Source organism: Elaeis guineensis, chromosome 8 (assembly GCF_000442705.2).
Source record: "Elaeis guineensis isolate ETL-2024a chromosome 8, EG11, whole genome shotgun sequence".
NCBI lineage: Eukaryota > Viridiplantae > Streptophyta > Magnoliopsida > Arecales > Arecaceae > Elaeis > Elaeis guineensis.
Window position 1 is genome coordinate 13,978,182 of NC_026000.2, and position 130,460 is coordinate 14,108,641.

The 130,460-nt window shown below is 40.2% G+C and overlaps 4 protein-coding genes and 2 pseudogenes across 10 annotated transcripts; 1 reads left to right on the top strand and 5 right to left on the bottom strand.

Moving 5' to 3' along the window:
- Window positions 1-33,868: 33,868 nt before the first annotated feature.
- On the top strand, window positions 33,869-35,722 carry LOC105050190 (uncharacterized). Its single transcript, XM_010930113.4, has 2 exons — window positions 33,869-34,568; window positions 34,659-35,722. Exon 2 carries the CDS (start codon window positions 34,706-34,708, stop codon window positions 35,354-35,356), a length of 651 nt encoding a protein of 216 aa, XP_010928415.1. The 5' UTR covers window positions 33,869-34,568; window positions 34,659-34,705; the 3' UTR covers window positions 35,357-35,722.
- A 9,936-nt stretch (window positions 35,723-45,658) lies between these two features.
- Window positions 45,659-48,233, bottom strand: LOC105050191 (uncharacterized). Its single transcript, XM_010930115.4, has 2 exons — window positions 46,239-48,233; window positions 45,659-46,135 (listed from the first exon to the last, which is right to left on the bottom strand). The coding sequence occupies exon 1, from the start codon at window positions 48,012-48,014 to the stop codon at window positions 46,260-46,262; it is 1,755 nt and encodes a 584-aa protein (XP_010928417.1). The 5' UTR covers window positions 48,015-48,233; the 3' UTR covers window positions 45,659-46,135; window positions 46,239-46,259.
- A 3,986-nt stretch (window positions 48,234-52,219) lies between these two features.
- On the bottom strand, window positions 52,220-61,067 carry LOC105050192 (inositol diphosphatase DSP4). The gene is made up of 5 exons (XM_010930116.3): window positions 60,702-61,067; window positions 60,498-60,591; window positions 52,984-53,041; window positions 52,843-52,886; window positions 52,220-52,749 (listed from the first exon to the last, which is right to left on the bottom strand). Exons 1-5 carry the CDS (start codon window positions 60,992-60,994, stop codon window positions 52,561-52,563), a joined length of 678 nt encoding a protein of 225 aa, XP_010928418.1. The 5' UTR covers window positions 60,995-61,067; the 3' UTR covers window positions 52,220-52,560.
- An 8,851-nt stretch (window positions 61,068-69,918) lies between these two features.
- Window positions 69,919-71,349, bottom strand: LOC105050268 (protein CLMP1-like; annotated as a pseudogene).
- Window positions 71,350-73,929: 2,580 nt separating this feature from the next.
- Window positions 73,930-75,536, bottom strand: LOC105050269 (uncharacterized; annotated as a pseudogene).
- A 2,412-nt stretch (window positions 75,537-77,948) lies between these two features.
- On the bottom strand, window positions 77,949-88,494 carry LOC105050271 (nucleobase-ascorbate transporter 1). Of its 7 annotated transcripts, none has more exons than XM_073242647.1 (15): window positions 88,159-88,493; window positions 85,613-85,652; window positions 84,295-84,366; window positions 83,996-84,172; window positions 83,757-83,857; window positions 83,597-83,672; window positions 83,442-83,501; window positions 83,061-83,248; window positions 82,879-82,975; window positions 82,721-82,807; window positions 80,003-80,061; window positions 79,636-79,727; window positions 79,470-79,547; window positions 79,166-79,326; window positions 77,949-78,488 (listed from the first exon to the last, which is right to left on the bottom strand). In XM_073242647.1, exons 1-15 carry the CDS (start codon window positions 88,161-88,163, stop codon window positions 78,276-78,278), a joined length of 1,506 nt encoding a protein of 501 aa, XP_073098748.1. In that variant the 5' UTR covers window positions 88,164-88,493; the 3' UTR covers window positions 77,949-78,275. The 7 variants fall into 7 exon arrangements, 6 of the variants coding, with proteins under 6 accessions (XP_073098748.1, XP_073098749.1, XP_073098750.1 ...); XM_073242648.1 differs by having other exon boundaries at window positions 84,295-84,392; window positions 88,159-88,258; XM_073242649.1 differs by lacking the exon at window positions 85,613-85,652 and having other exon boundaries at window positions 88,159-88,491.
- Between the last annotated feature and the right edge of the window lie 41,966 nt (window positions 88,495-130,460).

Below are 130,460 nucleotides of genomic sequence, written 5' to 3' on the forward strand. Positions count from 1 at the left end.
AAGGTCTTTCGCACCTCTGCCAACTTCACCAACCCCAGCTCCGACCTCACCTTTGATGCCCTCCACTACACAAATGATGATGATACTGATGATGTCGATTGTGACTTCCAAACTCTCTTGCTTCATGTAGATTTAGTAATTATTTTGAATATCAAAGGCTTTTTGAAGTCTTATTCTTCCCACTTCCACACCAATGCTTGCCCTAGTATTGTAAAGAGAGAGAACCAGAGAGCACGGTAATGGCACCATGATGGTGTTAGGCTCATCAAGATAAGATGTTCAAGTTCATCAATAAGTAGTTTATGCCATTCTTAATAAGATCTTCCACACCTATGCCAACTTCACCATCTCCAACCCCGACCTTACCCTCGATGCCCTCTACCACACATATGATGATGGTACCAGAGATGTCGATTGTAGCTTCGAAACCCTCTTGCTCCATGCCCCCCCTCCTCCAATTTTGTCGCTCTCCCAATCCCAACCACCGCATAGGTTTCAAGTCCACTATAATTTTAGCTATGGCAACTTCACTGCTTTCATGGATCTAAAGCTCCTCCAATAAGCACCTGTTGCGGCCAATCCCCTCGTCGCCTGGTCGTCGGGAACGAGCGCCTGCAAAAAAGGAAGTCCACACAGACCGGTGGTGGCTCCGGCAGGGACTCTCCGACGGTCAAGTCAGAGAGGTGACTGGACAACAGTGAAATAAAGACAGAGAGCTCAATCGAGAGAGAGAAAGAGAGAGTTAGAAGGAGCAAGCCTGTTGCTTCCCCCCCCGACCCCTGCACTGTTGCCTTCCCCGACATATATATAGTGGAGTGTGGTATGGCGCCGTCATTAATGGCGCGGACAATTGAGGAATCGTCAACTCACTGTAGACCGTCAGAGTCGCCGTGAAAGTGTCACGTCGCTGTGGGGCTATCAAATCACTAGGGTTGACAATGCCCTAGGTGGGATAACGCCCATAGGTGGCAGTGCCGCATGTCGCTGTCAGGGCTGACAGTCTCTGGCAGCTGTACGGCGATCGGAGGAGTCGACCGTCCCTAGGTCGGTGGCCACTTGTGTGGCGTCGGACGAAGATTCGGGCCCCTCTGATAATCAGTCGGGCACGTTGCGAGAGTCGGCCATCGGACTCCCCAGTTCTGACGGTCGGGAGAGTGGGAAAGGTCTGTCCGACCGATATATCCTCAGTCGGTAAAGGGTCGTTAATCGACCGGTGATGGCGTCCGATCGGTCGGTCGATCGGTCGGTCGGTCGGGTATGTCCGACCATGAGCCGTCGTGAGCGGGAACGGTCGGTATCCCCCAATAGCTGCCCCCCTCCACTCCTGAGTCGGACGGTGCGCTGGCCGATGCCTCCATTTGGGCAGCAACGTCGGGCGAAAAGGAGTGGATTCGTCGTATGCCACAACCCGACCGTACCGCGAGTCGATACGATGTCAGGTGTCTCGTGAATGCCGTGCGATTCGCTGACATCAGACGTTACGTCGGTGTCAGGCGCCCCGTCTTGTCGGCGTCAGATGTTACGTCGGGCGGTCGAGTGCCGGACGATTTGGTGTCAGGCGATCGGGTGCCCAGCGCCTTTTGGAAAACGCTAATCGCCACCCAGCGCCGATTCTAGGAGCGCGGGGCGCTGTCAGGCATCCCATCGGGAACGCGAATCGCCGCGGGCGATTAAATTCGGAACTGCGGTCCTCTTGCCACGTGTCGGAGGTGGTTGGGGCCGGCGTCCTTCGTATTAAATGAGGGCGGTGCGGTTTTTCCGGGATGGGCGCGTCGGTCCATCGGGTTAAATGGAGGGCCCGGATGCCGCCACGTGTCGCCCATCCGGGAGATCTCGGTCGGCACAGGATCATCTCGACCGTCGAACGGCCCTATATATATAGGACTGCCTGCGCTTGAAGCCCCACCCTGGACAATTTGCTGCGGAGACTCTGTCCAAGTGGTTCCTCCGTCGTGGCCGGCAGTAGCCTCCCCTTCCGGTCTCCTGGTGGTTCGTGATCCTTCCCTTCTTTTCCTTCTTTGGCCTCTTCTTCTTCTTCCTCTTCTTCTTTTTCTTCGGCCTCGCCTTTCCCTCAGTTCTGGTGCGATGGCCGGAACTTCATCTCGGGGGGCTCGGTCGGGGAAACCGACCGATGACCCTCGGTCGACTCCGGAAGTTGAGGCCTCCTCGCTTTCGGGGCCGAACGTTGATCGGCTTCGGGATCAGTATTGCATCCCGGAGCAGTTTCAACTTTCCACCCCAGGGGTCGGCGGTCGGGTTAACAACCCTCCGTCGGGCCAATTGGCGCTGTACGTCGAAGACCTCCGCGCGGGTCTTCGGCTTTCGATTTCGGAGTTCGTCCGGAATCTGCTGGATTATTACGGACTCTGTCCGGCGCAACTGGCGCCAAACTCCGTCCGACTAATAATCAGCTTCGCTTTGTTGTGTCAGCTTCTGCCGACCAACCCTCGTATCTCGCTCTTCTGGGCATTTTTTGTGCTCCGACCCCACCCTAAGGCCCGAGGGTGGTGGCTCTTCAACCCCCGGAAGGGTCTTTCCTTCATCACTGGTCTTCCATCGTCCATCCACGGGTGGAAGAACCAGTTCTTCTTTGTCTCATCTTCTTCTCCCTGGGGCTTCCCTTCTCGCTGGGGCGTGCCCCGAACCGAAGCAAACGAGAACAGTCGGGTGGAGGCGGACGATCGGGAGGACTTCCACCGACTCAAGGACATATCGGTCCTGAAGCAGAGGGAGCTTGTTACCGAACAAGCTCTCTATGACGCTGGCCTAAGCTTGGTCCCCCGACTAGGTATCGCCCGACCCCACGGTTCTCTTTTCATTCGGCCTTTATTCTGGTTCTTAGGTTAATATTCCCGTTGGTATCGCAGGGACACCTCCGAGGATGCGGCCGACCGATGCCGAGATCTGACAGTACGCGGCGAGGAAGAGGCCGGCATCGGGGGCAGGACCTTCGCGTCCACCGAAGAGGCCTTCCACAGCGATGCCGACCGTCGAGGCGTCGGTGACCGACTAGTCGGAGCCTGTGGTAGCACTCACGGCTCCGACAGCTCAATCAGAGGAGAGGACGGCGGAGGATGCGGCGGAAGGGACATCGGCGGTTTCGCCGGCAGGTGTGGCGCCGGATGATGTTCGAGAACCCGAGCAACATCCGACGGCTTCCGTGGCGGCAGCGGGGGGTGCCGCGTCAAACTCGAGCATTCCCTCCTTACTGGATCTGTTGGTCGGGGTGGCCGACCGGGGGAAAGCCCCGATGCACCCCACCGACGACACAAGGTCGGGGAGTCGTACCGTGCCGCACAGCTTTCAGTTCCCCGAAGGTGTGTCGGCGCTGGCCGATCACAACCTGGCCAGGAGGCTGTGCCAGGGGATTCTCCTCCCGACCGACGTGGAGGTGCTGAAGTCTCGGCAAGTGACCGAGATGCTATCCTCGTTCTACCCGACCATGGTCAGGGTAAGTTCTACTTCGCCTCTTCTTTCCTTGAAATTTTTATTGTTTTGCTTTCCTGACGTGACGCTCACATCGGCAGCTGATCTATACCATGTCCGAACTTGAGGCTGGATACCGGAGGTTCGGGAACGTCCGGGCGGCCTGGAAGGACAGGGCGGCGGCCGTCGAAGCCGACAGGGCGATGCTGGTCGAGCACCTGAAGCAGTCGACCGATCGGGAGGCGAAGCTGGTGGACGAGATCTCTCATCTCGGGTCCGAGCTAAAGTCGGCCCGAAAAGAAGCCAAGCACAAGGGTCGGACCGTACATCGCCTGCGGCGCGAGCGAGACGGCGTCGCCGCCGAACTCGAGGGCGAACGCGAGCAGCTCCGGGTTAGCCTGGAGAAGCTCGCTAAGGCCGAGGAGGACCTGTCGATCACCCAGGCCGATGCGGACATAGCGAAGGCAGAAGCAGAGTCGGCGAAGGAGTCGCTCGGTCGGGCGGAAGACGAAGCTAGGTCGGCGAAGGAGTCGGCGAGTCGGGCGGTGGACGACTTCCGTGCCACCGACCAGTACCGGGAGGAAATGTTGGAGTCTGACTTCGCATCATACCGCGTGGGGTACGAGAACGGTCGGAACGTGGTCCAAGCCCTATACCCGGAGCTGGACCTCAGCAGCGTCGTCCCGCCCGGGGCCGATGATCAAGCCACGGAAGAGATGGGCGACCAGCCGTCGGGAGGTGTCGCAGAGGCGGGAGAGACCGTCCAGGATCATACCGCCGAAGGAGAGACGGCCGCGACCCATGATCCGGCACCGACCGCTAGTCCACTGCCGGTCGATGATCCCGTTCCGACAGACGTCCCAACACCGATCCAGGTGGACACACCGGAAATCCCCGAGACTCCGTCGGTCGAGGAGATCGACTCGGAAGGGTGACCGTGGCCTCGCCCTTTTATCCTTCTTTATTTTTCTCTTAGAATACTTGTAACCGGGCTTCGGCCTGGCTTTGTAATCTCCTTTTGATCTTGAATGAAATCAGTCTCAAACCTCTTTTTTCCTTGCCTGTTTTTCTTTCTTTCATGTGTTGTAGAATGCGTCCGAACTTATAGGTTGCCAACTCAAATAGGTCGGTTAGGACATTCGGCAACTCGAGTTGCCACGAAGGTAGGACAAGTCCCAACTTTGGACCGGCCTTTGACGGTCGAGGTCGTAAGTCGGGCGTCCTTCCTCCGGTCATGAGTCGGGTGCATTCGTTGAGTCGAAAGCCGACCGACCGCAGGATAAAGGTGCGGTAGTCGGGTCTCTTCCGACGCATTCAGTCGAATGCCTTCCGGCGCATGTAATCAGGGGAACACCGACAAGTCGGATCCTGATACCCTCGTATCGGGTATCTGCACTGCACCTCGTGATATACGGTGGTAGACCGGATATCTCCCGACCGACCATAGCCCGATCGGTGAGTTGTGGATGCGATCGAGGTCGCATCGTGCGATAGACGGTGGTAAGCCGAATATCCTTTGACCGACCGTAGCTCGGTCGGCAAGTTGCGACGGCGGTCGCATAGGCATTCCGCCTTTCTCTGGTCGGGGCTTCAGTCGGCAGGTTAGCCGGTTGTCTGGCCCAAAAGTACGATCGTAGAAGGAGTGTCAACTCCCGTCAATACAAATATGTCGGTCCTCGTAAGGGTCCGATGTTTCGTCGACCGTCGAAGGAGTGTGACTCCCGTCCATGTAGGTATATCGGTCTTTGTGAGAGTCCGATGTATCATCGACGATGGTGCCGTCGGTCTCAGGCGGACACCGAGTCCGAGTCGGTGCGTCGGGGCTCGACCCTGGTGAGCGCCGATCGTCAGTCGAAGAATTAAAACTCTGATATTTCAAACTGGATTCGCATTCCCAATGAACAAGTACAAAGTTTATTGGTGATACAATTTCAGGTTGTCGGCGTTTCATGTTCGGGGAATGGGTTTCCCTTCCAGAGTCTCCAGTCGGTAGGCCCTCGGACCATAGGTGTCTGCTACCGTGTAGGGCCCTTCCCAGTTCGAAGTCAGCTTCCCTTGATCCAAGGGCTTCGAGACCTCTGCCTTTCTCAGGACTAGGTCACCAGGCCTGAAAAGCTTTGGTCTGACCTTGGCGTTGTAGTACCGGGCTACCCTCTGTCGGTATGAAGTCATGCGAAGTTGAGCCTCGTTTCGCAGTTCGGAGAGGAGGTCTAAGTCGACCCTCCGACAATCGGAGTTGTCCGGCTCTTGATACCGCTCGACCCTCGTAGACGGCAGTACAATCTCGAGTGGGATCATCGCTTCCGTCCCGTAGGCCAAACCGAAAGGCGACTCCCCTGTCGGTACGCGGGGGGTCGTTCGGTAAGCCCACAGGATGGAGCCCAGCTCGTCGACCCAGAGGCCTTTGGCTTCATTTAATCGGGTTTTGAGCCCGTGCAGTATGATCCGGTTGGTCACCTCGACTTCGCCATTGGACTGTGGGTGTCTGACCGAAGTCAGTCGGTGCGTGATATGAAATCTTGCGCAGAAATCTCTGAAGTCTTGGTTGTCGAATTACCGTCCATTGTCGGTGATAATGGTATGAGGCAACCCGAACCTGAAGATGATGGATTTTTGGATAAAGTCCTCCATCTTTCGTTCGGTAATCTGCGTCAAGGGTTCGGCCTCTATCCATTTGGTGAAGTAGTCGACGGTGACAACTATAAATTTTCTTTGACCCGTTGCTGGAGGGAAAGGACCGAGAATGTCGACCCCCCACTGGGCGAAAGGCCATGGAGCGACAATGGGAGCGATTTGGCTGGCCGATCGGTGTTGCAAGTTAGCATACTTCTGGTAAGGTTCACACCTCCGGACCAACTCAGCCGCATCCTTCCTCATGGTGGGCCAGTAGTAACCCTGTCGCAGGACTTTGTAGGCTAGAGACTTGCCCCCCAAGTAATTTTCGCAGATTCCTTCGTGCACTTCTCGGAGAGCATAGTCTGCGTCGGTCGGTCCCAAGCACCTAAGCAAGAGAAGGGAGAACGACCTTTTGTAGAGTCGGCCATCCATGAGCACATATTGGGAAGCCGACCATCGGAGCCGCTTGGCCTCCGTGGGATCCTCGGGGCTGATCCCGTCGATCAAGTACCGAACGATCGGGTCCATCCAGCTTGGTTCGGCCGTCAGTTGTAGCACCTCGTCGACCTTGTCGATACTAGGTCGCCTGAGATTCTCCACGAAAGTTTGGCCCAGGGCGCCGTAGTCGAACGTCGCAAGTCGGGATAGCGCGTTGGCCCGAATGTTTTTCGCCCTGGGGATGTGGGAGATCTCGAAGTGTTTGAAGGGCGTCGCGAGATCTTTCACCTTTTGATGATATTTGGCCATGGTCGGATCCCGTGTTTTGAACTCGCCCTTGGTCTGTCCGACGATCAGTTGGGAGTCGGAGAAGACTTGGAGACGGTCCATCCCGAGCTCTAGTGCTAATTTCAACCCCGCAACGAGCGCCTCGTACTCGGCCTGATTGTTGAAGGCCTTGAAGTCGAATCAGAGGGCGTGTTCGGTGACCATTCCTTCCGAGCCAGTGAGCAGGAAACCGGCCCCGCTCCCCTGGGCGTTGGAAGCCCTATCGATGTGTAGTACCCAGGCCGGGTCGGGGCAACAGTCGGAGGTCCCGACCTTCATCGGGTCGCCCTCCCCCGATTGTATGTCGGTCGTCGGGCATTCCGCGATAAAGTCGGCAAGAACCTGGGCCTTTAAGGCAGGTCTCGGTCGGTATTGGATGTCGAATTCGCCCAGTCTCACAGTCCATTTCGCTAGCCGTCCCGACGTGTCAGGTCGGTGCAAGATAGCCCTCAGGGGCTGGTCGGTGAGGACCACAATGGCATGTGCTTGGAAGTACGGACGGAGTCGCTGTGCCGAAATGACTAGGGCGAAAATCATCTTTTCTGCCTTTGAGTACCGGGTCTCAGCTTCGTGGAGCACCTTGCTGACATAATACACTGGTTGATGAACCCGGTTCTCATTTTTCCGGATGAGCATAGAGCTAACCACCTCCGGGGAAGTGGCCAAGTAGAGGTACAGGACCTCCCCGACCTCCGGCCTCATAAGGAGTGGCGGGGAGGCGAGGTACTTCTTCAGTTCCTCGAAGGCCTGTCCGCACTCGTCCGGCCAAGAGAACTGCTTGGCCTGCCGCAAGGTTTTGAAGAACGGGAGGCATCTTTCAGCCGACCGAGAGATGAACCGACTGAGGGCGACGATCTTCCCGTTCAGCTGCTGGACTTCTTTTTTGATGTCCGGGTGCCGCATGTCGATGATGGCCTTGATTTTCGCCGGATTGGCCTCGATTCCTCGTTTCAAGATGAGGAATCCGAGGAATTTCTCCGAAGTTACTCCGAAGGCGCACTTGGTCGGGTTCAGCTTCATCCGGTGTCGTCGTAGAGTGTGGAAAGCCTCCTCAAGATCCCGGACATGATTCTGAATCTGCGCACTCTTCACCAGCATATCGTCGACGTATACTTCCATGTTGCACCCGATCTGATCTTTGAAGACCTTGTTGACGAGTCGTTGGTAGGTGGCGCCGGTATTTTTCAGCCCGAAGGGCATTACTCGGTAACAGTAGAGACCCTTGGGAGTCACGAAGGCAGTGTGCTCCTCGTCTTCGGACGCCATCTGGATCTGATTGTACCCGGTGAAGGCATCCATAAAGCTGAGCAGTCGAAACTCGGACGTCGCGTCTACCAACTGGTCGATCTTCGGAAGTGAAAAACTATCCTTCGGGCAGGCCCGATTTAAGTCGGTGTAGTCGATACAAATCCTCCATTTCTCGTTGGCCTTCTTCACCATGACAACGTTCGCGAGCCAGTCGGGATAGGTGGTTTCTCTGATAAAGCCCGCCTCGAGTAGCTTATCCACCTCTTCGTCGATGGCCTTCTGTCTTTCCGAGGCAAAAGACCTTTTCTTTTGTCGCACTGGCCTCATAGTCGGATCGATGTTGAGTCGGTGCATCATTGTCTCTGGGGGGATGCCCGACATATCCACTGCCGACCAAGCGAATACGTCGGCATTAGCTCTCAGCAGCTCAACCAGCCGTCGGCGGTCTGGGTCGGATAGTTGAGAACCGACCCATACCTTTCGGTCGGGACCCCCAGCCATCGGGATGGGGACGAGCTGCTCAGCCGGTTCACCCCGTTCTCCTTCCTCCCGTGGGTCCAGCTTATCGATCGCCAGGGAGCCCTTCAACTCATCGCTTTGGGCAGAGATCTGGAAGCATCGTCGGGCGAGCTGTTGATCTCCGCGCATCTCTCCGACCCCATTTTTGGTCGAAAATCGAACCAAGAGGTGGTAGGTCGAGACAATCGCCTTGAGCGTATTTAGTCTGGGCCTTCCAAGTATGGCGTTGTAGGCTGAAGGCACCTGGACGATCGTGAAAGTCAAATGGACCGTGCTTTGCCGTGGTTCGGTGCCGATCGTTACGGGCAGGGTGACCTCCCCTTCCGTTGTGACAACGTCCCCGGCAAAGCCTACCAAGGGTGTAGGGACCCTCTTGAGTCGATCATTCGATAATCGCATCCGGGAGAAAGTCGAGTAAAACAAAATATTCGTGGAACTTCCATTATCTACAAAAATTCTTTTTACATCATAGCTTGCTATTGTTGCCGAAACAACAACAGCGTCATCGTGGGGGGTTTGGATGCCCCGAACATCTTCCTCCGAGAAGGCAATTACATCGTCCGAGCGTGGCCTCTTTGTTGACTCTCCTACGGTAGACGTCCCCGGGTCCAGTCGTTTGAAAATCATATTGATGACCCCGGCTGTCGGCTGGTTAGTCGTCGCTCCCTCGGTCGGCTGGGGTCATCGGTCGGCGACCGGCTGAGTCGGCGGGTTCCTTCGAAATTTGCCGAGATACCCCCGGCGGATGAGGGCTTCGATCTCGTCCTTAAGCTGGATGCATTGCTCGGTATTATGATCGTGGCCCCGATGAAACCGGCAATACCTCCGTCGGTCGAGGCCCTTTGCCTTCAGAGGCGGAGGCCGTCGCAGGTATTCTTCCCCTTCGATTTCCATCAAAATCTGTGCACGAGGGGCAAAGAGGGGAGTGTAAGAATCGTACCTGGGGCGTGTCGGTCTCGGGCTCCGCCGGTGGGGCGACCTCTGATCTCGTCGTGGAGGCGAGGCCCGATCGTCGGTCGGGGGCCGGCAGGGCTCAGCAGGTTCTCGACCCTTTCTCCGCTTCTCCCTCGGGCCTCTGGGTTCGGTCAAGCGTCGGTCGGAAGCTCCTTCATCCGTGCGTATGTACTTGTATGCGTGCTCCAGCAGCTCGGCTACGTCCGGGGGAGGGTCTTGTCCAGGGAGTAAGTAAAACGGGACGCCTTCAACCCCCATTTCATGGCCGAAATGGCCATGTCTTCGTTGAGGTCTCGGACCTCAAGCGTGGCCGTGTTGAACCATGTCACGAAGTGTCGGAGTATCTCATTTTCTCTTTGTTTGAGGGAGAAAAGACTGTCCGACATTCGCGACGGCTTTCGGCTGGTGCTGAAGTGAGCCACGAAAGAGTGTTCGAGCTGTCCGAAGGAATGGATGCTCCCCGATCGAAGATCGGAGTACCAGGCCCGGGCAGCTTTGCGGAGTGTGGCGGGGAAGCCGATGCAGAAGAGGGCGTCGGTTGCCCCTTGAATCGTCATGAGAGCTTTGTAGCTCTCCAAGTGGTCGATTGGATCGGTGGAGCCGTTATAGGGCTCCACGTGCGGCATCTTGAACCGACTGGGGATCGGTTCGTCAAGGATGAGTCGGGAGAGAGGTTGGGCGGTTTGAAAATCAACGTCGTTTGAAGACTTCTGCCCATCCACTTGTAACTGTGCGAGCCGACGGTCGATTTCCTCGAACCGGTGCTCGTAGTCGTCCGTCCGTCGGTGCTGGGAGACCCCAGGGGTGGAGCCTCCGGAAGAATCCGAGAGTGAGGCGGACGGCGTCCGCGGGCGCTTCTCCTTCCTTACCCGTTCCAGTCGGGAGGGAGAGTCTCGCCGGGATCAGTGGGTGTCGTGCCACGGCCGTTCCCCCTCCTCCCGACAGGAGTGCCGTGGTAGGTGCTCCTGCGAGGGTGATGGAGGTCGACGCGGGCGTCGGCGGCTGCTCCTGGAGGGCATCGAACGTGCCGCGGGCTGTTCGGTCGGTGGCGATGGCAGTCGGACCGGCTGTTGCTGAAGGCTTTTGACTGCGTCCGTCAGCACGGTCATCTGCCGTACGATCGCCGCGATCTGCGCCTCCGTGGTGACCGCGGGGTGTGGAGAACTGGGTTCCGCCGTGGAAGGTGGCGGAGAGGTCTCTTCCCGGTGGGAAGAGCACCTCGCCGACCCAGTGATCCTCGAGCGCTGAGCCATTGTCTTTGTCATTAGAACTACTGTAACTGCCCCCTACCTGGCGCGCCAATCTGTTGCGGCCAATCCCCTCGTCGTCTGGTCGCCGGGAACGAGCGCCTGCAAAAAAGGAAGTCCACACAGACCGGTGGTGGCTCTAGCGGGGACCCTCCGACGGTCAAGTCAGAGAGGTGACTGGGCAACAGTGAAATGAAGACAGAGAGCTCAATCGAGAGAGAGAAAGAGAGAGTTAGAAGGAGCAAGCCTGTTGCTTCCCCCCCCGGCCCCTGCACTGTTGCCTTCCCCGACATATATATAGTGGAGTGTGGTATGGCGCCGTCATTAATGGCGCGGACAATTGAGGAATCGTCAACTCACTGTAGACCGTCAGAGTCGCCGTGAAAGTGTCACGTCGTCGTGGGGCTGTCAAATCACTAGGGTTGACAATGCCCTAGGTGGGATAACGCCCATAGGTGGCAGTGCCGCATGTCGCTGTCAGGGCTGACAGTCTCTGACAGCTGTACGGCGATCGGAGGAGTCGACCGTCCCTAGGTCGGTGGCCACTTGTGTGGCGTCGGGTGAAGATTCGGGCCCCTCTAATAATCAGCCGGGCACGTTGCGAGAGTCGGCCATCGGACTCTCCGGTTCTGACGGTCGGGAGAGTGGGAAAGGTCTGCCCGACCGACATATCCTCAGTCGGTAAAGGGCCGTTAATCGGCCGGTGATGGCGTCCGATCGGTCGGTCGGTCGGTCGGTCGGTCGGTTGGTCGGTCGGGTATGTCCGACCATGAGCCGTCGTGAGCGGGAACGGTCGGTATCCCCCAACAGCACCCTTCATTGATTCTTCTATTGTCACCATCTTTTTCTCTCTCCCACAAGTGTACCTAAAGAGGTTTTATTTCCACCATCCACATACTCTCCTCTCCCTCTAACCACCTACCTCCTCCACCTCCACTTCTTCCTTCCCCCTCTCTCCACCTGCTTTCACTTACCACCTACATTTTGAAAAAGAAAAAGTTACAAAAAATAAAATAAAATAGAATGAAAAATGATAACTAATTTAGAAAATATTACGTTTGACCTTAATCTTTACTAAGGAGGGCCAAGTCAGCACAACCAACATCATCACCTTGGGAACAGATGATCTGAAACAACAATCGTGCTAGTCTGCAATATCCAACAACAGTTATATCCAAGATCATTATTTGACCAAAACGCATGAAAAAAATACACAAAACCACTGGATGATGTGTCAATGATTGCAACCCATTCAAATCATATGTTAATCATGGGGTGTGATCACCGCACCTATGATCACCATGGAGATGACTGCTACTCATCATGGAAACAACCACCAACCCCTTCTATAAATAGAAAAAGGCAAGAGATCTTCAGATAATTCTCTCGAACCTCTTCAATGCTCTCATTTTCCCACTACTCTTTTCTCTTTTTTCTCAGATTTTCTGACTTGAGCATTGGAGGGTCTCCTATGAGAAAAATTTCGATAGAAAAATCTTTTTGTAGGCCCAAAATCTTTTACTCTAAAGTCTCGACAACCACACCGACCTAAAGCATGTGCTATATTTGGCCTACCGACCTCAATCTGATGTTGAGAATCTCTGGCAATAGCAACCAATTCTTGGCTCAAAAAGAATCTGATAGGCAGTTATAATCTATTTATTAAAAGAGCATCCAAGCATGACTAAGAGATGATGAATTTGAAGCAAATCAATCCTGACCATCTCAAGAAGAAAAATGAAAGCTACTAAGCCTATTCTTTGGAGGGTAAATAATATACCTGAGAATCTCCAATTTCTTGGATAAATAATTCCTAAACAATATTTAGATAAAAAAAAATTTATCTATATTCTTAAATACATTGAAAAATGGCTTCGAAATATGTGTCATCCATATTTTTTTACATTAGTACTTTTTCGAATAAGTTACTCAGATCTATCCATATTTTTTATAATACTGTTTATTACATAAATATATCTATTACATATATTCTAATTTATATTATATTACATATAATTTAATATACCATAATATATAATACATTATATCATATAATATATTAATATAAAATATAATAATATTATATATTATATTATAATATTAAATTATATTATAATAATATATTAATTATAATAAAATAATGATATATTAAATTAAAATAATAGTATGGTATAATATTATATAATATAATATTATCAGATATTATTATAATATATATTATATCATTATTATAATATATATTATATTATTATTATATTATTATTATTATATGGTTAGGAATATTTTAGAAATAAAAAAAAATTATTTTTCTAGCTGATGGAAAAATGATTTATCCACCTCCTGAATAGATAAGACTTTCCTTCCATTTTATGATATTAAAATAACATATTATTATATATTATATATTATTATATTATATTATTATAATATAAGATATTACTATTATATTATAAAAATAAAATAAGATATTATACTATTATAATAATATATTCTATTAAGATAATAAAATATACTATTATTATACTATTATTATCAGATAATTATATTATATTACATATAAAATAGTATTATATAATATTATTATATTATTATAAGGTTAGAGGTATATTATGAATGAAATAAAAATATTATTTTTTAATTGACGTGAAAATGACTTATCCATCTTCTAGATGGATAAAATTTTTTAATTTATCTATCTAGAGAAATATAAGAATATGGATAAGTTAGTCATTTAGAAAGTTGATCAAATTTTTTATGATATTTATCTATCAAAGAAAAAGACCACGGAGGTGACGTGAAGAAGATGGACATGCAAGAAGTGCTGTCGAGTGGAGCAATTTTTTTAAAATAATATTTTTTTAATAAAATATTTTTAAAATATCATGGTTTACAAACTATTTTCAAAATTGCCGTTCAGAAGCCACGTAGGATACATTTGTGGGTTCAACCCATAAATTTTGAGTCCATGTGGAGATATAACACGAATTTTGATATTTGAATTCATGTGTTGAAGCCACAAATTAATGTGAATTCATGAGTTCAACCCACAAATTCAAGAATTTGAGGCTTCAGCCCACGAATTCAAGAATTCATAGGTTCAGCCTATGAATTAATTTTTTTTAATTTGAAATTAAGAAATCGTAGCCCCAAGCCATGTTTTCTCCGCCCTACCTTACCCCGGCCCTTTTTGTGCCCCTCCCTTTTGACTGTCCGATCCCCCCTCTCCCATGCCATCCTGTGTTGCTCCCCTCCCCTCTGACATTCTGATCGCACCCGCATCAATCCCCCCGACTGCCCCTTTGTCCCACCATCGGATCACGCCCCCTAATCCCCACTCCCCCTCCACAGTCCATCCCGACTGTCTTTGTGTCCGACCCTCAAATCACACCCTCTGGCCCTCCTCCACGATCCCCACTCTGCTCCCCTTCTCTCGGACGGTTGGATCGCGCCCCTCGACCCTACCCCCTCCCCTCCCGTTCTTTCTGATACTCAGATCGTGACCCCCGACCCCCCACCACCACCCCCCTCCCCCCGACCCCAGTCGGTCCCCACGCTGCTCCCTTTCCCTCCTACCGTGGGGTCCCCCTCACCCCCTCCCGCACATCTCTACTTTTCCATCTCTCCGATCATCAAATCGCTCCCCATCTTTGACTACTCCCTCTGTTGGATCTCAGGCCCAACTGCCTTTCGTCAGTCTGATCATCGCTGGTTCCCATCATCCTCCCTCTGGTAGATTTTTTTAATATTATTATCTATTTTTTTGAATTGTATACTAATGTTTGGTCTGTTACCAGTGAAAAAAAAATGAAATTAATAATTATAATTTTTTTTCTAAGTATGTAAAACTTTACAATATTGTAAAAAATTGTTGAATCACATAATTTATTCAAATGAATTGTTATTAGAAGATTTTATTTTAATTTCTGACTTGGAGCTATGTAGTTTATTCTATTTTGCATTTTATTGGTGATTTTATGTAGAGCATGCTAAAATTACTGTATTTATTATATATATAGTGATGGAAGAAAATATCACAGTCTTATACTATAAAAATGGTTCTATAGTTTATGGGCCAAATGACATTGAATACAATGGTCATCCTCAAAAGGCAATTAGAATTATATCTGAAATTAAATTTGAAGAGTTGGAGAATAAATTATACAGAGTCTTTCATGTGGATAGAAGCAAGAATAGACTCACGATAATATATAAATATCCACGGGTTGTGTAGCCGATATTATTAAAGTATGAACTGATTTCGATTAGTGAAGATGAAGATATTGAAATAATATTTTCAATAATTAGTTCATACTTATATTTATTGGGTGCAGAGTTGTATCTAGAAGTGCAGCCTAGTGTAGCTGAACAGGATGAATATGAAGTAGCTGATAGAAATATAAGAACAGCTCAGGGCATTGAACAAATCGATCCATTTAGAATAGCTCAGGGCACTGACCATGTACTAGGGACTCAAAGTTTCGAACAAACAGAGGACCAATTCTCTATAGTGGATCTTGATGTGGCAGGTGTCACTATCAGACAATCATCAATTTACATACTTGCCGATGATATGGTGTATATAGATAATCGACTATTTGAGGAAGATAACATACGAAATGAAGATGAGATGGACTTCTATCCCCAGCAAGCCAGTACTTCTACTGATATAGGGTGCCCATCTGTGGAAGAGCATCCAAATTTAAGGGTATTTGAAGCTCTTTCTAAAATATTTAGATCAATTGATTGGACGGCAGCTAATATATCAATATCTTCTGGATTAAAGGCACGATGTGTTGGAAAATGTGTCCCAAAAAGCCAATCGTCAAGCTATTGACGGTTGAGCAACCAAGTATTGTAATTGATTTGTTAATAAATAAAATATATTTGGCATTTTCATCATAAGCTTTCATCTTCTAATGAACTCCGTTGTTATGATGAAGTCCTTAGGACTATTTAGATTCGATAAAGAGAGGATTTATCGATTAGTCCTTAAAACTGTTCACGACCAAATAATAAGCTGTTAATAAGAACGACAGCTTCTATCGAGCATAGGTCGCTGTAGGCCATATGGGTTGGTTGTCCTCTTAACCAAGGAGTGTGGAGATACTGATATGGCATACAGATGAGATGTAAGGGTACATCATCATTGAACGTGACCAACTCCAGAGCATTCTGCTGTCGAGAATATCTTTGATGGGATATAGGTATAAGTGTCCCTTAGACCTGAGATCGCCTTAGTGACTTGCAAGTAACTCACTGTGCTTTGGTACTGGACTAACTGAATTTCTAATTCAGAGATGGAAGGCTTCTGGGCACAGTCAAGTACTTGCGAAGTCAGAGTGTGATCGAGATGGGATTGACGACTCCAAGAGTTGGAGAAGAATGAGTCGCTGTATTTTAATTTAGCAAAATCTTGACCAGGGTAATCCATCAGATGGATTTGATATTTTGAAATACAATGTGGACAACCAGATTAGAGTTGACAGTTGAACTCTGGGGTGTCCTATGATCATTTTGGTCAAGGGGATGAATTATATGAAAACTATATCCGCATGGGTTCTAAGGATGTTGTTCTACACATTCGACCTATCCGGTCGTCGGGTACCATTGCTAGATGATCACTTCGATTGGTATAAAACTTTATTTCTGTGCTACCGACTTAGGTTCGGACCTATGAGGTCACACACATTAGAGTTCATGATCCGATCGGATGGTTGATCAACGATTAAGAATCGTTCTAGGGTTAAATGATCAATACGATTGATATTTAACCCAGTGCAAGTATTACAGGAGGATCGATTAGCAATTCGATTACTAATTGGCTTAATTTGATTAAGCCAATGGGCTGAGATTAAGTCTAATTAAATATGATTTAATTAGATTTAGTTTGGACTTGATTGGATCAAGTCCAATTGGTTTATTGGATAAGCCAAGTGCAAGAAAAAACTAGTCCTAGTTCAACTAGAACTTGGGTCAATCTAATTTCTAATTTGATTAAAAAATTAAATCAGATTTAAATCTAATTTAATCTGATTAAATTAGATTCTTAATTGGGTTAAGACCTATTTTAATTAGGTTGATCTAATTTTGGTTTGATTTGGTTTGAGAAACCAAATTAAAACAAGTCATGAGATAGAATCCTAGTAAGACTAGGATTCCACCTTGCGCCACATAAGCCTTCCCCACGCCCTCTCTCTTATTCAACACCAATCTCCACTTATTTTGTGCGACAAAAGCCCTCTCCCAGGTCTCTCCCACGTTCATAAAAGATTTCCTCTCTTCTTTCTTACATGGAAGGTGGTTTGGATCAAATCAAAGAGGAATAAGTTTGGATTTTGAATTCTATGAGATAGAGTTTTAGAAATCCAAAACTCTTTCAATTTTACACCGAATTTATCCAATTTTTTTTTATAATTTTTATGGCTTTTAGGGTACATATTGTGCACCCTTTGCTGGTGATCCATGCATGAAAATATGGAGGAGGTGCTCAAGAGTTGGGCGCCCCTTAACTTGCCATGTTTGGATAAGCCTTGACTAGATATTTGACTTAGACAAGGACTCTATCATATCTCTCTATATAAAATGAGTTTCTTCATGAAATTTTTTTAGAAGATAGATATTTGAGAGACCTTTGGGCCATCCAAAAATTAGAGAGAAAGACCTTTGGGTCGTGGAGATATAATAGACACAAGTTAGGATGTCTAGAGAGAAAAATGAGAAGAAGAAGAGGGTCTTCTTCTAGGGTTTTTTATTTTCATATCTTTCCTCCCTCCATCTTGAGTTTTCTGAGAGCGTCTCAGATCTGAAACTCTTTCTTCTACTTTCCATCTTTGGAAGAGTCCAAATCAAAAAGAAGGAGGCACCTGATCAACCATTAAAGAAGGATCAGCGCAGTACTAGCATACTGTGTTGATTTCCTGAAGCAAGACTTCTGATCGAGATTTGTGGGCTCGTGTAGACGACTCCTAGAGGCCGGACGTGTGTGCAGCCTGCAACATCATCCTTAAGCCCGGATCAACGAGGTTAGAATGTCTAACTTGCAAGGTAATAGATCTGATCTATTGTTTAATACATACATTAGATGTAGTATAGAAACATGTTGATATGATCAACATGTAGTTCATGCTATATTTATATATTTTAATTTTTGATTTAATACTATATAATAATCATGTAATAGAATCTTAGATCTAGGGATTCTCTAATTTTAGAAAATAATTTTAATTTATTTTAGTCTTCCGCTGTATGATCTTGAAAAAGTTTCAAGATCTAACCCTGAAACCCTAGTTCTGGTTCCTACAATTGGTATCAGAGCCTAGGTTCTTTATTACATGATTATTTATACATGATTAGATTATTTCTTAAATTAGATCTAATTTATAATCTGATTATTAAATCTAAAATTAAATTTTAAATCAATCACGAACTGCAAGGTTGTCCTGTTGTAAGGTTTACCCCTTACAGTGCAAAGATTGTCCTAGTTTGTGTAGATCTATCTTTGATCATAAATTTGTTAGATATGATCTAGATTAAATTTATAATTTATTAGATTTAAAAGATATTTAAATCTGAAATAAAATCTCTTTATTAATAATTTTTGTGCAAAAAAATTGTTTAAAGTTAAAATTGTTTCAATTACATGAACCTGTTTAGATTAGATCTAAAGTAGTTTCATGTTTATTTCACTTGCATCTTGATTCTGAATCAAACATGCAATATGGTTGGTAGAATCATATTGTAAAATTATTTTACAAATATGAAAATTATTTTTTGAAAAGCCGAACCCAACCCTCAACCCAAAACTTAATTAAGAATTAAGAAGTTGTTTGATTAGGTTCTAGGATTATGAATTGAAGAACCTAAGACACAAACCATAACACATTGGGTTAATGGGTTAGTGGGAATTAGGTCCATTAATTGGGTTAGACCTATGGTTAAATTAAAGATGGACTTAATTAGAGAATTGACTAAATCTAATCAATTGTTGTCTTAGATTAGGTCAAGGATTCTCTAGATCAATTACAATAGTTGTAGTTGGTCAAGTCTATATCTTTAACGAGAACCAAATGGACTTGATTCTTAGCTAAGTGGTCTAGCACGAACTGTTAGGCTGATCTAATCGAAACTAATTAAACCAGTTGGTGTCTAATGTAAACCAGACCGGTGATTTTTAATTGGGAGCCCGCTTACCTGGCCATTTCTGATGGTGTCTAAGGCAAGCTTTGGCAGACCCTCCCACTGATCGAGCTTACCTGGCCTCTTGGTGAAATTATGTTTTGATCGGATCACTTGACTATTCGAACTGACCCATGTCAGCTAGGTAAATCAGTGTGACTGATTTAGGTGCTCCTAGACCAGCCCTTTTAATGGTCTCCCTTAAGCTGACTTGGTGAAGCCAGTGGGAGGATCATGATAAGCTGGTTCATCTGACCTCATCCTCTAAATTATTTAAATCTTCTAAAATTATTAGGTCCTTAAAATGACAAAGTTATGAAGATAACTGAGTCATAATCTCCCATTAAGGTGTTTGATAACGAGTCCATTAACTCAATAATCATTGCAGACCCAAAGGCCTGGTGCTTGTTGACTAATGGAATTATCACTCATCATATGACGACTTGGAAGTGTCTCTCTAATGGTGGTTAGGTGAGCCAACCAAAGTTGGGCTTAATCATTCGTTGGTTAGATACACCAAGTATGATCATGTTAATGGTTGGATCTAACCGGATCCTTACAGTGGAGGCCAAAGCCTACTGATTAGGTTTCTGGGGCAAAATTAAAATTACTAAAAATTGTTTAGAGAAACAATTGGTTATGAACCTACCCTTAGATGTACATGGGTTGGCCAACCAAAGTTGGACTTGTGTGCAGTCTAAGTGGATTCTAGTACCCCCTAAGGAATTAGGGTAATTCTTCGAATTGGAGGTAGAGGCTACCAATTCGAATAAAATAGTGAAAGAAATCTTTTGATTAAAATCCAAATCTTTAGGTTTAATAAATCAATTACTAATTAGGTTATGGTTCTCCTTTGTGCAAATATGGCCACTTCCCTATCGCTCCGATCATTGTTGGACAATGATAAGTTGGTGGGACCCAACTTCGGTAGCTGGTACCGAAAGTTGAAGATAGTCTTGGAGCATGAACGGATCCTATATGTGATAATGGATCCTGCACCTGAGGAGCCAGCTATCAATACATGTGGAACAGTCAGAGACACTTACCAGAAGTGGCTCAGTGATCGGATCACGGTGCGCTATATCATACTAGCTGCTATGAGTGATGAGTTCAGTCGCAGATTCGAGACGGCTCAGTCAAAGGACATGCTTCAAGTGTTGGAGGATGCCTTTGGCACACCCGATGACGTGGAGAGGCACAAGACTAGTTGTACCATCTTCAATGCCAAAATGCGGGATGGTGCCTCTGTCACTGATCATGTATTATACATGATCGAGATGATGGAACGATCGAGCAAGCTCGGCTTTCCCTTGCATGAGCAGCTTGGGAAAGATGCAATACTGAACTCGCTGTCCAAGTCTTATCTCCCATTCCTCACTCATTATAGAATGACAAAGCCTAAAGAGAACTACCACGGGTTACTGGGGTTGCTTCAGAACTTTGAGAAGGATCACCAACTCCTAAAAGAGTCGGTGAACTTAGTGGGAGGTTCATCTTCTGGTTCTCGACCTTTTGAGAAAGGGAAGAAGAATAAGAAGAAGAAAATGAAGAAGGTACAAGTTCAGGCTAGGACATCAATACAGAGCCAGACCAAAAAGATCAAGCCTGATAAGAGTCTATTCTACTGGCAAGCACCCTAGATTAGATAGTGTGTCAGATATCTACTTATGACACTGTAGGCTAGGTCATATAAACAAGAACAGAATAAACAGGTTGACTCAAGAGAGAATCTTCGAAGTCAGTGATTGTGAATCACTTCCAATCTGTGAGTCCTGTCTTCTTGGTAAAATGACCAAGTCACCTTTTACTGAAAAAGGTGAGAGAGCTACTGAGCTCTTGGGCCTAATACATACTGATGTATGCGGGCCCATGAGCACCCGTGCTAGAGGTGGATATTTTTACTTTATAACTTTCATGGATGACCTATCCCGATATGGATATGTTTATCTGATGAAACATAAGTCGGATTCATTTGAAATGTTCAAACGATTTCGAAGTGAAGTAGAAAAATAAACTGGGAAGAGTATTAAAACTCTTCGATCTGATCGAGGAGGAGAATACCTTTCTAGTGAGTTTCTCACATATCTAGGAGAATGAGATTCTCTCCCAATAGACTCCTCCAGGAACACCACAGCATAATGGTGTGTTTGAAAGGAGGAATCGGACTCTGTTAGATATGGTCCGATCTATGATGGATTTTGCTAGCTTGCCGATATCTTTCTGGAGATATGCACTCGAATCAGCCTGTTATCTGTTAAATAGGGTTCCAAGTAAGTCTGTAATTAAGACTCCATATGAGATATGGACGAGACGTAAGCCAGCACTTTCACACCTTAGGGTCTGGGGGTACTCGGCCTATGTCAAACGATTAGTCACAGACAAACTTGGACCTAGGTCTGACAAATGCTCATTCATAGGGTACCCCAAAGAAACAAAAAGATATTTTTTCTACCATGCTGATGAACAAAAGGTGTTCGTCAGCCTTAAGGCAATCTTTTTAGAAAAGTAGTTCCTTTGGTGAAGGAACCGTTGCCTCTAAGGTTGAACTTGATGAAGTTCAACAGGTAGAAGGACCGACACCAATAACTGAACCTGAGTCGGATATGATTAGATCAGATTCGGAGCCCAATATACCTGCACCATTAAGACGATCCGGTAGAGTACCGCGTCAGCCGGACAGATACTATGGTTTCTTGGTCTGGGACGGTGATCCCATCGAACTTGATGAGAATAATGAGGATCCGATCACCTATATGGATGCAATGTAGAGACCTGATTCCGAGAAATGGCTTGAAGCCATGAAATCCGAAATGGAGTCCATGAAGGTCAACGATGTATGGACATTGGTTGACCCACCCGAAGGGGTTAAACCCATTGGGTGTAAATAGGTCTTCAAAAGGAAGAGGGGCGCAGACAGAAAGGTGGAGACCTATAAAATCCGTCTGGTCGCCAAGGGGTATCGTCAATGTTATGGTATTGACTATGACGAGATGTTTTCCCCTGTGGTAATGCTTAAATCCATTCGGATAATACTTGCAATAGCTGCCTATCTGGATTATGAGATCTGGCAGATGGATGTAAAGACAACTTTCCTGAATGGAGAGCTGACCGAAGAGGTGTATATGATACAACCTAAGGGGTTTACATCCACAGATGAGTCCAAGGTGTGCAAACTTCAGAGATCCATTTATGGATTGAAGCAAGCTTCTCGGAGTTGGAACATGCGTTTTAATAAGGTGATCAAAACATATGGCTTCATTAAGAATGGAGAAGAGCCCTGCATCTATAAATAGGCAAATGGTCCAGTTGTGGTATTCTTTGTCTTGTACGTGGATGACATTCTCTTAATCGGGATGACATCCCCGCACTACAGGAAATAAAAGTTTGGTTGTCATCACAGTTCTTCATGAAGGACATGGGTGAAGCATCCTACATCCTAGGGATGAAGATCTATAGGGATAGATCTAAAAGGATGCTTGGGTTATCCCAGTCCATGTACATAGACACTATGCTGAAGAGGTTCAGCATGGAGAACTCCAAGAAGGGCTATCTACTGATAGACCAAGAAATTTCTCTCTCTAAGAAGGATTGTTCGACAACTCCTGAAGAGAGAGAGCGTATGAGTAGAGTCCCATATGCTTCAGCCGTAGGATCTATCATGTACTCCATGATATGTACCAGACCAGATGTGGCATACTCACTAGGAGTAGTGAGTAGATACCAATCTGATCCTGGAGAAAATCACTGGAAAGTGGTTAAAGCCATCCTTAAGTATTTGAGAAATACTAAGGATCAATGGTTGGTTTATGGCGAGTCAGATCTGAAACTTGTGGGGTTCACAGACTCTAGCTTCTAATCTGACCATGATGACAGCAGGAGCATGTCGGGTTATATCTTTACCCTGAATGGTGGAGCCATCTGCTGGAAGAGTTCCAAGCAACATAGTGTGGGGGACTCTGTTTGTGAAGTGGAGTACATCATAGCATCGGATGCTGCGAAAGAAGCTGTGTGGCTAAGAAAATCCATCACCGAGCTCGGAGTAGCACCCTCCCTCGATGGTCCGGTCCTGCTCTACTGCGACAGCACTGGTGCCATAGCTCAGGTGAAGGAACCCAAAGCACATCAGCGGACGAAGCACATCTTGTGCCGCTTCCACCTGGTCTGAAAGATCGTGGATCGAGATGACGTCGACCTTCAGAAGATCGACGGAAAGGAGAACCTGGCCGACCCCTTCACTAAAGCCCTGGCGATAAAGGAGTTCGACAACCACAAGTCAAAGATGGGTATTAGATACTGTGCCGAGTGGCTTTAGGACAAGTGGGAGTTGTTGAAAAATGTGTCCCAAAAAGCCAATCGTCAAGCTATTGACGGTTGAGCAACCAAGTATTGTAATTGATTTGTTAATAAATAAAATATATTTGACATTTTCATCATAAGCTTTCATCTTCTAATGAACTCCGTTGTTATGATGAAGTCCTTAGGACTATTTAGATTCGATAAAGAGAGGATTTATCGATTAGTCCTTAAAACTGTTCACGATCAAATGATAAGCTGTTAATAAGGACGACAGCTTCTATCGAGCATAGGTCGCTGTAGGCCATATGGGTTGGTTGTCCTCTTAACCAAGGAGTGTGGAGACACTGGTATGGCATACAGATGAGATGTAAGGGTACATCATCATTGAACGTGACCAACTCCAGAGCATTCTACTTCGAGAATGTCTTTGATGGGATATAGGTATAAGTATCCCTTAGACCTGAGATCGCCTCAGTGACTTGCAAGCAACTCACTGTGCTTTGGTACTGGACTAACTGAATTTCTAATTCAGGGATGGAAGGCTTCTGGGCACAGTCAAGTACTTGCGAAGTCAGAGTGTGATCGAGATGGGATTGACCACTCCAAGAGTTGGAGAAGAATGAGTCGCTGTATTTCAATTTAGCAAAACCTTGGCCAGGATAATCCATCAGATGGATTTGATATTTTGAAATACAATGTGGACAACCTGATTAGAGTTGACAGTTGAACTCTGGGGTGTCCTATAATCATTTTGGTCAAGGATATAAATTATATGAAAACTATATCCGCATGGGTTCTAAGGATGTTGTTCTACACATTCGATCTATCCGATCGTCGGGTACCATTGCTAGATGGTCACTTCGATTGGTACAGAAATTTATTCCTGTGCTACCGGCTTAGGTTCGGATCTATGAGATCACACATATTAGAGTTCATGATCCGATCGGATGGTTGATCAACGATTAAGAATCGTTCTAGGGTTAAATGATCAATACGATTGACATTTAACCCAGTGCAAGTGTTACAAGAGGATTGATTAGCAATTCGATTACTAATTGGCTTAATTTGATTAAGCCAATGGGGTGAGATTAAGTATAATTAAATATGATTTAATTAGATTTAGTTTGAGCTTGATTGGATCAAGTCCAATTGATTTATTGGATAAGCCAAGTGCAAGAAAAAACTAGTCCTAGTTCAACTAGAACTTGGGTCAATCTAATTTCTAATTTGATTAAAAAATTAAATCTAATTTAAATCTAATTCAATCTGATTAAATTAGGTTCTTAATTGAGTTAAGACCTATTTTAATTAGGTTGATCTAATTTTGATTTGATTTGGTTTGAGAAACCAAATTAAAATAAGTCATGAGATAGAATCCTAGTAAGACTAGGATTCCACCTTGCGCCACATAAGCCTTCCCCACGCCCTCTCTCTTATTCAACGCCGATCTCCACTTATTTTGTGCGACAAAAGCCCTCTCCCAGGTCTCTCCCACGTTCACAAAAGGTTTTCTCTCTTCTTTCTTACATGAAAGGTGGTTTGGATCAAATCAAAGAGGAATAAGTTTGGATTTCGAATTCTATGAGATAGAGTTTTAGAAATCCAAAACTCTTTCAATTTTGCACCGAATTTATCCAAATTTTTTTTAAAATTTTTATGGCTTTTAGGGTACACATTGTGTACCATTTTCTGGTGATCCATGCACGAAAATATGGAGGAGGTGCTCAAGAGTTGGGCGCCCCTTAACTTGCCATGTTTGGATAAGCCTTGATTAGGTATTTGACCTAGACAAGAACTCTATCATATCTCTCTATATAAAATGAGTTTCTTCATAAAATTTTTTGAAAAGATAGATATTTGAGAGACCATTGGGTCATCCAAAAATCAGAGAGAAAGACCTTTGGGTCGTGGAGATATAATAGACACAAGTTAGGGTGTCTAGAGAGAAAAATGAGAAGAAGAAGAGGGTCTTCTTCTAGAATTTTTTGTTTTCATATCTTTTCTCCCTCCATCTTGAGTTTCCTGAGAGTGTCTCAGATCTGAAACTCCTCCTTCTACTTTCCATCTTTGGAAGAGTCCAAATCAAGAAGAAGGAGGCACCGATCAACTATTAAAGAAGGATCAGCGCAGTACTAGCATACTGTGCTGATTTCCTGAAGCAGGACTTCTGATCAAGATTTGTGGGCTCGTGTGGATGACTCCTAGAGGCTGGACGTATGTGCGGCTTGCAACATCATCCTCAAGCGTGGATCAGCGAGGTTAGAATGTCTAACTTGCAAGGTAATAGATCTGATCTCATTAGATGTAGTATAGAAACATGTTGATATGATCAACATGTAGTTCATGCTATATTTATATATTTTAATTTCTGATTTAATGCTATGTAATAATCATGTAATAGGATCTTAGATCTAGAGATTCTCTGATTTTAAAAAATAATTTTGATTTATTTTAGTCTTCCACTGTATGATCTTGAAAAAGTTTCAAGATCTAACCCTGAACCCCTAGATCTGGTTCCTACACGGTGTACCAGTTGCGAAAGAGGTGCTGAGTTGTCAAAAGAACTTCGTTTTGCAGATAAGGTGGAACTGCAAATTGCAGTAAAACAGTATCATATTGAGAGGCATTATGAATTTAGGATTGTTGAATCGGAGCCAAAGCTTTAGGTGATAAAATACAAAAATAGAGAGTCAAAATATAATTGGATACTCTGAGCTGTTAAGTGATACGATTATTTTAAAATCACAAAGTATATCGGTCCACATACATGTGTTTCGGCTATACTTTCTTGAGATAATTCTGATCTTGATTCGAACTTTATTGTCAATAAAATTTGGAATGTTGTAAAAGAAATGCCCATAATTTTTATTGTCAGCATCGGTGCAATTGTTAAAAATAGATTCAACTACACGGTCAATTATAGAAAGCTGTGGGAGGCGAAGCAAAAAGCAATGGCATTGACATATGGAGACCAAGATAAATCTTATGACTTATTGTCAAAATGATTGCATGCTGTACAGAAATTTAATCCCAGCTCTTAGGTGAAGTTTATCAGCACTTCTTCCGATTATCCTCCATTGGCTGCATTTGATCGTATTTTTTGGATATTTGCACCATTAATTGAAGGCTTCAAATACTGTAGACTGGTTATCAGTATTGATGCTACATTTATGTATGAAAAACATCGGGAGAAGCTGATGATTACAACAGCTGTTGATAAAAATAACCAAAATTTTCACTTACCTTTACTATAGTAGACGATGAGTCTACGATACATTGGGCTGGTTCTTGACTTGTCTTAAATGTTGTATTACATCACGTCGTGGTATATGTCTTATTTCATATCAACATTCAGATATATTGTCGGCTTTGCAGAACAAACATCTTGACTGACAACCATCAGATGCGCATTATGTTTAATACTGGCGCCACATAGCGAGTAACTTTAATACTCGATTCTGGGACTTCAGACTCAGAGATTTGGTGAAAATAATTGGAATGCAAATACAACTTAGGAAGTTCAATAAATGTATGATGAAGATTGAAAAAGTGAATTAGAAAGCTATTCAATAATTGAATAAAATTTATATGAAAAAATGAACTCGTGTACATAATGATGGTTGAAGATTTGAAATGATGACCACTAATTTATCTGAATATTTTAATAGTGTACTAAAAAATGCATGCTTCCTGTCGGGAACTGATGTTTTTTCGACTTGTATCATATTTTGATGGTCGACGTGCCCAGGTAGATGAAGCACTAAATAGAGGTAAAAGATTTGTTCCATTTGCTACAACTTATGTGATTACTAATCAATCAAAAGCAACATCTTATAATGTCACAAGGTTCGATAGAGCAAGCGGAGTATTTCAAGTGCAAACAGTATTTCGTGAGCTGTATAACAATAAAGGCAACAATATTCAAGTGACGGTAGATTTTAGTCGAATCAATACATTTAAGTTATTACATATTACAAACAAAAAATATCTTTTCGATCTAATAAGCTAATATGCATGCAGATAGTACAATTATTTGAGCATACATGTACGTGTCAGAAATGGCAGTGTTATCATTTGCCGTATTCTCATATAATGGTTGCTTATGCACATATATCAATTGATATGTGGTGAAGTAGGATATAGCAGACGGACATGTCCGAAAATCAGAGAATGAATCTTTTTTTGAAATATGTATTAAACTTTATATTATTATTAGTTGTAATGTGATATTACTTTTGTTTCGATTTGTTTCAAATATGTGTTTCTTTGATGGAGTATCAAATATGTGTTTATTTAATTCAGTATCAAAAATCTATTTTTACAAATGTCTTCTACAGTATTATGCACATAAAGCCAGGATCGGTAGATCAGACAGTGTTATGTGCTCAGGCATCTCATCGGTCTTCCACCATCTGGGATGGACAGGTATGTATTTATATTATATAAATTAGTGAATATAAGTAATTTACATATGTTTAAAGACTCAAAGATTTGAGTTATCTTCTTTTCATATTTATAGGAGCATTCCTTTCTTTGATGTCGACGGCGAGAGCTAGCCTTTACTCGCTCAACCCCGCTGGATATACAGATAATTCCACTTTTGCAGCAGGCAGGTCCGATGTATATGCATAAGATATGACCCAGTTTCAGTCCATAGAGGAGACTGCAGCACATTTTGAGTATGCAGCAGCCGAGTACGAGGGATCGAGTGAGGGTCCGATACAGCATCATATTGAGGAGTACAAAGGTCCGATTGAGGGTCCAGGTGAGCATCATACTGAGGAAGGTCTGGAAGAGCATCGTAGTGAGGAGCATGAGGGTCCGACTGAGGCTCCACCTATGGGTCGTCAAGTCCAACCTGCAAGAAAGAAGCGAAGACCGCCTCGTGGCACATGATGCATATATTTTTATATTTTTTCATGTTTGTAGGATGTATGGATTTATAGAATCACACATGTTGCTTTATAAAATAGTGTTGGAGTTTTTGTTTTATGGATTTATAGTATCACACATGTTTTACTTAATGTATTTTGGTATGCCAAAGCAGATTATCTAAGCAAAAAAAATTTAACAAAAAAATTATGATCTTAATAATTTTACAAAAAAATTAAAAAAAATACTTAAACTGACACAGCGATCGACCGACTAGATCCTGTGATCGACCGCATTGGCATACTTTGCGTGCCACAGTGGTCGACCGCACAGACCAAGCTGGCTCGATCGGTCGGCTCTGTGTACAGCGGTCGACAAAAATCACCAAGCGATCGATCGCATACAAAGGCAAATTACGCTCCTAATCGATCGGCCTAAGCTACCTGGCTCGACCGATGGCTCGATGGGTGACAGTTGATCGAAATTCTCAAACGATCGACCGCAATGGCATGACTTGTGTGCCACAGTGGTCGACCGACCTGAGGTTTCAGGCTCGATCGGCCAGCTCGGTGGGCCTCGATTGATCAATTTCCTCAGGTGGTCGACCAGCATAACCAATTTTCAATATATTTTTCAAATTATAAAGTTTTTTACTCAAATTTTTTATAATTATTGATTGGACACTAATGCATTCTTGGTTTAGGGTGTTTTTGGATACTAATAATTGATCAACCACTTTGCTGCCAAAATCGTATCTTGAATCTTACATAATTTTGATCAGAATACAAGATTTCTCATCTGAAATGACAGCAACAAAAGAAAGCTATATATGCTTACATCAAATCGAAGTATATTTATCTAAAAATAATTTAAAAAGATGAAAGATCTTCGGGTGAAGCGTCACTTACTGCAACCAATCACTGAAGTTTAATTATCTGGAGCAGGGTCCTGTGGTGATGAAGAAAATTGATGATAAAAATACTGTACGAGCTAATCAAATCGTCCAAATCTCTCATCCAGTGAGGCACCCATCTATGCAAATCTCTCATCCAGCCGGGCATTCATATGTGCAAATATCTCGCTAACAGATATCTCCAATGCATCTATGCGAGCAGACAATGCATGCTGATCGGATGACTGCTGATGGGATTATGTAGCATGTGTAGGCTGCTCTCTATCAGTAAGATGACCACCTCCTTCACCGTCATATTCTTCTTCATCTACTATAGACGTATGCATCCATATCCCATCATGAAATGTATACTCCATACGCCTTAGAGATACATGATTGTAAATACCACTACGTTTGACTTTGATAACTTCATCATCAATCGTGATATGGACATTAAATACCTCAAATATAGCAGTCAAAACAGCTCCATATGGCAAGATGGTTATTGAACTTTGAAAACATTCATTCATATAAAATATCATTAAATAGGGCAAATTAATCCTATCACTTAAAAGAATTATTTTGAGGAGATAAATATCTAAATATAATACATGTTCTCTATGACATCCTCTGGACAGAAAATTAAACGTAAAAATGTGATGGATTAATCTAGTTTCAAGTGGCAATAGATTTGCATCAAGTTTAGCGATCGCACTTATATTGTCCTCAAAAACAGTTCTAACACAGGAAGCATAGTCTAACACTGGATGAGTCCAAACAGTACTACTACTGAAAAATCTATCACCATCTGATGGAATACCCAAAATTTGATCAGAACTTTACAGTCAAATTAGATCACTTATCCTTTAACATATGATAAAATAGAACAAGACTTACTATTAAAATTAAAATTACTATAAAAATACTGAACCAGAATAAAATATGTTGGCTTATTGAGTGTAATTATAGATAGCCAATCCATTCTTTCAAACAAAAATTTAATACAAAAATCACTAAAACTATTTAAATCGACTACTCTACCTCTTATAACTTTTCTTTTAAAAAAATTTGAATGAAATTTTTCACTACACTCACTATTTTGAAAAAACGTCTCTTCGTATCTACGAGATGGTTGCTTTTCTCTCTATTCGAGTCTTTTTTTCCTTTCGATAAAACTCCACCTTCTTTTTGAAACCATAATCGATTTTAAGGTGGAGGATCAGAATTTGTGGACTAAATGGATCAATACAAGAAAATTTTTGAGAAATTCTCAATGGGGAGTAGGAAGGGCTTGGGTTGGGTTTAAAGGCAATAAAATTATGGGTTGAACCCATCATTTTTCAAATTCGTAGGTTCAACCCATTAATTTTTACAACGATCGCAACAGCAAAAAATTTCAAACAAAAATCATGGGTTGAACCTACGATTTCTCAAATTCGTGGGTTTAACCCATGAATTTTTGCGACGTTCAAATTTTAAACAGAAATCGTGGATTGAATCCACAATTCTTTGACTTTATGGGTTGAACCCACGATTCAAAAAAAAATTCGTTGACGAGAATTCATGGGCTGAACTCATGAATTCTTGAATTCATAGATTGAACTCACGAATCTATTTAGATTAATTCGTGGCTTCAACCCATGAATTTAAATATCAAAATTTGTGCAACACTTTGTGTGGACTTAAAATTCGTGGGTTCAATCCACGAATTTATCTCATATGGACTCAAAATTTATGGGTTGAACCCACGAATTTATCTTATGCATCTTCTGAATGATAGTTTCTAAAATAATCTGTGAAGAACGATTTTTTGAAAATATTTTATTAAAAAAATAATATTTAAAAAAATCTCGAGCGGAGCGCGGCCGTGTTTCTTGCCGCCGTTGTCGGTGCTCTTCCTAAGGTATTGAGAGTGGGACACAACCATGGTTGATGCCATGTTACAATGGAATGACCGGGGTCCTCGAAGATGGAGATGGGCCTGCCATGAAGGATGTCACGAACGAAGTAGGCCATGTTAGGATGGCCCCAGGAGACATAGGCAGAGACCGGTGATGGAGAGGCCGTAGAAGTAAAAAAACATTAACTTTTTAAAATGGCAGGAGGGCTTCTTTTGAAAATTTTTAAAGATGAAAGGATGTGCATAAAAAACATTCAAATTTGAAGGGATGGTTTTTTAATATTTTTTCAAATAAACAGTATTAAATTTAATATGTTTAATAAAATAAATATTATTATTATTTTTTTTATTTTTACATTTTTTTCGTTTTTGATTTTTTTTATTTCTATTTCATAATAGGTGCATGTTAAGTTGTTATTTTACAATAGAAATTGTCTGGTGGGGTACAGCTTTAGATAAAGAAGACCCATTAAATATGAGTTAGGTATCTTAAAACTTGCATTATAGACAATAAGTATTGAGATTGAACAGGAATGGATGGAGTCTGGGTTCCCGTCCAATATCAAGAGCTATTTCATGAACATTTAATTTAACATCTATACTCTGAGATAATTATCAATAAAAAAAATATTCTGTTACATGCTCCAAAAATTAAGTCATAAGCAATCGACGGTTAACCATGTAAATTCAGACATATTCTAACGCGTTCCTACGGTATGACTTGGATAAAATCTTTCACGGGACAGTTGAGGGGGCCACATCACTCGGATTTGCCCTTCATATTTACACACCTCGTTTCTTTCCTTCTCTTCATAATTTGTGCATCAACTTCCACTTGGAAGTCTCACCAAGAGCAACCCTATTCGAGCAAACTCGATATAGACTGCAGCAAAGCTCCAAAGCCTGTCGGCTAAATAGTTGGCATTTTATCCCAAATGCTGAGTAATATTGGAATGACTCCAAAACTGCATTCGTAGAGCGACGTCAGTCTTTTCCACGAGCGAGGATCCTTGGCCCATCGGTAAGCGTCCAGCAAACCTTCACAATGGAAAAGTGCCTTGACAACCCAATAGAAGCATGACCTAGCTCCAGCTCTGTCCCAATCCTGGCCTATCCCAATCCCAAGGCTGAATGCTAACTGATTTGACCATATCTAATTTGAGCTAGCTCTAGGCTTTAGATAGGCCAGGGATCTTAAAACTCAAAACAGGACTATTTGATGTCTTTGGTAAGAGAAATTATTGGTTATAACTATTCTACCATGTCTAACTTGAATCATCTAATAAAAAATTAATATATTATCATTGAATAAAATGGGGGTAGCTTCCTACTACCTCCTATTCATATCAAAAAAAATATATATATATATGAAAAAATAATGAACCCTTTTCATTCAAACTAGCTAGTAAAAATTATCAGCTAGTGGAGATATTATTGGTTAGAATAGTTCTACTATATATATATTAGATCATCCAATAACAAGATAGCATATCATCTATTATTCAAAAAAGATGCACCATGATCCAAATTTGATTGAAAATTTTAAACGAAAAAAATTCATTGTTAAATATGATTGGCTAGTTGAAAACTTATACTGTTTTTTATTAGAAGAAAGTTCACTTTCTTGAATGATGTACTAGTTTATTATTGGATGGTCTAAGTACATGGTACAATCGTTCTAACCAATAATTTCTCTAGTTTAGTGGTTAAAGTGAACTTTTTTTCATTCAAAATTTTTAATCAAGCTGCAATACTAGTGTCTTCTTTTTTAATAATGAATGACATGATAACTTTTTATTGGATGGTCCAAAAGATACATAATAAAACAATTCTAACCAATAATTTCTCCTTTGGTAATGCAATCTTATTTAAAATGCCTAATCTAAATCTTGACCTAAACTCAAATGAACCATTATGATCCTTTGAGAGCCTATCTAAGCCTAAGGTTTCCCATTCAGCCCACTTGCCATTGCATAGTTTTATCAAGGCATAAATGTCCTTAGACACACACATGGACGACCCAATTGGTCACCGTCGATTTGGACATGAATTCAACGCAAACTAACCCAAGATTTTCAAAATTGGATTGGCATATCATTGGGCTACCAAGAGACTTATGATACATACGTCTATTATGTATCAAAAACTTTTGATCTTTTAAATTTTTCTTCATGTATTCTTCCTACCTTCTCATATAACTAAAACACATTTCGTGCGTGTGCACAGTTCTTGTGCACGCCCAAGTGCACGTTGATGTTAGGTTGGATTATCAATAGCAAGAAGCTGCCCATCCTTTTCTCGTAGCAAAACTATGTTATTTGAGTTACGACCCAAAATAATAAGAAACATCAACGTCGTGGCTGGAGGTTCGCAGATAAGGCCCAACACAACAGCCGGGTTGTTTCCTGGGCCATCTTTGCTGGGTCACAGGATGACTCCATTTGGCCCATTGCGGCCTGACTAGAGTTGCCGCGTCTTATCAGCAGTCTGTTTCTGGCTTTGGAGCACCAGAGCCCGCTTTACAAGTTTTAACTCCCACCAAAATTTTTGCTTAAATTATAAACGACAACTTGGAGCTGGAGATGGATCTTCAGCAAGCAATCCCATTTTTCGCCTAAATCTTCCTACCTCTGCATAATGAAAATATAAATATGTGAAATTTTACAAATATCATACAACTTGGATATAAAATTTTAAATGACACATGTTTTATTCGTTTTATTTTACAGCCACTGTAATAGCAAAACAGTGGAAGCTATTTGAGTCATCAATAATTTATGTATCTATGTTAACGTATAATCAGAACTTTGGAACATTTTTGGGTCATTTGACTGGCTTACTCATGTGATCTCAAATGAATTGATAAAGAAAAGATCTATAGCTGGAAGCGATAAAATTTATTTTTGTAAAAAGATTTTTGTCTGCACAATGGATACAGATCTCTTATTTGCTAGGAACCAAGAATGTTTTATTTTTCTTTCATTTGTAGGAAAAAAAAGGTCTAAAATTCCCAACATGTTCGCATTAACTTATTTTTAATCAAGCAGACCTAAAATGACATATAAAGCAACACTCTTGTGGAAGCTCAGAACTACGGTGACGCTGTGCATTTTTGATGATGTGGCGCTTGGCCATACGCCCATCTAGGTGCCACGTTGGACGGTCAAGCAACGATAACCAATGCGGGCGCCGCTTGTGGCATGCGTTGTCCATTTGGGACTGTAGCATATTGGCGGGAAAGCGGAGTGCCTGTGCTTTCGAACGTCACTCACCACTGCAGCTGGCGGCCACGTGCCAATCGGCCTCAATCCCCGCGCCACCTGTCGGATCTCTTTTGACCTCGTGGCGTCCGGCACCCACCATCCTTCCCCTAATTCCAACCACGACGAAGAAGAACTCACCCTATTCCTACCACATATTCCGCAACCCCAGGAACCGAAAATAGAAGAATCTCAAAGACTCCATCAGACCCCATTCTCCATCTCCGTCTCCTCCTCCTCATGAGAAGCATAAGGCGTTAACCGGTTTCCCATTCCTATAAAACAGCACCTGCAACATATCCGCATCTCTTGTACCCATTTTCCTTTTGTTGTTTTCAGTTCCCCTTTCGTTTTGCTCCGTTGGCTCTGAGACAGCTTAAACCCCTACAGAGAGATGGGTAGGGTAGTTTTCCTTTTTGTAAACAAAACCGACTCACTCTCGGTTGCTTGATTTGTTATACCCGTAGCCTAATTTGGGTAAGCTGCAGGGAATCAAGGATAAGAGGGAAGAGGGAGGAGGGGAGGCAAGGGACGCATGGAAACAGGGGGAGGAGGGATGGGGGGCCGGGCGCGGCAGCGGTGGAAGAGATTGAAAGAGCGGCTGCGGTTCAAGGGCGTCGCCTGGTGCGGCAGCCCCAGGGCCCGTTCCCGCGCCGCCGACATCCATCACCGCTCCCCCTTCGACGCCTCCACCACCGCATCCCAAGAAGACGCCGCGGTAGCGGGGCCGAGGTACCGGCGGGAGGCGGCGGCGGTGGCGAGGAACCGGAGGGAGAGCGATCAGGATTTCGGGTGCATCCTGGACCAGGCGCCGGCGGGGGACGCGGCGGCGGCGGCGGCGGCGGCGGCGATCGGGGAGGAGGAGGAGGAGGAGATGAACCTGGCGATGGCGCTGGCGGCGGAGCGGCAGCTGCGGGCGGCGGAGAGGGACGTGACGATGACGCCGTTCACGGAGCGGTCGTCGCTGATGAGGCTGATGGACGAAGCCGGGGAGGAGGGGAGGAAGGAGGAAGAGGAAGTGGGGGAGTGGTGGGGGTGCTGCGTGTGTATGGGGAGGCAGAAGGGGGCGGCGTTCATCCCGTGCGGCCACACCTTCTGCCGGGTGTGCGCGCGGGAGCTCTGGATCAGCCGGGGATCCTGCCCGCTCTGCAACCAGTTGATCCTCGAGACGCTCGACATCTACTGATGGTGATGGATCGTTCGTTGCTTCATTTAATTTTCTTTTGGCCTTTTTGGCTTCGTGATTCCGTGCCGATGCCGCTGCTGCCGCCCGCTTCCCCTGCTGTCTTGCATCCAATTCGAGGCTATTTACGATTCATCGAACGGTGCGAGGTGTCCTTCTTTTGTTTTCTTGTAGAAAACTTCGGGAGCTCTGCTATATTTTGTAATTCCATGTTGATAAGAAGGATCTACAGATCATGTCACGTCAGTGAGAATTGGACCTGGGGTTTAACTAATAGTAGGAATACTGATATGTGTTACGTTAAGGTCTCAGGATTTCTTTCGTTCATCGTGTAAATACATCTTTTATAAACTTATATTTCGGCTTTTATGATTTATTTATGTTAGAAAAAAGGATTTTATGAAACGACTAACTAACTATTTTTCTGCAAAATTCATTTATTTTGAATGTTTTATTATTTTAATAAAAAAATTATCAACGAATTAGTTTCACAACATGAAAATCCTACTGGTATCACTAGGGAGTCCTAGATCTACAGTATAATAAATACTGGCACGCCTAACGTGGTGCAGGTCGTGGTATTGTCTGTGATTCTGTAATAATATTTATTATGACATGCTTTCATGAATACTTGACTATCTTGTACAGGGTTTCTTATGTTGAACAAGGTTATTTATATAATATTCTCGGCTAGATGTTGAAAGTGGAAACGTCACAGGAAATAAAAATTAGTACGTCGTGGCAAGTACTTGGAGGCTCGGTGAAGGCCATTTATTCTCCTTTACATAATTGTTTGAATGTGACAAGAGTCCCTAAAGTCTGGACTCTAATTCAAATTGATTTAGTTACAACCCTCTGGAAATAGTATAAACTATCATTTGTGGACAATGAAATATTATTTTCTTTGCAATTAGTAGCAAACTTTCCGTGTCACTGTCTTTGAGCAACTTGGGGCTTCCGGGTTTTGTATCTCTTTCATTTTTCTCTCCTTTTTTTCTCTTGAGCATCTCCAGATACTGTAACGTAACGAGGGATCCATGGCTGTTCCACTTCTTGATTTATAAAAATTATTACTCATCCTACCCAATCTAACCTAATTTAACCATTGTATATTACGAATCTGAAATGAGACCGAGAGAAACCTAGAGATATGTTTCTTTGGCCCTTTTTCTGCTTGAGCTGTGTTGGGGAATACCCACCGACCGACGGAGGGACCGACCGACCGACCGACGACGGAGGGACCGACCGACCGACGGAGGGACCGACCGACCGACCGACAGCCGGAGCGACCGACCGACGGACGCCATCGCCGACCAATTAACGGCCTACAACCGACTGAGGATGTGTCGGCTGGGCATGCTTTTCCCGACCGACTGAACCTAGAAGTCTGATGATCGACTCACGCGAGGCTCGCCGACCAACGGAGGGGTCCGACGCCACTCAGCTGGCCACCGACCTAGGGTCGGTCGGCTCCTCCGATCGCCGTACAGCCGCCAGGACTTGTCAGTTCTGACAGCCGCATGCGGCACGGCCACCTAGGGGCATTGTCCCGCTGAGGGCATTGTCAACCCTGGTGATTTGACAGTCCCACGGCGACATGACACCTTCACGGCGACTCTGACAATCTACAGTGAGTTGACAATTCTTCACTTGTCTGCGCCATTAATGACGGCGCCATACCTGCTCCACTATATATATCGGGGAAGGCAATAGTGCAAGGGATCCGCTCCCCCCACTTCTCGACTCCAAAAACACAGGCTCGCACCTCTCTCCCTCTCTCCCTCGATTGAGCTCTCTGTCTTCATTTCACTGTTGTCCAGTCACCTCTCTGACTTGACCGTCGGAGGGTCCCCGCCGGAGCCGCCTCCGGTCAGTGTGGACTTCTCATTTTTGCAGGTGTCCGTTCTCCGGCGATCGGACGACGAGGCGATTGGCCGCAACAGATTGGCGCGCCAGGTAGGGGGGAAAAACGATGACAAAGACAAGAGCCCAACGATCGAGGATCACCGGGTCGGCGAGGCGCTCTTCCCGCCGGAAAGAGGCCTCCCCACCACCGTCGGCGGCGGAGCCTAGCTCTCCACGCCCCGCAGTGACCACGGAGGCGCAGATCGCGGCCATCGTACGGCAGATGACCGTACTAACGGACGCAGTCAAGAGCCTCCAGCAACAACCGGCGGCCCGTCCGATGCCCTCCAGGAGCAGCCGCCGACGGCCGCGCCGGTCCCCATCGCCTCCGCGCGAGCGCCCTCAACAGTGATCCCACGGAGAGGAGGAGGGACGGCCATGGTGCGATGACCGACGGTCCCAGCAGCCCTCTCCTTCTCTGCTGGAACGGGCGAGGAATGAGAAGCGGCCGCGAACACCGTCCGCCTCCCCTTCGGAATCTTCTGGAGACTCCACTCCTGGGGTCTCCCAGCACCGACAGGCGGACGACTACGAGCGTCGATTCGAGGAGATCGACCGTCGGCTCACGCAGTTGCAGGTGGACGGCCAGAAGTCTTCGAACGACGTCGACTTCCAGACCGCCCAACCTCTCTCCCGACTAGTTCTCGACGAACCAATTCTCAATCGGTTCAAGATGCCGCACGTGGAGCCATACGACGGCTCCACCGACCCGATCGACCACCTTGAGAGCTACAAAGCTCTCATGACGATCCAAGGGGCAACCGACGCTCTTTTTTGCATCGGCTTCCCCGCCACACTCCGCAAGGCTGCCAGGGCCTGATACTCCGGTCTTCGATCGGGAAGTATCCACTCCTTCGGGCAGCTCGAGCACTCGTTCGTGGCCCACTTCAGCACCAGCCGGAAGCCACCGCGAACGTCGGACAGCCTTTTCTCCCTCAAACAGGAGGAAAATGAGACGCTCCGACACTTCGTGGCGCGATTCAACACGGCCACGCTTGAGGTCCGAGACCTCAACGAAGACATGGCTATCTCAGCCATGAAACGGGGGCTGAGGGCATCCCGATTCACCTATTCTCTGGACAAGACCCTCCCCCGGACGTACGTTGAGCTACTGGAGCGCGCATACAAGTACATGCGCGCGGACGAAGGGGCTTCCGACCTACGCTTGGCCGAGCCCAGAGGCCCGAAGGAGAAGCGGAGGAAGGGTCGGGAACCCACCGAACCCAGCAGGCCCCCGACCGATAGTCGGGTCTCGCCACCCCGACGAATCCAAAAATCACCCCGACAACAGACTCCAAGGCCGGCACGCCCCAGGTATGACTCCTACACTCTTCTCTCTGCTCTTCGTGCGCAGATTCTAATGGAGATCGAGAGGGAGGAATACCTGCAACGACCTCCGCCTCTGAAGGCAAAGGGCCTCGACCGTCGGAAGTACTACCGATTTCACCGAGGCCACGGCCACAACACCGAGCAGTGCATCCAGCTCAAGGATGAGATTGAAGCCCTCATTCGCCGGGGGTATCTCGGTAAATTTCGGAAGGGCCCGCCGACTCAACCAGTTGCCGATCGACGACCCAAGCCGACTGAAGAAGCGGCGACTAATCAGCCGACGGTCGGAGTCATCAACATGATCTCCAAGCGGCTGGGCCCGGGGACATCCGCGGGGGGGGAGCCGACGAAAAAGCCGCGCCCGGACGACGTAATCATTTTTACGGAGGAAGACGTTCGGGGCATCCAAACTCCCTACGACGATGCTGTCGTTGTTTCGGCAACAATAGCGAATTATGATGTAAAAAGAATTTTTGTTGATAATGAAAGTTCGACAAATGTTTTGTTTTACTCGACCTTCTCCCGGATGCAACTGTCAACCGACCGACTTAAGAGGGTCTCCATGCCCTTGATCGGCTTTGTCGGAGACACTGTCACGACAGAGGGAGAAATTACCCTGCTCGTGACGGCCGGCATCGAACCACGGCAAAGCACAGTCTACTTAACTTTCGCGGTCGTCCAAGTTCCTTCGGCCTACAACGCCATCCTTGGACGACCCGGACTGAACGCCCTCAAAGCGATCGTCTCGATGTACCATCTCCTCGTTCGATTTCCGATCAAAAATGGAATCGGGGAGATGCGCGGGGATCAACAGCTCGCCCGACGGTGCTTCCAGATCTCCGCTCAAAGCGACGAGTCGGAGGGCTCCTTGACAATCGACAAGCTGGACCAACGGGAGGAGGAAGAGCGAGGTTCGCCGGCCGAGCAGCTCGTGGCGATCCCGATAGCGGAAAATTCGGATCGGAGAGTTTGGGTCGGGTCTCAACTGCCCGACCCCGAACGACGACGACTGACGGAGCTGCTGAAGGCCAATACCGACATATTTGCTTGGTCGGCAGTAGATATGTCGGGCATCCCCCCAGAAACAATAACCCACCGACTCAACATCGATCCGACGGTGAGGCCGGTGAGGCAGAAGAAAAGGTCCTTTGCTCCAGAGAGGCAGAGGGCCATCGACGAAGAAGTGGACAAGCTACTCAAAGCGGGCTTCATCCGAGAATCCACGTATCCCGATTGGCTCGCCAATGTTGTCATGGTCAAAAAAGCCAATGGGAAGTGGAGGATTTGCATCGACTATACCGACCTAAACCGAGCCTGCCCAAAAGATAGCTTCCCACTTCCCAAGATCGACCAGCTGGTGGACGCGACGTCCGGATTTCGACTGCTCAGCTTCATGGATGCCTTCGCCGGATACAACCAGATCCGGATGGCGCCTGAAGACGAGGAGCACACCGCCTTCGTGACTCCCAAGGGCCTCTACTGTTATCGGGTGATGCCCTTCGGACTGAAGAACGCCGGCGCCACCTACCAGCGACTCGTCAATAAGGTCTTTAAAGATCAGATCGGGCGCAACATGGAGGTGTACGTGGACGACATGCTGGTGAAAAGTGCGCAGATCCCGGATCATGTTCAGGATCTCGAGGAGACCTTCCACACCCTACGACGACACCGACTGAAGCTCAACCCGACCAAGTGCGCTTTTGGGGTGACCTCAGGGAAGTTCCTCGGGTTCCTCGTTTCTCAGAGAGGGATTGAGGCCAACCCTGAGAAGATAAAGGCAATCCTCGACATGCGTCATCCGAACACCAAGAAGGAGGTCCAACAGCTGAACGAAAAAATCGTCGCTCTTAGCCGATTCATTTTCCGATCAGCTGAAAGGTGCCTCCCGTTTTTCAAAACTTTGTGCCAGGCAAATAGTTTTTCTTGGTCGGATGAGTGCCAACGGGCCTTCGAAGACCTGAAGAAGTACTTGGCTTCCTCGCCGCTGCTCGTAAAGCCGCAGGTCGGGGAGACCTTGTATCTCTACTTGGCCACATCTTCTGGCCACACCTTGTATCTCTACTTGGCCAAATAAAAACATCGGCCAGCTCACCGTCCGACTCAGGAGTGGAGGGGGGCAACTATTGGGGAATACCCACCGACCGACCGACCGACCGACGGAGGGACCGACCGACCGACGGACGGACGGAGGGACCGACCGACCGACCGACAGCCGGAGCGACCGACCGACAGCCGGACCGACCGACCGACCGACGGACGGAGGGACCGACCGACCGACGGACGGAGGGACCGACCGACCGACCGACCGACGGAGGGACCGACCGACCGACTGACAGCCGGAGCGACCGACCGACGGGCGCCATCGCCGGCCAATTAACGGCCTACAACCGATTGAGGATGTGTCGGCCGGGCATGCTTTTCCCGACCGACTGAACCTAGAAGTCTGATGGCCGACTCACGCGAGGCTCGCCGACCAACGGAGGGGCCCGACGCCACTCAGCTGGCCACCGACCTAGGGTCGGTCGGCTCCTCCGATCGCCGTACAGCCGTCAGGGCTTGTCAGTTCTGACAGCCGCATGCGGCACGGCCACCTAGGGACATTGTCCCGCCGAGGGCATTGTCAACCCTGATGATTTGACAGCCCCACGGCGACATGACACTTTCACGGCGACTCTGACAATCTACAGTGAGTTGACAATTCCTCACTTGTCTGCGCCATTAATGACGGCGCCATACCTGCTCCACTATATATATCGGGGAAGGCAACAGTGCAAGGGATCCGCTCCCCCCACTTCTCGACTCCAAAAACACAGGCTCGCACCTCTCTTCCTCTCTCCCTCGATTGAGCTCTCTGTCTTCATTTCACTGTTGCCCAGTCACCTCTCTGACTTGACCGTCGGAGGGTCCCCGCCGGAGCCGCCTCCGGTCAGTGTGGACTTCTTATTTTTGCAGGTACCCGTTCTCCGGCGATCGGACGATGAGGTGATTGGCCGCAACAAGTTGCTTTATATATAATATTGTTTCCTAGGAGAGCACCCATCTCCTGGGTAGAGCGGTACGTTAGACCGATCAAGTCAATCCAAAAGTTAGTTCGATCAGATGAAATTCGTTCGATGTTTTAGAATTAAGGACTTAAAATTTGAGGTGAAAGCAAACAAGCAAGAAGAATAAAATACCAAAAACCAGTGATATATGAGAAGATCCAATGAGATTTAATTGAGAAAGAATATACACTATTTGCTAATCAATTGGGTACATTATTGGTCCATTAATTCTTCCGGAAATATTGAAACCCCCGTCAGAAAGAAAGGTACATGGAGACTTGTCCAGAGAGAAGCTGGGGTGTTGTTATAGTTGTTTCAGTTGCAAGTTGTCGAAGTGTGCTGAAGAGAGATCCTTTATACCTAAATAGCTTACCTAGGTGGGTGATGAGAGAGTATTATCTTAACGGCTAGTCTCTTGACCTTTGTGTTGAGCATCCACGTTGTATTTTTTGTGTGAAGGGAGGACTTATCTTCCTATCGACCATCCACTACATAAATCTCAAGGCACTGATTCAATCACCCATCATACAAATCTTAAAGCACTTTCAACTCCATCTATCATCTATCGCATAGTTCTCAAAGTGAATAGTGGATGATCCAGTAGATAAGAAGGAAGATGAATTTTTCTTTTGTACGAAAGATACGCTCTCAACCTCATCTCTAAGTCTTAACACATTTGCCGCCACCTATCTTTAGGTGCAGTAATTAAGTTAGATCGGATCAAATATAAATTAAATTAAATATGAAATAAGTTTAAAATCTATCAACTCAAAATCAACCAATCTACTAAATGGATCATGAATCAAAATATGAACCTAATCATTTTATTAAATAAATAATTCAATCCGATTTATAATAGATTGGTCCAAGCTAAACGTGTTAAATATTGCCGCCCCTGCCTGGAGGGGTGGCCCGATGGGAAATTGCCGCCTGGACGCTCCGGCATCCTCGCTGCACCTCAGGACTACGTCCACCCCCCCGCCCATCTCCTCAATCGGTCTCCACAAATTTTATACATCTCATCAGTACACTGCATAAAACGCATTTAATTCAAGTTGTATGACCCTGCCAGCTTATGCCGGCGTTCATATCCGGACAGCCTTCAGCCGATCGGCTGCATGGTCCACTTGGCTACCCCCCGTGGCCAGCCACATGCTGCGCACCACCCAGCTTATGATTGGCTGCACGCATAAATTGCCCATGCGGTCTCTCGCAGGGTTAATCACATGCTGCCATGTTAATGATCAACTCGAACTTGGGCTAGCACGCGGCTCAACGGGCTCATCCATCCAACTTTTTGTTGGATTTGGGTCGGTCCGAGCTTTGGGCCAAATTGGGTTGGGACAAACTCAAGTCTATGCAATGCAACAAAGTGCAAGGCGAGCATGAAACAAACTTTGATCCAGCACCCGAGCAATGTAGACCCTGCTCCCTAATGCTCAGAACATCAAACGGCGGCATATATTTTGAAGTCCTTGGTGCATTGTAGCGGTCCCCAGGGCCATAGAAAAGTTTTTTCGATGCAGAATGAACAACATCATCCCTTTTATCATACAAGCAGTCAAGCCATGGCAGTGTATGTACATAGAGCATCTGTACCGGAAGTTCATATTATATTATATGGACCAGTGCACTTGGTCTGGTTTTGTTTCTAGTCCCATCAAGCTCATGTATAAATTTTTAAGCCACTCGTTTCATCGAATATGACACAATGTTTAAATACTGTATAGTCAATTAGGAAATATATGATCGATTGAACTCTATAATGCTTGATTGGATATGTTTCCAATTCGTTCTCCTCGTGTATGTCCCAGACCATGCACCTTTTAAGGGTTTAACAATCCATTTGATTCCAATAGCTGAGCAGGAAATGAGTCAACTTCAGGCTTGCAAGAACCTTCAGGGGAAAAAATTATAGATCGACAGCACACAATAGATTATGTCACTGTACCTTGAAGGTAATATGGAGAACATATATGTTATTAAAAAAATTATTTAAAAAAAAATATATATGTTTAGCTATGCCAAAAGATTGGGTAATGAGAGAGCACATATACTGGCAAAGCATACAAATCATATGGAACCTGAAGTCTAGGTTGGGGAACTTCCAGGTTTCATTACGTTTTCTTTCTTTCTGTTTTATTTTTAACAAAATTATCTTGATCAGAAAACTATCATCATCTTCTCGATCAACAAAAAAGTAATCATAAACCTTTCAATCATGTTACTCATTATGCTACATACGAACTCATTACAAAAAGCAAAAATAGGCCGCACTAATGAAACCTAGATATCATTTTGAACAGATAAAATAATGGGCAGAAGAAGCCCTAAACCTCTAACTAGTGAAGCAAAGATCATTTTCATCAGAGATAAAGCAAACATAATTAGGAAGATTCTTTTTCCCCTCTCACAGATAACATAAGAGAGAGCTCAAACACGTCACAGGGAAGATGAAGGAAAAAGAAATATTCCCTACCTTTCTTTTCCTAAAACAGGAAAAGGGCAAAAATTGGGAGCCTGGGTCTAAAAACTTGTTCTACTACCATTTATCTCTAGCCATTATTTTTGTTCCTTATGCATCGCCATTTCCAACGACCTTTATTAGGAAGGGACGCAGTTTGGGTCGCAGCTACTTGCAAGTGTACGCAGCCATGATGCATGTCACATGGGCTGGGGTCAGATCCAATGCATATCACATGTAGAACAAGGAATTATTGCCCATGGGGTCATCGGATCCGGCTCCATCACTCATGTGATGTGCCGACATGCATCACGGCTTCCATTTCGGGCGATAGCAATCCTCAAAGTCACTTCTCTCCACTATGTGCGCATTCCGGAACAAATGCCTCACCGTAACATGGTTGAAGCCCCCCAAATCCATGACGTCTCAGAACCGCGGTTGGCTCCTCCCAGATTTCATGGCGACGAAGACGTCCCCCATTTGGACTGATATGTGGTGAGTCCGGACTTCCATGCTTCATCTGAAAAGCCTCGCTCTCTCTCTCTCTGGCATCTGAAAAGCTCCGTCTCGATCCTTAGAAATTAAAAAAAAAAAAGGCAAAGTGGGGGCGGCCAACCCGTTGAATTTTTTTTTACTGTGACGGTCGTTTGTAAATGCGTGGTGGAAGTCATGGCGGGGATAGAAAGAGGAGGAGAGGGGGAAAGGAAAGGAGGGGAGGTGGTGGAGAAAAGAAAGCAATGATGCGAGAGGTAAATTGGGAGGTAGCTTTACAGCTCGCCGCTGCAGTTGCGATAGCGGCTTTCACGGGACATATGGCGGGAAAAGTTACCTTTTGCCATCGAAGAGTTGGGCATTAAAGAAAAAGAAAAGGGATAGGCGATTCCAACTTCCGAGGGAGGAGGACAGGGACGGCCGGTGGGAGTGGAGAAAGGGAATTCGGGAAGGGGCCACATGCTAGGCTCCACCGCCCTGTTAACCCATCTCCCAAGGACCCAGCCCCGGCTCCCACGGCACCCAATCACCTTCCTTTTTCCCTGCGACGTTAGCTCATTGTCGCCCCTTCGGGCCCCTGGGCATCAGTCTCTTTGCGTTTTTGTCTCCCTCACCCTTCACACTCTCTTCCCCTCTTCACACCCTTTAATTGACCATGGGAGACTGGGACGGGTGCTTCTGCCTCGAATTTCGACTCCATGGAATGCACACTTATCTGACAAAGATGGTCAATCTTGTACCCAATGATGCCCCGGAATCCACCATGACCTTATCGAATGAGTGGTGGGATATGCAGCTTGGAAAATTTTCGATAGATCTGCAATGGGTGTAACACTGCAGAAGTGAATGTTTCTTGAGAGTCAAATAATGGTGCTTTGCCCAAGGAAAATTTTTAATTGGCTAGTAAATTCTGAGACTGGAAAGGTCCTTGGACTGTTGCACCTTTCAAGGTTCACAGCCAGGTTAGCTCCGACCCCGCACTGTTGACAAGAGAAAACGCGGCAACACTAACAAATTACAGCGGTATCACGTACATACGCCAGACTACATGGGATTTGAGTGAAGCACGTATGCAAAAAAGAGAAAGATAGCTCGTTACAAAAACAACCAAGTAAATACAAACAAAGTCTTCAGCCAAAATCTGCAACACTGGCCATACACGGAGTAGTAGACAAAACCCACATGGCTCCCGCTTTTCATCAACACGTAACATGTGGGTGTAGATCTTAGCCAAACACATTTACACAAAGGCGACACAGTTGAAACTAAAAACCAAAACGAGTACGGACCAAGTCAAACAAACCTAAAAAAAAAATTATAAAAAAACAAAATAAATAGCACAAGGATACTTCCTAAAACTCCGCATCCAGGCTTCTCTTTCGACGCTGAAACTGACGATACCAAATTATAATCTATTTGCAATGATAACGCCTCTTTCTTTTTCTTTCTTGTCACTGCTATCATACTCATATTTTTTTCATTCTCTATTAATTTAATTTAATCATTTGACTTCACCTCTCCAACAGTTAGCCGTCCCGCCACCAATGCCTGCATTCAGCATTCAATCCCCAGAACCAAACAAAATTAATCCAAACATATAACTAAAATTAGTAAACTAAACTCCCAAGCTTTCAACTAAACAAACAGATACCTTAACAGTGGGTTGGGTTAGTTACTGTGGACGTAGCACTGTTGACTCCCTCCATGCCATGGAGAGGAGGCTCTTTAGCCGGCTGCCGGCGATCTTCTGCAACGCCTTTTTCGCCCCAGCAACCTCGGCGTCGGCGAGCTTCTGGAGGTGATGACAGGCGCCCGCCTCTGAGATCCTCCGTCGGCCGCCGCCGGAGGCGAGCGCGAGCACCACTGACACCGGGAACTTCTTGCTAACCTCGTCGTTCCGCGGGTCCAGCATCTGGACCAGCCTGGTCACGCTCTTCTCGTCCCTCGATAGTTCCTTCCGGTTCGACCGGACGGCCAGCAACGACACCAGCGCCCGGGCGGCCACCTCCTGAGCGCTCGTCGGCTTCGAGGATTCCAGCATCTTGACGAGCGCCGCCATGCATCCGGCCATGGAGCGCTTGATGTCGTCGCCGGGGGAGAGGTTGCAGACCACCGCCGCCGCTGTCTCCTGGGTGGCGGCGCTGCCGCGGCGGATTAGATCGGTGAGGTGGGCGAAGAATCCCTGCGACGAAGAGAGGGCTCTGGCGGCAGCGGGGGAGGCGGAGAGAGCGTGGATCGCTCTCAGGGCGTGCTCCTCCGCTTCCGAATCCGATACCTCGCGGAGCAGCTGTAGAAGCCGTTGCAGGCCCCCTTCCCGCACGATGGAATCCCGGATCTCCTCGCCGCCACCGGAGGCAAGGGACCAGAGGCAGAGGGCGGCGTTCTTCTGGGCGTCGAGTGTGCCGGACAGGAGGAGGTCGATCAGGACCAGGACGGCGCCCTCCTCTGCCATGGCGGTCCGGAGGTCATCGATAGATGAGATGTTCTTAAGGGAACCGGCGGCAAGGGCCTGGACGGCGGGGGATCTGGATCCCGATCGGCATGCCGCGATCAGGATCGGGACGCCGCCGTAGGCGGAGACGGCCCAGGCGTTGGCGGGATCGGCGGTGATGGCCTCGATCGCGGCAGCGGCGCGCTCGCGGACGGAGAGGGAACCGGAGTCGAGGAGGCGGAAGAGGGGGCCAAGGGCGCCATCCTCGAAGACGGCACGGCGGGAGGCGTCGGAGGCGGTGGCGAGGAGGGAAACAGCGGCAGCGGCCTGGTCGCGGATGAGGGAGTGGGCGGAGGGGTCGAGAAGGCGGACGAGGTAGGGAAGGTCGCCCTCGGTAGCGACGACCGGGGCGAGCTTGGGAGGGTCGGAGGCAAGGAGCTGGAGGAGGGAGTCCAGGGCCTTGTTCTTGAGGTCGATGGAGCCGATCTGAAGGCGAGCGAAGAGGTCGCGGGCGAAGAGGACGAGGTCGGCGCGGGTGGCGGAGGGGCCGGGCAGGGGAAGGACGATGGCGCTGGCGCTAGGAAGATGGTGGAGGAGGCCGGAGCGGAGGAGGAGGTCGAGGTCGTGGAGGTGGAGGGAGAGGATGGAGGCAGCGATGTCGAGGTCGCTCTGGAGGAGGAGCTTGCCGGCGGGGAGGGAGGGATCAAGGCAGCGGGTGGAGAGGGAGTGGAGAGAGCGGAGGGTGGAGAGGACGGCCGGGAGGAGGTCGACAAAGAGGGGATTCGCCGGCCAGTGGGGGGAGCGGGCCGCGTCGGCGAGGGAGGATTGAAGGATGGAGAGTTTGGAGTGGAAGAGCCGCCACCGGCCGACAAAGGACTTGACGGAAAGGGCGGCGACAAGGAGGACGGGGAGGAGGTGATGCAGGATATGGTCCAAGGTATCGGCAGGCGTAGCGACGGCGGCGGCGGACGGCGGAGGCGTAGAAGGGGAAGTCATGGGTTGAGGGCCAAGCGGGTTCCGGGAGGAGGGGTGAGCAAGCGGAAGAGCATGGAGCGGAAAATGAGGGGGTGGTGGGGGTTGATGAGATGGAATGGACGGAGAGGATTGCTTGCAGGGGAAGGAAATGAAATGGATGGTGGGGGCGCCTCGGGTTTACTGACAGAAGTCGGGTTGGAATAAAAGCGAAGTAACGCGGGTTCGCGGAGAAAGGCCCCGCGAGAATACTGGAGAGTCTGGATGGAAGTTGGAGGAGAGAAAGAGGGCGGTTGGAGCAGTGGAAGGGAGGGGCGCACAACCGGAACCCAATATGGAAAACTAAGTTGGGTACATAAAAGTGAATAAAAAAATGATCTCTTTTTTTATAAAGACATCCTCACGTATATTATATTTATATTATATTAATTAATTATATTAATATATTATAAATATATTAATACATTGAATAATAACATTTATAAATAAAAATATATTTTTAATATATGTGTTATTAATTTAAAAATATTTATTAATTTTTATAAATATATTTTAATATACGAAATAACTGATATTAACTGTATTTATGCAAATGGACCGTAAATGATCAATAAATAGATAGAAAAAATATATATTATTATTTAAATTATTAATTTAATATTATTATTAATTTTTTTATATTTTTATATAAAATTATTTCTAATCAAATATATATTTTTTTTCAATACTATTTTTTTGGAGTAATTCTTTCATCAATCAAATGTAATAAAATTTGTTTACATTCAAAATTATATTTTCATATAAATGATTCTCATGAATTGTCAAAGTATCTTGTAATCTATAAACCCTAGCCAAACAAATTTTTAGATTCTACAGCATAGTGGAAGAAGACAGCAATGAAATTCTTCTAATTTTCTAGCTTAGAGCTAGATATTATATTTCTTTAAAGTTTATCTTACAAAACCAACTAATTCCCTCCTTTATGGCAAGATGTCCAATGAAGATGATTAAGATTGATGCAATAAACGAAGGGATATATAATAGGTTTAGAGGAAAGCACTTTTTGATGACAAAGTGGGTACCTATACAAAGTCTGCATCAATGCGTTTGAAAAATATTTTGTGTCACAAATTTCATGAATTCAAATTTATTATTATTATTTTTTATGGAGATAGCTTAACTGTGAATATTGTACGACCGGCTCCATGCAGCAAACAGCAAAAACCACTGACTACGCATTTTATCAGTAGACATTTGGGAATCGCCAAGGAATCTAATTTAGTCCTGCCCTTCAAAATATCTAAAAATTGAGTTTCTCTACTTTGGGTTAAACATTCTCTCCTATATTCCTTCAAAAAATAAAATATAATTTTTACATCCCTAAAATGGGAAAGATCTCTTTTTATTGGTAAGATTACTAGATAAAGTGATGATATTAATTAGTTCGGCAGGTAAAGTCATGGCATGTCAATACCAATGACCTAGGTTTTAAATCTGCACTTCATGTAGACTAGGCTTCCTCTTGTCCTAATTTTCAAAAAATGATTATCATAGAGAGAGATTCTGCTTATCGGATAGATATGAAACAACACAAAGCAGTTGGAGATCTATCCACTTCTCTGTGGCATCTGAATTGCTCTTCATCTTTCAATCGTGGTGTATGTTCGACATATTTTTTAGAAGATGAACAATACGGTAGATTGGATTGCATCTTATGTTGCAGAGTACTCTGGATGTTGGACCCATATATAGAGTGAGACATACCCATCGAGCTTGCGAGATTGGATCTTTTGTACTCACACTAGAGTGATGTGACCATTTGTATCAAAAAAAATGATTATCATGTTAATTTGCTATTGATCACATTTCAACCTTTTCAATAAAATAAAAAAAATCGATGTCACATATATTATAAAAAGGGGAGTTGCTAATATTACTTAATTATGAAATATGACACTGATGGACTGACTTTGCTTCATTTGTTTTGAGGTATTTATGTTTTGCTAATAATTTTAAGACTTTGTCAAACAAGTGAATTTTTTATTTGCTTTGACCGGTAGAAAGCAACTCCATGATCCAACAGACAAAAATCATATCGGGCGAACACTACAAGCCATTATATATGGCGAGTCTAGTTTCATACAATATTTTTTTTATATCTTAAAGAAGAAATCTAGAAGTCAAAATAGAGATTAAATTTCTCCTACTAACGAAGTCCGTTAGTTTCATAACTGAAATAATAAAAAAAATAAAATAAAATGTATACCTAAGAGTGATCATTCATAATCGCCGATATCCTCTTTCTTCTTCATTAAACCTTTTCATCCATTATTTTCCCCATCAAATCTTTTTTTCCACCCGTAAGATCTTCCTCCCGAATCTTTTTCTCTTTCAAATCCCACGTACTATCTCTCCTATACATGAGGTCTTCCTCGAGTCTCTTTTTTCTCTTTCAAGTCTCTCTTTTTTTTAAAGATATATCTAAAAGTATCGTTTTACCTACAGATATATATTGAAACGTCGGATGAATATTTTGCTAGGTATATGTCAACTGACCATAGAATATGTATTGATGAATACTAAATTCGGTAAACTAGGTATCAATTTATCTATGTGTGTATTGGATCGTTGCTGGATGTGTATTAAAAAAAACTTATAATATATATCAGTAAGTCGTCCAGTGTATATCATTTGATTATGTGCTGTATACTAAGCCGTTGCTGGATGTGTATCAAAAAAATTTATAATATATATTAATAAACCGTCGCTATATACTAATGAGTGCTATATTCTAAAAACTGTATATCGCTTTATCTAAAGATGTATATTGGAACGTCGAATGAATATTTTATTAGATATATATCAATTGGCTATATATTATATATTGGTAAATATTAAGTTCAGTATCAATTTATCTGTAGATGTGTATTAGATCGTTACTGGATATGTATCAAAAAAACTTACAGTATATATCATCCGACTATATACTGTATATTGATGAATTTCATATTTTGAAAACTATATATTGATCTATTTGTAGATGTATATTGACTTGTTTGATGATTAATTTATTTAATACATATTATATGACCATGTAGTATATATTGCTAAAAAGTATATGCTAAAAATGAAAAAAAAATATTTTAATCATGAGACTAATAACTTCGTTAGTAAAAAAATTTTGGACTGTTAGATTTATTTTTTAAAATTGATATTAAAAAAAAACATAGCAAACCATGAGACTTACCTCATATGATATTTTACAGTGCTGGCCCCATATGATTTTTGTACATGTTCCATCCCGAAGGCAAACAAGTTATGCCCACATATATAAAAAAATAAATAAATCATATAAAAAATAAATCTACAAGGAAATCATTGATTTTGCATCTCTTCTTCTTATAATATTGGGGATTATCCCTTGTCTTTCCGCCTAATTGCTTTTTAATGGGGAGTCCTGTAGGATATGCAACCACGAGGGGCATAAAATTGTATTTTAAAGAGTAGGAGGCGCTTAAATTTGTTAAATGGGCTTGCGGCTTTACAAATCCCAGCGCCAGAAGGATGTAATCCGATAAAGTATGCCAAACTTCTTTAACAAGCAACTAATCACTGCTAATGAAGCTATGCGACCACACCTTCCACATGTGTGGGCTCCATATTCTTCTTTTCTTGGTAAGAGCTTGTTTTTCTCCCGGTGGTGGCACTGAGGACAGGGTTGCCAGCCAATGTGTGAAGAGTCCTTTCGGCAACTGAATCCATTTTTTGGCCATGAATAAGATTTTCATCTTCTAGTTCATGATATTAGGAGATAAGCCAATTTCATGGTCTATATACACAAAGAAAGTCCTTCAAGAATCTGTATCAGTCACCCATAAAAGAATCTGGATTTGAGCCAAGTTCAAAGATAATAGGTTTCGAAAATGGTTATGCAAAAAAGATGGCACAAACTTAAACTGATGCAATGCACATCATGAGAAAGGATATGCAGCAAATATGTATGGGCAACCAGAAAAGGAAAAAAAAAAGCCTGAGGGGAAGAAAAAGGACTAGCATAGTAATTGACGATCATCCAAGTTGCTTTAGAATGCTCGTATGCAGCTGCTGGAAATCTTGGGACAAGATAAGCACAAGAAAATGAAAAATAACAAATGAAGCTATCCTTCAAATATTAGGAAAAAAGGATCCTTTTGAAGTTTAGTCGGACATGATTCTGATACCAGTAAGAGGAGTCGTAATTCTTGCATCAAGACATTAATAAATTGTTACTGGAGTTCACATGTTGCAACTGGAGAAATTAAATATATAAGGGATCTAAAGAAAAGTAAACTGCCAGCAATTTGCTCATAAATGTCTACATCAAAAAGCTTTGCATACCAGAATAATAGATAGCTATAAACGAACTCAACTACTGCCACCATTTATCCCAAACTGTATGCAGTTCAACATTGCTATTGCAAAGAAAAAGATTCTTTTCTAGCTGATTACTAATGCCAATGGAATACGATAATCCTTTATCATACTAGAGAGCGAACTAAAAATATCTTTAGATGAAGAAAAGTTGGCCTCCCTATGAGCTCTTCGAACATGAAAATGAAGGTGACAGATGTTTTAAGCTTGAGATGTCAAATAACTCCATAAATCTCTGATCAGAAACCCTGGTTTTGGCAGCAGCGAACCGCTGGTACTCATCAAATATTGAAGAGAGGCACCATCGCTGCAGTTTTCTCAAGCATCCTACCACACAACCAGTTCGATGCTGGACAAGTTCATATTACCAAGATAAGAGGGTTTTCAGTTTAACATAATTTGGACAATCAAAGCAAGGAGAGGATTGAAGTTGACATTTTACCTTTCCTCGTTTGCAATGAATAAGCAATGGGTGATTTCGGATATCTGCAATTAACAATTGGATGATATAAATCTTAAGCAGAGGAATTCAACTGAATTCCATCCAGCAAGCAAGAAAAAACAGATCGCGCATGATTGATACCAAGGACAACTTTGAGAGCCTCACGAATTGTATCTTCTGGAATGTTGACAAAAGGTTCCTGCAAGGAATATTTTCTGTTAGTGTATTCTTTACAACTTAAACAAAAAGGAACATAAAGTAGCAAAGAATAAATAAAGATAAGAAAAGTAATTAGATCATGAAACCGTATAGAAGTGTCCTATAAATTATCTCTGCAATGATGTAATGAGATTTGGCCTACGGGAGGTAGGTTGCTCGACAATAAAGAGAGACATGATGTGGGAATGAGATCTCTAAAGTGTCCAGGAATGCTTTTTCATGAAGTGATTGCCATTCATTAGCTGCACAAAGGACTCAAAATAACTGCAAAATGATCTACGAACCCAGTGAAGGCCTTGGATTCTAAAAAGTTGATAGATTGAATTTGGTTCTCATGCTAAGTGAAGTAAATCTCTTAATACAAATGGAAAATCATTCCAAATTTTGTCAACAGGAATCTTTATGTCAACTTGACTGTTGGTTTATGATTGGTGCCTCAAAAGAAGAATCAATTTCTATATGACATCTCACCTTTTCTGGCCCACTAAGAAACTTTATGGGGTTACTGCCAAGTTCCATGCTAATTTTCTGGCCGCACAAACAGTTAGGGAGGTCTCCAATCCTCCAACCAACATTTTAGGATTCATGGTAAATAATCACTTATTCATAAATCCAACCTCGTATTGATGGAATAATACTTGCAGGTTAAGGTTAGCACCACCATAGATAAAGTGCCCCTGGGATCCAACCAAGCTTGGACATTGTTCATCTGAGCATGACATGTCACAGTTCATATACAAAGAGTACCAAATGAAATAAATCTTTTTGATTGGATCCTTGGTTGTTTCAAAGAAGAACAACTGATATTCAGGCAGGGAAATTATCATGACCTTCAGCAACATAGCTGTGGCCTTGCCTTCAATTAACAATAATTTAAAGTAGCAACCGCATCACAATTCTAAGCAGGAGCAAACATATAAAATGGCATACTAAAGTGAATACTTCTTCTTAAATACAACTCTCTTTTACACCTGTCAGTTGTCCTATTTTCTTTCTCAATTTGTTGAAAGAGAATGAAGTTGTAGAGATTAGATTTGTTAGATGCTATACAACCATGAATGAAGATGACTAAAAATGAGTCTTGCTTCAATTGATTAGGATAAGTCTTCCATAATTTATCATGAGTTAAGACTTTGGCATGTTCACATGCAAACACCAAAAAGAGAGAAATAAATATAGACTATATTATCTTCCTCAAATTCATTTCTTGACTATAAGAGGATAAAGAGAATCCGCCCAATACAAAGGACTTTCTGCAAAAATAAAACCAAAAAATTCCACAAATTCCACCAAGCAGCCTTTATTTGATATAACTTAAGCAGTTCATTTCGATGAAATCCACCCCCTGTTCTTAGACGGAAGCCTGGTCCTGTCCTATCAAAAAAAAGAAAGGTTCCACTGATCTCGAAACCATCCATGCATCCACTCATCCACTGCATCTTGGATCTTCACTCAACAGGAGGTAACACATCGAAAATTCACACACTCGATTACTTCCTCATATTCTATGTGGAGATCGCACCACCAACAATTCACCTCCACTCTCTTTTTGTGACATACTCTTAAACATTAAAATGAAGAGCAATAACAAAAAAAACTCAATTAAAGGGTAAAAAGCATCAAGTCAATACACAGAGTAATTGAAAATCTATTTTTGTTAAATCTAAGCACCTCGATCACCAAGTTTTACTAAAAACTTAATTCTTTTAATCCTAGAATCTAAAAATTCTCAAATTAATTCCAAAATGGATATTAACCTCTAGAGTCTAGAGCATCATTCCATCTGACTGAACATTCTTTACTTTATAATCACTCTGCAGACATCCTTTGCTGGCCTAATTGATCTTTCTTTAGCCACTTCTCAAAGAAGACTACCTCATATTAAACTTAAACCCATTTAAATATGCACTACTTTCCATGGTCTGCAAGTACCTGCTGCAGATAACAAGCTGTTGTGGGATATCATGAAGCATCATAGAACATGCTTTATCGTGCAATAGGATTCAATTCTTGTGTACAGCAAGTTTATTTCTAGTAATCCAAAAAACTTGTTCTGTATGACACATTAAACTTCTCTTACCCTGGTCATCTTTAGCAAATGCATTCTTATTGAAGGTAACCCCAAGCAAGCAACTTAGCAGAGATATCGAGGTACAACAATGGCAAGTTAACAACCAAGGATTTGTTAATATAGTTTCATTCATTTTGTCTTTGTCCACCTGAATTGTAATATATAACCAATATTGACATTCAGTTTGATTGTTCACATAGCTGAACATTCTTGATCTAGTAGAAAAGCCTAGCATCCTTAACTCTAGAATACCTTCTTCTGGAACCTCTCTTATGTCTTTAACCACTATGAAGGAGGAAATTCGAAGTTATACTGGGCCTATATAACCCTGTGCATGTTATTCAAGGAGCACTTTCACCTACTGATGCTGAACTGAGAGTGGTATTATTTAAAGAAAGCTTCTACTGTGATACAAATTTATTTTTACATACAAGAAACTCGTCGGCTATTCTGCCAACTTGCTGTTTGTAACCAATGGAAACCTGTGTTTGCTTATTTCCAAAGACTGTTCATATCTACAAGCAAATATATATTGGTCTTTGTGGTTGTCTTTCTGAATATATGCACAAATGTGTATGGACAAAAATTAGGGTCTCAAAGGACATATGATAGGGACTCCATAGTCCCTCACTTGACTATGATTGGAACACGAAACCAATTGATTATCATATCTTGTATCTAGTTGCATGTTGCAAAAGCTGTACATATGTGGTGCAAAGCTTTTCATGACATACCCCCTACGTCACCTCATTTCCATTAAATTTTCTACCGGTGTATTATGAAGTGGAACATATATAAGTCCGATCATATCCTTGTGGATTGTCACAATTTTGTTACTCATCATCATTACAAATAACTTTTGACATCTCATGGCAACTGATGGTCCTTTGATCATTTTCAAATTCCCTCACATCTAGACTTCAAGTCTGCCCTTTCTAACTCTATGCAAATAAACTAAATGCATGCCCCACCTCTCCATCTATCTAACATCGCTCCTTTGGTATCTTTCAGTAATTGCATGCCTAAACAGTATGTTTACAACTTCATTCTCCTTCATGTGTAGTCAAACAATATATTGTAATAGCAGCTTCTCGAAAGTATTTAGAAACTACGAATGTCTAGCTGACATAAATGAATAAGATGCCGATGCAGGTTTCTCTTCTCGAAAGTATTTAGAAACTACGAATGTCTAGCTGACATAAATGAATAAGATGCCAATGCAGGTTTCCACAAAGCAATCAAACAACTAAAGTTGACTGACCCTACCATCTACATGCGGTCAGTAATATGGACCAAGGTATTATCCAACTTAACAACTAGTCTTACCCCACATATATAGGATCACTTATATGGACCAAAGTATGATGAACAATAGAAAATGTTGCATGTGCAGCACTCAACCTAGCATCAATCATCTATGGTTCGAGACCCCAAAGCTAGTGAAGTTGAATGTACCAAGAGAGGGATGGGATCGGTTATATGGACCAAAGTATGATGAAAAATAGAAAATGTTGCATGTGCAGCATTCAACCTAGCATCAATCATCTATGGTTCGAGGGCCCAAAGCTAGTGAAGTCGAATGTAGCAAGAGAGGGACCTTGCCATAATACACATGTTACACGAAATCCCTTTAGAGATTTTGGACTACTGATATTTATGGGCATCTGGATGACATGACCTGCAATAAATTATTTCTTTGTATTGTACATTATTACCCATGTCAAGTGATCCAGAGTCTGGATAAAGAGCCCTGACACTTGTTATCAGTGCCAAGTGCACAAGAACACAGCCATAAAACCTAGAATGCCAGTGGACAAGTAAGGAAATCTACCAAATATTTATAAACCTCAAAATTTCCCAAGATCTGATGTAGGCAACCCCAGAAACCCAAAAAATAAGCAACACAAGAACAGGAATGTGGAATGTTAATAAAATGTGGTGTCAGGTTTTTCTATACTTTACCACATGAAGCATTACATAATATATGGCATAAATATTAAAAACATTTTCTAAATTATACCACATTCACACATGGAGATTTTGAAATATTAAACATATTTTGAGATATTAAACATATGTTACCATTTTATAAAAGATGGTTTAGCAGTTGGCTTGATATCAGAATAGCTCAAATTGTAGAGTCCAAATACCAAATGTACAATACTATATACTTCCTCATAAAGGTGAAAGTAGACTATGCTTCTTATTTATGGAAAAGAAAAGTTTGACAGATTGATAGAAAAACATTTTGCAGAAAACTACATCTTTCTTCTTTCACTTGTAACATGATAGAAAAACATTTTGCAGAAAGCTACATCTTTCTTCCTTTCACTTGTAACATGAATGAGAAATACAAAACATATCCAGGGAAGTATGAAGAGCAGATCCTGTCCAGTATATTACAACTAACAGTTGAATGTGAGAGCGAAAGCCAAGAGTTGTCCAACATCAGTATGACAACGAGAAAAATCAAGAAAATACGATCCCTTAATCACAGAACATTATGAAAAAGAGAAAAAAAAAATACAGAGTCAATCTGAAAAGGATGAGCATGTTGACAATAACTCTTTAACTTCATAAAAACTCCGTTTCACTAATAGTGCAAATATGAAGCTTTTCTGAACCCTTTAGTTTACATTCTAATTCAGTCTGACATTATATTCTTAACCTTAGAAAAGGGAAGGGTTGCCTGACATCAACAAGACAGAGGAAAAGCCATAACAAAAGCAAAAATATAACTTTTAAATAAACAGAATAGCAATTAATCATTAAACACTGACATTGGTCAAACTAGTGAACATCTATACGCTCCACTGGTTTGTATTGGGATCTGTACCCCTTACTGTTGTTAGTTATTACACAAAAAATTAGATGACTTACAGATAGAATGCAACAGAACTTATCCTTTATGCTTGATGTTGCCTAAATTATGCAGATATTCAAGGGTTCGACAATTAAATCTTTGCCCTTTTTGCAAGCCATTAGCCTATGAACATATTTCTGAGATGTTAGCTCTCCACAATAAATTGCTTCGAAGTTGGCACATCATTGATAAAATGTTGTTATATTGCACATACAAACATAACTTCTAAAAATTTGCTATGACATATTAACTAGATCTTGAGTATGTCAAATGTGCAAATCCAGAGGAAGAATAACAGGTTTCTGTTTATCACCCAGCATTGAGCAGCTTTAATTACTGCTACTAATTCTTCTGGATGCCTCCTTTCACAAACACACAAGAATACATACATATATACACAAACATACACTATTAGGATCCTTTATGCATCAGAGTAAATCATGTGCTGTAACCTACACACCTTCACTCTTAGTTCCTTCCCCGAATTATTGGAACCAAAATAATGAAATCTAACAAAATTATCTAATATACTGTTAAATTCAATGATATTGTAAATATCTTTATTATATCAACTAAGCATCTTTCATATTCTATCAAAATGTCATATATTGTTAGCCAACATGCATTTATACCCCCTGCGCATCCTCTTAAAGCTTAGGTTCTCAAATTTCATTTCTCAGATAATGGATTGACCACTTTTACACCTATATAACTGTTAAGCCACTGTAATTTCTTTTACTCCTTGAGCCTGTACTTGGAAAGCAAAACTTCTTTCGAGGAACAGACAACCTTGTGATAAGTAAGGCATGGACCTTTTAGAGAATGCATTTATCCCCGGTGATAAGTATCATGTTAAAGCTCAAGAATATAGCAAGGTGGTCAGTTCTCTAAAAGAGGCATTACATTTCATACTAATCCTAGTTCAACGGTTCCTTAGCTTGATGTGTTATCTTAGCAAGGATTTTCATGATTAACAATCCAAAATTTTAAGCCACAAAGTGATTTGTTGGTTAGAATTGTTTTCCTTTCAACTATAATCATTACCTTGGCTTATAGACTTTCCCACATGGACAGAAGGATGGCCACTTGGTGAGCAAAATCCCAGGTCATCCTGTTCATTTTTCACCAGCATCAAGAATCCTCCAAATCAGCAATTTTTGTGATTAATATAGAACATAAGACCTACACCTATATGAATATCATAGGCAATAATTTCAGCAATTTGATTTTGGAGAAAGAAAAAAAAAATGGAAAGAAGTGCATTGATTTTATAAACTTGAGGGGATGTTTTACGTATAACATCTTACATAAGTTGTAAGTGTTCTTGCATCCTAGGATTGGTAAATGTGACTGAACCAAAAAATCCTACTTTATTGTTATGTATTTCTAAATAAAGGGTTTTGGTTAATGTGGGAATTGTGTTGACAATAACAAGGATATGGAGATTCATTCTCAGCTTGTGACAAGAAAGCTAAGCCATCAAAGTCATTGATTTATTCAGAAGTTCAAAATCAATCATGAAGGAGGAATATTTGACTATAGTTATGACTGATTCAAAAATTAAAATGATGGAATAAAGAATGAAGCAAATTGGACAAAACAGTATGGAAGGATATATTGGCAACACCAAAAGTTAGAAGCAGAATATATGACAACTTCAGCAGAATATGTGAGTTAAACTGTTCTTTAATCATCCAATAAAGAAGGATAAAAAATTAAGGCCTTATCTCCCTATATTTTTTGGCAGATAGAAACATTGCCAACATTATAGGACACTAAGAATAGAGATTTGTCCAAAATATGTTGTTTCATACTTTCAGGCAGCTAGGAGAAAAATCACAAACAACAAAAAAACATGATGATGGAAAGAGTAACATGCAACTTCTGAAAACCTGATATGAACCTGAAGAAGAAGAGTTTACCTATTTGACGTAACTAACAGAAAGAAGATCCAAACAAACATGAATGGAAATGAGATGAATAAGAACGGTACAACTTGGCAGGAAATAACCTTTCAAACAAGGAAATGAAAATTACACAGGCCATCACTTAGTCGTGGTAAGCTTTGGTGAATGTGGCTTTAGTTTTAGTCACATAAGCTCCAGCAGAATAAGGAGAATCCACAGAGATCATGATTGAAAGGATCAAGTCCCAGCCATATACAAAGCCTGAATCACTTAATTAGGAAACTAATATTTATACAACAGACAGGTCAAAATATCATGATAAATGCACAACCTGTTACGACAACATCTTGCAAGCCCAAAGTAGAAAGGTTCTTGAATCTCTGTTAAAAGGTGGATCGAGAGGAGATGAAGACTTTGGCTAATAATTGGAAAAGAACAAAGAATCAGAAAGCCGATCTCAATAGTGGCAACAAGGCTCGACGGTCATGGTTATTGTGATCATTATCTACTACTCGCTGGGCACAGAAACAACCTCCCAACGCCACATGTATTCGAATTCAAGAACACAAAAAGGGGAAACCAAAAGAAGCTATACCTTACGCCCGTCGATTCCAAACTGGAAGAGCATGATCCCATGCGACCGGAGAAACTCCGTGTTGGCCTCCGGGTAGGGCTCCGGGCAAAGACATCTGAAACAAAAATCCGCAAAAAAACCACCGAAAAGAACGCGAGATGAGCAATGCCAAAGGGATCCAAGAAAAGAAAACAAGATGAGTAAAAAATTCATGAAATCACTCACAGAATGGAGCGGAGTTCGAGGGTCTCCAAGAAGCTGAAATTGGCGGTGTCGGGAAACCCCGAGCGGAAGACCCCGTGGTCCACCATCGCGAAATTCAGCGGCGGAACGACCAGCTCCTCCCCTCCTTCCCTCGCCATCGCCACTTCGGCCGCGGCGGCCGCCGCTGCCTCGCCGTCGACTTTGCAGGACGACGAGTAGGAGGGCGCCCGGGGCTCCGCTGCCGTCACCATCACCTCCTCCGTCTCGGCCTCCTCGGGGACGGTTACCGTTTGCTTTCCCATCTCCAGTTTCATCACTGAGGGAATATTCTTCTCGCTCCTCCTCTCTCAGGCGCGGAATCTTCAAAGATCTTCTTGGAATGAACAGGCTTTGTCCAAGAAAAGAAAGTCCAGCTACGTTGCTTATTTGTATCCACCGCATCATCCTTAATTATCGTTATAATATACATTGTTATACTCTTTAAGTATTACATATATGTAATACTTAAAGAGTATTACATATATACCAACTAACATTGCATAATTAGCATGGTGGAGGGAGATTAGATGGACAGGTGCGGTAGATCGGTCCAAGCCACGTTACTTCCCTTTATATTTAAACTATTCGACATCAAAACAAAGGTGAGATTTTACTGTACATGGTTTATGTAATAATTCCTCCCGATGACCAAGGAAAGAGGGAATTGAAAGAACACAGGGAGAATTGATAGATCAATTCAATCAGAGAACAAGTCAAGCAAAAATGCCCTTTAACTTTTTTTCCCCCTCTTTTTAATTTGCCATATTATTTTTTGGTTGGACTGGGTGGACTTTATCCATTTAATAATCTCTCCCAGCGGAGGGAAGAGGGAACTAAGACAATGAAAGTGGTGTCAGAAAAGTTTGATTACAAAAGAGTCTTTTTCATTTGTTTTCCCAGACCTTATGGGATGGGAGAATACTAATCGTGGTAAACAAATGACTTTCCAACGTATAGATATGATAGTATTGTGAAACAATGCCAGTAGACTTTCCTGGATCAAATAGATGATTTCTTGTATAATTATCATTAGAGATTCGGGTTATATCTTTCATGCAAAAGAATAATTATTCTTCTTTCAATAACACTAATCATCGGATTATGCATTGCATGGATCTCAAAACATGCCGAATTTTCATTTTATTTATCGGTTTAGGTCTCAGCTGGTAATTACACAATTCAATAGTGCATGTCTAGATAAAAAATGAACCATTCTTTCGTGTAAAAATACAACCCAATCTAAGATTGAATGGCCATCTGGTGGCTTGTGTGCCGTTAAAGTGATGAAATTTTAAAAAAATCAGATTGATGGTGACGTTTTATTCACTGAATTTTTTGTCTTTTATTTTATTTTATTTTATTTTATTTTATTTTATTTTTGATAATTTTTATTACTTAAGGAGGATAAGACTCAACCTCAGGAATATCAAAGTTAAAAAGTATATAACTTTCTTCCTCAGAAAACAAAATAATGACAAGATTACTGACATATGTAGAAGGACAGTACAAATTTAATAGGGTATCAAATAGCATTGGCTTTTCCAATGAGTATTTAATGATAATATTGTAGATGTCCACTGGTTGCCTGGATCAAAAAAGGCTTACCGTTAGATAAGATGATGCAGTCTATACCATGAACATAATACTGTAGCTTGATGTGTCACTGCATTATGCATACAAGACCTCTCCTTTTCATTTTTAAATCAATGCTTAATATGCCATAACCATAAGTTACTGCTACATGAAAGAAGAGTTTTGCAAATCTGATGGATCAAATTGTGGATTTATATTCTTTTCAACATGGCTTCTAGTAATATTCTCAATACTTTTCCCAGCTAATGTGATGATACTAAAAAATCAAATGGAAGATGCATAATTTATTATTAAGTGATCACAAATTTCTGCATCAATATAGCTCCGAGATTTTTCTTTTTCAGTTTACTTGGCAAGATTTGATGGTCTTAACATTAGCATTCGGGCATGTATCTAAAAATATAGTTGTATTTGGATTATTTGTGATTTTTTTCCTTAACTTTATGATGCAATATTCCATTCCATAAGAAAATGTCGTGGAAACACAATATGGCGAGACCAACACCAAACATACATGGGCAATTAGAATACACCTTCAAATGAGCGAGCCATGGATGCTTGATGTATGAGCCCCATCTAATTGGTTGCATGAGATTTATGCCAAAATTTGGATTTTTTTGGTCTATAAAATGTGTTTGGATGGAAGACCTAAAAAATGAGTTTTTTTATGGTTTAGTGATATTTTTTTTTTTTATCATTTTTTATAGACCATAAAAAGTCGGTGGACCATAATGATAAAAAATTTTAAAAAATCAGCTTTCTAGATACCAACAGCAACATACTCGCTTGAACCAAAGTTATATTATCTTCTAGTAGCCATCTTTGACTTCAAACTCATTCAAACTTTATCCTAGACCTGCCATAATTTCTATATGATAGTAACCGTTTTACGCATAGCCGAGCTCATCCCTGATGCAATGCTAGGATGGTAGAGGGACTGGGTCATTTGGACCTGAAAAGTATTGTGAAAAATGCAGGGTTTTAACATCTATAAGTTCACAGAAGGTTCATCACACTTTAAACCCCAACAAATCTTTATTCTTTATAATTCACAAGCTACAACCGAGGAGAATATAAAAAGAAAGGGGAAGGAAATTATTTTACCAGATGTATGAGAATCAAGTGCAAATCCCTTTAAAATGAATTTGGTTCGAGATTAAAATTAAAATTAAAATAAATTGAAATAAAAATCAAAATAATCATATTAAACGGTATGTTTGGATGGTAATCAAAATTAAAATCAGAATAAAATATAAATATTAAAAAAGAATTGAAATTAAATTTTAAAAGATTAAGATATTTTTATTTTTTTTTTAAATTCAAATAGAAATACAATACTTTGCGATCAAATGGACAAAGTGAAATTTGTTTTCCATTCCCAAATCTAATTTCATCCAATCAGGCATGCTCTTTATATTTTATTAAGGGTGCAGATCCAAGAGTAGCTATCAGAATTGTTAAAAGTGCATGCGGATCGATCTGCGTCCTATGAAAGGACAAAGGTACATCCCATAGAATATGCCGTCACCCGTGAGTTGTTTTACGCATCGCCTGCCCGCCACGTACGTACTCGTGGCTACAATTTTTTCCATTCTTTACTTGGAGGGGCAAAGCCGTAACCTGGACGCTTCGAAAGGAGCTCAGACGAGACACAAGTTCACGTATTTGGATTCCTGCTACGATTATAATCCAATTGTTCTTTTTCCTTGGATATCTTACTGCTTTGCCGGCCAAGAGGATGAAGGCTCGTGGACACCATGTGCTGTGTGCGGCATAGAGAAGGTCAATGCATGAGCATGGAATAAATACAATTGAATCCAATGGGCGCAAAGTTGGCAACTGGATTGGTGATTTATAGTAGAGATACATGAATTCTCGGTATATGAATTTAATCTTCTGTAAACTCCAATTACAAAGTTTTGATGTCAGAAAAGATGTTGTTGCCGTTGAGATCTGAGCTGATCTAGGCGCAGAACCGGCAAGGTCACTAGAGAGGTTTGCTTATCTAATGTTTTGGCCGGAAGGGTTCGACTTGAAAGTGAGGCATATCATCGAGGAAGAAAAAGATGGAGAAAGTTGTTCTTGGATGGTGGCTTTGACCCCAAATATGACATAAAATAACTATGAATGGAAGAAATTTCTAGAATGTATCCAATAGAGGATCCTCGAATATCTAAGTCAAATTTAACTCTTAAGTGTTGTAAGGGCAGCAGAGTGACAGCTTAAGGAAATAGAAAAAGTACCAAGAAAACTTATATAAAGGATCCTTCTGGTATGGTTTATATAGACGAGGACTAGCACATGTTGTCGAGTAAATTGGGCATGTGCACTGGTTGTTTTTAATATCAGATCACCCAAAAATCACACTTGCATGGATCGCTCGCTCAACACGCGGTTATGGGAACTGTTCATGACATGGCTAACCTGTCACCAATTTAAAAAAAAGTTTGAAATTTAAAGGACTTTCCACATTCCTTTAGGATTAGTCATGTTGCAGGTTCTACCCTGCTTCAATTTCGAGTTAGCCATGATATATTTTGGAATCCTGTTTTACAACCCCAACCCTGAAAGAACTATAGTAGTTATTGGGATATATCGACTGATTTTTGTACGCCGATTTATCTTCGGATTGATCCGACTGATGTCCGACTCTATCGACCGGATCGACGGACGACTCCGACAATGACTCCGACGGACGACTCCGACAACGACTCCGACGGACGACTGCCGACAATGGCTACCGACAATATCCGACCGAAGATGTGTCGGCCAAACAGACCCATACTGTTCCCGACCGATCGATCGATCGAACCCGTACCACCGACTCACTATCGGGGATGGCAGCCGACGTCCGACTTCCGCAAGGCACCATATCAGCCAACGGTGTCTCCGAATCATCACCCGACGTCCCGGCAGCCGAATACCGACATATAGTCGACCAACCATCCAAACACCGTACAACCACTATGGACAGTTGTCCTGTCAAGGACATGCGGTATGGTCATCCTGGGGTATATCCTGTCAAGGATATGGATTAATTCCAGTGACTTAACAATCCACAGCGATTTGACAGCTCCCGGCGATTTGACACATCTTTAGTTGTCTGCACCATTAATGACGGGACCATACCGCATTCTATTATAAAATGGGATAAGGCAACAGTCTTGATAAGTTTTGAACAAGCTTTCTCAAGCTCTCAGAAGCGCCTCTAAGCTCTTGAACTCTCTCTCTCTCTCCCGGCTGAGCTCCTGATTTTCTACTGTTGCCTAGTTTCCTCTCTGACTTGATCGTCGGAGGGTTTCTATCGGAGACATCTTCGATCTGTAAGAACTTTTCTTGTAGATGTGCGACACCGACGATCGGACAACGAAAAGATTGATCGCAACAATAGTCTTAGTGGAAATCTGATAGGTTTCTCAGCTATCTCCACATCTCTGTCTTCTTTAAACCATAAGCTCTGTCTTCTTTTAACCATCCTCTCCGAAAACTTAGAATCATCCATCCTCGTGCTCTGCTTTGTCATGTCCCCAAGCTTTTTCTCTTTTCACCACAGCTGTATCTTCGCTTTCACTTTAATAAAATAAACTATGGATGGTTCTACCTCCTATTTTATCAAAAAAAAAAAAAATGTTGCGGGTTTTAATTAGCCAACTTGTAGTTCTATTAGTTGGTCTGCCACGTCAATTATAGTCGGTTCAAACGTATATTAGATGCAGATCAGATATTTTAGTGAATTATCCACAATAAAAATAGATATTTTGGTCTATAAACAGCCCAATCCTCATCGATTATGAATTTGTGATTTCAGAGAAGGGACAAATCCCTGTACGATTTATGGGTTTTTGAGTAGATGACTATGTAGCACTCCACTTGTTTGAAGATTGAAGATGGTGAAGAAATATAATTTTTTCTTAGAAAATTTGTCGAGAAATGTGTTACTAGCTTGGGTCTTCATTTAGTTGATTTGTGATGCATAAATATTTTACTAATAAGATTTTATTTTATTTTCTTCTGGAGAAAGAGATAGTGATACCTTATCCAATTTTTTATTAGACCATGAGAAAAAAAATACAAGATGCAGAGGAGGACTTGGTCAAAAATATCGTAATTGGAAAGTTGAGATGACCACCCTACTCCTAATGATTTAAAAATAAAACATATTTTGTTGGTAAAACAAGATCCTTTCTTAGAGAAATATATATGTATGTATGTATGTATGTATGTATATTTGGTACAAACATTTTATCTTTTAGTTGTCAATGCTAGTGTTCTGCATATGGTTGTATGCAAATATCAGTTAGATATATCAAAATCAAAATGCAAAAATAAAACTTTTAATCAACAAAGATTGAATATAAAATAGTCAACTCAAGAGGTGAATCTTATAAATTTATGCACAAATACATAAAATAAATATAATCTACAACATGCTACGCGATTGCAAAATGAGATAACATCCTGGAATCAACCCGTGCAAGAATTCAACCTCTTGCAAAAGATTAATGAGGTTGACGACACCATTTGTCCAGTTTTTCCACAGGTATTTCAGGGCGGGGGCCCGGAGCAGACTTGTGGGCATGGCGTGCTGTGTAAGGGAGCTCTCCAAGTCAACAATCAATTGAACCAAAGAAACCATCTAAGATTCTTAGGAGAATCCGTCACATTAGATGCCCGAAGTCATGTTAATAAAATTTATATATGAACTAGAAAAAATATTTTATTATGTAGAAAAAAATGAAAATAAAAAAATTACTACCTTCATTATTTTCTAAAATAAGAAACTCAGATTTTTTTTTTTTAACACCATCATTGTCGTCATAACTGATATGGCCACAACCATCACCTTCAGCATTATTATCCCTACCATTATCATTGTTATTGTTGCCTTTTCTATCATCATTATTATCATCTTAACCATCTTTATCATTATTATTGTTGCTATCGATAACATCACCGCCACAGTAGCTAACACCACTACTTTCGCTACATTGTCATTGCCATCACGATGGCCTATATCATGCGAATGCTAAACCACCACTATATTGTTGGTACTTGTACCACTACTCTCATCATTGTTACCATTTTTATGCTATTATTAAATCACTGGCATAGCCTCTACTATTGTCTTTATTATCTTTGCCATTATTACCACCTTCTTAGTCGTCGTCATCATGATCTATATCCTTAAAAATAATTAACCATGCCAAATAAACTTATATTAAAATTTTTATATTTGTTTATTTCTTAAAAAAAATCAGAGTGATGCCAAACTATACCTTATTTCTCTATGCATGTTTTATAATGAGAAGAGCCAACTGGCAGAAATAACCAGTAGACTTCCCTTGCAAGTTCGTTACAGCAAGAAAATATGCAGTAAAAGAAGATATGTCGACCAAGCTTCTCCATATTAATTCTGACAATGAAAAAATGCTTCTCTGGGATCGAATCCAACACATTAATTTGGGTTCAAATTGGACCAACAAGCAAGGCAATGCTGCCCGGGCTTCGTTGGAAATATCAACCCAATTTCAAATCGAGTCAGTTTTGGACTGGACGCTTGTACATCTAAACCTGACCGAGTTCACATGATAAGGTTACCAACCTGAACATTATCTATCTTTCTATAGTAAGCCTGAATCTAATCTGAGCTAAACCTATCCAGTATAGTGAAGAATTGTGAGAAGAATTCCGTTAAGAAAAAACCACGCTAACTTCAGTTGGCCTCATCCAATCAAAGCTGTTTTTGGGTTGAACAATTCTTTATCACGATGGGTTTGGCTTTACGGGTTTTTTTTTTTTCGGTACAAGGGGGTGCTTACACCAATCTAATATGAGAACATCTTAAAATATCAAAAAATAAAATATCCTGCAAGACTTGCGAGCATATTTGATCCTGATGTTTGGTTCAGTCAATAGTATGTCGAGCCACTGGCTTCAGGTCTTTCAACTTAGAAGTTCATTCCTGAATTAGGTAGGAATAAGGTTGGATCTTTTCCTGGTTGGGTTGGGCCCAGGGCCCAGATTATTACTCAAACCTACGTGATGGCCTGAGCCACCCAAGTTGTAGCTGTAGAGGCGAGGCCTTTGAGCCTGTTTAGACTTGGACTGAAACTGTAACTTTGCATTCAAAGAAAAACGCTCATATTTCTTCTAGGTCCAAGTATTCTTGATTTTCGTACATATTCTCTCTAAGGTATCCAGCTGATAATCCTATCCACAAGAAAATATTGTATAAACAAAACATTATCTTTGATGCTGTAGGGGGAAAAAAAGGATCTTTTCATGGGCCTTTGGCTTGTGATATAAATAATTCCTAATTAATTTCTGTAATGAAGAATAAATTACACATTTAAGTTTAGTATGCTGTGTCGTATATGATTGCATGGGCATATGCCATTTGCATCTGGGAAGCCTCCTAGTAAATAAAGTGAAAGGCCATCCGTTACACGATGAAATACTTTTCTTTAAAGTATGGATTGTGCCAAAGTCATCATCAGCCAAAGTTACTATAGAGTAAAGCTTGCTACACCAAATAAATCTCCACTCAAATTTGATCATATCTAAATCAAATAATAGAAATCCCACATAAATAATCCGAGCTATTTGATATGATCTACTACATCTAAACTGTGTAGATGTCAACTTTGAAAATTCTTAGCCTATGAATCATGTGTCAAAAAATTAGAAATTCAAATAATAAGAAGCAATATGGATTTTTTTTATCACTTGGTGCATAGGCCAGTGATATCCGAAAGTTTTGTGCCAGTATATATCTAACACTACATGAGGTTGGTTAATGATGTTGAGTTTGTAAGAAATATATAGTTGGAATGCAACAAACTGAACAAAAATTTTGTGCCATATATACTTCTGGCATTACAACATCTGATATTTAATAAATAGCTTCTCAAGCAAATCAGACCTATCTTAGCCGACTGGTGCTTTTCCTCTCACAAATCACTCAACTTTGCATCCATCTTGAAACTTAATTTTTATAAACGAGGGATAAGAAAGACAAGTATATTATCAAATGATGATGATAATAATAATAATAATAATAAGATTTATGATATGAAAAAGTAACAGTACAAAAGAGTATGCCTGCGTACTAATGCTTTAACCCTTCTTGTAGGCTGTCCCAAAAAAAAAGTCACGACAATTGTACCGCACCAAATATAATAAGGATGATCATGAAAACGAATTTGTCTTGCAGCTCAGAGCAGACATCTTCAATTCAATTATTAACAGAGAGTAATTCAATAAACCATATTACAGGAAACATTATCACAAGCATTAAAAAAAAAAAAAAAAAAAACTATAGTAACAAGCACAATCGTCCATACCATCACACACACACACACACACACACAAAAAGAAAAAAGAAAAAAGAAAAAAAAAAAGACACCAATTAGAACATGCAGCGGTATATAATTAGGACCTATCTCTATCAAAGGTGCAACACTTTATGATATTAAAAATCACCAATTTTCATGCTTTGCACTACAAAAAAGAGTTCCATATATGCGGGATTACATAAGACATGCACATACTGAGATCTTCAACTAGATCAGCACCATGAGCCACGATCATATCAAAACTTGTGGTTTCAAACTTGATCAAGAATCGACGTAAAAAATATTTCAGAGAATACGCACCTGAGCCAATAAAGCACCAGGTCTCTTCCACAATAAGGAACACAGTTGAAGCATAAGGAATGGTCTACAGTGCATTTGTCTTCATGGAAATTAACTTGTTTCCTTTCAAGCCCATTCTTCTCTTCATCCTTCGCATTTGTCTCAGAAGCACCAGTGCTTGATGATGTTGCTTTCTTTTCATCAATCTCCACACCAGCTACATTGAATGAGTGGTTTTTCAGAACCACAGAGATGTCAGCTTCCGAAGCCCCAGCAAGCTTAAACCTCTCAACAGCTGCATCAAGATTCTTCTTCCAATCACCAATGCCAAGCTTGAATTCCACCAGCGAGCGCCCAAAAAAGCATGTTACCCCAAAAGAGATGTATCTGAGATCTCATGGCTGCAGCTTGCTCTGGTGCCTCATCAGCTGACAACTCCCCCTGGCCATCCATGCACCATCCCTTGTTTCTTCCTCTTCTTCAGCACCTCATCCTTCTTGCTCATCCCTGAGATTTTAAGCTCATTAATCCTTTGCTCTTCCACTTTCTCCCATATCTCGGTCGCACCCTTCGTCTTCTTTTCTGCACTGTTATATAGTTCTATTGTTTCCAAGGGATCCCAATTCGAGAGACCGACATTATTAGACAACGCAGAGGACCAGTCAAGCTTTGCAGTCTCAAAATGCTGCTGCCCTAAAGCAAGCAACCCTTCATAGAAATCAGGCTTGATTCGAAGGGCTTGCTCATAATTCCGCCCACCAAGAGCACACTTCTCACGGACCCAATCATAAGCGGTTTGTAATTGAGCTGCCACGACCTCTTTGGGTAAAGACTCGTCCAGAGGGATGCGTTTCCTTGCAGCACACATGTGCACATTCCCCCGGTTGAAGAAGGCCGGCGCAGCCACCTCCTGGAACTTAGCAGCAGCCATCTCCTCCAGGGCCTCACAGCACAACTCCATTCCAAGCTCATGCACGTCCAAATGGGTATCCGGATAGATGCTCCTGGAACAACCAATCGTCGATTTCAACTTGCTTGCACTCTGCATGCTCGCCTTCTTTCTCAGTGCTTCCTTTAGAGGACTCTTTCTCTTGGTCCGTCTCCATGACCTCATTATCCACACCTTCCGGTCCAGAATCCCCTGCCGAGGAAGGAGACAAGCTCTCGTCCACTTCTATTAACCTCTCATCCTCCAACGGCTCTTCTTCTTCTTCTTCTTCTTCTTCTTCTTCTTGGGCAGTGAAGGTTCCTGCTCGGGGCCGACATCCTCAAAACCTGAAGCTTCTTGTCCTTATTTATCTCGGAGCCTTCCTTCTCCGTTTCGGAGGAGCAAGCTGATCGGTGAAAGATTCGGCCAATCTAAGCTCCGTGGTGCCGGTGATGGTAACGAGGTCACCGTTGATTGTTTGTTTGGAAAGTTTTCGGATATTTATATGGAATCAAAAAAAAATTAAATAATATTTTTCGATTAATTTTTTTAATAAAATTTTAAATTATTATAAATAATATCAAAATCCATCCAATTTATAGACTATGTGGATTAAAAAATATAATGCAACACAGAGACTGACCACGGACCGATGCCAGGGCTTAAAAGGCTCCAAATCATTTATTTATGTAAATTTATTAATTTTTTAGATAAAAAATCGAATAATAATATAATTATAATATTTATTTTTATGGCTTACAAATGTTATTAAAGGAAACCACAAAGACGTCCGAAACTGCCGAACAATGGTTCACACTTTAGCACGTGTTGCACGCGGAGCGCAATTACTGCTGGCTGCTGCTCCAGTATGCAAGGGTGGCGGCAACGAGCCACCTAATAGAGGCCCACAACTTTCTACCAGAGCTCTTCCCTCTTGGCTCATCATTGAAGTGCATCACTGCCTACTTTGCCAAGGCCTTCCGTGCTCGGATTGTCAGCTCTTTCCTTGCATCGACTCCCATCTAGTCCACAATCTTTTTGCCCTCGCCCAGAACCAACTAATCTCATAGGGCTTTCAGGCCTAAAATTTTATTGTCCTCTGTTGCTACAAATCTCTCGCGAGATAGTCAACCTAGAGCTGAGATACTGCATCTAGCTGTTGGATGATAAAAAACCTACAAATCAAATCTTCATACCAAAAGTTGTCCGATGAAAAATCCTCTAATGCTAAAATCAATCGGAGATTGAAAATAGTAGAAAGAATCAAAGCACACTACAACAAATCCTCTCTATAACAATCAATTTTTACGAGCAAACTAGTTATAGCGATGAAAATTGCGACCAAACAAGGATGCGCTCAGAATTAGTATCAATTGTGAGCAAATTGATCACTATTTTTTTCATGTAGCGACAAATATTGTTTGGTCGCAATAGATAACGCTATTGTGAATAATTTATTGGTTGTTATTGGTAGCTATAACTATGAAATTTATTTAGTCGTAATAGTTAATCCTATTATGAGGAATTACTGGTCGCAATTTTGAACTATAGCTACAAAAATTGTTGGTTGTGATAGACTAGTCTATTGCAAGAAATTTATGGTCGCTATTTCGTACTGTAGCTATAAAACTTATTTGGTCGCAACAAATAAAACTATTGTGATGAAGTTCTTGGTTGCTATTTCTAATTGTAGCTATGAAATTTTTTTTATTACAAAAAAAAAGACTATTGCGAGAAATTTATTAGTCGCTATTTTCAATTATAACTAAAAAAGTTATTTAGTCGCATTACTATCTAGCTTAAATCCACAACTATCCAAGATAAAAGTGGAAATTAAAACCACCATTATATGAAAGAACTTAAGGCATGTTGCACCAGGATCTGGTACCACGTAGTGCAGCAGAAAAAAAGAAGAAATAAAATAAGAAATACAATACAAATACGTGGATCGGTCTGAAGCCGACCTCCACGTGGCGTGCAAGCTTCACTATGAGAGAATAAAATAAAATCAATACAAGAGAAACTCACCACTCAATCCTTGTACAAGAGTCTCTCACTAAAAAATCTCAAAATCCTCATAAAAGCTCTCTGAAACTTCTGTTGAAGCTTTTTTACACCTCTAGGACATTACCAGCTTCCAACGCAACTAACGGCTCATCAATCGGAGTTATATAGACTCCAAAAACTCCAAAATACTGTTATACTAGGAAATAGAGTCCCAATCAAGCCTAGAATTTTCCATGGCCGTTCGAACATGACCGGCTCGCACAAGAGCCATCCGATCATGCAAAATAGCCTTTAATCATGTCTGATCAAACATGGAATCAACCTCAACAATCCGATCATGATCGGCTGCGATCTGGACCGTTAGATCGTTAAAAAACCATCTGAACCGTGCGTGGACCGCTGTTTTCGATCCACGCCAATCCCATGGACCGCCCAGTGCCCTGCGATCCATGGTGGACAGTGCGAGTGCTGGGCCGGCCCGCGCACGCACCCGCACTGGGCCGGCCCGTGCGCACACCCACGTTGGGACTGCCTGCGCACTGGGCCGTGCGCGCCTGTGCGAGCATCTTCGTCGGGCCCGAGGTGCCATCGCCGACCTCCGTCGACTCGTCGTTGGCTACCGCTGCCTCGTGCACCGTGCCATCCGTTTCGATCTTTTTTCGCACGTATTTTCTCCATTTTCATATCAAAGGTGATTCAGCCTATAGCCTATGCGGACTAAGAAATATACTGCAATACATAGACTGACCACAGACCAATGCCAGGGCTTAAATGGCTCCAAATCATTTATTTATGTGAATCTATTAATTTTTTAGATAATTATTGCATCCCACGACCTCATATCTGTGGATAATTAACACCCATATTGAATAATTGTTGCTCGATCCCTATTCTTTCGGGATCAAGATAGTCAGTAAGATGTCGAGAAAATTACTAGCCGGATATCATTTAGAATCGTCAGTTGTACGTTGAGCTTAGTCGGCTAAACCCCAAATTAAATAATCGATTGACATCAAAGTCGGTATGGTCTTTTTGGTCGGTTGTCCATTTAATCGATTATGAGCCAAGGATTTTCCTCAACATTCCCCTTGTCAAGTTCTCCCACTTCATCGCCAATCAGGACATCTTCAAGGCGCTTGGCATTGAGGATTGCATCAATTTTTTTAGGACAAATTATGTTCCTAATCCCTGAACTAAGTTGAGATTTTTTAAATAGTCCTTGAACTACAAAATCCTGAATTTTAGCCCTCCAACTATTTGAACAAGTTTAATATTACCCTCAAGTATGATTCTGGTGATTTTTTTTCACCAGAAGTTCCATGTGGCGAACTCCGGTGCTTATGTAAAATAAGTTTTGCTTGCATGACTCAAATCAGAGCTGATATGGTTTTAAAAAATTTTAAAAATATTGATGACATGGCTCATTTTCTTTCCCATCTATATTCTTCTCATCCCAAAACTCTAATGAAAAAAAAAAAAGAGGGAAAGCCCTCTTCCCTCCATGGCAGATGAAACAAATTGCTACGGTGGTGGTCCAACCTCCTTAACCCTAGAAGCCCGCTATGCCGTCGGTTGGGCCGATCGACCACCCTGCTCCGCCAGACGTAGCATTTTGGGACAGCGCCCTCCTCAGCCACGGTGCTCCAGATGTCATTGATGGTGGAGATGTTTTTAAGGGAGCCAGTGGCGAGGGATCTGATCTTGATCGGCAGGCAGCGATCAGGATCTGGATGCTGCCATAGGCAGAGACGGCCCAGGCGTTGGTCAAATCAGCGGTGATGGCCTCGATCATAGCGATGGCACGCTCATGGACGCTAAGAGAACCAAAGTCGAGGAGGCGAAGGAGAGGGCCGAGTGCATCCTCCTCGAAGACAGCACGGCAGGAGACGTCGGAGGCGGTGGTGAGAAAGGAGATGGCGATAGCACCTGGTCATGGATGAGGGAGTGGGCGGAGGGGTCGAGGAGGCGGACAAGGGAGGAGAGGTCGCCCTCGGCGGCAATGATGGGGATAAGTTTGGGCGGATCGAAAGTGAGGAGCTGGAGGAAGGAGTCGAGGGCCTTGCTCTTGAGGCCGATGGAGCTGATCTGGAGGCGAGCGAAGAGGTCATGCATGAAAAGGACTAAGTCGGCGCGGGAGGCAGAGGAGCCAGGGAGATGGAGGATGATGGTGCTAGCACTGGGGAGGTGATGGATGAGGCCGGAGCAGAGGAGGAGGTCGAGGTCGTAGAAGTGGAGCGAGAGGGTAGAGGCAGCAATGTCGAGATCACTCTGAAGGAGGAGCTTGCTAGCGGGGAGAGAGGGGTCGAGGCAGTGGGTGGAGAGGGGGTGGAGGGAGCGGAGAGTGGATAGTAGGGGCAGGAGGAGATTGACGAAGAGGGGGTTGGCCAGCCAATAGGGGAAGCTAGCGGCATCGACGAGGGAGGACTGGAGGAGGGAGAGCTTGGAGTGGAGGAGCCGCCACCGGTCAATGAAGGACTTGATGGAGAGGGCGACGACGAGGAGGACAGGGAGGAGGTGCTAGAGGATGAGGTCCAGCATATGTATTTTCAGCCACATCAGTGCCAACCAAGCTTGATTGTCTATGTCTTCACCAGATTTTGCCAGATCAGACTTTCGGTGAGAAAAAACGGTCGGAATCGTATCTAACGGCAACATTAAACCGGTTCAGATTGTTGGGGGGCTAAAATTTAAGATTTTGTAGTTCAGAGACCATTTTAGAAAATCCAACTTAATTTAGGGACTACAAATATAATTTATCCATTTTTTTAAAACTCGACATCGTGCATACAAGGCCTCCATTGGTCGGGCTTCTTCCGCATCTTCTTTTCCTACACGGCCAATGTCCACTCCATCCACCACCGTTGACTCTCTCTCACTTGGCCACTGGCTCCCTCTTCGAGTTCCAGCTACTCAAGGTGAGGATTAACTACATCGCCAACCCCACCATCTTCACCTCCCATGGCCACCATGAGGTCACCATCATCCATTGAATGCACCACTGCCCCTACGACGTTGCCGGCTGCGACCCAACACCATCTAACTCCCAAAAGCTCTCCAATTAATGCTCGTCACTATCATCGACAAAGATTTGAGCCACGGTGGAAATTTCTTGGGGAGGTTCTTGGAGGCACCGCACTACTACTTGCATTGTTAGGTGCTCTCGGTGATGGGGTGAAAGCAAAGAGCAGATAAATGTCGCATATACTAATATAATATAGCATTATTTATGTGTTAGGGCGGAGACAAGAGACTTCAAATTTCAGATGTGCTTCACTGCATTCCCCATTCTGCACTACCCCCTGCTCTTGGTGTCGAGCGTGAGGAATGATCATAGTGGCACCCGTTATGGATAGGAATTTCTTTCCTCAAATACAACCGACGCATAGGGAGGTTGGACCCGATCCGATCTGGATCCTAGCCAAACTGAGGCACTTGAGCCAATCTTACCTGACATAGCGGGAAATATTGACCCTCAACTCTCATATGGATCTTCGAATCCTACGGTTAGACCTGATCATGGGCCAGGCTTGGGCCTAAAGAATGTTAAATTTTACATAAGCCCAGCCCAAAATTTGATTAAAAATAAATAGAATTTAAGGCCAAGGCCCGGTCCATGATCACCTCTACCCGCGGCTATCAACAACATCTCGGGCATCGATCATCAACTTATGCATCAGCCTCCGACCTGTGCATCAGCTGTCGAACTATCCCTCCATTAATCACCACACTTCAACCAATAATCTTCGTTTCGACCGACCTATATTTTGACCACCATATTTGGGAAGACAGATAGGAAACCCCCACCCGATCCTTTCAAATCAAACCATCAAATCCTAGGAAGTCAGACTAGAGTCATTTATGGGAGCAACAAACAATCCACTAAATAAAATCACATCAACCATCGAAACCCAGAAACTCCAGCTATGGCCATTAATGAAAGTGGCTCGCCATGTGCCGAGTGAGATGACACCACCCACCAAATTCAGAAAAATCAAGTCAGAGTTTTGAGGACACTCAATGGAGGTAGAGAGACCTCCCATTGCTTTTCTCTTGTACGGCTTCAACCTTGGTCTATGAATAAAGACAATCAGGAAATTCCAAAAATAAATAATCACTCTTTTCAAGCACTTGCTCTTTTTTATCTATTCCAAAAATCTGACTTAAACGTCAGAGAATTTTCATTAAAATCATCTCTGGATATAAATTTATTTTATAGATCTAATCGCCGCCATTTTCACCTCACTCCAATAACTCCGAAAGATTTTCACTGAAACCACCACACCTCACTCCAATAACTCCGAAAGATTTTCTCCAAAACCACCACCAAACATAAACTTATTTTATAGACCCAATCACCGTTATTTTCACCTCACTCCAATAACTCTGACCCAGGATGAATTTGTGGCAACAGCACCTTTTATCATTCATGAATAATGGAAAGCAGAATTCTGATGACTTCGGCAACTGCTGCTCCACTGATTCCGTCGTAGGTTATGTTCACTAATGGCCGTTGTATTATAGTAGTGGCATCATCTCTATGCGGATTAAGCTTAGTCATCAAAGTTTGGAATACAAAAAAAATTTTCAGATCAGTGTATTATGCTAGAATTGCGTAATGCATTTTCAGGGAGTAAAGCTTGAATACTAACAAATAAAGCATGGTAACTTCACTTTCCCTTTGGTACCGTAAGAAATATGTTTGAGTACAAAGGTTGGGAATATCGCATCACCACAAATGAAGCCAGATTCATGAAATTATCAAACATTTCTATACATACTGAAGACAAGGTTTACCAATAGCCACCTGCTTAAAAGAATCCAATACTCGCATAAATGGAAATAATTTTAGTAGAAATCTTAGAAACCCCCAAATCATGCTCTTTTTTTTGAACTGTTATATCATGTTGAACATATAATTCAGGCAGAAGATCAGATCCATTCTCCATTTTGCGATAGTGGAGAAAAAGTGAAGCTCCAGGGGAGAAAAATATTACAACTCATCACAGCAAAAGGAAACCCATAGCATACAAAAAGTAAAATATAGGCACATCACCAAATAAAAACAGGTGACAAGAAAGAACTTTAAATATGAAACCATGTTATCATCCTATCTTATTACATCAAAATCCTACAAAGCACATAGATTAATTGCTCATCCTTTTGACGATACATAGATGTACCAGAAGTACAGGAGATGCTGGAAGCATAAGCAAGACGAAGAGGGCAGCAAATGCCAACCGATCAAGATCAGATCCAAAACATACATTTGCACCCTTGGGACTTTCGGAAAACCCAGGATCATGAACTGCCTTGGTTGACGAGGATTATACCGGTGCTCATCTTTACAACACCAAAATGAGGCGAATTGGAGACTCCAACAGTGCTGCACCCTTGCTAGGTGGGTGGAAAGAACTTGTTGAGATTGAATGGAAGTGTGTAGAACTCCTCATTCCGGTTGTCCCCTCTGAATGTTCTGAATTTTACCCACCATGGCATGCCTCTATCCTTCTTGGACTTCTCAACTTCCAATGTGTTGTCCAAAAATACACTAACGATCAACCCCACAGTCGGAGGTGAGAAAAATATGGTATTTAAGAACCCATTAAACTGCAAACATGAAAAATAATAATAATAATAATAATAAGCAATTTGTTTTCTTGAAAGAAACAGCAAGCAATTGTAACCAAAGAAATAGAACCTCACTAGAATATAATCTAAACATGCTCTAAACCATAATTTAAGTGATTGCAGTAGATCCAAGCCATCCAATCAATGATCCCAAGATAGATGAGCATTAAAACTTGATTCACAAGTATAAAATCTGATAGCATCAGGTTTTAGCCTATATATATCTAATGGAAAAAGTTCAGACATATTCCAACAGGTTGATCAAATGAGTATCTTTGAAAGTATTTTGAGTTTTATGGGTGGTAGGGATGTTAAGAAAATGTATTGATATTCGGATTAATTTTATAAAAGACATGAATTAACATAAAGACCTAACAGTTTCTGTAGCATATCTTGCACAGATTATTGTGCATGTGCATGAGTATGTTACTTAGGCACCAATAGAACACATTCTATGCCCATATAGAACCATATAAGATGTAGCAAATTTGAATGCCATCTAAAGATGGATCATTAAGTAAATGGCTTGGAATTTCTGATAACCCATTAGATTATATTACTGCTTACAAGCAGTCAACTGTCTGATTTATTTGTTCCGAGATGACTGGCTGTATTCTTTGAAGATTCTACGAGGTTATTAATACACATAAACTAACCCATCCTGCACGTGTATATACTGGGCCATGACCGGAAGAAGACAGAGTTTCACTGAAATACTGGGGAACAGAAATCCCAAGGAAAAGCGAAAGCCCTGTGATGATGAGATTTCTCATAGAGTTCATATTGGTGAACTGAAGAAACGATATCCCAACAGATGCTGCAGAAATCCAGAAACAGAGTGAGTTAGGAGTGACAAAGCAAGAGAATTATTACCATCACAGTGAAAAGACATACCAACAAGGCCAAAAAGTACACAGTATAAAAGCAAGAGAACTATTTCCATCACAGTGAAAGACATACCAACAAGGCCAAAAAGTACACAATATAGAGCAGCAAAAATGGGGAATGGAATTGACGCAAAGACAGCTCCAAATTTTCCTGAAAATACAGAATATGATATCAAACAGTTATTCTTGCCAAGCACACTGAAAAACATGAACACTGCTAGTGTTGAAAAAGAATATACCTAAGGTGGAAAAAAATATCATGAATCCAGCAGATATCTGAACGACTCGGCGACTGCCAACTCGTGTTAGCCCAAGAAGCCCCACGTTCTCCCTTAAATTTGACACCAATTGCTGTCATCATCATTGCCATTGTTATCTAGAATAAATATAAGAGGTACAGTACATTGGAGCTACACATGCTGTGGACTGCACAGACCCCCTTTGGAGGTGTCCCCCACCTGACCCCTGGTAAGGGAACCGTGCAGCACAAGGGAGCTGCATAATGCACAGTGTTCACTGTTTATATGTGCAAGCTTATGCAGATATAAATATCTGTGTATAATAAAACCATGTTGCCCAGACAGCAGCAGAAACATAAGTTCTTACACAGAAACAGTAGAGCCTGTCCCTGTTCCGAATAAACCATCCAGCAGTACACCTATTCCCTTCATAGGTCAAACAATTATAAACACTTCAGCAACCAAAACCATGAGACAAACGAAATTACAAGATTCAAGCAGACAACTAAGGATCTATAATCGCACTAACTATGAAATTTTGACAGGATAATTCTCTACAAAGCCACATAGATACCATTTCTGGTCTTGTTAGGTGGGTAATGTGTCTAACATCAAAGTAGCCTTAACGCAAGATGGTCACTTCTGGCATTGCCTTGTATGATATCACCGAATAGTTTGTGTCATCTATTCACTTCTTTGTCAAACTTGCATACATTTTGTTTTATTTGTGATGTGTTGTCAATAACCAACAAAGTTCTTCATATTCCTTTGGGTCTAACATCTTACAGATTTCATGCCAGTTTCAGCCTAACTTTCTAGGTTCGCTATAAGAAAGCGAAACAACAGGAATTTTTTAAATGTTTGATCAGAAAAAACCAGAAGCAATCTGAAAAGTTAAATAAGAATATTTTATGTCTGATTCAGTTATGTTGTATAATTCTGATCTTACCAGCTAAGGGCTGCAAGTCTTTATTGTATTACATCCAACACATTCTTAACTTGCCTGTTAATCTGCGCATAATTATTGTTCAAGCTTGGTAGAGACAAACAGTTGTGACAGATTCAAATTTTTCACAGACATATACAACAATCACCTTTGATTCATTTGGGAGAATGGTCAGGATCCATATTTCAAACATTGGACCATGTCCTTGAGCAAAGTGGATATGGGCTTTTGCCGCTCTGATCCAACCTAGGCCTTAGTTAGCAGGAAAGCTCTTATTGAAACCAACTTCGAAATCATCTCCAGAATATTTTCTTGTTTTTGATAGAACAGTCTTTTATAATAGAAAAAAGACAACTTATTAACTTAATTCTGATTTTTCAGATATCATAATGATTACCTATTTGCCCTACCATAATATGCTCTTTTATTCAATCTCCTCTTTTGCATGTCTATTCCCAAAGATAAACCACCAATCTCCATACATCAGACTTACATTGACTCCAACATTGTCATAATTCCTAAATACGGATCTAGAGACATTCCATTTGTTCTGCAAACATTTTTGTCTACTCTTGGCTCATTTTTATCCATTATAGGCATTCTCATAGTTGATTCCTTTTCTTCAAGCTATGAACTTCCTTGCACATACTCATTTGAACTGAGAGAGAGTTACCATAATAGCATCAATTTTCCTTGTGGCTTGATTCCATGTTGCTTTTAAACTAAATCATACTAATTTTTGAGAAATTATACTAGCTTCTATTTTCTACAAGGAAGCTTGTGGATACAAGACTGACTATAATAATTCAATGAAGCAATATAGAGATGCAGCCTCAGTCAAAAGCATCAGACTCATTATACAGATTTGTTCTCACTGCAACATTTACTTTATCTAAGGTGAACACATCGGATTCTCTCTATGCCACTCTTGAATAAGGGCCTCTCTTTTTTAAGGGGATCTGGATGCAGCTCACAGTCGCTTATTGTATTGCTATTAATCACCTGTTTGTGCAGTCTTTCTTGGGTTCTTAATCTTTTTAAATTTTTAGTCAGACAATCTGGCACCATGCTTATGAACAAAAAAAAAAAAAAAAAATGTTGTTGTGCGTATAGATGCTTAAACATGCTGGCACTTGATCGTCCGTTACATGGGGGTTTAATATGGGTGAGCTATGTTTCTCATCGAATTTGTAAACGGTAGCCCAATGAACCCTCTTCCTTATTTTTAATGTTAAGTCACTTGGGCACAGTTACATGCTTCTCCGTGTCTTTTGTTGCTCTTAAATAGAACAGATAAATCTCACTATTACCAGCAAAGTTTGAGGTTTCAGCTTCGGTGCTAGTTGAAGGTAGCTTAAGTTGTGCAAGATTTAGTCAAAAGTGAAATAGCTGAAATAGTAGCCTCCCAGTGGCAACACAAAGAATCCAGTTTACCCATTGAGTGACCGGTTGCATTCATTTTCAGTAATGAAGCATCAGTTTTATTGGTTTCAGTTTTATTTTGAACCCAGCTGATTCAAACAAAATCAAATCCCTTAGTTTCAAAATGCCAAGCAATATAATTTCTTTTTCTTTCAAGCCCCAACATGAAAAAAAAATAAACCATGCTCACAATGGTGTCTTTTTTTGGTATCCACATTTCATTTTGGAGAAGCAAAGTACAATATGCCTCTTCTGAATGCTGGAATATCATGCCACGGCTCTGTAAGCATTGTCTGGCTTTGCCAAAATAAGCAACAAAGAGTTTTATTTGTTCCCTAACTCCTCTCTATAAATCAGGTTGCTATTCAAAGTGAAATGTATGGAAAGCATGACAGCCGAATTAAGATCTTATGTTTATTATGAGTTCTTGCTCCAATCAAATTGAGAACTAATTTCCCAAAAAATTCCTTTCTATTAACTATTTGTCAGAGTTTATTTGTGACTTACAAACAACTCACATTGAAACCATCTTGATCAGCATCTCCATGTATGTTGGTCATTCAGTATAATGTTTTAATTGAAGAATAAAGTTTCACCTGATACTATGGTCTCTTATCTATAGAGATAGTGGGACAGATCTAGGATAAAACTACAAGCTATAGAACTTAAAAACCCAACAAAGAAAAGTCAGCTTACTAAAACAAGTTACCAGCTCACCTGCCAGCCAATGCCTCGGCTCAAAACATAAGCGGGAGGAGGAGTGGCAATAGCTAGGCGTGAGGCAGCCATGTATGCACCAGTTGACTGGAGATTCAAGGAAAATATAAGTGTAAAAGCACTTTCAAGAAGACTTAAAAAGCATTGTCAACAAATACCTCTGTGAGTGACACTAAAACAGCAGCCATCATTGCAACAGCATGACCAGCATCAAATGTTGGTGCCCCCCACTGCAAAGGATATGGAAACTTGAACCTGAGTAGCGACAATCAAAAGTAAGGGTGGGTGAGTCATTCATTAAGATCAAATAAATGGGGGAGCATGCATTGTGGATACTTACCAAGGAGCAGATGATATGAGGTTTGCTCTGTCAGTGCGGCAACTATCTTGAGTTTTGATGGGTCTATTGTTGTACGCACCACCTGCTGTGAGAATAAGAGAATATATCCAAATGACTGTGACACAGATGAGAACCGGAAAGCGCTCAAAGATTGGAATATCTCGGAATGGCCTGTAGTGCTTCAAATACTGCATATTACATAGTACAATAGTTTTTGGCTCACGAAACATCAAAAAGAAAGGGGAAGATAGGTAGATAGATAGATAGATGGAAGATAGATCAATTGATCGATTGAGATGGATGGATGGATGGAGAGAGAGAGCGAGAGAGAGAGAGAGAGAGAGAGAGAGGTAACATTATAATAGAAGATTAAAAAAGAACCTGTGACAACCCAATGAGCATTAGAAGCATCGGTATACCAATTTCCACACAGTTTCCTACCTAATGAAACAAACAGCATCAACATGCTTTTCTTCCCCAACAACCACTGCTACAATTGTCATGGAATTTAAATAGTCAAAAAACAACTAACATACCGCAGGAAAACCTCGTTCAAACAGCCCTAAACCAACCAATCCAATCACAGGTGCCATAGCAAGAGGACTCAAGAACCTGTAGAGATAAGCATAATAACAGAAACGGCACATAAATAATATCTAGTGCAGTTATAATCTCAATAAATAATAACAATAATACCTTGAAAAGAGACCCCACAACTGGCTGTAGCCAAGTATTATTTGTAAACTTGATGCTATGATAAGTGCTCCTTGAATAGCACGCATGGTTTGTAGGAATCTCTGCAAGTTGGATTGATAGATGGAAGACTCCATGTTATCCATCTTTATGATAACTAAATGCTGATGAATAGAATGTTAAAGAAGCAAAATAAACAGTCATGCTGGATCAAGATCTTTAACAAAATTATATGAACTCACTTCATGTGGATCAGGGATTCGTTGCAGTGCCGAGTCACGTATTATATAAAGGATTGGTATAACATAAGCAAAAGAACCACCCACAACGGCTGGCAAACGTGTTCCAAACAATGCTTGCAAAAGTGTGTTGATGCCAGACACAAATAATGAAGTTTGTATGACCCGAATCTTGTCACCCTATGTTGGATAATTAAGAGAACATGATAAAAAGGCATCAATAAGACAACAAGAGTTAAGTTGAGAGTGCATAATAATAGAACAAAATAAATTTCATAATTCAATTGACTTTTTGGACTTACATCACTTCCACCCATTAGGGGAACAAGAATTGAAGGAATCATCACAGTAGTGCCAAGCATCAAGATGTAGTTCTGAAAAGCCAGCAAAATAGTTTCAACTGCAGAAGAAAAATACAATTCAAATAATAAAAATCATGATGGGCCTAAACAAGAGTAAGAAAATGTAAATTGGTTGGTATTTACATGCAAGCAAAAAAAACATATACTACTTTGCATTTTCAATATAAATAATTTGTTAGTGCAACAGATGTATACAAATAGATTAGGTGATGAAACATTGATAATGTACCGAAAATAGTGCATAGAGATAAAACAAGTTACAAAGGGAAAACTTGTATGTATTGACAAGGATCGAACTTGCAAAGCAAGAAAAATATAATGAGGACAATTTCATTTGCAACTGATTTTGCAAAACTTATATTTTACATGGCACATTGTTAGGGTGTAGTTGGCGGGTCTCACCTATCACTCAGGCATTTTACATTGGAGAGGAAAATCTAGTAGTAAGGGATAACCACATTTTTTTACTATTGCACCTAAGTAACATCTTGCATATCACAAACTGCTAGTAAATGCATACAAAATTTACCAAGGGTACCTGCCTTTTTGGCTGCATTTGGTTGGGGACAAAGCACAAGCAAAGCTTGGAAATGCCTTTATTCTTGTGAAACAGATTTTTGAAATCAGGAATAAAGGAGGAATACGTATGCTAGTTAAACCTGCTTATACATAGAATACCCATTCCAAGATGGACGAGAATCAAATTTTTCCTACAATAAGATCTTGTTTTATTGTTGCACCCTTTTCTTACAAGGGCAAAAGCATCGTCAACCCTAGAGTTATACCAGCCACGAACAAGAAATTTCAGCAAAACAGAACAGGAATTACCAGTCCATGAGGAATAATCCTCCATATTCCTTTTATTCTGAATCTCAAACCAAAAGGAAGCCTAAATGAGAATTCAATGGTGAAGCTCAAGTGTAATGGGTTGCCATAAGCATTTACATCATCTCATAAATATCACCAAGTGTCAAGCTTTCTCAATCAAGCTCCACAAGATTTAGATAAATCACAAATCTAGTATAATATTCTCCTCCTAAATGCCGCATACATAATCCATCCAAACTCCCACATAACAATTCTTGCTTCAGACCTCTTAGGATCCAAGAAAAATTGAAAAATATATCATATCCTTGTTGATCTATAAGAGACTTGATGAATAAGCACTAATAGAAGCCATACCCTGAAGAGGAAGGGGGGGGGAGAGAGAGAGAGAGAGAGAGAGAGAGAGAGTGAACAAAAGAGACAAGGTACGCACATTGCTTAGATGTTTGGTGAGGGAAAGAGAGATCAACATCCTGAAGAAAAGCAAGATCATTATATTTAGCAAACTGTTTAAAGAGCTAAAAAATTGAATGAAGGTTTAAATTTTTCAAGAGCAAAAATCAATATCTTCTGTCATAAGCTAAATTTGTTTTGAGAGTTAGGATGCAGTTTATATCAAAGCTTGGCTTTCAAATCTCTATTAGAAAGAAGACCGACTTTATTTACATCTTGATAAATGGTCCATGGGAGGTCAGCAATTTCTCTCACTCAAGTTTAGCCACATCATCTAAAATTATCTAGAAAAGTTTCTGAACAAAATTACAACAAAATTTAAAAGCTTGAAAGACACATTATACAAGTTGTTTTTCTATAGAGCACAACTGCAAGATGATAGTGATGGTGTAAAATCAAGCTACAAGTACCAACTTTGAAGGAGTCCAAATATTTATGGATAACTAGAACAATCTGACAGTCCACTAGATCCTCAGATCTAGCTTTTCAAAAAGAAAAATAAAACAATTGTCAAATCATTTGTCAGCATAATAATCCAAGATCTTACCCAAAAAGACTTGTCGGAAGACGTTATTCGAGCTCGTTGACACTATATAAACATCCAAGATCTTTCTATCACATAGCCAATGTGGGAATAAACACATGCCTCCACGGCCCTCACATACTTCCCTCCCATTTAAGCTCGCTCTAGTATCGCCGTCAAGTTAAGAATCCAAATCTATTTAAATCCAATCACAAGTACTACAAATTCAAGCATCAACATCAAGATCAGCCAGTGGTCGATCCAAATGGGCCCATGCTGCAACGTCTCTTGGTCCACATGGACCATGGGCCAAATCCACTCATACCATTTTTAACAACCTGGATCTTGCCCAAAAAGACAAGTCAAAGGGTGTTGTTCGGATTTCTTATCCCTATATAAGTATCTAAAATCCATTGCATGGTTGACGTGGGACTAAATACATGCCTGCATGGGTTCTCATGATAGGAGACCCACAAATATAACCCAAAAGCATAGGAAAGCTTCATTCAAAGTTTAGATGATAACCATACAAATAAAAGGAGTCTTACATATGAGCTAAAGCAAAAGACAAAGTCTCAAGGTTTCATTGGCTTTCAGCAATAAATGAATCGGATAGTTCTACTAGGCTTGGATATAAAATCAGATTCTTGTTATACACCAATTAAACAAGCTCTGCATTAAATCTTAATAAGATCTAAGAATATCATCATGAATATTTCAACGGTAATAGCTTTGTTGAAGGAAGTTTGTTGCTACCTTTTGTTTTCTTATGGAATTTTAATATTGTATTACATCAATAATGAATTATCCAAGAGGTAAAAAGCATCAGTATTTTCATATTTTAAATTTAGCATTATAAGTTTATAATCGAGAAATTTAAGATAATAATGAAATAATCTTTCTTTAAAATGTTCAAAACACATGATGCAAAATAATAAGGTATCATTGGATTAGAAGTGATAAAGCCCTTCCTGGTCGGAAGAATGAAAAAGAGTAATGGAAAAAATTATCATCAAAGAACTTGAAAAGTAAAATACAATTGCAAGTTGAGAAATTGATGGTTTACTAGAACAAATATCTCAAAGTGAAGATATAGCTCCTTATTTTCATTTTTTTCCTGCTCAATTCATTGTTCACAAAGTTGAATTGTTTTTTCACTCATATGTTGGTTTTTTGCCCCGGAGATACCCAAACCAAAATAATTCATGCAATATATTTTTTTTTTGGTTAAATGTACAAGTGTTCCTAAAAGTTACTGGAAAGAAATATGAAATAACAAATTATTTAAATTTTAAAAGAAAAATATTCCCAAACCAAACTAACAACTCAAATCGTCCAAGCAATGTGCCTAAATTTTTACTTCCTACCTTCCCAAGACTCCAATCTTGAAAGTGCCTCCTTAGTTATATAATTGATCCTACATAGGCTGAAGAAAAGACTTGAATTTTCTACATATAAAACTTACAAAGGACGGGGAGGAAAAATTCAGAGGCTTTTCGAGTTTTCCCTCCAAAATGGTAATAATTTAAATCACATGGATCAGTCTAGCCACAAAAAATGGCAATGAATCGGATAGCACAAAAAGGAAAATATAAACCCAAGAGACCAGCCATGCGTCATCCTCACAAAAGGACAAAACCCCCAACACAAATGAGGAAATCGATGAACAATCACACCCAACCCAACAGCCAAAAACAAGCATTTTTAAAGAAAATGTTAACAGAATAATTTTCAAGTGTCAACCTACTCCCACACCCCACTTCCCAAAATAAGAGAGAGAGAGAGAGAAAGAAATAGACATTTTTTTTTTCTCTTTTCTTGTGGGTTAGGGCTCAAATTTAAAAATAAATAAAAAAATAAAAAGCAACTCACACAACAACCTCGAGTCCCATAGAAGCATTCTTACTTCCCAATCATTTCGAGGCAGTACATCATAACCCAAATGATGCTTCAAAAGAATGGAAGTACAAAGTGAAAAAGGAGAGGTCATGCAGGACTCTTACTCCATGGTGGGTTGGAGTCTATGCAGTACTCCAGGTCTTGGAGCTGCTCCATTGGTGGATGGCTAATGTCCGCCATTACTCAAGCACTACCAGCTTCACCTCCTCCACCACCACAACAAAAAAAAAGGAGAGAGAGAAAGCGAGCAAGCAAGCGAGAGGAAGGGGGGTTTGGACAGAGTGACAAAAGAGAAAAGAGGATGGCAAAAGAGAAGAAAAAAAAAAAAAAGGGAGGGAGACAAGGAGGGAGGGGCACAGTGCAGAAGAAGCAGAGAGAAAAGGCCCTCCGTGAAGAAGACGCCGCTTTTCTTGAAATTTTAATTGAAACGGTCTGGGTTGGCGGAACTGCCACTGGCCTGGTGCCTTAAATATCGAAACTGCCACGCGGTCCCACCGCCTTACAACTCGCCGCACCCTGCCAACTTACCCCCTCTGCTTTCACTTTCCTCACCTGCTGATGGGGGAGGGGTTTATAAATTGCATTTAACGTGGATTGCTCGAGTTAGTTGCCTGCGCCACCCACCGCTGTAACTCAGAGAGTTACAAATATTATATTTTCTTAAATTTAATTTTTCCTTTTTCTTCCTTAACGATAAAACATAATGTTCATTGTCTTTTTATTTTTTTTATAATAAAAATATATCGATTTCTTAAAAATTCTCTTTTTCGTTCTCTTCTTCTTCTTCTTCTTCGGATGCTGGGGTGGGTTGAAGGAACACATAGCATTTCATATGTGATGCGAATCGGCTTTTGTCAAATCCAACTAAAAAATTATCAGATCAATCGTACTATCAAAAATTACGACTTATCGAGAGGTAATTATTAAGTTGCTTGGCTTTTGGTTAGCAAATTATATGTATTCATTTGTCTTTTAATGCTTGTTACCAGTTTGATAATATTCTTTGGTACTTCAAACTCATCTTTTAAGTATCTAGCTTCAAATGACCGTTATTCTTGTTGGGATTTTGTTGTTCCAATGAAACAAGCTGGTGCTCTAAGATCAAGTTGGACTTCCATGTGTAAATGAATTGGATAAAACTGCCATTTTTTATTATTACTTATGCAAATCACATATCATGCACATGAATATAAATATGATCATATTGCTCAAAAAAACCATCGATGATTATGATATTCTATTTATATCTTTAAAATAATATTCCAATGAGAAATATACGATGACTTCTGATTAATAAATTAAAATAGTGTTTTCAGCAAAACTAGAAGCAAATAAAAGGGTATCGGTCAAAAGATCCTATATGATGTCAAAATTTCCCTCTACAACTAAAAAAAAAAAATCAAATGAGGGATATCAAAACCCAATCAAAAATTTCAGATCAAAAATTTTATTTTAGTCTCCTATTTATAAATTAAAAGCTTTTATATGCAACTTGAAATCTAATTTAATTTTGTTTGGATGAAACAGAGAGTTTAAATCAAACCAAAAGAAGGCTTTGATATACATGTTGGGACACTTCAAGTGAGTAAGTTTGGGATCCAATCATCTATATTGGTTAATCTATCTTCCCACTAATCATTCTATACAAGACTAAAACTTAAATATAATCCCCTACAGTTTCGCATCAAAAGAATTTTTGTTATGGCCATCATTAACCATTGTAATGACGTTATTATTTCATAAAATAGAATCATTGTAGGTAATTAATATTTCTATTATTTTTTGGACGGACGTGCTGGTCATATCCATCCATGCATGACACAGGATTATCGTTTTTCTTGAGTAGCAAATAACACTACTACATTTTCCAACCAATGAAAACAATCAAATAATGGCTTGTTTACGCACATCGGGCATCCTCGCACGGTAACTTCCATTGCGACACAAACAACTGTTTTATTAAACGATGACAGGATGTAAAGTTTGGATCGGAGGGCATTTTGGTCGACCAACGAGGTCCGAGATTGGAGCGTGCTGCGCACGTGCGACTCACTTTTGGCTCCGCGCCCACGCATATTGATGGATTCTCGAGGGCACCGCAGCGATATTCCATCAAGAGTCTGGCTCTCAAGAAAAGAACACCTGGATGGAGTGGGAGGGATGTTTAGAAGCATCTAATTCCATCACCTTTATAGCTTTGCCTCGTCGGTGTCCATAAAATTAAGGAGCCTGTCCAAGGTTGCCACATGAAGCCATTTCTCATTGCATTTTATTAGATTAGTGAGTAATTTACCACAATCACCAGTTTGCTCCTCTGCACGGTAAATAATATTACAAAACGATTACGGGAGCTGTAATAAGTTAACAACGGCCGCCACGGCAACGCTGTAACTGCGCTTACAACTACTAAGCAGGTTTAGCAACAGTTGGTTAATTGGAATTTCGTACCATCATCTTCTTTTTGGGGTAAATACTGACCGTTTGTTTTGTTTATGGATGATTGAAATGACCGTTTTGAAGACAGGCCATAATCCGGGAAGCATAGAGTGGCAGGTGCGTAAATTAAGCCTAAAAGGAGAGGGCATTTTTAAATACGTACGCTCGGTGCATCTCTGCTTTCTTGGACCGCACTCTAACTCGGGTTATTCCTCTCTTACCTCCATCTGCCGCTGTCCCGAACACCCACGACGGCAACCCACTTCATTGATTTGACATTCTCAACACGTTCGATGGTACCTTCGTTGACGTCGTCTTCCTCTCCGTCGGCGGAAGCATCGATGCCCTCGTCGCCGCCGAGACCAGATTCTTCATCTCGGCCTCCTCCGTCGACGGCGGCTCATTGTCGCTGATATCACCCTGAGGTCGCCATCGTTGATGCCGACTTCTTGTGACCGGGACTTCCTCGTCAAGCTCAGCGACGGCCAGATCCTCCCCGTTGTTGGCGTCCACGACCGGGATTTGTCCCCGATCCACGCCGCCACCGCTCTCGGCGGTGTCGGCAACAACTCTTCCTCGTCCTTCGGCTGCAGCTATCCGATTTATCCAAAATAATAATAATAATAATAAAAAGCTAGAAACATGCTCTCTGAGAGGAATAACATGACGGGGATCGATATCCGAGACACCACATCATCATGACCTTTTGACGATTTTAATGGTCGTTTGACCGAGTTGCTCTGAATTAAAGCATTTACAAGCCTTTACCATGCGTTGTTGCGTCCGTGGCGGCTCCCGAGGGCACACAATTTCCGATCGTTGCTGTGCGCGAATAGAACACCTGCACGGTAAATTCTTCCATTAAGCAAGCACAAGTACACCTTCCTTTCCTTTCAAACGCACACTTGTGTCTCTTCTTTCCCGCATTATTTACCTTTTAGACCGCAATGTAGTAAGGTAAGGGGGAAGCCTTTAGCCTTCAATTAGCTTAAGCACTCCCATCCATCCAAATAAGTACTTTTCTTTTTCAAATTAAATCCTAAAACTAGACCCTTTTCCTTGACAGGTGCCCGTGCCTACGGCCGTTTGGACCGCAAGAGCTACAGGAAAGCAACCATCGGAGGGACGGCGTGCGCGGTGTTGGCATTGTGGGTGCGTGTTATTATTTTTCTTTTTTCGTGGGGGGGGGGGGGGGGGGGGCACGGTGGTGTTGGCAGCGTTTGGTGCGTGTTCTTTTTCAAATTAATGCGGTGTTCTTTTACGGCTATGGGGCCTCGGGTCGGTCCTCTCGGCAGTCAATCGACCTCAGGCTTTAATGGTTTGGCGGGGATGTCCTTGACCCCCGGACAAAAATCATGGAGATATGCCAAGGCGCGTTGCTCGTAGCCCGCTCGATTCCGGAAATGTGTTGGGATTCGTGTCTTGGGTGAGACTCGCAGTCAGGACAGCTGACAGCCCTCTCCCACATATAATATCAATCAAATATACAAATTAAAAATTCATATTATTTATCATGTTTTATACAATTAAAAATATATATATATAAAAAAACACATATTTAAAAACTCTTGAGCTATGCAGCAATAATATTTTGTATAAAAATAAATAATTAAAATGATATATAATACTATTTTGTTATTATCTCAGTATTAAAATATATTAATTTTCAACTAATGTATATACATATCTGATTATCATAATAAATACATCAAATTATTATTTAAATACTTAGCATTTATTTAAGTATAGTAGTATAAAACAATTGCTCATTTTATGGGACCCTGGGACTATAAAAATATTTGATTTTTTTTTTTGTTTCTAGACACTTTTAACTATATAGATTATTGGTCTTCAATTTATATTTATTATTAATATCAAAAATTAGAAAAATATGATTGTTATAAAAAAATATTCTAGAGAATTTGAATCTCTTTCTTCTAAAATAAGCATAATCTCTTATATATATATATATATATATATGTGTGTATGTATGTATGTATATATACATAAATATGTAATATATTTGATAAAAAAATTAGATAAAAAATAAATAGTAATAATAAAGATAGAGAGCAGAGCTGGATAAGTTTATTAGGATGGTGATAGAAATAAGAAAACAACAAGTCAGAAAAAATTATTATGGATGAATAGAAATTTAAGATGTTGAAAAGTCATAAAATAAAATATCTAAATTAGTTATGTTCATACATCTATTTCCAAAGCTATACATATTATCCATTGCTATGTATTAAAATTTATACCTTTTTGAATATATGGCATTTCACTTATAGACAATGTTGATAGATCCAAGTACACCTTCAGCGTTTTTCTAAAATGCAGTGTAGCTATATATATAAAAGTTTTGAATGGACACGTGCGCCCACACAGATATATTGGATATTGATGGTACAAATAAATTATAAATAAAAATTAAATAGTTAAATATTATGGATCATTAAATTAAAATTAAATTCAATAAAAAATATTTTAATCATATTTATTTTTTAAAAAATTAATAAAATATGTATATGATTGTAAATGGTTCGGATTGATCTATGGTCCGATCTGATTTATTTAAACTTAATTTAATTTATTTTGAAGAACCTATAAAATTAAATTAGATTATAAAATTAGATTTATTTTATTTTTAAATTAAATTTAAATTTATTTAATTTAAATCTGATCTAATTTGATCAAAATTATTTAATTTTTGATTTAATTTTAAATTTTTTACTCTATGATCTGATCGATATGAATTGAGTATCATTTGAATTCGAACATATTTGAGCCTCTAACTTATGAATTAAGGTTTGTATGAATAATATTTTTAATATAAATATAAATTTTAAATTATTTTTATATTTTAATTTATTTTAAATAATTTATTTTATTTGATGGATTTTAAAATTTATATCTGTATTTGCACAGATGAGAAATATATAGACATTATCCGAAATCTGAGCAGCATGTTCTATGCTGCAGAATTCTCAAGCAAGTACAACTCTAAATGCCCGCAGGCCTCCTATCAATTGCAGGCGTAGAAATCCACAGCAAATATCAATCCAATACCCTCAACAATGAAGCTGATCAAATATCGGGCCAGGCCCTGCAGTGGGAATTAGGCTCGATATCTATCCGCAAGCGCAGCCCAGCCCAGTCCAATGCTAAAAGGCCAATACCAGGCCCGACCAACAGACCCAATATTGATATATTCATTAATATATCGTATAAAGTTTTATTTTTAAAATAATTAACTAGCTTAGAATCTAGTGTGATGTATATGGTACATATTTATTTCTTCAAATAATATTTTTATAAATTAAAAATTCAACATAATATAAAAGATATCATAAATGATATCAAATATTCTAAATAAAAATATAAACTCAAAATATTTAAATAACATAATAATAAGAAGTAACATAATCATTTCTGTCTTTTATTGATAGAGAAATCATTTCTTGAATCAATATTTTCGACATTAATTATTCCGAAATCCTCATCATCAAGCAGAGTATAACCATCTATTTGCATCCTACGTACATCGTTTTTCTTCATAGTCATATCAATAACAGAAATTTCATCCTCATCTACTTCAGTCCGCAAGAAGAGATTTAATTATCAATTATTAGAATAAAATATATAAATATAATCATTCATATGTAAAAAAAATAAAAATATATCACTCATAATAAATTTTTTTCGATTTTTCTTGCCTTTTGATTCGTTGCATGCGTCATTTGAAACTATTTTAAGAATAGTGCAGTTTATTCCTCCTTATTTGAGATTGTATTCATCAATTTTAATTTGGAAGATGTAATTTTTTTCTATAATTTTTTTAATTTTTAAGAAAACAATAGAATCATCATCTTTTTGCACGAAGAGAGATACACAACTCAATATCGTCAAATAATTTATTGGATGAATAAAATATGAAATATATACTGTATGTACCTTATCCATACATAATTCTTTAACTGATTTGTCTATTAACCGTTGAGCAACTTTATCAAAAAAGACAAATGATGCAAATCTAATATAATCTTCCACATAAAATTGTAATCGGTATCTAAAGAATAGAAAAAAATATAATCAAATTAAAATTTATTATAATTAATAAATAAAAAATTATAATGGATATGAACAAGAGATATGATATTAAAATATCTAATATATAAATTTTTAATTTTTTTATGATCTAAACTCTATATTTATCTTTTATCAGTAAATTCTAAATATCAAATACGAAACAAACTTGACATTGGATATTTAGGCTCTATATTGCATCGATCACATCAGAATCCAATATCAATGCATCTTACTTTTTTCTGACAAATTTGGCATGCTGTATAGCACCATCCATATCTTGTTTCGATATCATTAATTAAAACCTCACAATTAAAGATAATCTCCTACAAATTAAATAGTTCAGTATTTAATTATGATTATATATCTTCAAATATAAATATCAAATTTAAAAAATTTATATGATATATAAATAAAATTTTAGTATTACACAATTTCAATCATCTGTCCATGACAATCTCACTCGATAGATTTTATCTCTCGAATTATCATCATTTTAATAGACAATGAATCAGTAGAAGAAGTTTGTAATTGGCTTTGGTATATAATCTTTTGAACATTATTTATACATAATAAATTTTTACTGAAAAAATTATTAAATTTAATTAGTAGTTTGTCATATATAAAATAATTTAACAGTAAGATAATAAATAAACAAATAATACCTATGATTAAAACTTTCCACTTCAGGTATATCCAAGTTGATATAAATTTTTGTTGTACTGGTAGAAGAAAGATAATACTCACCTATAATATAAATATCTCATTAAGAATAAAATTTTAATATAAAAAAAATATATTTTTTAAATATTTTGAAATATTTTAACCATTGTTGATGTTATAATTAGAATTGGATGAGTAGAATTTTGCAAAATTTCAGCTTCATCTATGTAGTCAGTAGCATTACCCCAGAGAGTTACCTTTATTCTCAGTCCACTACAATAACATCAGATTGAATTAGAAAGATAAATAATATATTTTTATATAAATTATATAGTACTTGTTAAGCAAAATATATACTCAAGCATCAATAGCTCCAAGTTTCTTCTTTTAACATTAGAGTTCTGAGCATGAACATTCTCCAATGGTCTAATAGTAACCAATTTTTCAATAACATCTATAAAATACAGACATAAAAAGTATTTATTAGTTTAATAAAATAATTAGAAGATTAAGTAAGATACATGTGTAATTTTTGTTCTTACCACTAAGATAGATATGATTATCAACTCGATTTATCATTTTATCATAATTTATGAAATAAAATTTGTGCAGAGGTGGACATATATCATCTTTCAATATTTTATTCAATTATGTGATCAGCAAAAAAAGGATCTTCTTATCATTCTTTATTGGATGATACATTCCATCAGTGTGTATAATTTTGAGATTAGTAATCAGATATATATGACCTTCTTCAATAAGTGTACGAAATTTCTGTACAATATTTTTTCTGATTATAGCATGCACATGGTTACCCTAACTAGGACTGTCAAAATAGGCTTGGCCCACAGAACCGGCCCAGTCCAATTCTATAAATGAGGTGGGCTGGGCTGCCATATGAATAGTCCAAATAACAATCGGGCCTGTTTGGCCCACCCCATATCAACCCAAGGGCCAATATGGGTTGGATCGGACTAGCCCAAATGGGCCATAAAAATTTAAAAAAAAAAAATTATTTATTTTTTAATCCTCGACTCCTGAGCCCCGCTACCCCACATCGTCGACTGTTGCCGCAGACCAGCAGGATAACCGCCTCTATCGGTTCCTCTCCCTTTCGCCTTCCAGCTCTACAGATCTCCCTCCTCCTCCTCATCATCGATGCCACCGCCTCCAGCCTTCGAGGCCGATCACGAATCAAGATACGCCGACCTCCTTCTCCTTTCTGCTGACGAACGCCCCTCCATCCAACCTCCAGACGATCCCCCTCCTCCTCTGGACCCCTCCTCCCTTCCGCCGACGGACGTCCCTCCATCCAATCTTCGGACGAACCCCCTCCTCCTCCTCCTCATCATCGGTGCCACCACCTCTGAGTCAAATTCGATCGCAACTCCTCCTCCTCGAGCTCTTTCGGTCTCTCCACTCTTCGAGTTAGATCCGCACTGTCTTTCCTCGGGCTCTTTCGATCTCTCTCCACTCTCCAAGCTCGACCGCTCGAGGTGCCATCACCTTCGAGTCAAATCCGACTGCGGCTCCTCCTCCTCAGGCTCTTTCGGTCTCTCCACTCTCCGAGCCAGATCCGTGCCACCTCCAGCCTCCCCTCAGGCTCTCTCGATCTCTCTCCACTCTTCAGGCTCGATTGCTCAAGGCTCTCCCCTTCTTGGACTCTCTGCTTCTCTTTTTTTCACTCTTCACTCTTCAGTCATTTAAGATTCAAGACCCATGGGCTGGCCCGACCCGGCCCACGACCCTTAAAGAGTTGGGCTGGGCCAGCTATATTGTGTCCCATTTTTTGGCTGGGTCTAGCCCGGCCCGACCATCAAATTTTAGGTCCTTGTGGGCTAGACCGAGCCGAATCGGGCCAGCCCATTTTGACAATACCAACCCTAACAAACCAACAAATCAAAAAATAATATTAATAATTATTGCAAGAAAAATATTAATGAATGCAAGAGTGGAAAATATTTGAAAATAGAAAGAAAGGTACCTCTTCGTCAATAATGAGCATGTCCAAACTTATAAGATCATTATTCTTTATGTTAATTGAATCCCATATTCTGTCAATTCTAACTTTTATCTTTCAATTGTCTCTCTCATTTATTAAATCGCTTAATAAATTACACTACATTTTGTAGTTAATCAAGAACCTGTAATAAATATATATTAATATCTACAAAATAATTAAAATAAATATAAAATTTAGATAGAAATATTAATATGTAATTACAAACCTTATATATTAAGAGAAGCAGATAGATTTGAAAAAATCTTTTTATAAATAATATTCTTCGTTGAACAATAATCATTGAAATGCTCACCGTTATTTATCAATACCTTTAAACCATCTTTGCTAGTTACTCTAGATAGTGCAACGTATAGTTGTCCATAAGTAAATACAGACCTTGGTAAATATATTCTAACTTATTTTAGTGATTACCTTTGACTCTTATTAATAGTCATGGCAAAACATACAGAAAGAGAAAACTATCTTCGCTTCAATACGAAAGACCATTTAGATTCAGTTGAAGATAAGATCACTCTCAGAATAAACACACAATCACCAATGTTGCTTCCGCTGATAACTTCAACTTCTATAATCTTAAAAAATAATCTTGTTATTACCAATCTAGTACCATTATAAAAACTAGCACTTTGATTCAAATTTCTTAGTAATATCATTGGTATCCCTATCTTTAATTTTAACTCATCATTTGGAAATCCAAAAAATTTTAAAGAATTAAGAAACTTGATAGGATATAAGAGAACTTCTGCATAGTTAGATGATGTCTTGCAAATTGAATCAGCACTTAAGTAAACAACTTCTTCTATAGATATTGAAGAACGTATTCTCTCATTTAATACATCAACAATTTCATTTGTAGGTGCGAGAATAGCTCTCTCATTTAAATACTTTTTATCAAGTAATTTTAAACTCAAATCAGAATAAATACTCTGTATTATATCATTATATGCATCATTCTGTGATATGATGATAAAATCCGATAAAAATTCAATCAAGTAGTCCTCATATCCATTACCAATATCGTTATTGCCAATTTTTAGTATCCAATTATTGAACTGAAAAATATCTTGAGCATTTGTTATAGAATTTTTACCGTTCACCAATCTCATATTAGTTTATAATTTGAATACATAACAATGATTCCATGAATACAATCTATTAATGAAAACTTAAACAATATCTTCTCTTCGATCTTTAGAAACAACAGACAGAATCTGTCTAAAATCTTCACCAAGAAGTACCACCTTCCCTTCAAAAGGTTTATATATATTCTCAGGATCTACATGCCGTAAAATATCTCTTAAACTTCTATCCACAGCTTTGAAATAATATCTGTGAGCCATTGGAGCTTCATCCCAGATAATAATTCTTGTACTTATGATTAATTCTACGATATGACTATCGGATTTAATCTCACAAATTGAATTCTCATTGATAATTATCAGAATACGAAATCTTGAATGTGCAGTTCTCCCGCTGGATAGAAATAAAGCAGCATTGTCCGAAGATACAACAACTAATGCAATTTTTCCTTCAGCTCTAACTGCAGTTAGAATAGTCTTATAAACATAAATTTTTTCGATGCCGCTATGTCCATAAGTAAAAAACAAACCACCACTATTAGTCGAGATTGCTCCCATAATAGTTTTGTAGACAATCAATTATTCAGTATTAAGATCAGTAAATAATTTTCTATGTTCTTCTATAACTTCTTCAATATTATAAGATAATTCTTCTTGAATTAAGTGATTTTATCTCTGATCAAGAAGACTTACATCTGACAAAGGTAATTGAAGAAAGTCTTTTCAAGATCTATCACTTTTAATTAATAGTTGTCAAATTTCATAAAGAGCATAATTTTTTATCTGTGATTCTGACAATTGCAATCGATCAAATTGAAAAATTTGTCTCTGCTTATATACAATATCCTCAAAAACTAATTTTTAATTATTCTCTCAAAGCTGTAGTAGATCCGATATCTAACAATATAAAAGCATTGTAATAAATAGAATTCTCATTTGTGGACTTGTTGCCCAACAACCAGCTTCCGTCAAACATTCATTCCATTCCTTATCCAAATCTAACAAACCAAGAGCATGACATGTATTCTTAAAATTTAGATATGTGATACTGTTTACAGTATGAATATCTTCATAATATGTAGGTCCTTTTACAATGTTCATTATCCAAATCTAACAAACCAAGAGCATGACATGCATTCTTAAAATTTGGATATGTGATACTATTTACAATATGAATATTCTCATAATATGTAGGTCCTCTTACAATGTTCAATAACATTCGTAAATATAATCTCTTACCACTTGCAGAATGTGCATAATATATTCTTCCAATACATCTTCTAGATAATCTTCATTTCTATTCCTTCATATTACTATGCCATACCTAATGAATTAAAAATTCGATATAAGTTAGTATCCATGCATCCTCATATTTTTGATTCATCTTCATCCATTCTATGAACATGGTATCTTCAATTTGAAGCTAATTTATTACGTTAAGTAAATTAGCAGAGTCATAAAAAGTAATAGACTGTTGATCAGGAAGATGAAAATTAAATCTTTCAACATCAGACTCATGATAATTAATACTAAAATCAAATATTCTCCAATATACTTCTGAAGCTGAAATGTAGCGGCAATCTAAAAATTACTTAATCTTATCCACAACTGATCTATGATCATCATTATTTATATTAGAATCATCTCTAATTTTTTTTTAAATTATAGTTGCTCGATCTGAGCCTTTATTGACGTACTTGAATAGATATTTAATTGATCGAGAATGATTACACCATTGATACTTTATCAATAAATCGATATTATAAGGAACGATATAACGATTATCAAGTAATATTCTATTTTTTTGGACTTCTCTACTGTCATTCCTTCGTCAATATATTGAAAAACCATCACTATCAACCATAGTTGTTTCATTAAACTTCTTTAAAAAGTATTTTGTACATTTGTTATTCATCGTGCAAAGAGAAAAAGGATTGACAACCCCATAAGGGCCATGAATCATAAACTACTGGATAGCTTCAAAAGCAATTAGATCATTCTTATCATCAGGAATTTTTGTACTGATGATATGATGTATATCCGTAGCAGAAGGATATTTATCATTATCATAAAGGAACAGAGGAATATGAGCATGTGGAAGCCCCCTCTTTTGAAACTCAATGGAATATACAACTACATAAAAGAACATCAATGAAATCATACTTATAAAATTAGAGGATTAATAATATAATAATAAAAAATATAATAAAAAATTGATAGGAAATAGAAAATAATGTAAACCTGCTATGACTCTCTCAAATATTTTTTCATACTTCAGATCATGAAGAAATCCATCTAATTTTATTTTGAAGACCCGTGAAATGATATCGGGATGTTCAGAAGGCTGTTGGCCTAGTATATTTTCTAAAAAATAACTAATCTCGGGCCATTTAAGATTGAAAATAAATGTGATAAATAGATCAGGATAATCTGCCCATTGACAAATTGCCATAGCATCTTGATAATTCTGTATTAAATATCCGGGACCACTAGTAAATGAGCAGGGCAATACAATACGTTTACCAACTGATGAAGCTTTAGTATCACCTCTAAAAATAGTATCTTTCAACCTACAATATAATTCTGATCGTAGCTGAGGTTGGTTCTTTCTGACCCAATAAAGATGGCTCTCTTCAACACAAGTATAGCAATCAACAATATATTGCTAAAATGATCTGCCTCCTCGTCATAATGTATGACCTTCAAATATCCGATAATGCAATCGATAAGCATAAAATTCTCTTATACTCATATTTTGATGTTTTTGTTGTTGTTTTCCAGCAACACTTCTTCTTACAATTTCAGTATGAAAACCGTCCTCACCATATGAAAAAAGTAATAGATATTGCATTGCCATAAAACTGGGATGTAGTTCGCTGATACAATATAAACCATTAGTTTGATGTTTAATAATAATATCACGGCTAGAAGAATGCATATTAAAATCACCAATAATTACCGCAGCAACCTTAGAATACGAAGGGCTATTATATTGTCTTGTATTCATATTTCTATCATTCAAAAGTCGAAGCCTAACCTTAGCAATATCAGATCCTTGAAATCTATCACGTGCCATTCAGAAAAGCTCAGACCAAAGGATTGCAGCTGTCTAACATTTGCATCAAATCTCCAATGATATCAAGATCCAGAGAATTTGATGCAGTATTCATGCTTAAACAACTAACTCTGTTAGAGATCTTATTATCAGTGTCATAAATATATAATTAAGCAAATTTAAGTTTGTTGCCCTCAATAGGTAACAATGACATAATTTTATAATGGTTTTGACCATTCAGATAAAAAATATAAGGATCTGATCACAATTAATAAAGTTATCAATATTGCCTCCCATCGAAGTAAAAAAAAAAATAGAATTATATATTCTTATATTTTCTCCAAATTTTGCTGACTTTCAGCCACCATCGTAGTTCATCGAGCACCTGAGGTGTATTTTTGAAAAGTGATATCTTTACTCTACCATCTAAATAGTATAGAGAGAATTGAAGATTTAATTTTTTTTTTGATTTCACTGTTCTCTCTTCATACTACATAATAGCATCACATTGTTCACATACATAGTTAGGTTGACCAAAATCTCAAGATTGAGTAAATCTTCTTAAAAAGTAATGTATGTAAGATTTAACTTAGAAAAACTAAATATAATCATTGAAATATAATAATAATAAAAAAAATAATACTAACTTCCAACCAAAGAATTAAGTGCAGGTGCTAGTCTTAGATCATAAGTTCCAGCTAAATCTTTAGGACCACAAAATTTCTGCCTCACATTTCTTTGGATGAAATTTATAGCTGAAAAAAATAACATCCATAATAATATTATAATTTTTAAATCTCTGATATGTTGAAAAATATATTTCTATAAAGTATTACTTATATCAATAGAAGTTTTCAATTATGTTCTAATAATATTAAAATGTCTATTCTTTTTCTTTGACAATATTAGCCGTCTCTAAATCTTGTATATCGAGATGAATTCATAACCGCTGTGGGAATAGCAGGAGTATCTATTATATCAAAATCACTGAAAATATATTTTTAATCTTAGATATTGAGATGAATGTATTATTGCTATAGGCATAGTAGAAATTTTTATCGTTTCCAAATTTAAAAAATCATACCATACCAAGAATAACATAATGAAGTTATTCACTATACTATACTATAGAATTAAAAAAATAATTATAATAACAATCAATATAAAATAAGACATTACCTAAAAAAGTTATCAATAATAAAATGCATAAGTTAATAACAATGCTTAACAGCTGGTAGAGCATTGCAAAGACAACTTGACAATACTTAAAAAAGTTACCAACAATAAAATAATAAAATTATTCATCATAAAATGTATGAGTTACTAACCTAATCACTTCAAATATTATATAATTTAAAAAATTATTATTAACAATCATATCTATACAAACCATATTAAGAATGAAACAATGAAGTTATTCACTATACTATAACATTAAAAAGTAATTATAATAACAATCAATCATATCTATACAAACTATACCAAAAATAAAACAATGAAGTTATTCACTATACTATAAAATTAAAAAGCTAATTATAATAACAATTAATATAAAATAAGACAATACCTAAAGAAATTACCAACAATAGCCAAAAAAAAATTAAATACTATAGAGAAACAAAGGCTTCTCAATAGAGAAATCTTCATTTAACGCGTGGATATCGTGCAGCTCCAGAAAAAGATAACTAAGTTTAGAGAAAATTTCATAAATCATTTATAAAAAATATGGATTATATTTGAATAAAAATATGTAATTTTATTTGTCCTTCTTGTAGAATCCGATTAGGGTCCAGACTGATCATAAGGGCCGAAGCAGTGGGCTAGAGAGTTTGCAGGAGATTATAGAGGGGGGAAACCAGCTGTTCTAAAAAAAACCTTCGACCTTCGTCCAAGAAACCCCTGCGCACCACACACACACACACATATATATATATATATAGTCCTGGTATCATGTTCATGGTCATTATAATATTTCTTTCTTTTCACCATATTAAAGTAGACATCAGCAATCGCCGCCCTGCCTCTCCAACCCCTCCACCTCGATCTTCTCTCTTGCTTCTCCATGCAGTCCGACGATCGCCACGGCGGAGTCCAAGGTGGCGAAGAGGCGAGCAGCGACCAGGGCTTCGAATGCCTCCGATCGATCGCGGAAGAGGTAAGCGCGTCCGACAGTCTCCTTCTTGTGATCAGCGGTGCTGGCGCCCTCACCTTCCTCAATCTTTTAAACCCTAGCCCCATCCGACGGTTGTTCGTTCTCCAGCTAAGATTTCGACAAGACATCCGTGGTCTTCGGCCGGTTCCATCTCCGACGACGAAGAGCATCCAAGATTCATCGGGTATGTACTTCTTTCGGTCCCCAACTCCATCGTTCTCTCTCTCAGCCCTAAATCTCGTCTCTCATCCCTAAATCTCACCAATGGAGGCCCCCAAGACTTCTAATCCCAGCAGTTATTTGTAAACCCTAGATCTTTTAAACCCTAGCCCCACCCGACGGTTGTCCATTCTTCGGCTAAGATTTCGGCAAGGCATCCATGATCTTCGGCCGATTCCATCTAGGTATGTACTTCATTCGGTCCCCAACTCTACCATTCTCTCTTTCAGCCCTATCAAGACTTCTAATCCCAGCCGTTATTCATAAATCACCATTCTCCCATAAAACAAAAAATAGAAGAAGAAAAAAGAGAAGGAAGAGTCTATTACCTCAACATCGCCGGCGATGGACGGGGTTTAGGAGCAGAGCAGACTGACGAGGAGGGTTACGTCACCGGCGATGGACGGGTTTTGGAGCAGAGCAGACTGGCGAGGAGGGTTACGTCGCCGCCTCTCCTGCTCTCCTGATCGAACACAGCAAAAATACTCTTGCTCTCTTGATCGAACACGGAGGAGACGTGAGACTCTTACTCTCTTGATCGAACATGGAGAAGGAGACGAACTTCACGTATTTTTTTTTTTAATAATCTACGTGTCACATGGAGGCTTTTCTCTTGAGAGGTTTCTATTTTATATTATATATATTAGATTAGATTAATTAATATAATTAATTTATAAAATATATATTAAATATATATAATTATTTCGGACCGGGTTGGGCCAGGCAAGGCCAATTTTTAATGTTCCCATGCCCGGCTGGATTTTCAGATCACGCCTTTTTTTTTCCCATGGGCCTATTTCAGTATCCAGGTCTGCCAAGTTTCGAGCCGGGTCGGGAGGGTCTGACGGCCGATGATCAGCCCTTCTCAGCGATTATTTTGGGCTCGGCATCCCAAGAAGCGAAATTCTTATTGCACCGCGCGCGGTGCAGAACGAGGTGATTGGCGCGGACCTCCCCCCTGCCCTCGTGAAACAATTTTTTTTTTCCCCGACTCCCCCCCACCCTCGCGGTGACCAATCACCGCGCGCGGTGCACAAAGAATCGCTCATCGCAATAATAGCAAACCAGGTGCCACGCGGTCAGAGTTTTTTTTTTGGATATCCTGTCCATCTTGGATTTTTAATAAAAGGAGAAGAATAATCACGCAACCACTTCTAATCGACCATGTTGAGCCTGGCGAGGCGGAAGGCGGGGTGGAGGTCGTTGAGATGGCTCTGGCCGACGGCGGCAACGGTGGCGGAAAGGCCATGGGGTCGAAGTGAACGACGACGGGGGAGGTCGCCGATGATGTCTGCCCCCTTCTCGTGGCGAAGGCTGCAGACAAGCCCACCAATATGACCATCTTCTCCATCTCCTACTCCAAGAAGCGACCCCGAAGGTTTAGCCAAGAACTATTAATTTATAACCTCCGTTTTCTTCAATTGTTGGATTGCTCTCTTAGCTTTTATTCACTGAATAATGCGTGAAATAAATGATGGTGTTCTTTTCACCAAAAAGAATGATACTCTGTTGGTTCGTGGTACTGCAGAATAATAATTTCCGAAGAAAGCGAGTGAGGTATTTATAATTTAGAAAAAGAAAAAGATCAAGAAATCAATTCAATACACGGAGTTTGACTCAATAGATGTTGTGGCTGGTTTACAACATAATCTTGTAATGGTGCATGACTTCAATTTGTTGTGCCAAAGGTTAAGCCAGAACAGGTAGAAGTTCATACGTGGAAACCCTAGAAAGGACAAAATTGTCCGGGCACATGATTGAATGCAAAACTTTCTTGATTCAAGAGCAATCTAAACCATCTTAGTACGATCTGATCATTGGTATGTATAACAATTGAATTTGGAAACAAAAAGAAAAAGAAAAGAAGGTTATTAAGCATCAAAAAGTTACCCGCCGAATTAGGAAAACCTTTTCTTGAATCTAGTGTCTTCGGATCAAGACTGCCATAAAACTATTCTAATGGGTCTTTAAAAGAAAAAAAAAAAAGGAACAAGAACAAGTTATATTCTTGCTTGTGGTTTATGGATTTTTTTTTAAAACATACTTCCAATTTTTTTGTGCCAATGAATGCCAATCATGACATGACACAGTGCATGTAATGTGCTGGTCGTACACCTGTAGATGGTAAACAGTACTATAAACTGTGATATATTGTAATGCATCTTGTCAAAAGTCAGCTTTAAAACCGTCCTACCAAAAAAAATTACACCATACAACAAACGGCAGGCAATTAGTATGCTTAAATACAATTAGCAAACTCTGAATATTTGCACTATAATTTCTAAAGTAGTCTAGCACAGAAGCTTGTATAAGTTAGCATTGCGGAGTTGATGGACTAGAACGAAGAGAAGAAGCTCAAACAATATTTAAGAGGTCTGGTAAAGAAGAATAATAGTTAAAACAACAGAATCAATCAACATCCAATTGGTTTTATTGTATTACCTGGAGCCTATCTATGTGACAAGCTGTATTACTGAAGTGCAACACTGCAACACAGTGCAATATGGGTTTGCTATGCTAATAAGTATTCACCCTTTGTGTCATGCCAGCAGTTATGTGGGATGATATGGTTTTATAACATGAGCATTTCTAGTGGGAACATTTGCTAGTATTTGACATGATACAACATGATGAAGTATTCAAATTTTCTATCCGAGATATATGGGCATGATTGATGTTTTAAACCTTGAATCAATCAAGAAAGCATGGAAGGCAGCTGATGGCCTAAAATAAAGTAAAATACTTGTGCCTCTAGTTTCCAGCAATAGTATGCGTTAAGAACAAAGTTGGGCTGGAGTTCCTTTTGACTGGAAGAGGTTACTATGATCAAGACTTGTTTGGTTGAGATCAATCAATATATTTAAGTTGGCTTTTCTCCTTCAATTTTGAGATACTTGGGACAGTAGTTACATGGTTTTATGAGTTTATTGTTGCAATGGTTCATAATTTTTGTCATTGCATCTTGCTATATTGTCAAGTGTGTTTTAGGTATACCAGAACCCAAGGATTTTTTTAGTGATACCAGTTATACTTATTTTATTTTAAAAATTTCATAATAAAGATATTATCTAACAAAGATGTTCACACTCACGTGAAAGTGTTACAGTTCTCCAATAGAAATTGGGACGCAAATTTGATTTTATGTAAACTACAAGCAGGAACCAACAACATTAAGAACAGCTGAGACATAGTTTCCTTTTCTTAATCAGATTATTTTGTGGGTATGGAATGGGTCTAGATACTCTGGTTTATTATGCATGGCTTCCACTTCAGCCATCTATTGCATCATGGATGTTTTAATGGTCATTTTTCCAGGTTAGGACATCCTTTTAAACTCAACTTTTTGAAGAATTAAAGCCTCTATTTTAGAAATGTTTCGATGTGTTTGTTTTTCTTCTGCTTTGCATAGGTATTAGCCTTCATACAAGCACCTGTATACAGTGGTAACTTATAAGGTGAAATAATCAGCCTATATTGCTATTATTTCAGATTAGATTTTGTTTTTTTTAATATCTCTTGTTGATTGGTTATTGCCATAACCACAACCACAATAATATATACAAGCAGAGCTCTTAACATCATTCTTTTTTTGTCAAATTTGCAAATCCCTTCTGCCGTTCCTTCCTATAAAGAGCTTCCTTTCTTGATACCTTTTCTTTATGATTCCCTTCTTTTTAATTTTCTTCTCTATTCCCTCTCCTGATTTTTTGCTGATACTTTATATGAAAAGATGTAAGGCTAAAACTAGGTATGTGATAGTTGCGTGGAAGAAAAGCTGAAATCTAGGAAAAAGAATATTGGATTCTTCCAATAAAGAAAACAATAGCTTAATGAACATATATTTGATGTATGTACAATTTTCATGTGATCTAAATAGATTTTTTTTTGTCCTTGCTAATATTTGGTAAAAGCAATATTCTCATCAGAAATTGTTTACAGAAATTTCTTCATGATGCATGCAATAACTCAACCATAAAACTTTATGCCATTTTTTATTATCAGATTTGTAGATCCATTCCACCACTCCTATCAAGAGCTACATCTTTTATCAACAGACTTTTCTTGATGATGCCTTCTTTTCCTTCTTCTTTCCCCCTCATTCTCTTCCTTCTCTTGGTTTTGTCCCATTTCTGTATAAGAAAAGGTGTAGGGCTAAATCTAGGTACACAACAGTTCTGAGGGGAAAAAAAGAAGCTATATTAACAACAAAAGAAATAAAGAATCAAATTTGTGGAAAAAAGAACTTTGGATCCTTAGTGTGAAACAAGATAAGTTAATTAACATATATTGAAGTACAAATTTCGCATGATGTCAGTTGAAAGTTGGATCCTTGCTGAGATTAGCAGGAAAAGATTTCTTTGCTAAAAGCATCATTTTTGTCACAAGTTTTGAAATTTCTTCATGGCGCTTGCGATAACAATCTGTGATTGCTCATTGTGTCATTGCATATGCTAAATGGGGCCCATTGCAAGCTTAGTTTAAGAATCAAGTGACAAAGAAAGTATGATTTAGGAACAGTTGCTCAACTAATCATAATTACTTGAAATGATGAAGCAACTGACTTCTACAGTGTACAAGGTCTCTATTTTGCACTGGAGTTTTAATAAGCTCGCTGTTTCACAGAATTCACTAGGAGTGAGGATCTTATTTATGCTGGTCAAGAGTTGACTCAATGTGTGTGTTAAACTGACACTTGGCACAAAAGGTAAGCTATTTCATTCTTCTTTTTTGGAAAAATCTTAATTGCTTTAAGTTATATTAGTGTATGGACATACTTTTAAACAAATAAACTTAGTTCATAACTAAGATATAAAAAATCTATTATTGTGTAGCATTCAAGATATCTATGCTGGTCACAGTTTAATGTGTATCACATGGCTTCAACTATCTGTCATGCTGATTAATGTTAGACAGCTATTTTACACATGAACTATAAAATAATCTGAAATTCATAACAAGCAAGTTAGGGTCATGTGGCTATGTTTACACTTAGCTACATATCCATCTACCAGTATATAGGCAGCTTATAGTAATCCTACCTTTAATTTTGCATTTTTTTTCTAGCGTACTTTTGTTACAATAGTCTTGGACCATTGGTTGAACGTTTAGAATGTGCTTTTACATAGATTTAAGTTGTATACTTTGAAGGATCCATTGTTAACATATATGTGCTTTTACATAGATTTAAGTTGTATAATTTGAAGGATCCATTGTTACCATATAATTGTTATATTTAACTACTGCTTCTTTTTCTGTTTATTTTTTTATCATGGGCAGTCCGATCAGTTCCATTATTCCAAACTGTATCTGCAAGGTGTGCTGTTTTCTTTATATTAGCACTTATCTGGTTGAAAAGGACAATGCAGCCACTCTCTGTACCAACAAATTTGAGGAATACGCTAGCATTGAGATCGCTAACTGGGTTTGCCTCATTGCTGAGCTTCATCTATAGGTCAGTGGCATTTTCCAGCTTGCACTTTTATATCAACCCTCCCTTTTGATGCCATATTTTTGTTACAGTTCCTTCTTCACATGTCAACTTTTTATCTTATTTTTTATTGGTATTCATTGCTTGATATAGTCCTTGATAGGTTATTGCCTTGTATTAATTGATCATGCAGTCCACATCAAGTGAATCTATGAGACTTTTCTCGTTGAAGATATTAATTTGCAGTTATTTGTATTCTTCATTTATTAAGTAGAGCAAATGCACTTTCTAAATCATTGCGGTCCTTTATTTTGTTCTTTTGACAAGAATCTTTTACTATATTCTTTATATCTTTTGCGTGAGTGGCAAATTTTTTTTTAAAAAAAAAATATAGTTTTGTAACCTCAAAAAGTATATAGGGTTAGTGTCTTATTTTTCTTTTTCTTATATAAATCTTGTTTGTCTTTTGTTTTTATTTGAATAAATTGGAACATCTGTCTACTTTAAAAGATCATATGAATGTAGAAGTGCTCTTGAGTGGTTCAGAGCATCTTATTTGTACTTGCAAATCTTGTATTATATCCATGTCATGTTTCTGGGAGAAATAAGATCTTCTTAACAGAATCATGCTATAATCTTGATATTGAAATAGTAATGACGAGCACTTGACTTTTACGGTGTTTATTAGGCTCATGAAGAGGTGACCTAAAACGATCTCACTGTATGGTCTGATGTAATTTTTATGATTTGTGGGTTTTACCGAATTTAAGCTTCATATTTTGGTATTAAAATTCATATTTTTCCACCAACTCAGTCAAGGTGTATGATCCGACAGCATCCCTGTCATCTTTGATATCTCATTGACTGAAGCAACACTAGAGACTCCTAATTCGGACAAACCCAATCTGTGAGAAGCTGTTATTTTTTTGCTATGACAATGATTTGGAGCTCATATGATCATATCATATTAATCATCAAATGGATTCTTTTTGGTACATGTAATAGTTCTCTCGATCTACTAATAGTTTCTATCAATACTATATGATATAAATTTGCTCGGAGTATGCTGTTGTTTGAAATGAAAGCATTAGAGGAAGCTTAGAAATAGCACCATATATGACACACTGATGGATGGTCAGATGATTTGGTTATAGCTGACAGTAATGAGGATGAAATCTTGGATTTATGTCTGAGGGGTCTGAAAAAGAGGCGGGAAGAATCTAAAACTTTAGATAAAAAACTTTATAATGATTAGACAAGGATCTTGCTGTCAAATGGATGAAATTTGCTTAGGGTCTCTCTACTAGTACATTGTGTCAGTTTTGGAAAAGATCAGCACTTGGATATTCTTAACATGCTATAGAATGCAGAGTACCGTAAGCTAACTCTCAATATTGATCTTGATTCAAAATAATTCTAGAGATTATCAAGCAAACAGTGGCATAAGGAGTTCAATAGAGCATTATGTCTAGTGGAATAGTAATAACATGCCAATACCCAATTGTTCTGTAGATAACGTAAATACAAATGAGTTTGAAAATGGATGAAAGAGGGTGGATCTACCGATATACTAGTTGAGACATGCTATAACTTGGAGAGACTAGGTTAATTTTGTGAGATTTTGGATGGAGGTTGCAAGTTGATTGGAGTCATAATAAACAAGGCTGTCTATGAAATTGAAGAGAATGGCATAAAATGACAATAATTTTTATGAAATTAAAGCTAGAAATCATAACTAATCATCTCTCATAGAATGATGGATGGAATGATCCTTAAGAGTCTGGGTTTGTACCAATGAGAAACAATTTTAGGAAAATGATAACAAGGACATGATATTTGTTAACTTGGATAGAATATTAGATGGAGTTCTATGGTTTATCATTATATTTGGCAGACAAAAGAATTTGATGCTATGTATATGGTCTTTAATGACTCCTATAAACACACTAAACATGTTAAATTCGAGTGCCATTTTGTTGAGACAAGTAGCAAGTAGTTAAGGCTCCATTTTCTCATATTGAAAGTCGAGTAAACAATATCTCCACCTTAGTTCTTGAAACTTTGCAGGTGAAAATCTATGACAAGTTGGATAACATGTTTTGGTCTCTATTATGTCCATTCTTATAATCTATTTGTCCCTTTTTGTATATGAGCTGAAATTGAAGCCAGCATTCATTGAATATGAACTAATTTTTTCGTAGAGGCAAATCTATTACTTGCCCTACAATGATTGGTCATCCTATATCCTATAAGATGTCACATAAATGGGTTTGTAACCATGTGGTCCTTTCTCCTCTCTTTTTTCCTGTATTTTATACTCTCACTTCTTTCATTTTTTTCTCTTCTTGGTTGCCCGCCACCCTCCCCTCCCGCTCCTATCTCTTTCCTTTTATTTCCGTCATGTCGGGATTTTATTCCTTTTTAAGGGATCCATCAATGTAAATCATAGTTCTAGATCTAGAATCATGACAAACCTGAAAATCTTTTTTTTTATTTATAAACAGTTAAACACTGTGTGTTTTACAGGAAACTTTAAGCCTGTTCTACAATAAAATGAAGAAAGAGGACCTCAGGCTAACAATTGGGTGATAACTTCTCATTTGCAATAGATACTATCATGACAGGTCCTCTTTAATTATACTTGCCAAAAACGATGCTGTCCAATTTTCAGTTTTGATATATGAAAGGCTGCTGAAAACTTGTTTTTTCGCAGTTGATCTTCGATTCGTCTTTATTTTATCACACCCATATATTTTAGTTATTGCAATCCCCATGGATGAAATAGAGATGGTGATAGGGAATTTAACGTTGATGATAAATTTGCATTAATTGAAAAAAGGCAAAATGCTTAGAAGGTTTTCTTGGGCTGTAAGCTAGTGAGAAATTCTCAGTTGAGAAGGCTGGAATTATGATAGACTCAAAGAAGCTTCATATTGTCGACATGGTGGACCCTTGCTTCATGCTTTTAAATACTTGGCATTTGGACAAGAGTGGATTCAATGGGTTTGTGTGTCAAGTGTTGTGTTCTCAAATGAGATATCCATCTGTTCTAGAAGTAGCAAAGTTCCCATAGTATCTCCAACTATATAAGCATGGGACTAAAGAAGGTTCTGGTTTGTGAGGGATGTATGTTTTCTCATGTTGGGGATCCCCAATAATGACGTACATTGCGTTCCTGTATCATAATGTTTGCTGAGCCTACTATGAGATGTTTAAAGAGGTGGATGGTGTCTTCTTTCATTCATGCTATATATTATATGCTATATGTCATAATGAGAAGAGTTCCTGATACTTCCTGCAGTATTTATTGGAAAGAACAGAGGTATGAGGAAGGAAGAAAAAATGTTGCAGGTCAAGAAAAAGGGGAGAACAAAAATAACCTGAGTGGAAGGTGTGAAAAAGGATCTAAAGGAAGTTGCGGCTATAAAAGATGTAACTATGCCTACCAAGAAATATAAATGTTTAGCCATTGCTAGCAAAGAATGGTGAAGAAGGATGCATAAATTCACCTTAGATGGAATTAAGAGAGACAATGAGTGGGGATTTCACAAAATGAGGAAAAAAATTATGTAACCCACATATTGTGCATGATTCATGAGTGACGATTGGCAATGCAGTGGTGGAGAGACAAGACACTAGCACTTGTGTTATAGATTATGTATTTGCATCTGAAAATCCATCTTGGACTGGTCTTTTTCTCATGCTTATTTCTCAAAGTGTATATGGAGCATTTGTTTCTTAATGCAATTCTTTTGAAATAAACTGTGCATAATGCAGTGTGCTTACCTACAACTATTGAAGAATCATTTGATAAATACGAGTTAAGATGTTGAGAATACCTTCTTTATCAAGATAATATTTAGCATGTCAGATATGTTATGGTGAACAAGATAATGGTGCGTCTATAAAGACTGAGAGAGAATATTGGAAGGAGACCTTGATGCTTTTCTTTATTTTAGCATGATGATTGGTTGTTCCATTGACATTTCAAAATGTAGCATTAAACATGATGTAGAATTTCCCAATGTGAAATATATATGCTGTGTGGATGTTAGTAACTATATTATTTGTCCTATATTGGAGAGGAATCTTCAGAAAAGAAGCAATTTGTCATAGGGTTCCGGACAAGACTTTAGACACCACTCAATCCACGCTATATTTTTGATGAAACAGCATCAATGGAGTTTATTTCATAAGGCATTGTTTGATGTTGGTTTCAAAGTTTCAACAAATCCATTTGTGAAAGTTCGGAAGCTTCTTTTCCTTCTTCTATTAACTATTAATGGTCCGAGCGTTCCAATTTAATTTTTTGTAAAATTACAATATGACATGCATGAAGTGTCATCCCTCATGACTCACTGAGCACAACGATAAAGAACCAAATCGCTGCATAAATTCCTAAGATAACCAAAGCTGTATATGGCCATAGGTGAGAAAAACTATCAAAAAAAACTATGGTGCTTGGTTGTTTATGTCTCTCTATTCTACTGTACAAATAAGTAAAGCTTATAGCCAGCAGCTCATCAATTTAATCAAATCATTATTTTTATTGTTAAAAAATTTGATATTTTTGATTGTTTATCTTCTGCCTAATGAAAGTCACTCCCTTTACGTGAATTTGTACTACCTAATCCATTAACTTTACTTATCATGATTGCGCTAGGTGTCTTGGCATTATTTGCAGAGGTATTCTTAGAACTTTCCTAGTTCCCACATTTGATTTCTTAACAGTGCCCTAGTTTTATTTGGAGGCTTTTAATATATTCATTCCTTTTGATTTGTGGAATAAGAGCAGCAGATAAAGGCCTTCTAGCATGGGCTCTTTTGCAGATGTTTTTAGCATGCGGACTTCAGCTTGAAAAAAATCTGCAAAGTCTCAAACATTCTATACATAAAGGTTATCATCTTGTGATTAGCATTGTAGCCAGTTAACTGACTACAGAGAATGTGTATATACATAGATACATGCGTGCATGCATAGGTGTGTAGCCATATGTATGTGTGTGTGTCTGTGTTTGTGTTATAATGTTTCTTAGTAACTCAGAATATTTACCTGCTTTTGATACAAAACTTCCATATTTGAAGCCCCAGAAAAGACATTATCATAGTATATAGCAGCATGAACAAATGGTGGTAATAATCATACATTTCAGGGGAAAAACCTTGTCTTTTACATGTCGAATAATATGGAAGAAAGCAGTCAAAATCTGTCCCTATTTTTTACCTGCAAACCGAGCTTGGATTTTTGGGTTTTATTTCATGATAAATGCATACGTGCATGTTTCCTATGTATTATTTATCTTTTTTCTTTTTTTTTTTTTTTTTTTGCATCATGTTATAACTTGAGGTTGATTAGATATCTCAAAAATTGCATTGAAATTATTAAGTTGATTGTGGCTTTCAGATTAATCTCTTCTCATAGCTTACCACAGCTGATCCTCCTCTACCAATAAACCAGCATCACATGTTGCACACCATCATGCTAGGCATATAGATTCATAATTGCAATGTTAGAACTTTCCTTGATTTTTCTCCTGTTTTCCAGTTATGCTGTGTGCATCTGGCCCTCTGAGCATAGATGCAACACCCTGCCCTTCATACTAGGAACTTCAAATGATTTGCTTGACCATCTATTCAAACTGCTCAGCCTGCAATGACTGGCAACATTTATTTGCATTTTCTTCTGTCCAATATATACATTAATTTCATTAATATTCATCAACATGGTTATCTTTTGAGCTATCCTATAAAGTTTGCCCGTTCGACCATTTGATGATTGGTTCAGGAGTTTGAGTGCTGAAACAGACTCCAATGTGAGAGCTTAGAACAAAAAATGAGGAAGTTGAAGAGCCTAGGAGGCATCTGCAGTAAAGTAAATATTGTGAAACCATATACAAAGGTTTAATTTGATAAAACAAGGTACATCATAAGATTTCTCACAGAAGTTGGAGATAAAAGCATCAGGAAGCATGGTTGCTGTACCACCCCATACTGCCCGATGCATGACGCATCATATCGTACCAATCTCGTATTTGGTATGCTGTTTTGTATCATATCAAACTGCATTCCGGCACTATAATAGAGTGGTACCGATGTGGGATCCTGATACTAAGATGGCGAACCTTGCTAGAAGGTATGTGGGATCAAGATCAGCATGCTATACAGAAGATTTGTCTAAGTTCAAACTTTGTTTGGGTTTTGTCAAAAGGCTGTACCTTATTATTTACAATGTCTCATATATTTGCCTTGGATGCTTGTTGAGATACCATGGTAATTCTTTCTGCCAACAACCATGCTTCCATTCAAACCCTTATTCACTTTGTGTGGAAGGATGATCAAAACTCTTGTATTTGTCCTTATATTGATTGAATGCATGATCATTAGTGCGTATTCATGAGGGCTGGTGATGAGGCAATGGATCTATCGTGATCATGTTGGCAGTTTCAGCTTAGATGATCCACAACTAGGTGATAAAACATCATCTTGTACCCTAGGTATTAAACAATTGTATTTTTTTTTGTGACTATACAATATCATATCATAATGGATTATAAGAAATTTTTTTTTATTATTTTGTTTGTTTTTACCTAATATTTGGAATAAAAGCTGTTGGGGCAATTCAGCCGACTTCCCTTCGATTCCGACTATTAATCAGTCTGATAAGCATGAACCATCGACTATCAATCGGTTGGCCGACCAACAATTGGCTATTCTTAACCTTTCTGGCAAACTCCGATTATAACAACTCAACTGATTTCAGATCGATGATCATCGGCATATCAGAATTGCCGATCGATGGTCATTCGGACTTTCACAATTGCTGACATACAATCGATATATTCAGACTGTCGATATAGAGTCGGCATACCAGAAATCGCCTGCGCAAAAAGCGCATAATGGCCAAAACACGATCAGTAGTGGGTATAACCGTCCATCCCACAATCATATAATGTCGAAATAAGCGAGATTCATGTGTCTAACCGTTACAAACGGTTACCAACAACTCATCTATAAAAGGAGGTAAATGAATAGCATTTGGTAGGATATTTTTTTGAGTTGACACTCTGCCTCTTTAAACATTAATCTGCTGTTCACCTCCCCACTGACTTAAGCATCGGAGGGTCTCTATCGGACACAACTCCGATTAGTGCGGATTTTTTTTTGCAGGTGCTTTTCTCCGGTGACGGGCGCAATAGGGGATTGGCTACAATAGATTGGCGCGCCAGAAAGGGGGGCGAGATACGAAAAATCATGGCAAAAATTAGAGCTCAAAACAACTTTACAGGATCCACAAGACAATCTTCCCGTCGAGAAGATCTCCCTCCCCCACCTTTAATGGTAGAGTCCAGCTTTTCACATCCTGTAGTCATTACGGATGCGCAAATTGCTATTTTAATGCAGCAAATGAAGGTATTGACAGAGGCGGTACACAGCCTCCAACAACAACAGACACAGCAACAGTAGCAGCCGCCAATAACAACAGACACAGCAACAGCAGTAGCCGCTGGCGGAGGAGCCGGTGGTGCATTCAGTGCCATCTAGGCACAGTCGCCATCCTCCATGGCACTTATTCTCTTCATCTTTGGAATGACGATCGTTTCGATGTTCTCAACGAGTCGAGTAATCATTTTCTCGGCATTCTCATCATGTCGCTCATCATTTGTGGCGATCTCCTTCTCCTTTCCGTATACATAGTATCAAGAAGGAGAAGAGGCTGCGTATATCTTCTATTTCTCCATTCTCAAGTTTTTCAAGAGATTCTACTCCTGGATTTTTCCAGCAACGGCGGTTCGATGACTACGAGCGTAAATTCAAGGAGATCGACTGCCAACTTGTCCGACTTTAAGTGAAAGGTCGGAAGTCCTCCAACGATCTCGACTTTCACATTGTCCAACCTCTCTCTCAGCGTATCTTGAACAAGTCAATCCCATCTCGGTTCAAGATGCCGTAGATGGAGTCATATGATGGCTCCATCAACCTGATTGATCATTTAGAGAGTTACAAGGCTCTCATGATAATCCATGGGGCGATCGACATTCTCCTATGCATTGGTTTTTCGGCAATTCTTCAGAAAGCTGCTCGAGCTTGGTATTCTGAGCTTCAGTTGGAGAGCATAAGTTCTTTTGAGCAGTTCGAACATTCGTTCATGGCCCATTTTAGCACTAGCCGAAAGGTACCGCGGACATCAAATAGTCTCTTTTCCATCAAGGTGAGACAGAGATATTGAGAGACTTTGTAGCTCGTTTTAACATGGCCACACTTGAGGTCAAGGGCCTCAATGAAGATATGGCCATCTCGGCCATAAAGAGAGGTCTGAGGAGATTCAGATTTATCTACTCTCTGGATAAAACTCTCTCTCACACCTATGTTGAACTTTTAGAGCGCGCATACAAGTATATTCGCGCGGACGAAGACACTTCTGACCGACGTCAGACAGAAAAAAAATGTCAGAAAAAGAAACAAAAAAAGTGAAGCTTCGATCGAATCAAGTCAGTCAACAATCAATGAAAGAGCTTCACCTTATCGATGGAGTTCAAGGCCGAACAATTATGGTAGCAGGTATAACTCTTATACTCTTCTTTCTGTTCCTCATGTGCAGATTTTAATGGAGATCGAAGGAGAGGAGTATTTTCGACATTTCCCACTGATGAAAGTACCACCAAAGAGTCGTGACAAAAAGAAGTATTGTCGTTTTCATCGTGATCATGGTCAGGATATCAAACAATGTATTCAGCTCATGGATGAAATAGAAGCTCTGATCCGACATGGCTATCTCGAGAGATTCCGATGAGATCGCCCAATTCAACCTCCCATCGACTAACAGTCTCAGCCACAAGTTGAGGAAACGATCAATAATTGACCAACGACGGGAGTGATCAACATGATTTCTGGACGATCGAAGGATTTGGGGGCAATTTTCAAAGAAGAGTTGGCAAAAAAACGACGACTTGACAATATAATTTTTTTTTCGGAAGATGATGTTCGGAGAATATAAACTCCCATGATAATGCTGTCGTCGTCTCAACGATGATAGCAAATTACGATGTAAAAAGAATTCTTATCGATAATGAAAGTTCTATTAATATTTTCTTTTATTCGACTTTCTTCCGAATGTGACTGCCAACTGATCGACTCAGACGAATCTCAACATCATTAGTCGATTTTACTGAAGATGCAGTTGTTGTGGAAGGAGAAATTACTCTCCCACTAATCGTGAAAATAGATTCACAATAAAGTATCGTTCTCTTGATATTCACAGTCGTCCGAGTTCTTTCGGCTTACAATGCCATACTTGGACCATCAGAACTCAATGCCTTGAGAGCGGTAATATCAATATATCATTTATTGGTTCGATTCCCAACAAGAAATAGAGTTGGAGAAATACGTGGAGACCAACAACTTGCTCGACATTGTTTCTTGATCTCTACAAGGAATAATTAATCTAAAGACTCTTTATCCGTTGATAAATTGGACCAAAGAGAAAAATGAAGAAAGGGGTGAACCAGTCGAGCAACTAGTTTTCATCCCATTGAGAGAAGATAATCCTGAAAAAACGGTCCAAATTGGATCACAATTATATGATCCGGAGCGACAATAATTAGTGAACGTGCTAAGAGCAAATGTCGATATTTTTGCTTGATCGGCGATCGATATGTCAGAAATTTCTCCGAAAGTAATAACCCACCGGCTAAACATCGATCTTAAAGTTAGGCCGGTGAGGTAGAAAAGATCTTTTGCTCTTGAAAGACAAAAGATCATCGACGAAGAAGTCGACAAGCTCCTCGCGGCTGGCTTCATCAGAGAAGTAAATTATCTCGATTGGCTCGCCAATATAGTGATGGTGAGAAAAAGCCAATGAAAAATAGATAATCTGTATCGACTACATAAATTTAAATGAAGCTTGTTCGAAGAATAGTTTTTCGTTGTCAAAGATCGATCAATTAGTTGATGCGACTTCGGAACATCGACTTTTGAGCTTTATGGATACTTTCGTGGGCTACAATCAAATTCGGATGGCATCCGAAGATGTGGAGCATACTACCTTCATAACCGACAAAGGCATCTACTGTTATAAAGTAATGTCATTCGGTTTAAAGAATATCGGAGCTACTTATCAACAGCTAGTTAACAGACTGTTCAAGGTACAAATTGGATGCAACATGGAAGTCTATGTTGATGATATACTGGTGAAAAGTTTCGAAACTTCTGATCACGTTCGGGACTTGAAAGAAGCCTTCGACATATTTCGACGATATCAGATGAAATTGATTTCGACTAAGTGTGCATTCGGGATAACTGTTGGAAAGTTTTTTGAATTTTTCGTATCGCAATGAGGAATTGAAGCTAATTCTGAGAAAATAAAGACTCATTAATATGAGGCATCCAGACTCCAAGTAAGAGATACAATAACTCAATGGAAGGATCGTCATATTCGGCCGATTCATTTTAAAGTCGGCAAAAGGATGTCTACCCTTCTTCAAGATCTTGTGACAAGCAAAAAATTTTGCATGGTCAGATGAGTGCTGACAATTCTTCGAAGATCTAAAAAAATATTTGACATCTCCATCATTATTCACAAAACCAAATATGGGAGAAATATTGTATTTTTATTTGGTGACTTCGGCAGAGATGGTTAGTTCGGTACTTCTCCAAGATGACGAAAATCGAATTCAACGGCCGATTTATTACACGAGCAAGGTGCTTTACAATGCTGAAATACGATACCTAAAAATGGAAAAGATGATCTACACTCTGATCATATCATTACAACAACTTCGATCGTACTTTCAGGTACATCCAATTGTTGTCTTGACAGATCAGTCGTTGAAGGTAATTATGTACCGACCCGATACTTCAGGTCGGATTGCGAAATGAGCAATAAAACTCAGTGAGTTTGATATTCAATATCGTCCACGATCGTCAATGAAGGCACAAGTTTTGGTCGATTTTATCACCGAGTGCATCGTATCCGATGGTAATCTTGAGGATGAACTTGACGGCAAATCGAAGTAAATTGAAACTCTTGAAGCTGACTTAACATCGATGTGGGTGCTACATTTGATGGAGCATCCAACGCACAAGGCAGTGGAGCTGGTCTCATCCTCATTAATTTCGAATGGATCGTGACCGAATATACCCTTCAATTTAGTTTTAAAGTCTGAAATAATCAAACCGAGTATGAAGCTCTTTTAGCCGGTTTTATAATTGCCAAAGAACAAGTTAAGGGTGAGTTTGAAGTCCGAGACCCCGTTATGATGAAATACCTTCAGATAGTGAAAGATCTTACATCGATCTTGAAATATTTTGAGATCTCTCATATTTCAAGAGTAGAAAATGATCAAGCTGATGCATTTTTTCGACTTGCAACTATTTTATTCAGCTTGCTCGGTCGGACGTTCATCGAATATCTTGAACAATCGAATATTAACAAAATCGAAGAAGTGCTACAAATCAATGATGAGCCAAGTTGGATAGATCCGATCATCCAATATTTGACGGATGGAACTCTATCTGTAGATCCTTTAGAAGCCAAACGATTAAGGTGGATGACCTCACAACATATTTTAATGAATGGACAACTCTATAAAAGGTCATTCTCTCTTTCCTTACTAAAGTGCTTGAGATCAACAGATGCCAACTATGCGCTCCGAGAGGTTCATGAAGGAATTTGTGAAAATCACTTGGGGGGCAAATCATTGGCTTATAAAATCTTGCGATAAAGATATTATTGGTCCACTATGAAGAAAGATGCAGCTGAACTTGTCCGAAGATGTGAACCATATCAGAAGTATGCTAACATACAACATGAACCAGCTAGCTAGCTGGCATCAATTATTGCACCATAACCCTTCGCGCAGTGGAGAATTGACATACTTGATTCTTTTCCTCCAGCATCTGATCAAAGAAAATTTATAGTGGTTGCCATTGATTACTTCACCAAATAGGTGGAAGCTAAACCCTTGGCACAAATCACTGAAAGTAAGATGAAAGATTTTATTTAGAAATCAATCATATGCAGATTCGATCTACCACACACCATTATCACCAACAACGGTCGATAATTTGACAATCAAAATTTCAAAGAATTTCGTGCGAAATTTCATATTACGCACAAACTTATCTCAATCGACCATCCACAATCCAACGGTGAAATGTAGGTGACAAATCGAATAATTCTACATGATCTCAAGATCAAATTGAATGAAGCTAAAGGCGTCTGGGTGGAAGAATTATATCCGATCTTGTAGGCATATCGGACAACTCGTATACCGACAGGAGAATGTCATTCAACTTAGTCTATGGAATTGAGATGCTAATTCCACTTAAGATCGGATTGCCATCAGTGAGAGTTGAACAATATAATGAGTCGAGTAATTTTGAATGTCGAAAAGCTGACCTAGACTTACTTTCGAAAGTCCGACGGCAAGCTCAAGTTCGGATGGCAGCATATCGGCAGAGAGTAGTCTGATATTACAATGCAAAGGTCAAACCAAAAGTCTTTCATCCAGGAGATCTGATCCTAAGAAAATTAGAAGTTTCAAAGTCTTTGGATCAAAAAAAATTATCTTCAAATTGGAAAGGATCTTATAAGATGATCGAGATACTTCGTCAGGGCGCATATCGACTAGAAACTCTCGATGGAGTGACTATTCCTCGGATTTGAAATGCCGATCATTTGAAGTATACTATCAATAAAGTTGTTCACATGTATGACATATTCGGAATGAAACATTGAGATTCTGAATCTTGAAATTTTCAGTCATCGACAAGTTATCTACAAAAGTGGCATCAGATCGATAAATAATCGATCAGTTCATACCGACTATATTTTCGATTTTTCACTGTAAAAATCGAACTTAAGTCGAATGACTACTCGTGCCGACTTAGCTTTAGCTAAATGAAATATTATGCCGACTCGACTCCGATCGAGTAAGAAATATACCGACTTGACTTCGGTCAGTCGAAGGATATTCGGCTTGCCACCGTCTATCAAATATCTAAAAAAAATTTTAAAAGTCAGCTGACATCTGACTAGCAGACAAACTCTACTACGATTATTGATCGACATTCAACTCACTGATGGATAATCGGTAATCCAACTGTTATTTAATGACATTGATAACACACCAGGATTGAAAAGAGATTTCATACTTAGAAAATTTCTTTTCATTCATTAAAGAAAAGATTACAAAATTGGATCCAAGGTTCGATTACAAAATTGGACTATTGTTCGATTATAAAAAAATAGAAAAAATATTACACCGATCACCAGTCGGCTTCTTCTTCAGCTTGCTCCGGTACAGCTTAGGTGGTTGGAGCAGATTCTAGTGCACCCGGTGCATCTCCCTCATTCGACGCAGTGGTCTTCTCGGCAGTCTTTTCTCCCGAACTAGGGGGACGATGCTGCTCAGATCCAAGTCCAGATACAACTTTTCGACTGCATCCCTGCAGTCTTCGTATCCGATGCAATAGGAGGCGAATTCGCCTTCGAGAATTTCATCCTTGGACCCCTGTGATTCTTTGAAATTCTCGATGGCCAGATTCAAAACACATTTCACCGATTCTGCTTTTTCTCTGATGGAAGTCAACTTTACATCGGCCAGTGCCAACTTCTCTTTAGTGGCCCGATACCTCTCACGGTCCGCCTCAAGTTCTTTAATACACCCATCCCTTTCCCTCCGAAGTTGATTGATTGAGTGCTTTTTGCTCTTAATCCGGGACTCCAAGGATGTGATGTTTTGTTGAGCCAACCCTAATTCGACTATAGTCGACTCCAGTTCGACCGTCGCGTGAGAGATCTCCTCTTGGAGCTCCTCTCGTTCAGTTGCTGCTTGAAGCTATTTGATGGTGGCAGTTTTTTCGACATTTGCGGCTGCAACTTTGTCCGTCCAGGCCTGACGAAGCTTGGCAATTTTTCGATATCCACTCTCCAGAGCATGCATGTCATATGCCAACTGAAAAGAAAAGAACAATTCATATCAAAAAAAAAAAAGAAAGAAGTATCGTCAACTTACTTCGAGGATCGTTGGATAGAAGGAAGAAAACATCTCGAGCACAATTCGATTTTTCCTATTCTCCTCGTTAGTCAGGAGAAGAGTAGTCTCAATGAGCCCCTTGGCCAGCATCGGAGTGGCTAAAGCCGACTCACCGACTAGAATTCGGATGTCGAAGAGGGTGGGGAGACCTGTCAACGATCCATCCTCAGCAGAGATGGCCGGCACCTTTCCCCGCTCTCCAGTTGGCGGTCGTTCATTCGAAACCGCCATGAAGTCGGAGCTTGACTGTGCTCGAGATCGCGTCAACCTAGCCAGAGGCACTTGAGGAATGTTCTGCGTGGCAGCAGATGGTTCTGGTTCGGCCGCGATTGCATATTTGGTCTGAACCCCTGTTGATGGAATCAGAATCGATGTCATTTCGGCCACTACAACTGGCATAACGGTCGCGACATCTTCATCTCTCGCCGTCTCTACTCCAACCGACGGCACTTCGATAGGAGGAAGTGTTGTCGGAGCCGACAACACTATGACCAGCTCAGCGCTGGGAGCTACCACCGATGGAATGTCGGGTTCTGTCGCCGATACCGACTCCGAATCATTCCGACTCTTCTTTGTCATTCGACGTGATCTGACGCCGGTTGCTGCTCTCTTCTTGGCAGCATGTTGACGAATGTCGGTGGCTGGGACTCGTGCTATCGAACGCATAGCTGCAATCAGAAGGCAAAAATACATTTACAAAGTTTGAAAATAAATGAAAAATAAAATGACCGACTATGCTATACCTAAAGAAGTTACCGAACTAAGTCTGGCGTCATAGAGAGCTTGCTCTGTCATTAGCTCTCGCTGCGCTGGGACTTCCATATCCTTGAGTCGGAGAAAATCTTCCTGATCAATAATATCGATTTGACTATATTCGTTGAGGTCGGTTCTCGGATTACTCCAGGACGAAAGAAAGCCCCAAGAAGATGAAGAAGAGACAGAAAAATTGATTTTTTCATCCATGAATGGACGATGGAAGACCGAAAATAAAAGGCAAATCCTTCCTCGGGTTGAAAAACCATCAACCCTTGATTTTTGGGTGAGGATGAAGAAAGCTCGAAAAAGGGAAGGATATAAGGGTTGGTTGGAATGAGACGACACAACAAAGCAAAACTAATAATTAGTCAAATGGAGTTCGAGGCTCATTGAGCAGGGCAAAGATGATAATAATCAAGGAGATTTCGAACAAACTCTGGAATCGGAAAGCGAAGACCGGTCCGAAGGCCCTCTACATAAAATGCAACCTGATTCGGAGGAGGAGAATTCACTCGACGATGCGGATCAGGAGCGAAGAGCTGAAATTGCTCCGGGATATGATATTGTTCTTGGAGCCGATCAATATTGGATCCGGATAAGAAAAAAATTTTTATTTTCGAATCCGAAGGAGAATCATCAATTGGATTTTCTGATTGACTATCTCGAGAAGCTGAAGCCTTCCTTTTTCTATCCCTACTTGCCATTGAAAATGATAGATGGCAGTGAAACCTAGAAGAAGAAAGAAGAAAAACTAGAAGGAACGAAAACTCAAGCTGAAACTAGGAAATGACATGAAAAACAAGGAAGACTTTGAAAACTCTTGAAGCTTTCAGCACTTGAGGCGGAACCTTCTGTTGCAGGAGAAAATGACAAATGCAGAAGCAGAAGATCCAAATGAAAGTGATATTATATATATATAATCCTTCAACGGTCTTGATGAAGTTATTCAAATCAAGATTTTTTCAGATTTCGACATATAGCTACATCAAAACCGACCATCGATCGGACGGTTCAGTGCACCTACTTTCAGGTCATGCCACCTTACCATTATCCTCGTGAATGGCTCAGAGCCAATAACATCTGAACATGTGGCCGAAATCGATTAGTCAGAATCAAATTAACCGGATTCGTCGGACGCTAGACTATCTTCTCGAAATGACACCCCAATGATGATCTCACAGTTATCGAAACGATAAAACGGTTGGGGATCTTTTGTTTTTTAAAAGAAATTATTAATGTCCGCAGTCGAATCAGAGCTCGAAATAACACGTGACAATTCCCTTCGTCCAACGTATTAAACCATGTGCCAATCCATATGTCAGGCTATCTTGGACTTTGGAGTGGGGAACAACTGTTGGGGCAATTCAGCCGACTTCCCTCGATTCCGACTTTCAATCGGTCTGATAAGCAAGAACCATCGACTATCAATCGGTTGGCCGACCAACAGTCAGCTATTCTCAATTTTTTTGGCAAACTCCAACTATGACGACTCAACTGACTTCAGACCGATGACCATCGGTATATCAGAGTTGCCAATCGATGGTCATTCGGACTTCCACAATTATCGACATACAGTCGATATATTCAGACTGCCAATATAGAGTCGGCATATCAGAAACCGCCAGCGCAAAAAGTACATAATATCCAAAACATGATCGGTGGTGGATATAACCGCCCATTCCACGATCACATAATACCAAAATAGGCGAGATCCACATGTCTAACCATTACAAACGGTTATCAATAACTCGCCTATAAAAAGAGGTAAATGAACAGCATTTGGTAAGATACTTTTTTGAGCTAATACTTTACCTCTCTAAGCATTAATCTACTGTTTACCACTTCCTACTGACTTAAACATCGAAGAATCTTCGCCAAACACAATTTCGATTAGTATGGATTTTTTTTTATAGATGCTTTACTCTGGCGACGGACACAATAGAGAATTGGTTGCCACAAAACCCAAAAGCTCATTTCTCAAGTTTTATATTATTTTTTCTCTTGTACCAAAGGACAATGTGATAACAATATCCTCAATTTCAGGTATTTCTGTCGCAAGTGTGGAGCATGGCATTCTTGGGTACAACTCTGTCGTTTAATAAACTTATAGGATGCTTTCTTATTTTAGCATCAGTTTGTAGCACCATGTACTTTGGACCTGCAAAAGAAAATGAATGATGCTTATTTTGGTAATCTTGGAATCCAGTTATTCTTTTTGTACTTTACTGTCCTTTTCCATGCTAAAGGTCACCTGCTTGATCAAATCTGCATAGGATCTCAAACTGTAATCTAAAATGGTGTTTGTTTTATCTGAAGGTATCCACCATTTTTAAGCATGTGATCGGGAATTCTTCTTGTATGTAGAATATTAATAAACCATTTCTTTGTTTTACTACTGCTAAAAGTTGTCATGCGTGATGCATATGGCCGTTGTAGCCTGCAGGGAATTTACTAATTGACGGCACCAATCTTATCGATGAGAAAGAAATCTAGATGAATAATTTGATAATTTGTGATTTTAAAAGACTGAGTGCTTTTGTTTTTTTGGTAGAACTGAAAAGCTTTCGTTGAAGTATGCAGTAAATGTTGCAGATGATACAGAAAGAGCAGACAACCCAAACAAGGTTTAAGCTTACATTCAGGATCCCTAAATACAGAAGAAGTAATAGAGGTAACAACAGGACTAACCACAGAAGAAATAAGAAAGGTAGCAAGAAGACCCAAATATGTTATAAACCCAAAACCATACAGCATTTACAGACGCCACCCGAAACCCAGCAGGATTGATACAAAGAAGACAACCGCATCTTCATGAGACAGAAAGCCAAGATAAGTTGATATGCTTCAACATATAAGATTGAATGGAAAGAGGCAATGCAGGGTTGTTGATAATAGGCTATAATCCTTAAGCTGACAAAGCACCTGATGCAGAGGACTATGGACTATGGAATGAATTTGACAAATATCATGGCTATCTGCATGATATGTATAAGGAAGCATCGAAGTCATTTGAAGTATACAGTTAGAAGAACTGAGCAGATCATTAACAACATTAGAGGCAAGATCAGGTAACAATAAAACCTGCAAAGAAGAACAAAAGTTAGTAAAAAAACTCCTTTCTTCCTTTTTCCTTTCTTTCTTTTTGTATTTTTTCATCTTCAATTTTGTTTCATAACTTCTTTTTCCTTTCTTCTGTTTTTTGCGATATTTCCTGTTCATCTCCCATATCTCTACAACAATTGTGTGCAAAGGAGGATGGCCCATCTGGTATGATAACAGCAGCAGAGAGCCACTATAACTGTACAGCTTAAGTGTCCCCTGGCAGCAATTGAGGAGTGCACAGTAAAGACCCCAGTGATGCAAGCCAGGAAGTATAGAAGTCATTTGAAGTATGCAGTTAGAAGAAATGACAAGATCATTGACAATATTAGAGGTAAGATAATGTAACTATAAAACCTGCAAAAAAAACCAACAACAGTTAGTAAAAAACTCCTTTCTTTCTTTTTGTATTTTTTCCTCTTTTTTTTTTAATTTCATAAATTCTTTTTTCTTTTTTCTGTAAAAACTCCTTTTTTTTTTTTCCTTTTTCCTTTCTTTTTTTTTTGTATTTTTTTTAAATTTCCTATTTTTTTTTTCTGTTTTTCCCCATTTTCCTGTTCATCTCCCATATCCCTATTACAGTTGTATAAAGTCGAGGATGGCACATTGAATAAACCATCAATCTCAAAAAAAAAAACATGATACATAATCAGCAGCACCCATGCCAAAGATAACAGCAGTAGAGAACCACTATGACTGTACATTGTAAATGACCCCTGGCAGTAATTGAAAGACTGAGTGCTTGATGGACGACGGTGATCCCATGTTTCATTCCTGACATATTCCAATTAAGATAAAACTTCTTCGCTCCTTGTCCAATTGGGACTCTTAAACAGTGATTGATTGCCGCATACCTCAGGGTTAAAGGTGGGTTATCCTACTAGCCTCTCAGAAACCACTTTTTGAATAACCAGGTTAATATTATTTCACCTGGGAGAGGGTGAAATAAAATTAACCCGTTCTTTTGTCCTCTTCTCTTATGCTCTCCATGCTTCTCCAGATTTATTCCTCCAACCTTCAAAATTCAACCAAACAGGTGTTTTTATTAATCCACGAATAAAAAGTAACCCCATCCTCTACTCTCTTAGCCCCTCTTTTAATTCCATATTCGCCCATATCTTAACGTCTCTCATTGACTCACTAACTAATTTATTTATTTATTTATTGTGATGTAGAACTGATTGATTAGATCAAATGAGAATGAAAGCATTCTTATTTGTTCTGAGATATTGGACAGAGTGTCGGGTCCTATGAGCAACGATCTAATCAGCAGCAGCATCATTGGCCTCACGATGGATATATGTAGCTTGGAACCATTCAAGTTGTCCGGACATTCTTCAAATATCAAGTAGCGGCAGGTGGATATGAGTACATGGTGCGGGATATTTGAAGGCTGCCCCCTTCTAATCTTCTCAAAGCTCAGCTATTAGGATTCGCATGGATGATGAGTGACTGCCGCTGGCCGTAAGACCTTTATTCGATTGATATGAATAATGATTAAAATCAAAATTTTAAATTTTATAAGATGATGCTGACTCAATTTTTTATGAAATTGAATGCATCGCCGTTCGACTCCATTATGACGGTTTCGTTCCGATATTTAGGACAGAGAATATTTCAAGACATTCTGATCGAAATGTCATGTCACTGGTAGGATGGCTATATCTTGATACATGGGATCTGAATCCTTGATTAAAATCTCTTTTCTTGCTTGGCTCACCAAATGACATAGCTGATATAGCAACATGCTGGGAACACTCGTATTGATGATGAACAACTCCCTCATGGCAGGTAACCAAATGAGATAGCTGATGTAGCATTTGAGAATGGACTGCTGCAGCTGAAAAGGCCTAAATATATCTTCCTTGAGATCCCAGATTAAAGACTAAGGGTGATATTGGAGCTGAGTGCATCTCCAAGAAATAGGAACTCTTATGCATGCCAATAAACTCCTTCAAGGTAGCCTTTCCCAGGCAACCTCCCACAAGAACAGAGCAACTCTAGGATGCAGTTTTAACTCTCATATCCAACCAATGCGTTCCTCTGATTATTAGCTGGATTATGAAGAGAATAAATGTCCGCCGACCCTGGTTTTGAAGTCTCCGGGCCAAGCAAGTCAGCTTTCCATCACGCATTCCTTTGGGTACTGAAATTTGAAGCATCTGGCTCACAAGATCGGCAACAAAGAGCGGAAAGAGATTTCTACCCAAAAAAGAAAAAGAGCTGAAAGAGAAGCTCAACATTCCAAGATTCATGCTTATTTGAGAGCATTTTTGATATTTTATGCTTATTTTTGAAAGATTAATTTATGGTATTGTGATGATCGTTTTAGCACGAGGCACTACTTGGTTATGAGACCATTGCAGGGGGGCCTTCCTTCGCATGAATCTATCACCGGATCATCCACTGCTTGCTTTGAGATTTGTGTAGAAGGATGAATGATGGAGCTTAGGGTGCTTTGTGATCTGTGCGATGCATGATCCAACACGAATTCATCCAGGAGCAGGGGCATGGTTGCAGCTCATGTAGCATCAAGTAGAAAAGTAATGCCTCCTATACAGACCTATGAATTGCTAATCGTGATGAAGACTGGTGGAAGACTGGTTTGACATTTTGCTCGATGATTCTGAGTTCGGTGATGACTTGACGCTGCATCTACTCGACGACGCAAGCACAGTTGTGTGAGCATAAATGAACGCTGGAAGTAGAGCATACGCAAACTTAAAATACTTGCCCGCTAGTCTTTGCGCTGTGTAATTTACAATGAGGATTATTGCCAAACGAAGCTTCTTCCCCTCAGCTTTGCTTTTGCCCGGTATGATTGATCTTTGGACTAGATGTTTCGTTGGTTGCTTAGCTTTCACATCCATGTGATATCCCACTCAGATGGGAGACAGTTGTGGAGAGCGGAAGAATCGCGTGATAGAAAAAGAGACACCAAAGTATGATTAATTAGACCCATTTTTTTTATTATTAATTGCATGGGGACGCTGGCATGGCCGCTTTAATGGCTGCCTTGAATGCCGACTACGACAGCACTCTAGTTCATGTGCATTTCTCCAATAAAGAAAATTAAGAAATGATGAATTTATTCAATTACTCTAGTTCATTTGCATGACATCATTATTTTCGGGTAGCAGCGGATGTATGTGTTTGAGAATGGTTTAATAAATCCGGTTTACCCCCCAAAAAAATTTCTAGATTGTTTGACAATATCTAGTTCTCCTACTGCCTTGAGGGAAAAAAAAAAAAAAAAAAAAGACTCGTGTCTAGCTCCATTTTTTCTACGTCGGCAGAAATATGGTGGAAGCACGCGTGAATGCGACCGCTAAATATACCATTTTTTTTTTCCAATTTCCTTGTGACAAACCTGC

Coding starts and splice junctions, on each gene's coding strand:
- LOC105050190 (XM_010930113.4), top strand. CDS start 34,706: ATGGAAACAGGGGGAGGAGGGATGGGGGGCCGGGCGCGGCAGCGGTGG.
- LOC105050191 (XM_010930115.4), bottom strand. CDS start 48,014: ATGACTTCCCCTTCTACGCCTCCGCCGTCCGCCGCCGCCGTCGCTACG.
- LOC105050192 (XM_010930116.3), bottom strand. CDS start 60,994: ATGAAACTGGAGATGGGAAAGCAAACGGTAACCGTCCCCGAGGAGGCC. Junction 60,592..60,701: donor CTCGAACTCCGCTCCATTCT/GTGAGTGATTTC, acceptor TTTTTGTTTCAG/ATGTCTTTGCCCGGAGCCCT. Junction 53,042..60,497: donor TTGGAATCGACGGGCGTAAG/GTATAGCTTCTT, acceptor TATTCCTTGCAG/GAACCTTTTGTCAACATTCC.
- LOC105050271 (XM_073242645.1), bottom strand. CDS start 88,234: ATGGCGGACATTAGCCATCCACCAATGGAGCAGCTCCAAGACCTGGAG. Junction 83,249..83,441: donor TGCTCATTGGGTTGTCACAG/GTTCTTTTTTAA, acceptor TGTAATATGCAG/TATTTGAAGCACTACAGGCC. Junction 79,548..79,635: donor GATATTTTTTTCCACCTTAG/GTATATTCTTTT, acceptor CTGTATTTTCAG/GAAAATTTGGAGCTGTCTTT.